The sequence below is a fragment of the Schistocerca piceifrons genome, chromosome 7 (genome assembly GCF_021461385.2).
Source record: "Schistocerca piceifrons isolate TAMUIC-IGC-003096 chromosome 7, iqSchPice1.1, whole genome shotgun sequence".
Taxonomy (NCBI): domain Eukaryota; kingdom Metazoa; phylum Arthropoda; class Insecta; order Orthoptera; family Acrididae; genus Schistocerca; species Schistocerca piceifrons.
This window is the reverse complement of record NC_060144.1, coordinates 36,797,739-36,941,917: the sequence shown is the minus strand read 5'-3', so window position 1 is coordinate 36,941,917 and position 144,179 is coordinate 36,797,739. Positions and strand designations below refer to the sequence as shown.

At 42.2% G+C, this 144,179-nt stretch overlaps 1 non-coding gene across 1 annotated transcript; it reads right to left on the bottom strand.

The window, feature by feature from the left end:
* Window positions 1-115,004: 115,004 nt before the first annotated feature.
* On the bottom strand, window positions 115,005-115,078 carry Trnat-ugu. Its single transcript has one exon. It is a non-coding gene; the product is annotated as a tRNA-Thr (tRNA).
* Between the last annotated feature and the right edge of the window lie 29,101 nt (window positions 115,079-144,179).

Genomic DNA, 144,179 nt, shown 5'->3' with positions numbered 1-144,179 from the left:
CTTTTCGTCTATTACTTCGAACTGTGACCTCTCTGATAGGATATCATGAATCCAGTACCATAACTGAGGTGATATTCCATAGGCACGCAGTTTCGTTAGAGGACGCTTGTGAGGAAGCGTGTCGAAAGCCTTCTGGAAATATAAAAATAAGGATTCAATTTGACATCCCCTGTCGATAGCACTCATTACTTCATGAGTATAAAGAGCTAGTTGTGTTTCGCAAGAACGATGTGTCTTGAATCCGTGCTGACTATGTGTCAATAAATCGTTTCTTTCGAGATAATTCATAATGGTCGAATACAGCATATGCTCAAAACCCTACTCCAAATCGACGTTTGTGATATGGGCCTGTAGTTCAGAGAATAAATCCTACTTCCCTTTTTGGGTACTGGTGTGAGTTGAGCAATTTTCCAGTCTTTAGCTACGGAACTTTCTGTGAGCGAGCGGTTGTATATAATTGCTAAATATGGAGATATCGCATCAGCCTCTGAAAGGAACCAGACTGGTACACAGTCTGGACCGGAAGCCTTGACTTTATTGAGTGATGTAACCTGCTTTGCTACACTCAGAATATCTGCTTCTATGTTTCTTATCTTCGCAGTTGTTCTTGATTGGAATTCAGGAATATTTACTTGGTTTTCTTTGGTGAAGGAGTTTCGGAAAACCGTATTTAATAACTCTGCTTTAGTGGCACTGCCATCAGAGACTTCACCGTTGTTATCGCGCAGTGAAGGCATTGCTTGCATCTTGCCACTGGTGTGCTTCATGTATGACCAGAATCTCTTTAGATTTTCTGCCAGATTCCGAGACAGAGTTTCGTTGTGGAAATTATTAAAAGCATGTCGCATTGAAGTACGCGCTATATTTCGAACTTCTGCAAAACTTTGCCAATCTTGGGGGATTTTGCGTTCTTTTAAATTTGGCATAATTCTTTTCGTTGCTTCTGCAACAATGACCTGATCCGTTTTGTGTACCACGGGGGTCAGTACCATCACTTATTAATTTGTGTGGTATATATATATCTCAATTGCCGTCAATACTATCTCTTTGACATCATTCCACATCTTTTCTACGCTTACGTGATCAGATCGGAAGGAGTGGAAACTGTCTCTTAGAAAGGCGTAAAGAGCATTTTTATCAGCCTTTTTAAATAGATGTACTTTGCGGTTCTTTTTGATGGTTGTGTTACGGTATTCAGCCTAGCAGCAACTGCCTTGTGTTCGCTAATCCCTGTATTCGTCATGATACTCACTATCCCCCCCCCCCCCCCCCATGAACCGAAGACCTTGCTGTTGGTGGAGAGGCTTGCGTGCCTCAGCGATACAGATAGCCGTACCGTAGGTGCAACCACAACAGAGGGGTATCTGTTGAGAGGCCAGACAAACGTATGGTTCCTGAAGAGGGACAGCAGCCTTTTCAGTAGTTGCAAGGGCAACAGTCTGGATGACTGACTGATCTGGCCTTGTAACACTAACCAAAACGGCCTTGCTGTGCTGGTACTGCGAACGGCTGAATGCAAGGGGAAACTACGGCCGTAATTTTTCCCGAGGGCATGCAGCTTTACTGTATGGATAAATGATGATGGCGTCCTCTTGGGTAAAATATTCCGAAGGTAAAATAGTCCCCCATTCGGATCTCCGGGCGGGGACTACTCAAGAGGACGTCGTTATCAGGAGAAAGAAAACTGGCGTTCTACGGATCGGAGCGTGGAATGTCAGATCCCTTAATCGGGCAGGTAGATTAGAAAATTTAAAAAGGGAAATGGATAGGTTAAATTTAGATATAGTGGTAATTAGTGAAGTTCGGTAGCAGGAGGAACAAGACTTTTGGTCAGGTGAGTACAGGGTTATAAATACAAAATCAAATAGGGGTAATGCAGGAGTAGGTTTAATAATGAATAGGAAAATAGGAATGCGGGTAAGCTACTACAAACAGCATAGTGAACGCATTATTGTGGCCAAGATAGACACGAAGCCCACGCCTACTACAGTAGTACAAGTTTATATGCCAACTAGCTCTGCAGATGATGAAGAAATTGAGGAAATGTATGATGAGATAAAAGAAATTATTCAAGAAGTGAAGGGAGACGAAAATTTAATAGTCATGGGTGACTGGAATTCGACAGTAGGAAAAGAAAGAGAAGGAAACGTAGTAGGTGAATATGGATTGGGGCTAAGAAATCAAAGAGGAAGCCGCCTGGTAGAATTTTGCACACAGCATAACTTAATCATAGCTAACACTTGGTTCAAGAATCATGAAAGAAGGTTGTATACATGGAAGAACCCTGGAGATTCTAAAAGGTTTCAGATAGATTATATAATGGTAAGACAGAGATTTAGGAACCAGATTTTAAATTGTAAGACATTTCCAGGGGCAGATGTGGACTCTGACCACAATCTATTGGTTATGAACTGTAGATTAAAACTGAAGAAACTGCAAAAAGGTGGGGTTTTAAGGAGATGGGACCTGGATAAACTGACTAAACCAGAGGATGTACAAAGTTTCAGGGAGAGCATAAGGGAACAATTGACAGGAATGGGGGAAAGAAATTCAGTAGAAGAAGAATGGGTAGCTCTGAGGGATGAAGTAGTGAAGGCAGAAGAGGATCAAGTAGGTAAAAAGACGAGGGCTAGTAGAAACCCTTGGATAACAGAAGAAATATTGAATTTAATTGATGAAAGGAGACAATACAAAAATGCAGTAAATGAAGTAGGCAAAAAGGAATACAAACGTTTCAAAAATGAGATCGACAGGAAGTGCAAAATGGCTAAGCAGGCATGGCTAGAGAACAAATGTAAGGATGTAGAGGCTTATCTCGCTAGGGGTAAGATAGATACTACCTACAGGAAAATTAAAGAGACCTTTGGAGAAAAGAGAACTTGTATGAATATCAAGAGCTCAGATGGAAACCCAGTTCTAAGCAAGAAGGGAAGCAGAAAGGTGGAAGGAGTGTATAAAGGGACTATACAAGGGCGATGTACTTGAGGGCAATGTAATAGAAAGGGAAGAGAGTGTGGATGAAGATGAAATGGGAGATACGATACTGCGTGGAGAGTTTGACAGAGCACTGAAAGACCTGAGTCGAAACAAGTCCCCAGGAGTAGACAACATTCCATTAGGACTACTGACGGCCTTGCGAGAGCCAGTCCTAACAAAACTCTACCATCTGGTGAGCAAAATGTATGAGACAGGCGAAATACCCTCAGACTTCAAGAAGAATATAATAATTCCAATACCACAGAAAGCAGGCGTTGACAGATGTGAAAATTACCGAACTATCAGTTTAATAAGTCACAGCTGCAAAATACTAACGCGAATTCTTTACAGACGAATGGAAAAACTGATAGAAGCCGACCTCGGGGAAGATCAGTTTGGATTCCGTAGAAATATGGGAACACGTGAGGCAATACTGACCCTACGACTTATCTTAGAAGCTAGACTAAGAAAAGGCAATCCTACGTTTCTAGCATTTTTAGACTTGAAGAAAGCTTTTGACAATGTTAACTGGAATACTCTCTTTGAAATTCTGAAGGTGGCAGGGGTAAAATACAGGGAGCGAATTGCTATCTACAATTTGTACAGAAACCAGATGGCAGTTATAAGAGTCGAGGGACATGAAAGGGAAGCAGTGGTTGGGAAGGGGGTGAGACAGGGTTGTAGCCTCTCCCCGATGTTATTCAAACTGTATACTGAGCAAGCAATAAAGGAAACAAAAGAAATGTTCGGAGTAGGTATTAAAATCCATGGAGAAGAAATAAAAATTTTGAAGTTCGCCGATGACATTGTAATTCTGTCAGAGACAGCAAAGGACTTGGAAGAGCAGTTGAACGGAATGGACAGTGTCTTGAAAGCAGGATATAAGATGAACATCAACAAATGCAAAACGAGGATAATGGAATGTAGTCATAATAAGTCGAGTGATGCTCAGGGAATTAGATTAGGAAATGAGACACTTAAAGTAGTAAAGGAGTTTTGCTATTTGGGGAGCAAAATAACTGATGATGGTCGAAGTAGAGAGGATATAAAATGTAGACTGGCAATGGCGAGGAAAACGTTTCTGAAGAAGAGAAATTTGTTAACATCGAGTATAGATTTAAGTGTCAGGAAGTCGTTTCTGAAAGTATTCGTATGGGGTGTAGCCATGTATGGAAGTGAAACATGGACAATAAACAGTTTGGACAAGAAGAGAATAGAAGCTTTCGAAATGTGGTGCTACAGAAGAATGCTGAAGATTAGATGGGTAGAGCACATAACTAATGAGGAGGTATTGAATAGGATTGGGGAGGAGTTTCTGGCACAACTTGAAGAAGGGATCGGTTGGTAGGACACGTTCTGAGGCATCAAGGGATCACCAATTTAATATTGGAGGGCAGCGTGGAGGGTAAAAATCGTAGAGGGAGACCAAGAGATGAATACACTAAGCAGATTCAGAAGGATGTAGGCTGCGGTACGTACTGGGCTATGAAGAAGCTGGCACAGGATAGAGTAGCATGGAGAGCTGCATCAAACCAGTCTCGGGACTGAAGACCACAACAACAACAACTCCCTATTTGTCCAGGATTATTTGTTGCTAAGAGCCGGCCGCTGTGACCGAGCGGTTCTAGGCGCTTCAGTCCGGAACCGCCCTGCTGCTACGGTCGCAGGTTCGAATCCTGCCTCGGGCATGGATGTGTGTGATGTCCTTAGGTTAATTAGGTTTAAGTAGTTCTAAGGCAAGGGGACTGATGACCACAGATGTTAAGTCCCATAGCGCTTAGAGCCATTTGAACCATTTTTTGTTGCTAAGAGGTCAAGTATGCTTTCGCAACCATTTATGCTTCGAGTGGGCTCATGAGCTAATGGTTCAAAATAATTTTCTGATAAAGCATTCAGTACAATTTCGGATGACGTTTTATGCCTGCCCCTGGCTTTAAACGTATAATTTTTCCAGCACATCGAGGGTACATTGAAGTCACCACCGACCTTAATTGTATGAGTGGGGTACCTATTTGAAATGAGACTTAAGTTTTCTTTAAACTGTTCAGTAACTATATCTTCTGAGTCGTACGGTCGCTAAAACTATCCAATTAATGGTTTAGTCCGATTGTCAAGTATAACCTCTACGCAAACTATTTCGCAGGAACTATCTAATTCAATTTCACTACAAGGTAAACTACTTCTGACAGCAATAAATACTCCACCAGCAACTGGATTTAATCTATCCTTTCTGAACATTGTTTGAGCTTCAGTGCTTTCTATCTGGGCTTGGAGCTCTGGTTCTTTCCCAACACAGCTACGACAATTTAGAGCTACAATACCGATCTTTTCTACAACTACCTTACTGTGTTTAACATGCCCCCTTTTAGACGGACGCCCATTCTGTGGTTTCCTGAGACCCTCTAACCTAAAAAACCGCCCAGTCCCTTCCACACAGCCCCCGCTACCCGTGTAGCCGCTTCCGGTGTGTAATGGACTCCTGACTTATTAAGGTGTGAAGGGAACGTGGTTGGAGGAGTTATTGGTGGAATTTGAGAATTTGTTTTTCCCTTGGAGTTCTTTGCCTGGAATGCGCATCACGCAATATAGAATTGCGGTAGTGAATGAAGCACAGATGCACCGTAAAGCATATGGAATATCTCGGTGCTTGCAATCGGTTGTGGAGGAGTTTCTTAATAGAGAGATAACAGAAAAATGTAATAGCCCACGGGGAGTAGACACTGTGATAATTATGTAAAAGCACCAGACGGATCGAATAAACAAACATTTTGCCGTGGTTACAGCTATCTTAGTATTCTTCATTTGTGTGGCCATATGGTGCGTAGTTGCTCTACAAATTTTGAGGGTACTGTCGTTGCGTTGTTACAACTACAAGAAAATGTGTGATTTCTCGCCAGACGCTTTTCGCTTTAATGTTCTCTAATTAAGGATATTTACAATCTGATTTGTTTTTAAGATCGAAAAATGTTTCATTAACAATATGTTGGTTTCCACGTACGGTAATTTCTGACTGATTTCTCGGCTATATCAGAAAATGTCGTCTGCCAACACGTCTTTGGTTTCTTTCTTCATTGAGCACTGATACCTGTAGTCTAATTTTTCGCTCCTTTGTTGAACTGTGCAACTTTTGCATCTCACACAGCACAGAGGACACAATACCAAAGAAAAGCTACGTCATCATCTGCTGGTACCGGTACAAGAATGACTTAGTTATTTATTATTTATTTTGCTTTCGATATGGCAGATGCCTTACAGTACTTACAGTACTATACACATTCAGCATGGAAAACTTAATTAACATGCATACGTAACAAAACATTATTATTCCTTTAATTTACGTCTATGGTCACAAACGTTTTGTTAACAGATTACCGGTTTCGGTCTTTAATGACCATCATCAGATCTGTTTCATTAAAACAAAGTCCTAATGTACTGCAGCACTAGTGGCATCGTCAAATGTTAAACGTGGAATCAGCACCAGCATCGTCAAATACATATATATAACATCACATGCACGAGTCATGTTGTCAGTAGTACTACTGACAACATGACATCACATGCACGAGTCAATATAAGAGCCAATATAGGAGCATGCCTTGTAACTTGAAAAATGGGCAGGCGACATTCCAACGCTTGCTGGACGGAGTACTGAGAGGATTGAATCCACACCAGTGTATACTCTACCTTGATGACATAATCGTACATTCAAGGGATATGCAGGAACATAGACAATGTCTACAACAGGTTTTCAGCAGGTTACAGGCAGCACATCTCACACTCAAGGCTCGAAAATATCACTTTGCGCTGGAGGAAGTTAACTATTTGGGCCATTTCGTAAGTGAGGATGGTGCAACGACTGGTCTGAGGTTGGTGCAAGCAGTGTAAAATTCTCCAGTAACACAAACTAATAGGGAGTTACAATCTTTCCCCTCTCTCACGAGTTATTGTATTGGATTCTTGAAGGGATTAGCAGATATTTCTAGACCGATTAAGCGATTTTTGAAGAAAGGGGTTAATTTTGTATGGTCAGAGGAATATCAGGAGGCATTTACTGTGTTAAAGAACGTGTTTCCAGACTTTCACAAAGACTTTTGCCGTCATGTGATGCATCAAACTACGCGCTTCGCTGCGTTTTGAAGCAGGAGGTCGATTGTCAAGAAAGTCCTGTTGCCTTTGCACCAAGACAACGGAACACTGCAGAGCGAAATTACTCTTAGAGGAAGTCTGGTATATGGAATAATCTACTTTCGATGTTACTTGTACGGGAGGAAGTTTAAGATGGTACTGGACCATGCAGCTTTAAACTAATCTAATAGCTTAATAAGATGAGCATTGAAACTCAGTGAATCTGAGTATAAAGTAATCCACAAGCCAGGAAGGAAATATGGCAATGCGGACGGGCTAAGCAGAAAGACAGCTGTAACACGAGCACCGGGTCACGCTCTTGAGGAATGGTGAGCAGCACAGAACACAAGCAAGGAATGTAGGCAGCATAAGAAACAGCAGCAATTTGGTATGCATGACGGATTATTGTGCAAAGAGACAAAATTCGAACAATTGGTGCTGTTACGTGAGATACATGCCCGCATCTCGTGGTCGTGCGGTAGCGTTCTCGCTTCCCACACCCGGGTTCCCGGGTTCGATTCCCAGCGGGGTCAGAGATTTTCTCTGCCTCGTGATGGCTGGGTGTTGTGTGATGTCCTTAGGTTAGTTAGGTTTAAGTAGTTCTAAGTTCTAGGGGACTGATGACCATAGATGTTAAGTCCCATAGTGCTCAGAGCCATTTGAACGTGAGATACATGATCAAATTTTCTCAGGCCACGGTGGATGCTGGGCAATGAATAGAAGGGTGGTGGAGAAGTATTCGTTGAAAGGAAAGAAGGATGATGTGGATCGATACATCAAGAATTGTGTGGACTGTGCACAGAGAGGCAATTTAAGTCAGAAGCAGGCATTGTTAAAAAGATTGCCAGAGGCAACAGAACCGTTTAATACATTTTTGGGTTGGTTGTGTTACGACCATTCCACCGAACACCAGCAGGTATCGTTTTGTGCTGACCATAACAGATCATTTCTCTCGTTACATTTCGATGGTACCAATGCCAGACCAATAGGCGTTAGTTAACAGTTGGATATTGAAGTTCAGAGTGCCGCAAATGATGATAACAGACCAGGGGACAAACTTCATGTCAGACCTTATGAAGGAATTGTGTCGGTTGCTGAGAGTGAAGAAGCTGAGGACCAGCCCACTACATCCTCAAGCTAATGGAAGTACAGAGAGAGTTTATAGAACAATTTGGAAAATGCTTAGTTACTATGTGGATTCAAATCATTCAGACTGGAATACATACCAAGCTTTTGTAGTAAACAAAAATTGTTCAGTTGGCTCTGAGCACTATGGGACTTAACATCTATGGTCATCAGTCCGCTAGAACTTAGAACTACTTAAACCTAACTAACCTAAGGACATCCCACGACACCCAGTCATCACGAGGCAGGGAAAATCCCTGACCCCGCCGGGAATCGAACCCGGGACCCCGTGCTCGGGAAGCGAGAACGCTACCGCGAGACCACGAGCTGCGGACTGTTGTAAACACACGTAACCTTAATGTTCATACTAGCACTGGGTTATCACCATTCGAGGTAGTGAATGGCAAAAAGATGACGTCACCTTTTGACATTATTGATCAGAAAAGTGGCAGACAGTGTACCTGTAATAACTGTACCAGACGTATCTCAAATACTATCCTCTCCTGTAGATCCTGTCTCTTCTGCAGAAAGTAAAGGATCTGTCATTATTCGTCCACTTGAATGTGAGTGGCGTGTAAGTGGTAAATCTACGCGTCCTGTACAGAGTGGACGGGGACCAGGCAGGACTCAGGATGTTGTACTGGTCCTCCTAACCAACAAGTTTGAGGTGCTTTCTTTCGCTGAGCCATTGGAATTCGCTTCACCTGTTTTGGGGAAACCTGTTTTGTCTGGTGTCAGGACGGGGCAAATGCAAAAGGAAAGGGATCTATTAATCGTCAGCAGTTCAAGCATATGATGGAACCTTTTAGGGAAATGGCAGCAAGGAACAGAAGAGGACATAAGGTGCACACAACGTGTATACCTGAGGACCTCATTCAACATGTTGAAGAGGCTATTACAACAGCCACTTAGGGAGCAGGGTGCAATCAGCTGCAGATTGTGGCTCATGTTGGAACAAATGATGCCTGTATCTGGGCTTTGAGATCATTCTTGGGTCATTCCACCAACTAGCAGAGAAGGTTGAGAAGACTACCTTTGTACATGGAGTTTCAACAAAGATCACAATTTCCAGAATTTTCCCCTAAACTGATCGTGGCCTTTGGTTCTGAGTCGTGTGGAAGGACTGAACCAGAAGCTTTGAAGGTTCTGTGACGAGCTAGGCTGCGACTTCCTGGACTTGCGCCAGTGTTGAGAGGTGTAGCGCCACCTAGAGGGGTCAGGTATGCGCTACACATCAGAGGCTACTACTCAAATAGCTGACTGTTTGTTGGGTGCACGCAGGACTACACTGGATTTGCGGTATGTTTTGAAAGGCTACAAGCGACTATGAGTTTATGGCCTGACAGCAGTCACTTTAACTACTAAGCCTTCAACTTCATTACTTGATCCATGCATCTGCTAAACTGATATTTTCGTCTGACCGTGTTTGTTGTTGCTAGCTTGCAGTTGAGATTATCAGTTTCATCAAAATGTATATAAGCTTGAATGATGAAATAATATTAATGAAATGGTGGCCCTGTCATTATTTTAGTCATTTGTTCATGGGTAATAAATATATCAACATGAGAGGTTGTTGGTAACACAAACAGGCACAACAAATAGTTAACACCCCACTGGCTGGCGACTTGTTGGCAAAGACTACGGTTTGTCTGACTGGACTATTTACTCTGGCTCAAAACACAGATAGACTTTGATGGATTTATTCTACACAGAAGCGATACTACGATGGTATAGCTGAGAACAAGTGGAAAGACTGTGATTCTGTTTTCCTCAACAACCCTGTAGCAGCAATATTATACTCCTTTTTCGACGTGTAATGCTGTCTCAGGTGATGTCCATGGTTCAAGTGCCTGCAGAACACCTGTGTGTGGCGCCTGTGATTCGCTACCATGGGCACGAAATATGCAAAGTCGCGGCTGGCGATCTGTTAGACGTATCGCAATTACTCTCTAATGGAGCCCTGAAATCTCGACAGATTCCAGCGTGTGACACTCCAGTTCTCTGGTCATAACACGGGCCAATTTGACTTATTTACACGGCAGTGAGCACAAGGAGATCAAACGTCAAGATGGGAGACCTGTCACGAATAAGATTGCCCTCAGCACAGCGAGTTGGAGTTGTCTGAGATGACTAACATCTAAACTGTCGGAACAGCTAAGTCCTCACCACATGGTCCCCACTCAAGACCAGTGCTAGAGCAGTCACACTCAGGACAAGTATCCCAAGTGCAACCCAATCATAAAAAAAGTGAAGGCCAGAATCCTCACCAAACCAGAGTCTGAATCAGAAGACCAAGTTTCTCCTCTCCTCACCTTCTGTCAAATCTCGGTAAACACAAAAACACTCCCGGAAGTGCCCCATAAGGCAATCACAAAACTTCACGAGCTCCAGTCTCCACTCTAACTCATCTGCTCTATCCTTCGGCCAATCCTAATCGAAGTAAATATATTCATCTCTTTTCAGCAGAAGCAGCCAATCCCTGACTCGCAAAAATTCCTGCACAGAGAGGGAAAGACGTTGTGCTCCCAGCTTGTTTTCTTCCAGTGGCCACTTTAGGCAGTGTGTTTTGAGCTTATACCTCCAAAATGAACAACACATTTATCATGGAGGTCATTATCTGGACGGACTGAACATTATAACGTGTCCAACTAGGGACCTTGGCTAAACTAAGAGAAGTGTTTTTGTATCCCAATATGATCATTTAGAGCCGCCACAAATTTTGTGTTCTTTCTAGAATTGTTTTAAAGGTATGAGGCTTCCCAAGAACAGCCTGCAGCCAGAGGAACAACACCACGTGATGGCTTTCTCGATAGCATCTGGTGACGATGGACATGGATAATTGAAAATATGTATGGCCGCCATCCCCGTTCACAAAGCAAGATTACGATACTGTCAAAACACGTTGGCCGGGCGACCTAGATTTCTCTCATGCCCCTGCTCCTACTGTGGCTAGAGGCGCGTAACCGGCACATCCAGGTAGGCAGTTTTCTCGTCTTTTAGACAGAACCATTGTCTACGCACTAGTGCGAGAAATTCTTGGAACCAGCATTCTGTTCCCCGTAAGTGCTTTGAGATGTTCCTTCCCCTACTAGCTGCACGTGGCTTCCAAGCCCATAGGTCCACAGCAAGATTTACTGTTAAGTGACGAAACTGCCTGCTCGTTCGCAACACCAGAAAATACTATTCGAAGAAGAGCCACCATAAAGATCCCGTATGCATTAACAACATACTTTCTTCAATCAGTGTCTGCTCATGCTAACACCTTCCTGTCGCCTCACAAAACCGATGTCTTGAGTCTAAAATCAACATTAAAGAGTATAGCTGAATATGGAGAATAGTGAGGGACTGACTCATCTTCTCTGATGCACACAAGGGCTTTTTAGATGAGGCGAATCTCCATCCGATCCACATTACGATAATCGTCGAAAACCAAGAAGTATCAGTGTAACATCGAAAGAAACGCTTCCCACGGTTGAGAGTACTAATATAGTAATGGAAAACTGCCGAAGCATCCACAACAAAGTCCCAGAGTTTGAAGTGCTCATGAACATCAGTGAAGTTCACATAATACTAGCTGCAGAAAGCTGGTTGAAATCTGAAATAGACGGCAGTGAGACACTGGAGGAAAATGTAAGTGTAAGTATCGAAAAGATAGGCAAATATGATATGAAGGTGGTGTATTTGTCTCAGTAGACAAAAACCTCAGATCCACATACACAGAAATTGAAGCTGCGTGTGAGATTTTTTGAGCAAGGTTCAGTACCAGGTAAAATGATAATTGTATCCTTCTATCGCCCAGCAGACTCGTCTCCTGATATAACTGGAAACTTCAGAGAAAACCTTAGTTCACCTGTAGATACGTTCCCTACAATACCGTAATCATCGGTGGAGACTTTAATCATCCAAAAACTAACTGGGTAAATTACAGTTTTGTTTGTGGTGAGTGTGATAACACATCCTGTGATACTTTACTAAAGCCTTCTCTAAACTACCTAGAACAGATAGTTAGGACCCCAGTTCAAGATAAAAATATATTGGTTCCAATGGCAGCAAATAGACCTGGCCTCTTTGGGGATGTCCAAGTCGAAACTTGTATCAGTGACTACGATGCGATTGTGGCAACAATGATTACCAAAGTACAAAGGCCAACTAAACCGAACATAATGATAAATATGTTCAGTAAATTAGATAAAAAATCAGTAGTGTCATATCTCAACGAGGAACCTGAAAGATTCAGCACAGGATAGGAGCATGGAGAGGAACTCTGGCTCAAGTTTGAAAGAATAGTTGACCATGCAACGGATATATATGGACGCAGCAGAACAGTTCATAATGGGCAGGAGCCTCCATAATATTCACTGTAAGGAAACTTCTAAAGAAGCTGAGATTACAGCATAATAGGTGCAAAACGAAGTGTAGGGCTGTAGATAACGGGTTGCTGAATGAAACGCTTTTAGCTACCAATTGAGCAATGGGGTATGCGTTCAGTGACTACCGTAGCAGAATATTGTCGAACGATCTTTCACAGAACCCACAGAAATTCTGGTCGTACGTAAAGACTGTTAGCGCACCAAAGTTAGTGTCCAATCCCTAGTTAATGAGACATAAACTGAGGGTAGCCAAGCAAAAGCTGAAATGCGTAACTCAGTTTTCAGATGTTCCTTTGTAAAGAAAAACCCAGGACAATTGACCCAATTTGGTATAACTACGCCGGCTACACGGCTTTTCCTCCTTTCGCGTCTGCGACGTTCGCCATGACTCTCTCTATGCAGGATCGCGCTCTGCTTATAAAGCTGAATTACAACAATGATCACTGTGCACATGTCGCTCCGCAGAAGTTCTGGGCACTGAAGGGTTTTAAAAAAAGACGTTGGTCCGATGACTCTCCTGGGTCTGGAAAAATGATTCGGAAGTTCAAAACGACGGGTTCTTTTGGTGTGCAACCTGTTAGAGGGAGGAAACAAATTGATTCTACGTCAGTGGAAGCAGTGGCCACAGCAATGCAGCAGGAGACGAGTGGTGGTGCGTAAACATGTAGCGCATGGGGTTTTGCCCGAACATTGGACATACCCTTGAGTATGGTGCGTAAAATCTTACGAAACAGCCTTCTCCGTTGTCGATTTCAAATTACCCATGTACATGAGTTGTTTCCGTTGACCTGCCAGCAACAGACACCTCTGCATTATAATTTCTTGCTCTCGTGGAAGTGGACAATGATCGGCCAGGGAAGATTTTGTGGACAGAGAAAGCCTAGTTCCATCTGACAGGATATCTCAATACACAGAACTGTCGAATGTAGGCAACGGAAAATCCACCCGCAAATCAACAAGTATCACTTCATCCTGAATAGGTCACTGTTTGGTGCGGGTTTACGGCATCATTTGCCACAGGGCCACATTTTTCCGAAGAGGTCACTGGTAAGAGCTGTGTGTGTCGTTTGCGCAACCACGTCATTCCAGTTCTCCAACAGCGTGGATGTTTGGATGGGATCATTTTTATGCAAGATGGCGTACCCCCTCACATTGAAAATCCAGTTAAGCAGCTGCTGAAGCGCCATTTCGGAAATGCTACGATTATCAGCTGCCATTTCCCTACAGCCTGGCCGTCCCAGTCACCTGATCTTAATCCGTGTGACTTCTGGCTGTGGGGCTATCTGAAAGATACTGCGTTCACTGTTCCGATTGCAAACTTATCTAAATTGAAGGTACGCACTGCGCAACACATTCTGAACGTGACCGCGGAAACACTTCGCTCAGTTGTGGAACATACTGTTTCTCGATTTCATCTTGTTGCAGAAAACAGTGGACAGCATATTGAACATGTTTTGCGCCAGTCACACAGAGATTAATAATCCGATTTAATATTTTATCCTGTTTTTGGCCTCGGGACAATTAAAAACGATGTGAGTGATGCTTTTTATGCAGTTTTTGGCCTCAAGACAGCTGAAAACCGATTTTTCCCGTCCGATGTGATATGACCTTGCCGTGGTGGATGGGCTTACTTAACTAGCAGTATCACACCCGTACAACCAAGCACACTGACTAGTATAGTTTGTTTAACGTCAAAAGTACACCTTAAGCATTGTTGTATGATTCATTTGTCAATTTTAGTTGACCACTATTAAATTATGGTGCTTACAGTGCCATATATTGCTACATTTTGTAACTATTTATTTTCTTCTGCCATATGTTTTCTCCCTTCTCAGGTAATATTCCGTTGTAATTTGACGTCATTCTGACCAGTGGTGTTATTTCTACAGCGGTTTGAAAGTGTAACTTTAATTATAATCACCCTGTACATCAAGGTCAAGAGAGTAGTTACTTGTATCGATTTTGTGCAGTTTGTGTGTATGTGACATGTAGGACTTAATGTCGATAGTTGATATATATATTTACGAACATTTGTGGTAGTGTTATCAGTAGAACAATAAGGTCACTGTTCAAAGACAACCGGCCGGTGTGGCCGAGCGGTTCTAGGCGCTTCAGTCTGGACCCTCGCGACCGCTACAGTCGCAGGTTCGAAACCTGCCTCAGGCATGGATGTGTGTGCTGTCCTTAGGTTGCTTAGGTTTAAGTAGTTCTAAGTTGTAGGGGACTGATGACCTCAGATGTTAAGTCCCATAGTGCTCAGAACGTTCTTGGGAGGTGATGTGGACCTCTGTCCTCAGGTTTCCAGGCGAAGGAGAAGAATACCAGCTTTGGGTCTTCACTGGGGCAGAGTGACAGGATTGCAAGTGGATCATCTGGACCGTGGAGTGTTGTTTTCCAGACAACCAGATGCGGTATTTTCTAGCTATAAAATGTCTGTAAACTTAGTATTTCATGTGTAGGATTTACGAAATGAAATCAGGAGGGTGAAAGGAGTATTTTCAGAGGTGCAAGAACTGTTCATTCTTAGTGGTAAGCAGAGAGAGGTCTCAAAGGAACAGCAAAACTTGCTCGAGGAAGATGCACGTATGAAGAAGCAGATGCAAGAGGTGATTGGAGTAGTTCTGCACCAGCTGAGAGAGTAGAAAGGGGATACATGCTGGGTGTAGAATATTGGAGACAGACTTCGGGACAGCAGATGCAAGAGGTGATTGGAGTAGTTCTGCACCAGCTGAGAGAGTAGAAAGGGGATACATGCTGGGTGTAGAATATTGGAGACAGACTTCGGGACAGCAGATGCAAGAGGTGATTGGAGTAGTTCTGCACCAGCTGAGAGAGTAGAAAGGGGATACATGCTGGGTGTAGAATATTGGAGACAGACTTCGGGACAGCAGATGCAAGAGGTGATTGGAGTAGTTCTGCACCAGCTGAGAGAGTAGAAAGGGGATACATGCTGGGTGTAGAATATTGGAGACAGACTTCGGGACAGCAGATGCAAGAGGTGATTGGAGTAGTTCTGCACCAGCTGAGAGAGTAGAAAGGGGATACATGCTGGGTGTAGAATATTGGAGACAGACTTCGGGACAGCAGATGCAAGAGGTGATTGGAGTAGTTCTGCACCAGCTGAGAGAGTAGAAAGGGGATACATGCTGGGTGTAGAATATTGGAGACAGACTTCGGGACAGCAGATGCAAGAGGTGATTGGAGTAGTTCTGCACCAGCTGAGAGAGTAGAAAGGGGATACACGCTGGGTGTAGAATATTGGAGACAGACTTCGGGACAGCAGATGCAAGAGGTGATTGGAGTAGTTCTGCACCAGCTGAGAGAGTAGAAAGGGGATACATGCTGGGTGTAGAATATTGGAGACAGACTTCGGGACAGCAGATGCAAGAGGTGATTGGAGTAGTTCTGCACCAGCTGAGAGAGTAGAAAGGGGATACCTGCTGGGTGTAGAATATTGGAGACAGACTTCGGGACAGCAGATGCAAGAGGTGATTGGAGTAGTTCTGCACCAGCTGAGAGAGTAGAAAGGGGATACATGCTGGGTGTAGAATATTGGAGACAGACTTCGGGACAGCAGATGCAAGAGGTGATTGGAGTAGTTCTGCACCAGCTGAGAGAGTAGAAAGGGGATACATGCTGGGTGTAGAATATTGGAGACAGACTTCGGGACAGCAGATGCAAGCAATGTGAGCATATTGAATGAAACGGCAGAAGCATGCGTTGTGAGCTGTTCTGTGGATTTTTCTCATTGGAATGACAATGGCTCTTAAGCGAAGTTCCCATTTTTTTTCCCATCGGCAGTCCACAAGTATGAAAATCAACTGCCTGCTCGTATTAGGCTGTGACGCCCTGAAAATATTCTAAGTTCAGAATTGATGGACACCGCTGAGGCCCCTCGGCAAGCCGCGGCTCGTTATCAACCTTGTGATGCCACACAAAGGCGAGACCACGTGGTCCACCGGCCGCGTGGCTGGGAACTCCACGGTGACGCTGTGTCGGTGAAGGAGACATGCCACGAGTGCCAAAGATGGCGGACTTTGTGAAACCTTAATGGTAGCCATTTCACAGTTCGTATAGAAATTAATAGTAGCCAGATGAATCATGAGACCTCAAAAAGAAAAATGCACATTACCATTATTTGCACAACGATTCTGATGGTGTTATCATATTTTCAATACCTTTATTAAAGTTTAGTATCTGACTGTAAATTATGCAAGTAACAACCAGCAACGAATTTCCAGAATCTAAACGGTTCATCCGATTTTGTCGGTAGACATGTCTTTAGAACGCTATTAGTGTAAACCTAAATTGGTATTGAATTACAGACATGTGACTTGAACAGTACATGAGTTACTGGAGGTCGAAGTGGCCAATTACTATTAATTACTTTTGTCCGTAAGTACTCAATAGTTACACAAAAATCGGTAGCACCATGCTTATAAATATATTTATTCATCTATGTCTTTGCTTATATCCGATATATACTATTAATGAAGAAATTGGTCAATTATTTACTGTGTTTTAGAAAGCACAGTGACATTAGACTACTGGCTTACTTCTGTTCTATTCTTTGACATACGTTTATTTAATTGTTCATGTATTTAATAATGTGTGTTAGAGCGTGTTTATGGTCCGGCCATAGGAGTATTTATGTAATTTCAAGTTATTTAAATGTAAATCCAGTATTTCGAATGTGTTTCAAAATGTTTGTGAGTTTGCGTTGGCTTGGAGACATGACGAGAGCGCTAGCACCAATCACAGCACTCGTTACTGAGAGAAGCGACTACCGAAGTGAATGGAGGGGGAATTCTGGACAGTACGGGAGAGGACACAAGGAGAGTCCTGAACAGTACCGCGCGATGGACACATGGTCGCAGGAGAGACTTGGAGAGTGTGGAGCAGTTTGCACATGTTTGCGGGACATAGAAATATTTCATAGTGCCTTAGAATATTTTCAGGGCGCCACAACCCGCCTTTTACCTCACACACCACCAGTTATTAACATTCTCACTTGCCAGAAAGTTCAGAAGTAGCACCCTTTAGTTCAAACAAGTACATATAAAACAAATTTCAAAGAACAGAATTAAATGATTAAAACGTCAGGCCAATAGTGTTTACAAGATTTTTGTTGTGGTGTGGGAACAGCATGAATTTCGAAATGAACTTGTGTTGCGCAATGCGTGCCTTCAATGCAGCTAAGTTTGCAATCGGAACAGTGAATGCAACATCTTTCAGACAGCCCCACAGCCAGAATTCACAAAGATTAAGATCAGGTGATCAGGACGGCCAGGGTATAGGGAAATGACAGCTGATAATCCTAGCATTTCCGAAATGGCGCTTCAGCAGCTGCTTAACTAGATTTTCAATGTGCAAAGGTACGCCATCTTGCATAAAATGATCCCATCCAAACATACACGCTGTTGGAGAGCTGGAATCACGTGGTAGCGCAAAAGACACTCATAGTGCTTAGCAGCGACGGTACAGGTAACAGGACCAGAAGGATCTGTCTCTTCGAAAAAATGTGGCCCTATGGTAAATGATGCCATAAACCCACACCACACAGTGACTCTTTCCGGATGAAGTGGCACTTGTTGATTTGAGTGTGGATTCTCCGTTGCCCATATTCGACAATTCTATGTATTGAGATATCCTGTCAGATGGAACTGGGCTTTGTCTGTCCACAAAATCTTCCCTGGAAAATCATGCAAGCAAGAAAATATAATGAAAAGGTCTCTATTGCTGACAGGTCAACGAGAAGCAACTCGTGCACACGGGTAATTTGGAATCGATAACAGAGAAGGATGTTTCATAGAATTTTATGCACCATACTCAAGGATATGTATAATGTCCGGGCAAAACCCCATGCGCTACATGTTTACACACCATCACTCGTCTCCTCCTGCATCGCTCTGCCCACTGCTTCCACTGACATGGAATCAATTGGTTTCCTCCCTCTAACAGGTTGCACACCAAAAGAACCAGTCGTTTATAATATCCGAATCATTTTCTCCAGACCCACAGCAGTCATCGGACCAACGCCTTTTTTCAAACCCTTCAGTGCCCAGAACTTCTGCAGAGCGACATGTGCACCGTGATCATTGTTCTAATACAGCTCTACAAGCAGAGTGCGATCCTGCATAGAGACAGTCATGGCGAACGTCGCAGACGCGAAAGGAGGAAAAGCCTTTCTTTTTCTTCATTGTGATTTCATTCCCCTGCCACGACAACTAAAACAAGAATAAAATAATACATACATAAGGAGATAAAAAAGGGCAACATAAAACAGAGTAAGGGGAGAAAATGGAGGGAAAAATACACTGACATGGAGACGTTCATGGGGGACAGTTAAAAAAGTCACCAGAAAGCTAAAAAACACAGTTGTCGATTCTTAAAACACAGAGAAGACACTGAATGCGCATGCACAGGTTAAAAGTCGGCCACAGTATTAAAAACACTCTGGAACAACACACATAAAACCCACTTGGAGCACACATGACGAAGAATAAAACTGCCAGGTGGGACCTGCCGAGGGAAAGATCAGAAAGGATGGAAAAGGAGGGGAGAGCAAGGGACAGCAGGGGAAGCGGCGGGATGAAGAGAGGAGGGGCGTCAGTGGGTACACGAAGAGGCAGGAAACACGTGGGGCGGGACAGGAGGAGGGAAGACAGGGCAGGAGGGAGCGCAGAGACACTCAAAGGGGGCACAAGAGAGGGAGGGGGAGTAGGAGGGGGAAGCCGCTCAGGAGGAGGGTGGGGGAGGAGAGGGAGCCCTGAGGAGGAGGCAGGAAGATGGGGTTCGCCGATTACACTCAGTCGGTTGTGAGCTCTGCACGATCCATGTACTAATTTATATTTACGTGACAAACGCTAATTCTAGGGCTATATTTCATTTTTGACAAATGGATCTACGCCGACATTTGTAAAAACGGCGATGGTACATTAGTCCTTACTAATGTAAAATTGCCACCTTCTGAAGAATACAAATTTATATTTGTCGAAACCTAGGTAACGAATTCTTTATCCATTGCAATTGGTCTGCTGTTTATAATTTTATTACGTGGAACCGCTGCTGTTGTGCAGCTATGTTTAAAATATTCAACTTCAATGTGTCGTGCACATGACAGGTTTTCATTTACGTATTCTGACACATACAGCGCCATCTATTGATCAATGTTACCGCTATTTTGTTTTTTGTTTGCCACACTTCCTTGCCCTACTCCGATAATATTTCGTTGCAATTTGACGTCATTCTGACCAGTGGTGTTATTCCTACAGCCTTCTGGATGTTTAACTATAATGACGTTGTATAATGAGTTTGATGAACCCGGACTGCCTTCTCCCGTTGCTCATCGTTCCGTTTTATTCTCTTAATATCCTTACTAGCACTTCTCGTGGAATCGTCTATGGAGCACCCTTGAATGGTCGCAGACGTCTCACATGCACAGTCGTCACACTTGTTAGCAATTGCAGCTTCACAGTAAGAAGAGGGGATAACTGAGACGCAGATTCAGTATAGAACCCATCAGAGGTTCCTTCGGGCCCTGGTGCTTTGTTCCGTTTTAACGATTTCAGCTGTTTATCAACACCACTGACACTAACACTTACTTCATTCATCTTCCCAGTGGTACGAGGGTTAAATTGGGATAATCTGAAAATGGAGTTACGCATTTCAGCTTTTGCTTGGCTACCCTCAGTTCATGTCTCATTCGCTAGGGACTCGACACTAACTTTAGTGCGCTAACAGTCTTTACATACGATCAGAATTTCTTTGGGTTCTGTGAAAGATCGTTCGACAATATTCTGGTACGGTAGTCGCTGAACGCATCACCCATTGCTCAATTGGTAGCTAAACGCGTTTCTTTCAGCACCCCATTATCTACAGCCTTACACTTCGTTTTCCACCTATTATGCTGCAATCTCAGCTTCTTTAGAAGTTTCCTTACAGTGAATACTATGGAGGCTCCTGCCCATTATGAACTGTTCTGCTGCGTCCATATATATCCGTTGCATGGTCAACTATTCTTTCAAACTTATGCCAGAGTTCCTCTCCATGCTCCTATCCTGTGCTGAATCTTTCAGGTTCCTCGTTGAGATATGACACTACTGATTTTTTATCTAATTTACTGAACATATATATCATTATGTTAGGTTTAGTTGGCCTTTGTACTTTGGTAATCATTGTTGCCACAATCGCATCGTAGTCACTGATACAAGTTTCGACTTGGACATACTCAAAGCGGCCAGGTCTATTTGCTGCCATTGGAACCAATATATTTTTATTTTGAACTGGGGTCCTAACTATCTGTTCTAGGTAGTTTAGAGAAGGCTTTAGTAAAGTATCACAGGATGTGTGATTACTCTGACCACAAACAAAACTGTAATTTACCCAGTTAGTTTTTGGATGATTAAAGTCTCCACCGATGACTACGGTATTGTAGGGGAACGTATCTACAAGTGAACGAAGGTTTTCTCTGAAGTTTCCAGTTATATCAGGAGACGAGTCTGCTGGGCGATAGAAGGATACAATTATTTTACGCTCGCACCAGGAACTGAGCCTTGCCCAAACAGTCTCACACGCAGCTTCAGTTTCTGTGTATGTGGATCTGAGATTCATACCATATCTTCATATCATATCTCCATATCGTATTTGCCTATCTTTTCGATATACACTTACATGTTTGTGTTTAGAAGTGAGTATCTCGCCAGCTATTTTGTTGTCCATAACTAATTACGTGAAGTAGTAATCTATTGTTTCACTGTTATTCAACTTATATTTTATTTAAATTCCTGGACCATCGATACCAGTAAGTGTTTTACAGCAATAAAGGGCATTCTTAAGGTACTTCTGCTATCGAACTCATCATTTAAAGTTGTTAAAACAGTACCTGCAGATATTATTTAATTGTAATCTTTCATTTATAAATTTCTATATAAAATTCAGAATTCGCAGTTGCCAAGTGATAGGAACCTTCGATCATTCGATTCGTGTGTATATTCATATTGTATACTGTATACAGTATATGACTTGTAATGCGACAACTACGTATCCCCGCACCTAGACAACGAAATCAGCCAAAACTTTTAATATTTGAACTCTGAGTTTGAGATTACATAGTTGAGGGCCACCACAACACATTTTTTTTTTAAAAAAAAGCCTGCAATGTGTCACTCTCCTGCAAGTCGCCCGTGGGGACATCGTTGCGATAAATTCCATCACCTTCTCATGAAAGTTTTTCAAGATCAGCGAGCTATTATCATGAATGATTGTCCCCAATATATGATTCGAATCTGTTGTGAATGGAGCCGAATGAATATACAAACTGATACACTGCCACGTAAGGTACATGCACTTATGTGAAGATACTATGACAGAAACTGGTGTCGCCTACACAATGCGCCACAGGTGCTAGAAGGTATTCGAAATGTGACTACACGGTGAAGGGGTATCACTCCTGGTTTTGGCCGTTCTTAAACTTAAAAAAAAATTGATCCTAGCTTGGCTTTGATCCTAGCTAGGCATTCCACACATACCGGTTCCTGACTCGAACAGTCAGTGAGCTGCGTTTCAAGGTACTCTCTCTTGAAATACCTACTACAAAAGTGGTGTGTACCACAATGTTTAGAGATTTGGGAGGAAAGTAGCTTTGATAAGCGACAGTAGTCAAGAAACAGCCACAGATCGGCCTCCAGTGGTCAAAAGAAACAACTGTAGCGATTTCTCGCAAGGACTGTACACAGTAATAGAACTTGCTTATAAATCATTGACAAAAGCTGGGTTCAAGATCTCTACGTACTATTTAGCATTACTCGAAATGTTTTCTGTAATACAACAGTATAATGATCTTATAAATAAATTTTGTGTGAGATAACATGAAAGTAAGGTCCTCGAGACGTTTACAAACGAAAGCAAAATGTAAAATCGTCACGAAGTTTACTGGCAACAGAAAATCGTGTACTAAAGGATGTCCATTCAGTATACGTAGAATACTGGTTTGTTGTATCAGTAAAACAATGAATGCCTGTTATAGAGAACTGTTTGTCAACCATTTAATATTTATATTAAAACATCAAATATCCTACAGTATTTGAATAAATGAGAAAGAAATTAAGTGGCCGTCTATGAATATAATTATGGTATGATATGTACAACAATAATATTATTACAGAGTATTGTGGGTCCAACGGTAAGTGATACTGTAGGAGGTCTTGATCTCTTAATTATAATCTAATATTATTAAAGAAAATTTAATGTGGTATAAACTGATGAATACATATGAAATAGATGAGGTTCTAGATCTACTGCAAAATGCGCCCACTTTCAATTATTTTTCGTTTAATGATAAAATATATCATCGAATAAACGCCTCGCAATGGTCAGTTCCTTAGCCAGTATTATGGATGGCATTTCTCAAAATTTTATTGAACATCGACTTTTAAATGTAATCTGCAGATTGCAATTTTTGATACATACATACCATTACCACTCAGTTTCAGTGAGCAGCAGTATATCCACGTGTTTGGGGCACTACCAACTAATTTTAAAAAGTAGAGAAATCAAACTACTTAATGCTCGACTTCCTTGTTCTGTGCAGTGTGCTCATGGTCATCATCTCCCGGCTTGGTAACTGCAACATACAGGGTGTATATATGAAATGAATAAATCGGGTTCTGCCTCTCGAATTTTGGCAGGTCCTGGAATTTTACGGGATTGAGATGCTTTGAAAACTGTCTCGCTCGGTGACATCAGATGTACAAGCCGTCGGATCAGATGATGATGATTTTGGATTGTGGAGTGCTCAACGGCGTGGTTATCGGCGCATGTACAAAGTCCCAATCTTTTCACTGTCCAGTCTCGCCATTTTCCTGAATGGTGATAAAATGATGAGGGCAACACAGACACCCAGACCCCGGGTGGATAAAATACCCATCCCGCTGGAAATCGAAGCCGTGGCCCCGTGATCCAGAGGCAGCAACTCCATCACTAGACCACGAGCTGCAGACAGTTCTCGGATGAGATGAATGTTCTACGTGATTTCTGTCGTTAGGCACAAGCAAGTGGCAAAGAAGCAACTACTCACGTTGGCGTGTAGAGTGTATGGGACTGGCAATATACCATGTCATTTTCGGAAAAACATCATCCACACAATTCTGAAGATAGCAAGAACCGGTAGTGCGAGAATTATAGCACTATCAGCTTAACAGCTCATGCATCCACGTTGCTGTCAAAAATAATATACAGAAAAACAGAAAATAAAATTGAGGTTGCATTAGATGACGATCAGTTTGGCTTTTGGGTTGGTAAAGCCACCGGATTGGCAGTCCTGATCTTGCGGTTCATAATGAAAGCAAGACTGAAAGTCTGAAGAAAAATCAAGACACGTTCATAGGTTTTGTCGACCTTTAAAAAGCATTCGACAAGGGGTAAAATGGTGCAAGATATTCTAAATCATGAGAAAAAGAAGGGTAAACTGTAGGGAAAGACGGGCAGTTTAGAATATGAACAGGGACCAAGAGAGAACAATGACAGTGGAAGACCAAGTGCTTGGATTAAGGGTGCGAGACAAGGATGTAGTCTTTCGCTCCTACTGTCAATCCGTATATTGAAGAAGCAACGAGGGAAACAAACGAAAGGTTCAAGAGTTCGATTAAATTTCAGGATGAGAGAATATCAATGACATTGTACATCTAGCATATTCCCCTAAATCAGGGACGCCGAACGCCTATGCCATGTGCTTATACTCCCCATCCATTGTGGCAGTGCCCGTTAGTTTACTGGAGAATGTGCCTATGTCTGGCATGGTTATTTCGTGCGGTCTCTCCAACATTGCTGTCCTCAGTGAAACTGGAGAAGAGTTATAGAGTTTGTTGATTGGAATAAACAATCTAATCAGTACAGAATATGGATTGACAGTAAATCGAAGGAAGACGAAAGTTGTGAGAAGCAGCAGAAATGAGAAACTTAACATCGGAATTAGGATCATGAAGCAGACAGAGTTAAAGAATTTTGCGTGCTACCAAGGCTGTAAAACAACCCGTGACAGACGGAGCAATGAGGACATAAAAAGTAGACTAGCACTGACGAAATAGGCTTCCCGGCGAAGATAAGTCTGCTGCTATCAAAGATAGGTCTTAATTTGTGGAAAAAAATCTGAGAATGTACGTTTGGAGCGCAGAATTGTGTGGTAGTGAGGCATGGGCTGTAGGAAAAGCGGAACAGAAGAGAGTCGAAGCCATCAACATGTGATGCTACATAGAATGTTGAGAATAAGGTGGAATGATAGGGCAAGAAATGAAGAGGTTCTCCGCAGAATCGACGAGGAAAGACACGTAAGAAAAACACAGACGAAAAGAAGGGACAGTATGACAGGCCATCTGTTTAAAGACATCAGGGAATACCTTTCGTGCTACCAGGGGGCACTGTAGAGGCTAAAAACTGTAGAGGACGACGAAGATTGGAATACCTCCAGCAAATAATTGAGACCTTAGCCCCCCCTCCCCAGTTAAGTGGATCAGAGACATGCGAGTGTATATTGAGGTAGAGTACATGGGTGAGCGCCTAACAGGACCCTGTTTCTTGAATTTCGGAAAAATGACGCTCTTGATAAATGTTCCAATGCTCTGTGCATTATAGATCGGAAAAATGCATTTTTGGGCGTAAGTGACTGACAATTAAACGCGTTTTTGATCACATCAGATGCAGTTTCTCTGTAAATTGTGAACCAATATTTACCGTTGGAATTCGAAATCGTCTAATCGAAAAAAAAAATATACTTTCATTATTCTCATCTTCAATCGTAAGTACTAACTAAGGATGAACACTGGTAAAAACATTACTGATAGTATCTAATTGTTCTTTTGGAACATTATATGACATTATCAAGTCATACACATAGCTAATACTACAGAATTTTAATTGCAATCTGCAGATTACATTTAAAAGTCGATGTCCAATAAAATTTTGAAAAAAATCATCCATAATACCGGCTAAGGAACTGACCATGCGAGGCCTTCATTCGATGATCTATTTTATCATCAAACGAAAAATAATTGAAAGTGGGAGCGTTTTGCAGTAGATCTAGAAACTCATCTACTTCATATGTATTCATCAATTTATACCGCATTAAATTCTCTGTAATAATATTAGATTATAATTAAGAGATCAAGACCTACTACAGTATCACTTACCATTTGACCCACAATACTTTGTAATAATATTATTGTTGTACATATTATCATACCATAATCATATTCATAGACGACCACTTAATTTCTCTCTCATTTATCCAAATACTGTAGGATATTTGATGTTTTAATATAGTTATTAAATGGTTGACAAACAGTTCTTTATAACACGCATTCATTGTTTTACTGATATAACAAACCCGTATTCTACATATACACGATTTTCTGTCGCCAGTAAACTTCGTGACGATTTTACGTTTTGCTTTTGTTTGTAAACGTCTGGAGGACCTTATTTTCATGTTATCTCACACAAAATTTATTTATAAGATCATTATACTGTTGTATTACAGAAAACATTTCGAGTAATGCTAAACAGTACGTAGAGATTTTGAAGCCATCTTTTGTCAAAGATTTATAAGCAAGTTCTATTACTGCGTACAGTCCTTGCGAGAAATCGCTTCAGTTGTTTCTTCTGGCCACTGGAGGCCGATCTGTGGCTGTTTCTTCACTACTGTCGCTTATCGAAGCTCAAACACGACGATCGACTTCCAGGCCATCGGTTAGCAGCCGCCTCCTCGGCGTTCTGTCCTTTACTACGGCGTCCCTGATGGACCTCACTGACGCGTAACTATCAGTATCGGCAAGCCAGTGCTGCGGTAACCAATAGATATATCTGCTACGACTACTTTCAACGAGTTCATAGAGGGCAGTCTGCAATCAAAGCCAGTCTAATCATGTTCGTTGCACATTTATTTATTTTAAAAGATCATGAAAGGTGTTGTGACTTGGCAAGACAGGCATGCCACTATGAGGTGAAGCCGAAAGGCACGCATTTAATCTCACGCAGGCTGGCGTGAGGTCTGGAACAGTTAAAGGAGTTGAGACTAGTAAAATAAGTACGTTGCTTCTGGAATACTTAACTTTAATCCATAATTGGTGAACATCTGTCTGACGGTACATGCATCACAAGATAAATAGCAAATGATAAAGGCGCCTTGCTAGGTCGTAGCAAATGACGTAGCTGAAGACTATGCTAACTATCGTCTCGGCAAATGAGAGCGTAATTTGTCAGTGAACCATCGCTAGCAAAGTCGGCTGTACAACTCGGGCAAGTGCTAGGAAGATTCTCTAGACCTGCCGTGTGGCGGCGCTCGGTCTGCAATCACTGATAGTGGCGACACGCGGGTCCGACGTATACTAACGGACCGCGGCCGATTTAAAGGCTACCACCTAGCAAGTGTGGTGTCTGGCGGTGACACCACAAAAGAATTTATAGTGAACCATTTTGCATATAATTTTGGATATATTTTTGAGTTTACTGTTATTGCGAATTTGAACTATACCATTTAATGTAACATATTTCACGTAACGAGTACATGACTGGTTGTCAATGATGTAATGCCGTATACGATGGGTTGGGCTTCAGTATAAATTCTGGAGAAGAGTCGGCTTATCCAGCAGTTCACGTCCGTGTTACGGATCATGCTCCGCTCACCGTGACTAGCCGCCGTCATGAGCATAACATTTTATTTTTTTACTATTGTAGCTTTTATTCTAGATCCCTTTAGCCAGGTTGTACTATATTGTACTGCAGTGCTTACAGCTTGAGCGTGGTCTAAATTATAGACCGAAACCGATTCCCAACAAAAATAAACATCTGTTGCGATCGATACTGTTTAGCGTAATTTAGTACTGACACCATTCACTGTTCACTCTCTATTGAAATAGCGCTTTCTAAAATTTCGCTGGGTAGTGCTTTTTTCAAATATACGTACCTATCAAACACACTTCGAAAATAGTTACATGTTCTATAGTGGACTTTCTTTTCCAGGAATCGACCGCTCTACGTTCAAGCTCTTGGCTTTATCGGAAATGCAAGCGAAATGTGGCAAACATCCCTAGCTACCGGGTTTGCCGAGGCTGTCTTAAGAAAACTTCTTAAACCGTGCAAAGGTACTGAGCACCTCGACGAATTCATAAAAGCTTTTTCATTGGAGGAAGGACAAGCAATAGTGTTTCACTGCATTTCCCTCTATAAATGTCTTTTCGGTCCTACTCTCAGATCATTACGATATGTAATTTTTGAACTTGCCGAAAAACTAGGGGTTCCTCTTCCGTCTTTCTACTGATCTGTAGTCCACTTTATTTTTTTCAGTTGAAACTTTTGTTACTCCTTTAATAATAACTCGATGATAATGAAACTTTTACACAATCTTACTAAGATATGAGACTAGGTGTTGCGTGTGTAATTGATATAATTTTGCTCTTTTTAAGTATTTAGTAAAACAAAAATGTGTAGCTTAACCCCGCCTACCCTATGAGTTCTATAGACATATGCTGACTATTACGGCATATCGGACAACTACTGGGAAGATGTTGAATCTTACTGGTAGAAAAAATTGATAGCGTTACATGACAAACAGAAGAAATCGGTTGACAGGAGACATACAGAGGCGTCAGTGAATCGTCAGTGCGGGAATATTACGTAAAACCTGGAGACGGAGATAAGGCTTTCTCTAGAAAGGAGCTGGCCGGAGTGGCCGTGCGGTTCTAGGCGCTACAGTCTGGAGCCAGGCGACCGCTGCGGTCGCAGGTTCGAATCCTGCCTCGGGCATGGATGTGTGTGATGTCCTTAGGTTAGTTAGGTTTAATTAGTTCTAAGTTCTAGGCGACTGATGACCTCAGACGTTAAGTCGCATAGTGCTCAGATCCATTTGAACCATCTCTGGAAAGGAGGCTCAAATGAACGTATGTTGCAGTAGCTATGCAGAGATAAAGAAGTTAGCAGAGGAAATGCTGATGTGGAGAGCTGCAAAAGACCATTGTTCGGACTGAAGCCCACAACAACAATAGGTGATTGATGGAGAATTCACTCTGTCCACACTATGGAACATACATTTCCGGTGTCATCACTAACACCTGAAGTGCCATTTCCAATGACATGCTTGACTGACCTCGTATTCCAGTGAAACATTGTTATTTCTTTGTTTTCTTCGGCAGTGAAATTTTCCCATTTGCCAGTGTCATTGAGCACCTTTCTTCAAGGTTTTTTCCCGTACTTGTTGCTCTGGCCGCTTTGCACTCAGCCAGTCTCGTTGTCAAGCCTATGCTTTATTGCCTTTCTTTGTGTATGCCTGCGACCGGTATCTTCAGCGAACAGCAGCTGGTGTATTTGTCGTTGGGCGCGTCACTGGACTCACCGGGGGTGTGGTGGTGATCAGTCACAGCTCTTTGCCGTCTGTCAAATTATTCGTAAATACGACCTCCGACTTTAGCGCCTCTGAGACAGTGAAAAAGGAACAAAAACAGCGCCGGCTAAAGAGCTGTTAACAGGCTGGCAGCACCGGGATTAATGGTCGCTCGTGACGGATGATCTGCGGCAGCCGCTCCTGGCCGCAGACCTCGGCATTATACGAGATAAACCTCGCCCGTCCCCCAGCCAGCGTATCGCGTCGCTCCTTCGTCGGGCAGCTTCACACGGAGTACGCCTCTGACAGCTGGGCTCATTTCGTTAATAATGCGTGAACCGGTTTCGGTCACTGTCTTTGATCTACGACGTCAAGTGACTACCGTGAGGTAGCCTCACACTTTACACACTGCGGTTAAAACTGTTGCCACATTTGGAGGTCATAAACATTCTCCTCATTAGCTACCAAACAATTTCAGGTCCCTATCTCATCGCCAGATACTTTCGCCCTTTTAAGAAAACTAGTTATTCAAATACTGCTGGAATGTAAATATGAGTCTTAGGTGCTTAAACACGCTCTTCCTACCTTTTTGCATCAGTCATTCAATGGGATAACAGCAAGTAGCTACGCCAGCATACCAGCCAGAGTACCAGCAGCTGCGCCCAAAGCAAATGTTCGTGGGCACTTGTGTAGCGCAAGTCTCTCGGTTTGATGACACTTCACGACCTGCGTCTCTTTATATGTACACTACTGGCCATTAAAATAGCTACACCACGAAGATGACGTGCTACAGACGCGAAATTTAACCGACAGCGAGAAGATGCTGTGGTATGCAAATGATTAGCTTTTCAGAGCATTCAAACAAGGTTGCCGCCGGTGGCGACACCTACAACGTGCTGACATGAGGAAAGTTTCCAACGGATTTCTCATACACAAACAGCAGCTGACCGGCGTTGCCTGGTGATACGTTGTTGTGATGCCTCGTGTAAGGAGGAGGAATGGGTACCATCACGTTTCCGACTTTGATAACGGTCCGATTGTAGCCTATCGTGATTGCGGTTTATCGTATCGCGACATTGCTGCTCGCCTTGGTCGACATCCAATGACTGTTAGCACAATATGGAATCGGTGGGTTCAGGAGGGTAATACGGAACGCCGTGCTGGATCCCAACGATCTCGTATCACTAACAGTCGAGATGACAGGCATCTTATCCGCATGGCTGTAACGGACCGTGCAGCCACGTCTCGATCCCTGAGTCAACAGATGGGGACGTTTGCAAGACAACAACCATCTGCACGAACAGTTCGACGACGTTTGCAGCAGCATGGACTATCAGCTCGGAGACCATGGCTGCGGTTACCCTTGACGCTGCATCACAAACAGGAGCGCCTGCGATGGTGTACTCAACGACGAACCTGGGTGTACGAATGGCAAAACGTCATTTTTTCGGATGTGTCCAGGTTCCGTTTACAGCATCATGATGGTCACATCCGTGTTTGGCGACATCGCGGTGAACGCACATTTGAAACGTGTGTTCGTCATCGCCATACTGGCGTATCACCCGGCGTGATGGTATGGGCTGCCATTGGTTACACGTCTCGGTCACCTCTTGTTCGCATTGACGGCACTTTGAACAGTGGACGTTATATTTCAGATGTGTTACGACCCGTAGCTCTAGCTTTCATTCGATATCTGCGAAACCCTACATTTCAGCAGGATAATGCACGACCGCATGTTGCAGGTCCTGTACGGGCCTTTCTGGATACAGAAAATGTTCGACTGCTGCCCTGCCCAGCACATTCTCCAGATCTCTCACCAACTGAAAACGTCTGGTCAATGGTGGCCGAGCAACTGGCTCGTCACAATACGCCAGTTACTACTCTTGATGAACTGTGGTATCGTGTTGAAGCTGCATGGGCAGCTGTACCTGTACACGCTATCCACGCTCTGTTTGACTCAATGCCCAGGCCTATCAAGGCCGTTATTTCGGCCAGAGGTTGTTGTTCTGGGTACTGCTTTCCCAGGATCTATGCACCCAAATTGCGTGAAAATGTAATCACATGTCAGTTCTAGTATAATATAATTGTCCAACAAATACCCGTTTATCATCTGCATTTCTTCTTGGTGTAGCAATTTTAATGGCCAGTAGTGTACGTATACAGTGAGTTCATTTTAACTGAAATTGAAATATATCGAAAACTACAGATCGGATCAAAAAAAGTTATAAATCCAATTTGTTTGTCTCTGAGGGTGACATCCAATGATACCGTACTTGACCACCCCCCTCCACACACCGTGCGTGGATGTCGGGAGGAAGCATAGAAATCTTCAATAGGAACACCGTTTTTTATTGCAGATTACGATTCTTCAGCCCCCCCCCCCCCCCCCCATGAATCATGGACCCTACCGTTGGTGGGGAGGCTTGCGTGCCTCAGCGATACAGATGGCCGTACCGTAGGTGCAACCACAACGGAGGGGTATCTGTTGAGAGGCCAGACAAACATGTGGTTCCTGAAGAGGGGCAGCAGCCTTTTCAGTAGTTGCAGGGGCAACAGTCTGGATGATTGACTGATCTGGCCTTGTAACATTAACCAAAACGGCCTTGCTGTGCTGGTACTGCGAACGGCTGAAAGCAAGGGGAAACTACAGCCGTAATTTTTCCCGAGAACATGCAGCTTTACTTTATGATTAAATGATGATGGCGTCCTCTTGGGTAAAATATTCCGGAGGTAAAAAAGTCCCCCATTCGGATCTCCGGGCGGGGACTACTCAAGAGAACGTCATTATCAGGAGAAAGAAAACTGGCATTCTACGGATCGGAGCGTGGAATGTCAGATCCCTTAATCGGGCAGGTAGGTTAGAAAATTTAAAAAGGGAAATGGATAGGTTAAAGTTAGATATAGTGGGAATTAGTGAAGTTCGGTGGCAGGAGGAACAAGACTTTTGGTCAGGTGATTACAGGGTTATAAATACAAAATCAAATAGGGGTAATGCAGGAGTAGGTTTAATAATGAATAAAAAAAATAGGAGTGCGAGTTAGCTACTAAAAACAGCATAGTGAACGCATTATTGTGGCCAATATAGACACAAAGCCCATGCCTACTACAATAGTACAAGTTTATATGCCAACTAGCTCTGCAGATGATGAAGAAATAGATGAAATGTATGACGAGATAAAAGAAATTATTCAGGTAGTGAAGGGAGACGAAAATTTAATAGTCATGGGTGACTGGAATTCGTCAGTAGGAAAAGGGAGAGAAGGAAACATAGTAGGTCATTATGGATTGGGCGGAAGGAATGAGAGAGGAAGCCGCCTGGTAGAATTTTGCACAGAGCATAACTTAATCATAGCTAACACTTGGTTCAAGAATCATAAAAGAAGGTTGTATACCTGGAAGAATCCTGGAGATACTAAAAGGTATCAGATAGATTATATAATGGTAAGACAGAGATTTAGGAACCATGTTTTAAATTGTAAGACATTTCCTGGGGCAGATGTGGATTCTGACCACAATCTATTGGCTATGAACTGCAGATTGAAACTGAAGAAACTGCAAAAAGGTGGGAATTTAAGGAGATGGGACCTGGATAAACTGAAAGAACCAGAGGTTGTACAGAGTTTCAAGGAGAGCATAAGGGAACAATTGACAGGAATAGGGGAAAGAAATACAGTAGAAGAAGAACGGGTAACTCTGAGGGATGAAGTAGTGAAGGGAGCAGACGATCAAGTAGGTAATAAGACGAGGGCTAATATAAATCCTTGGGTAACAGAAGACATATTAATTTTAATTGATGAAAGGAGAAAATATAAAAATGCAGTAAATGAAGCAGGCAAAAAGGAATACATACGTCTCAAAAATGATATCGACAGGAAGTGCAAAATGGCTAAGCAGGGATGGCTAGAGGACAAATGTAAGGATGCAGAGGCTTGTTTCACTAGGGGTAAGATAGATACTGCCTACAGGACAATTAAAGAGACCTTTGGAGAGAAGGAACCACTTGTATGAATATCAAGAGCTCAGATGGCAACCCAGTTCTAAGCAAAGAAGGGAAGGCAGAAAGGTGGAAGGAGTATATAGAGGGTTTATACAAGGGCGATGTACTTGAGGACAATATTATGGAAATGGAAGAGGATGTAGATGAAGATGAAATGGGAGATAAGACACTGCGTGAAGAGTTTGACAGAGCACTAAAAGACCTGAGTCGAAACAAGGCCCCGGGAGTAGACAACATTCCATTAGAACTACTGATGGCCTCGGGAGAGCCAGTCATGACAAAACTCTACCATCTGGTGAGCACGATGTATGAGACAGGCGAAATACCCTCAGAGTTCAAGAAGAATATAACAATTCCAATCCCAAAGAAAGCAGGTGTTGACATATGTGAAAATTACCGAACTATCAGTTTAATAAGTCACAGCTGCAAAATACTAACGCGAATTCTTTACAGACGAATGGAAAAACTGGTAGAAGCCGACCTCGGGGAAGAAAGATTAAGGAAAGGCAAACCTATATTTCTAGCATTTGTAGACTTGGAGAAAGCTTTTGACAATGTTAACTGGAATACTCTGTTTCAAATGCTGCAGGTGGCAGGGGTAAAATACAGGGAGCGAAAGGCTATTTACAATTTGTACAGAAACCAGATGGCAGTTATAAAAGTCGAGGGACATGAAAGGGAAGCAGTGGTTGGGAAAGGAGTGAGACAGGGTTGTAGCCTTTCCCCGATGTTATTCAATCTGTATATTGAGCAAGCAGTAAAAGAAACAAAAGAAAAATTCGGAGTAGGTATTAAAATTCAAGGAGAAGAAGTAAAAACTTTGAGGTTCGCCGATGACATTGTAATTCTGTCAGAGACAGCAAAGGACTTGGAAGAGCAGTTGAACGGAATGGACAGTGTCTTGAAAGGAGGATATAAGATGAACATCAACAAAAGCAAAACGAGGATAATGGAATGTAGTCAAATTAAGTCGGGTGATGCTGAGGGAATTAGATTAGGAAATGAGACACTTAAAGTAGTAAAGGAGTTTTGCTATTTAGGGAGTAAAATAACCGATGATGGTCGAAGTAGAGAGGATATAAAATGTAGACTGGCAATGGCAAGGAAAGCGTTTCTCAAGAAGGGAAATTTTTTTAACATCGAGTATAGATTTAAGTGTCAGGAAGTCGTTTCTGAAAGTATTTTTGGAGTGTAGCCATGTATGGAAGTGAAACATGGACGATAACAGGTTTGGACAAGAAGAGAATAGAAGCATTCGAAATGTGGTGCTACAGAAGAATGCTGAAGATAAGGTGGGTAGATCACGTAACTAATGAGGAGGTATTGAATAGGATGGGAGAGAAGAGAAGTTTGTGGCACAACTTGACTAGAAGAAGGGATCGGTTGGTAGGACATGTTTTGAGGCATCGAGGGATCACAAATTTATCATTGGAGGGCACCGTGGAGGGTAAAAATCGTAGAGGGAGACCAAGAGATGAATACACTAAGCAGATTCAGAAGGATGTAGGTTGCAGTAGGTACTGGGAGATGAAGAAGCTTGCACAGGATAGAGTAGCATGGAGAGCTGCATCAAACCAGTCTCAGGACTGAAGACCACAACAACAACAACACGATTCTTCAGCAAAATCTACATACGTTTCGTCTGAAGCATTTTCTTAGTTTCGTCACAGAAGGCGCTGTAATCGGAACAACAGAAATGAGTACACAATCGTAATTTACGACATGCTACTCAGTGGCTTTTGAATGTCCAGTGGCACATGGGACATCACCTCGATGCTTCGTAAACTTGGAAATCCTATTCCCAACGCTGTATTTCGCCGAACAGAGTACTCGGCGCGGCTCTGTGGCAGTGGCTCGAGATGAACGCTACTCTACTCTTCCCAATTAGAGTAAGTGCTCAAACGTAGTACCGCGAACCTAAATACACGTAGTGACCCGCTTTTCATATGGCCGTACGCAGGACATAAGTACATCTGCTGGAACGTCAGCACAGCTTTTCTGATGCGATTGACCATATCTTCACAGCCTGTTATCACTTACTGGTACCACCTTACCTTTTGAATATCCCTCAGGAAAAAATCCGGTGACATCAAATCCCAAGACCTAGTGGGATAATATTAATACGACCACCACTGCCAACTCACCGACCAGTGTAATCACTGTCTAATACCTCCCGTGTTTCAGTTACGTAATGCGCTGGGCAACCGGGATGCTGAAACCACATAGTTGTCGAAGGTCCAGGACAACATCTTGCAGTAGAACCGGTAGTTCCTGTTCCAAAAACGTTCGATATTTGCGTCCATTCATTGTGCAGTCAATAAAATATGGACCGATCAGTTTGTTTCCTATGACGCCACACTGTAAGTTAACCTACCAAAGACGTTGATGTCAACTTTCCGTAGCCAGTGCCGATTGTCTACACTTCAGTAATTCATGTTATGCTGGTTAACGCTACCATAGTTTGTGAATCTAGCGTCATTGGAAAATAGTAGCACAGCAAAGAACGCGTTTGTTGACGTGCCCGTTCACAAAGGTTACGGAGTCATGGAAATCGACTCCATGAAGTACTTGATGCAGTGACAAGTAGTGTGGACGATACATATGACGATGCGGTATTGTGACAGTACTATCTACGGACATACCGGAATTGCGGTTGTATTGCCGAGCGCTTATCCGTGGGTTGGGGCGCACTGCAGCTAGTACACTTATTTCATTAGCTTCTCCTGTAACACGTTACCTTTTGCCGGTCTGTGTGCTGCCATCAGACACATTGCCGTTCTCAACCTTGGAAAAGAACGAAAAGAGCGAGCTTTCTCCGGAAAACGCTACGCATACAAGGCAACAGCAGTCTCAGCATTTCTGCTACATTGTCCGTAAACCAGGATCATTTCAATTTTCTCTTCTGTGGTTGCAACATTCATCGTCCACTTGCACGTCTGTTCTCCATATCATAGATATGTGTGCAGGAAATAGACACTGCGCAAGTATTGCAATGTTTAGAGCCGTTATCTGTCCTGCGTCTGCACGATATAAGAGCCCGCAGTGTACTGACTGATACGATACGTCGTAGTTCGCTACACGGCCACGGTGGCGCGTCGAGTAGTCCCCTGTTCGATAAATCGGAGAAATAGATCGCTGCGAATGGGGTTTTCCTAGTAGAAGTTATGAAATACTGGCCTGTCCTATCGTCGCAGCATGGATGTGGTTCCCCACATGCCAATAGGATATTCAAGGGCCATTGAGTAGCAGGTCGTAAACCAACATTGTGTACCCACTTCTATTCCTCCTATTACTGCGCCATCTGTAGCGAAACGAAGAAAATGCTTTAGACAAAACGTACACAGATTTTTGCAATAGAGCCGCAATCTGGAAAAAAACCGTAAGTTCCGATTGAAGATTTCAAAGTTGTCCTCCGTCACCCACGCACGAATTGGGATAGGGGGTCGAGTGTGGTATCATCGAGTGTCCCCCTCCGACGCAAACAAATTGGAATTATAACTTTTTTGATCCGACGTGTAGTTTTCCAGATATTTCAATGTCTTCAGTTAAAATGAACACCTGCCGGCGGCTGTGGCTGAGCGGTTCTAGGCGCTTCAGTCCGGAACCGCGCTGCTGCTACTGTCGCAGGCTCGAATTCTGCCTCGGGCACGGATGTGTGTGATGTCCTTAGGTTAGTTAGGTTTAAGTAGCTGTAACTGTAAGGGACTGATGACCTCAGATGTTAAGCCCCACAGCGCTCAGAGCCATTTGAACCATTTTTTTTTTAATGAACACCATGTATAACTAATTCTTGTCTAGGTAGATGAGGTTGAGCAGAGTTCATTACGCTCCGCTGTGCAACAGGGTGTCACCCGTGGTTAGTAGCGAATTGTGGTCCGAGCGAGCGCGTCTTTGTTTACGGAGCGCGCCGACGCAGCGTCGCAGATGTTTGAGGGTTGATCGCTTCAGTGGGGTTTGCGGCTTTGTGTGTGTGACATCGTCGTCGTCTCGTCTCGTCCTTCGCTGGGTGTGAGCCTGACAGCGCCCTAGTCCGTTCCTGGTTCCTTCTGATGGCGTCGAAAAGTGTTGCACGTAAACCTTACTGTGGGTTTTTAATTTTGAAAGCTGACACGTAACGTGCAGCACCGATCTTTAGAACCACGACTGGTTACCTGAAACTTTTCATGTTTATAGAACTGATCAAATATTTTGTACTATGGTTCAAATGGCTCTGAGCACTATGGGACTTAACATCTGAGGTCATCAGTCCCCTAGAACTTAGAACTACTGAAACCTAACTAACCTAAGGACATCACACACATCCACGCGCGAGGCAGGATTCGAACCTGCGACCGTAGCGGTCGCGCGGCTCCAGCTGAAGCGCCTAGAACCGCTCGGCGACCCCGGCCGGCTATTTTGTACATCTCATGTTATATCAGACCAAGTGCATGCGGCCGATTTTGACAGTGAGATTTCTGTGTTCTTTGTGAAATTCGTAGATCGCCCCCAAGTAGGCAAGTTCTTATTAAAGCACGGTAATAAGGGTCCCTTCTGGCGTAGAGATGGTTCGGGCATTGTGGTGCTGCATGCGAATGCTGACGCTAACTCCGGAGGCAGATGACATTTATCTTAAAAAATTTTCGGCTCAATATGGTGACGTGAGAGGCATTCGCCGTGAACGATATTCAAGGCAACCCAAGGTACAATGTCGCAGCGGTATACGTTCGGTGGAAACGCAAATCAAAACGAACATTCCGTCTCATTTCCAAGTTTGTACCTATCGTATTGATGTTACGCACAGCCGACAGGTGTTTTCTGTGCAACGAAAGTGGCCTTCTTTGAACCAACTGCCCGCGAAGAGTTTTTGTTTCACGGTCTCTCTTGGAACAGCGCCGTAAGCTAACGGTTGCTGACATTGCCCATGCTGGTAACGAATTTGGGGCTACATCTTCCCCCGTTTCTGGCGATCATTCGACAGTTCCTACTAATTTTCCTCGCTGCAAACAGAACCTGACCCCGTTCCTGCGGCCGGCCAGTGTGGCCGTGCGGTTCTAATCGCTTCAGTCCGGAACCGCGTGACCGCTACGGTCGTAGGTTCGAATCCTGCCTCGGGCATGGATGTGTGTGATGTTCTTAGGTTAGTTGGGTTTAAGTAGTTCTAAGTTCTAGGGGACTGATGACCTCAGAAGTTAAGTCCCATAGTGCTCAGAGCCATTTGAACCATTTTTTTGAACCCGTTCCTGCTACTGCTTGGACGGCGGCGAGCACGATTCATAATAAGTGACGCCGCACACAGGGCTGTGGTGAATTACTGTGCCTTCTCCTGTCCAAACTTCCCATTGGCCGTGTTTGTCTGTCACTCCCAGCGCTATTGTGATACCACATAGCCCTCGCGATGTGCATATCGAGAAGGCAGCCTCCGGTATTCCCGCTGCTACAGGCGTGGCCCCTACACAGCCGCCCCGGAGCGTTGGAGTCGTGACCTTCGCAACCCCCGCCACAAGTGCAACAGGTGATACATCAATGCCAACCTGTTCCTCTGTCTACTCTCCGCGACGGGGATAATCATTTGCCATTTATTGCGACTCCCGTTGCGGAAGTTGTTACTCCAGAGCTGTCTCCCGCTGTCTCTGAAATTCACTCTGATTGGCCTCCATTAGGGAGCCGGCACACCTTGCAGATTGGCCCTTCTGTGGGGCAGGCGTCTGACGTTGAGAAGTCGAAGACTGATGTGGAAGTGGTTCAAGGTCTGCCTCCACCGCCTGCTCCTCATGGTATTATAACTCGCAGCCCGCGTAAACAACGAGTACAGACTGACAGTGCAGCGGTGGATTGCAAAGGTAAGGATGCAGTAGGGTCCGGTACTGGCACCCCGTGCTCGGATTTACTACTGCGCTCCACGATGGACTGTGACGGACGACTGGATGAATAGTCATGTTGCTCTGTTGTCCTTTTGTTGTGTACATAGTTCCGCGTAGTCAGCGCGTACGCAACTTTCCCACTAGAGCGCGGCCCGCTAAGCACAACAGCGCAGGCGCAGCGCTCGTCCGTCTCCGCATTACGAGATGGCGCTGTCTTAGAAACGGACCAAATTCTGCTTCCGCCGATCCGCGTATTAATATGTAACGCAGCCAAGGAGATCGCTGCTAACGTAGAACCTTTTCTCCTCGCGGATCACACTCGCACAGTGATACCTGAACGCGCGAGGTATTATAACGAGTGTACAGACCTCCGATTAGTCAGTCTGCATTTTTCTGCACCTGTCTGTACCAGTCTGCATTAGTCTGTACCAGTCTATAGTCAAGTTTCAGTCTGCGCCTAATAAGATTACCATATTCCTGTACATAGCCATGAAGATAAATGAATAGACACTTTGTCAAGTATCAGAGATATGTGAGAATAAGATTAACGTACCAAGACCAAAGGAACTTCACATTGTCAATTGTAAACCGCATGCAGAATCAAGTTACGTAATATCTATGATTTTTATTACTTTAATAAATGTGTGTGAAAATTAATCAAGTTCTATTTAAAGTTGGTCACCGTCAATCTGCTACTCTAAGCGTGCAAATGGCATTTCTATCGTCTGACCTAACGGCAGAAGATAAACACGCCACGATAAGACCACGAGACATATTGCTGACACTCGCCTACTTCGTTAGAGCGACAAGTCAAATAATCTGATGGTGTGTGTACCGAAGGTCTTACAGTACGCACGTCACACTTTTCTGTGCACTTTTTCCTTCTTTGATGGCTCAAGAATATACATTTGTCACACCAAATACTAAGCGAGACCTGCACCTAGCTTCGCTGCGTCAATTTACAATGATGAGCCAAAACTTTATGACCACACGCTTTATAGTTTGTTTGTCCGTCTTTGGAACGAAATACATCACTGATTCTGCGAATCAGGGATCCAACCGTTTGCTGATCTGTTTTTGGAGGTATGCGGAATTCGATGTCTACACACAGGTCACGTAACTCGCGTAAATAATAGGCCACAGATTTGCGTGCGCAGCGATGGCCCTCTGTAGCGCCCGAGGTGGGTTCCGTAAGATTTACGCAAGGTGAATTTGGTCGCCGAGCCATCAAAGAGAGTTCACTATAATGCTCTTCAAACCTCTGTAGCAAGGTTCTGGGTCCGTGACGTGGAAACATACTGCTGAAAGATGACCTGAGCCGCGGGGGTAGCCGTGTGGTCTTGGGCGCCTTGCCACGGTTCGCGCGGCCCCTCCTCCCCGTCGGAGGCTCGAGTCCTCCGTTGGACATGGGTGTGTGTGTGTTCTCCTTCGTGTAAGTGAATTTAAGTAGTGTGTAAGCCTAGGGACCGATGACCTCAGCAGTTTGGTCCCATAGTAATTAACACAAATTTCCAAAAGATGACATGGAAGTCAGGGAAGACATCAAACATGAAGGAATGCAGCTCTCAGCGTCTCTTCGATAACTACCACAAATCTCACACAAGCGCAGGAGAATGTCTCCATAGCATAATACTGCTCCCATCATCCTGCGTCCGTGGCGCGCTCCACGTTTCGAGCCGCCGTTCACCTCGATGACGGCGTTTGAAGAGACGACCATCCATACCCTGTGCAGCATAAATGTGATTCATCCTGAGAGCCGCCACGTCTCCATTGTTCGACGGTCGAATCCCTATGGTACCGTGCCCACTGCAATCGCAACTGACGATGTTGTTTGGTTAACATGTGAACACGTAGGGGCGGTCTGCTGCGGAGCTCCGATGAACAGTGTGCCCCGAAACACTTGTGCGTACACCAGCACTGTGATCTTTCGGCAGAGATCCTACAGATCACTATCCATCGTACTTTACAGAGCAGAGCACATGTCCAACTATTTAGCGCCTAGTGGTAGATTCACTGTCTTCCACCTCTTTCTGTAGATGCTGACGACAGTAGCACGTTAAAATGCGACCAGCTTCGCCGTTTTCGAGATAATCGTTCACAGACTCTGTGCAATAATAATGTGCCCTTTGTCAAAGTTACTTATCTCAATGGATTCCCCTATCTGCCGCAGATGTCTTCGCTAGGATGATCCTCCGTCCGTGTCTGCTCCGCTTACATACTTCTGTTACTGCGTCACGGCATCCAACGTAGCGGTGGGCAGTGGTCACAATGTTTTGGCTTGTTGTTGTCATTGTTGCTGCTGTGGTCTTCAGTCCTGAGACTGGTTTGATGCAGCTCTCCATGCAACTCTATCGTGTGCAAGCTTCTTCATCTCCCAGTACCTACAGCAGCCTACTTCTGAATCTGCTTAGTGTATTCATCTCTTGGTCTCCCTCTACGATTTTTACCCTCCACGCTGCCCTCCAATACTAAATTGGTGATCGCTTGATGCCTCAGAACACGTCCCACCAACCGATCCCTTCGTCTAGTCAAGTTGAGCCACAAATTCCTCTTCTCCCCAATTCTATTCAATACCTCCTCATTAGTTATGTTTTGGCTTATCAGTGTATATTTATATGACTCCTGTGCGGAAACAGTGTTCCTGCAAAAGGTTTTATCTACCCGCTTCCCACTCCCTGGATTTTGATTGGTTGGTTGGTTTTGGGGAAGGAGACCAGACAGCGTGGTCATCGGTCTCATCGGATTAGGGAAGGATGGGGAAGGAAGTCGGCCGTGCCCTTTCAGAGGAACCATCCCAGCATTTGCCTGGAGTGATTTAGGGAAATCACGGAAAACCTAAATCAGGGTGGCCGGACGCGGGATTGAACCGTCGTCCTCCCGAATGCGAGTCCAGTGTCTAACCACCCCTGGATTTTGAACTGTGTTTAATGTGGCCCCCGAAGATTCAATGGAAACTGCCTTATTCTTTCAGAATGCATTCCCAATACTGAGGTAAACGATCTAGAGTCTGTCAGAGGGACTGACAGCAGACTTTTTGACCTCACTTTGATTGTCTTACATGCTCCGTCTGGTTCTGGTCACACAGAGGAACGTTTTTGCTTTTATAAAAAGACGGTTATTTATCTTTTATGTAGGAGTCCTCGAGGTGTATTGTAGGGCTGCGATTTTAGCTTGTTTTGCGTTGTATTGATTATCCTCCACATTTTAATTATTGTTGAGATTCAAAGGCGTTGATACGCTCGATGCACTTGAAAGATGTTTGAGAATGTAAATATCCAACGTTGGTTAAATTTACACATTTTACTGCAGGGCTGAACGGTTCTGCTAACCGGTTGGATGTACGATCGCATCCTTGCAATCGACGCTTTCCCTGCTAGCTTCATTGTGGTTTGACCGTCACTCTCCAACTTGATCGGCAACCGGTGGAACTATTCCATTCCCCGTTGATGTTAAATGTCGCTCAGTTGGCAGATCCTTCTCTACATGATGCGATACACAATGTGTGGGAACGTAGTCTTCGATCTGCCGGGAAGTCCTCTACCACTCTCGAATGGTGGACTGCCCTGGCTACACTGAAGCTCTGTCAAACTTTGATCACTTATTCTGCTGCTAGGGAGGGGGATTTTCGGAGAACTCATGCATTTCATTATTTTTTCTTGCGCGACTTGTATGGTGGTGTAGATCGCCCACCCCTGAGGATTGCAGATTTACGATGTATTACAACAAATTTGTTAAAGTTGGAGCAGCGGCAGATGGAAGCGTTGCGATCGAAACCACAGTCACTACAGCGGCCGTCACGAACATAGGCATCTCAAGGTCATCTCTCAGTGCTAGAGCATTGGCAGTTAGTAATACTAGAATTGTCCAGAAAGTAAGTTCCGATCGGTCGCGAAATGGAAACCTCAGTCAAAACCAGAAACATTTTATTTGCAAGAGTTAGCTACACCTACTTCTCTACATAGTCGCCGCTCCAACTTAGACATTTGTCGGAGCGTTATACCAAATTTCCAACACCATCGTCATAGAAAGCAGCCGCCTGTGCTTTCCGATAATTCTCTATGCTGGTCTATAGCGCGTAGCCTGCGCCAAAGTATTGTCTTCGTATCTAGCGTTTCATGTGAACTGAGATGATATTCAGGACAAACCATTTACGGCTGTGTTGTGGGTGATCGAACACCTTCCTATCGAAAAGGCTACTGGAGCGTCTTCACTGCCCCTGCAGAGTGCGGCAGAGAATTACCATGAAGAACGAAGTGCGTGGCAGTTGTGTTAGGCGGGCTGCATTCGTTAAGGCGAAGCCTCTCAGTGGTCCCTCCTACTTGGCGGGAGACATCGTTGTTCTAGGCACACAGTTCGTTCAAAACTGAAAATAGTGTCTTGATGCGATAGACGGTCATACTAGAGACACTATGCAACACATCTGTGCAAAGCTTCATCGTGTTTTCACTGTGGTGTCCATTTCGCGACCGATCGGAACTTACTTTCTGGACAACATACTAAAGACACTACGCAACACATCTGTGCAAAGCTTCATCGTGTTTTCACTGTGGTGTCATTTCGCGACCGATCGGAACTTACTTTCTGGACAACCGTCGTAATTTGAAATGTTATTATTAAAAATTCCGAAAAACTATTAGACATCTCTATTTTTAGTCTAGAATATGACAGAGTACTTTCCAAATGAAAATTCTTGCCAGCTGCTACGAAAAAAATAAAAACTAAAGCTACAAGAACTATTGAAAAAATTTTTTAATTCAACCTGCAGAGAAAACTGAACGACTGACATTTGGACCAAAGGTAATATATGAACGTTCTCAAAGTGTATAGATGTATGTGATACATATTGCATTGTGAAAACATGAAGGTATCACGAGATAAAATATAAAATACCATAATAGATGTGAAACTATTCTGCACGTGTAACGAGAAATGTCATTGCTGATGAATCTGCATTCAGTTGAGCCTTGTAGAAACTTTCAGCAAGGCAGCTGTTAAGAAGTTTGACATGTATATACTGCTTGTTGTTTCCTATAGCTTACCCCAACTTTTCTCAGAATTTCGAACATCTTGCACAATTTTATGTTGTTGAACGCTTTTTTCAGTTCGACAAATTCTATGAGTGTGTCTAGATTTTTCCTCAGTCTTGCTTCCATTTCAACCGCATTGTCAGAGCTGCCTCTCTGGTGCCCTTACGTTTCCTAAAACCAATCTTATCGTCGTCTAACAAATCCTCAATTTTCTGTTTCATTTTTCTGTATACTATTTTCGCCACCAACTTATATGCATGAGCTTTCAAGATGATTATGCTATCTTCGGAATTGTGTGGGTGATGTTATTCCGAAAGTCAGCTGGTATATCGATAGTCTCATACATTCTACACACCAACGTGAATAGTACTGGGTCCCGTATTTCTTCCCTGCAGGCTTCTTTGTCATCAGACAAGTTCTCACCCTCGTAGAGGCATTCGATGTATTCTTTTCGCCTGCCCGCTCTCTCCTCGCAGCTGACAGCGGTACCCTCATTGCGCTCTGAAAGTTACCACCCTTGCTTGTAATTTCACCGAAGGTTGTCTTGACTTCTCTACATGCTGAGTCAGCCCTTTCGACTATGAGTTCTTTTTCGATATCTTCACGCTGTTCATGTGGCCATTTCGCCTTGGCTTCCCTCATTTTCCTATTTATTTCTACATCTACATCTACATGATTACTCTGCAATTCACATTTAAGTGCTTGGCAGAGGGTTCATCGAACCACAATCATACTATATCTCTATCATTCCACTCCCGAACAGCGCTCGGGAAAAACGAACACCTAAACCTTTCTGTTCGAGCTCTGATTTCTCTTATTTTATTTTGATGATCATTCCTACCTATGTAGGTTAGGCTCAACAAGATATTTTCACATTCGGAAGAGAAAGTTGGTGACTGAAATTTCGTAAATAGATCTCGCCGCGACGAAAAACGTCTTTGCTTTAATGACTTCCATCCCAACTCGTGTATCATATCCGCCACACTCTCTCCCCTATTACGTGATAATACAAAACGAGCTGCCCTTTTTTGCACCCTTTCGATGTCCTCCGTCAATCCCACCTGGTAAGGATCCCACACCGCGCAGCAATATTCTAACAGAGGACGAACGAGTGTAGTGTAAGCTATCTCTTTAGTGGACTTGTTGCATCTTCTAAATGTCCTGCCAATGAAACGCAACCTTTAGCTCGCCTTCCCCACAATATTATCTATGTGGTCTTTCCAACTGAAGTTGTTCGTATTTTTAACACCCAGGTACTTAGTTGAATTGACAGCCTTGAGAATTGTACTATTTATCGAGTAATCGAATTCCAACGGATTTCTTTTGGAACTCATGTGGATCACCTCACACTTTTCGTTATTTAGCGTCAACTACCACCTGCCACACCATACAGCAATCTTTTCTAAATCGCTTTGCAACTGATACTGGTCTTCGGATGACCTTACTGGACGGTAAATTACAGCATCATCTGCGAACAACCTAAGAGAACTGCTCAGATTGTCACCCAGGTCATTTATATAGATCAGGAACTGCAGAGGTCCCAGGACGCTTCCCTGGGAAACACCTGATATCACTTCAGTTTTACTCGATGATTTTCTGCCTATTACTACGAATTGCGACCTTCCAGACAGGCAATCACGAATCCAGTCGCACAACTGAGACGATACCCCATAGGCCCGCAGCTTGATTTGAAGTCGCTTGTGAGGAACGGTGTCAAAAGCTTTCCGGAAATCTAGAAATACGGAATCCACTTGAGATCCCCTGTCGATAGCGGCCATTACTTCGTGCGAATTTCACTCCTAATGTAATATTATTGGATTTCAGATACTTTGCGTATGAGACATTTGTCATAAAAGAAAAGGACAGCCAACGAGCTGTAGTTCCTAAAGATTCTAAGCATCACAGCACGAGAGTAAAGAGATGAAATACTTTTTTTTTTAATGTGCGCCTATACCAAAACGCGCGTCCAGCGTTTAAATACTCTAAATATACACTATGACCCGCTGGGCGCAGATATTTAAGATCATTGCCGCAGTGCTTGATAGTACGAAGCTGCGAAACAGAAGAAAGAACAATCTATATTTTGTTAAGAGATATTCTAGAGACTTCATTATCCCTTGTACTTTTCGTCGCCGACAAGTTAAGACGCACTACATAGAACTGCTACAAGTTGTATTTTTATTTTGTGTAAAAACTATGTGAAACGACGAACAAACATTTAGGTAGCTCGGGTGTGGATACAATGTACTTACGCGCACGCATGGGCATTTAGTTTTAAGAAGGAACGGACTGACAAAGCAGCGATTATTGGACTGCACCATTTACAAAAGAACTATCAGATGTAAGTCATACATTTATTGTGTATTTGTCAATGCGTAGAAGTTTAAAGCCAATTTTCTTTCAATAACCAAAAATGATGTTCCAATTGTATATGAGCTTTGTTACAGGTTCGCTCTTTATCGGGGTGTCTCGATTGTATTTGGGAGACCATTAATGTGTTCAACTTCCGATCTGTTAATCTTTCTCTTACGAAATTCCACTGATTTGTTTTCATTTCCATTTTTATATTCAAATAGGTCGCTTAGGTATTTTCGTCGAAGATTCTGATTTCGTGAAGGCAATCCGGGTCAAAAAGTCAATTACTCGCGTAATCAATCCGTACATCTCCTGAACACAATCGAGAACCGACGCATCGGTGATCAAAAACGGCCACACAGGGTAGCCGTAAGTACGCATTCTAGCGTTAAGTTGCATTTTGTCAGTAAATATTACCAACCAACAGTTACAGCATTACTATTATTAATAAGCAAGTTCCTAACGCCAGATGTGACGCCCGAACAGGGACATGACTAAAAACTAATCTGTTCTTTTTATCTTTCACACAACCAACTGGGGGAGATTTGGAACCGAGTCGCAGAAAAATCAGTAAAAGAAAAAAAAATTGCAGTACGAAACCACAACAGCCGTAAATTGCAGCGCTCAAGACAGCGAAATGTGAGGACGACTTTTCATTACGTTTGAAGCTTTGCGTACCAAATATTCAATCGGCTAATGAGAATTCGTTCTCTACGCTTTATTCCTTTTCCTTTCGCTCTCTAAATTCCAAATATCCGTTTCTTTTTTTCCAGTTAGAACAGTTTCTTTCACATCATTTCGCTGAAAATAGTTAGAAATAGTTAGTCAAAATTTCAATTATTGTATATTTTAGTTTATCAAAATGGCCGATATCTATACCAGTTTCAGTGGTGTATAAGCGTTTTTCATTTATTTTATCTCACCAGTTGCCATATTGGCATCTTCGTGTGCTAGAGTTTCAATTGTTCATAACGCGCAAGCAACATCTGATAAATCAGGACGCGAAATCATTGGCGTGCCTGACAAGTGAAAATCATAATTATAAATTATCTTTTCTGGCTCGTGTGGTGTAACTACGCTAAATTTAAGGTGGCAGATGAGCAACCCAGACAACTTAGACCGCGCGCAGGTGTAAACAAACTTGAATGCTCGTTGTCAGATGTACTAAAATTGTTTGCTGATATGAAAACCAGTTTTGAAGCACACATGGGACACTTAACAAACAAAAGTGACAATACTGAAATGCAGATCAATCAGTTAACAAACAAATGTGACAACACTGAAATGCAGACATTCAAGTGCGAATAACCAATACAAATTCTGTTATTACCGACGTCCAAACACAAATCAAAAGTTCGAATGACACCATGGAGAAAAAAATTAAAGCCATTACCACTGCTTACGCAAGCGAGATAAACGCAAGCGTACATGCAAAAATAGACAGTGTTCTTTCCATGGTGGATTCTGCCGATACCAACCTTGGCAGAAAGTTTACAGATTTGCAGACCCAAGTCAATGTGTGTAAATCAACAGCGAGTGACTCTTTGAAACATTACTATGATGATTCAAAAAGAGCAGGCCAATTGACGGAATGTGTCAGCCACATTGGCGAGCGAGTAGAAAACCTTGTTCAGCGAATATCCGATGTCATTATTGACAAAAGGATCGAAGTTGTCACCGCAGGAATACACACCACACTTAATAGGGAATTTTAAAAGTGGATACAATCCAAGGAACAGTAAATTGAAAGTAAGGTTCACGCTGATCTAACAGATGCATTTAAATCCGCCACAGTAGAAATCCTAACCGCTCCCGGTACTTCTGGTGACACTTTAACCAGTGAATTAGGCGAAATCAGACGAGCCTTCAGCCACGATCTTCCGGAATGGAAGCAACGGCTGACCAGTGACATAGATCCGCTGAAAAGGGAAGATATAGAATTGCAAGCTGACAATCAAAGCGATTATTCATTACCGCCAGAACAAGATACTCGTCAATATCCCGAGTATCAAGTACAGTTATCACCAACTGTAAATAATACGCTTGATAAAGCTTCAACGTCAGGTAGTCATACCGATCAACTGACACTCTTTGAACTAATGCGAAATGAGAGTGTGCTGAAACACAGAGTTTTCCAGCCTTTTATACCTGAAAAACGAAATATACATCCCATGGTATTTCTAAAATCATTCACAGGTGCTTTTCCAGAATCATGGAACAACAGACAGCGAATACAGTTTATATTAGGATATGTGCACGGAGGAAGATCAATTTGGTGTACCGAAATAATAGACAAATGTCACACCTACGCAGATTTCGAATGGCATTTTTAAATAAATTCTGGAGTTCTGGTACAGAACAAAGACTCCGAAAGGAGGTCCACTACGCCGAACCTTTCAACACCATGGGAGGAGGTTTGAGGTGTTATTTCGAAAAATATCTACGTAAAATTCAGTATTGGGACACGCCCATTTCAATCAAACATGTCATCAAAGTCAAAACTTCCTGTGTCAATATGGGAACAATTAGTTAATGTGAGTGAGGAGGACCCGGAAGCCTTTCTTTCCGTTCTTGACAACTTGGATATGATCTATGAGGATGTGCGTGCGAGTGCGTGGAATAATTGCAATAATGGGCCGCCCGCTTCGCAACAGCACGTAGCAAACTGTGTCAACGGAACAAGGGACAATCAGACGCTCAGCCTTACAGCAATCATAATAATTTCAACCGCCGCAATGGAAAACCCTATAGTAGATATCCAAACCAGAATAGATACAACCCGTTTTATCGAAACACACAGCGACAGTATGGGTAACTCACCAATAAATCACAACGGTAATTACCAGTATCCGGACAACAGGAAATATAATGGAAATCGTCACAAGGGAAAGAAATGGAACAATTATAAAAGGCCACAACAGTACAGTCAGCCAAGTCATTTCACTCCCTCACATCAAATAAATTTTTTACAGCCTCAAAATGCGACATTTTTTCACCAACTCAACCAACAGTTCAGGAACAATAATCAGGACAATCCGCAGCATGCTTTTCTTAATACCGCCAGTCATAATAGCCAAGGAAACGTGACCATTTTTTATACACAGGCGAACCAAGCATCAAACGCGATGTCAAATGACACGCAATTAAGTGATGCACAGTTCGTACGGGATACGAACGCAAGTTTTCAGCCTAGCATGACAAAAAATCCTAATCAAGTATAAATAACTGAAATTTTAACTCCACCCAAGTCGGAAAACCATTAGCAGCTTCTTTATGCCTTCACGGGGAAGCTGCGGAACGAAATTACATCACCCTGAAGTAACCTTAGACGACAAGTTAAGACAAGCTCTCATATCTTTAACCACTCAAGCCAACCTAAGGAAAACGGCGTATGACAAACACATTAGCAAAGCCTTATCGTATCGTATAAATGAACAAGTGCTGTTAAAGACCCACTTCAAACCATCTTTGATTCATCATGAGAATCGCAAGTGGCAGCACTTGTATGAAGGACCATTTATTATACTAAAAAAACCGTACACTGGTTGATATAAGTTGTCAAACGATGTGTGAAGTATAAAGGTACATAAGAATAATGCACAGGACTAACACCCTGTCGACCTGCCTTCGCATGAGAAGTAATTTATGTGAGCACCTGAAATAAAACACATTTATTGTAGGAGAGTAAGTTAGTTTTAAGTTAATTGAGCCATGAGTGGCCACAGCCAAAGAGCTGACAAATAAATTATATAGTAGGGACGTGCTGTGCTACCTGCTACCACTAGTTTTAAGTATAGCAGAGTTGCCTCCTCTTGAATGAAACAAATTAAAATGATCATTCGGACCAGAATGATTGCTCGTAAATAAAAGTTGATTAAGGTCGCTTATTCTTATGAGGTAAATGTTATGTTATGTATAAGGAGTGTTTGACAACAATTTTTATGAGACCACCTGTGAAAAGCAGCAAAGGCAGCAGCTTAGCATATAAGAATCAAGTAAATCAATAACGATCCAGGTAGCCAGAAAGAAGTGCGCAACTCAATTATTTTTATTACAGTACGGAGAAAACCGTATGTGTTCATAAGAATTTTACGGCACAGTGCAACTGAAATACTTGCAAAGATCACTAATTTAGAACCAGAAGCATCTATTTCAGGTTCTCGAGATACGACGACTGTTTCTTTTTTTTTCAGAACAGAAGATAGCTATCAGACTCTGTTCACTGCTAATGCATGGTGTATGCAATTTTAGATATGTATAGAGAAATGTTATTGAGCTGGATCAGACGATACTGATACTACTATATCGATTTAATTACGCTAACTACTTGTCATGAAAAACTAGGGTGATAATGCACAATTTATGTTAGGCTCATTATTTCATATGTCATTAACATTGTATCTTCAAATCTCTTCACTCCATAAAAGTCTATTGTGTTTTCCTCTAATCAGTATCCTTACCTCCCTACCCTAACCAGTAGAGAACTGAATTTTACGGACTGATTGCATGCTTGATACGTACAGACTGTACGTATGGATGGTCGTGACACATTGGTTATCGACAGGCTTTGCTTATTTTCCGCGAACTGCGAATTCAATTAAGATTTTTTGTGTGCAATTACACGAGAGGGAACACCAAGATTCCCAATTTCCCTAATGGAAAATTGAACATGAACTGTTCATCGCGTAAACGAAGCCACATTCACTATGTCTTCAAATTAACGACGTAATTAACAGACAGAAAATAAAAGAGCTCAACTTGAGAAAAGAGTAGTTACTGTAAAAAGAAAAGAATAACAAGATTTAGAACAAGGTGTAAACCTAAAGTGCCTTGGAAGCACAAACTATGAATGAGAGATGCGTTTCTTCATCAGGCCTTGTAGTCACAGAGACTAATATTTCTTTGTAAGCAATGTTTAGACATAATATGTATACCGAATGTTAACTGTACTTCGTAGTAATAATGCAGTCATCAATTTATGGACACGTATATGCTGCTGCGTGTGAACCGACCACAGACAAGCAATAAACGGCCACGTATGAAAATGGTGCGTGTGAACTTCAACATGACGACCAAATACAGTACATGTGCACACGAAATAATAATGTGTGAACTGAAAAGGTGATAACTCTAAGGACACTTGTGTAATTCCACGTGTGAAGTAATGCTATAAGTACTTGTACCACGAAACCAAGATGTAGAAAGCCGAATTGTGCAAGTGAATAAGCGTTGTACTTACCGCAACCGGTACTGTACGCCTTTCCACGGACACATTCTTCGACACAGCTGCGGGAGTCGCCCGTCTGGCTGCTTCCGTAATTCCGAGTCGATGAAAAACTGTAAAAACTCACTACACGCCTAGAAGACACCAAACGTTCTGCCTCTCGCAGAACAATGAAGCCGTCAAGTTACTATCACGTGACTATGACAAACGGACGTAAACACCGAGTACGCTGCGCGCTCAACATTCCAAATCCCTTTCCACAACGAGCGCGGTCGCTAAATATGTTTGAAATACTTTCAATATCAAATCTGATAAAACCATGAGTTAAGCACTTACGTACCTTATAAAATCACCATGACACTAATATGAAAAGTCTTAAACTCGACTTTGACAATTGCTACGTAATTATAGACCACGCCAAGTAATGACGAAAACGTGTCGATTCAAATAAAACCAGAAAAATAAATAAATACGAGAACTAAGCACTCCTAAGAGAATGAGACCTTATGTAGATAACCAATTGTTATCCTTACCTAAGCCACTTTCCTTTTAAACTATGTTATTAGTAAGTAAGCACATTCTACTACAGATTTTCTCTGTATTTTTCATGTACGAGAACATGAATGGAAGCTCGAACATGTGTCAAGTGAAATAGAGACCGCCACCAAACGGCTGAACACGTTGCAGAATCAGTCTTTCCAGTTCCTGATCCACGACGCATTTCCAACGCACCATCACATCCATACAACCACTCCAACCTCCACAGTGAAAGTCATGCCCTACTTTTCCTCCACTGTGAAAGTGCAGTCACTTTCCCTTACTCAAGTGCATTGCTACCATTTATACCCGAAGTTATACCACTCCCAGTGCAAGTCATACCTATCAAAGTGTAGTGAAACTTTTTTTTTTGCAGGTTATGAAAGCCACAAATCGGTGAAGTGCTACGTGTTTACTACAAGAAATCTTAGTCGAAACGACGGTCAAAAAATTTTCCTGTAACATGTCCTTGTAAAACAAGAATGTCAGTTCTATGTAATATATTTTTCCCAGAGTGCACACTGCACCCAGACTTCCTGGGAAGTCAAATAATTCATTTCTTTGTTATTTTTTTAATATTTATTATGTCATGTATAATGTATCTATTTATGTGTATCTTTATCCTAATTTTATTGTCTCTTACCGAGAAATGAACATTTGTTATCTTTGTATAATGCATTAGTAAAAGTACGGCTCAATTGTCATGTAATTACCCTATGAACAAGTTACCATCAATTTCAGTCGTACGAATATATTTACCTGTTATTCTTTATGTCAACCACTTTGTCTACTGTCTATAACGATATGTTTACGAAATGTGTACACATAAACATACAGTTATAAATGTCCCCGTTAGTAGTCGCTAATTATAGCAATATGTTTACTTTTGTGCTGTAACATATAGTTATAATCAGCGGTGGAAATATATTTGCGAACGCCGACCGTGTCACTATCCCTGAATTGCTTTCACCTGCCTCCCTTGTAACCGGTATATGGCTACGAGTACTAGTGGCAGAAACTATGCTGGCATTGTCTAGTTCAGTACCGGTAACATTATGGTGTGAGGCATCAAAGTCCATAAGATTTCCCACTTCACTTTCTACAATTGTTACGATTGGTGTCGCAGCCCTATTAATTATCCTGCGGGACCGTAAGCGACGCGACACTTCACTCGTTTCATTCTGTTCATTAGAATCTAGTGATGACATTTTCTCGTCTGCCATAGCTCACTTATTTACAAACAGTAAGGGAATGAAGTTCGTTTGAGCTACGGCCGTCAGCTGTCGACAGAGATGTAATTTATCGGTTGCGAGTCGGTTGTCATTGCTACGTCACAAGATCGGAATGCCGGGAGTTGCACGTCACGAGAACAAGAGACTATTCTGGACCGAAAAGAAAGTATGGCTGCACACTGGTCAAAATAAATGAAAACTAAGGCTGGGCAGTTCCGTGAACAGGCAGCAGGCATTTAAAAACAATGGAATTTAAAAACAATGGAATTTAAATAATACTTAAAGAAATTACCAATCTACTAAATGCAAACTACTGAATTCAAAGCAAATTTTTACTGCCACTACTAAAGATCGTCACAAATTGATTAATGTCGGATGAAATTAAGGAAGCTTGGCTACGGCTAACGAAATTTTAACTTACGTTGCTGATGACTGCCTTGGGCGTTGCAACTAGATTTTCACGCAAATTCTGTACCGAAAAAAAAATCTCTCTTCCGTAATTTTCTCTGAATATCTCGTTTCTTTCGCTCAATGGAAATTTTATTGGATGGTGTTTGATGCCAAGTAACATATAACAAATAAAAAGCACAAGATTAGCTACAATTCTTTATGAATATTTCCACAATGCGTATCTTATATAAATTTTTATTCCTTTGAGGTTTTTTTTTTCTTTTAATTCGTCCCTGTTCCGGCGCCAATTATAACGATATGTAATGTGTACACATAAACATACTCTTATAAATGTCCCCGTTTGTAGTCGCTAATTATAACAATATGTTTACTTTTGTGCTGTAACATATAGTTATAATCAGCGGTGGAAATATATTTGCGAACGCCAACCGTGTGCGGCTGTTTCTTGTTGGATCGTCTGATCAGTGGAAGCTGCATTGCAGAGGAGAGTAAATGCCTATTCAAAATATAATTACTTTTGGATAGCTCAACATGAGTTTCCTAAGGGACCGTAGTTTATCATGCATTTACCAGTAGAATATGGCGCGGAGAAAATATTTCGCCGCATGCAACTTGCGTCCGATTTCGACGAAAGAATTCGTGACTGTGAACTCTCTATTTGGCAGAAACACAAAGAAAATTAAATAACTTCGTGAAGGAGTGAGACATAGATTCTATATTAAATAAATGGTCCATACACCAGTTCCATTTAACTCTGAATTTATGGAAATTAATAGATGAACTTACACTGCAATGAAGGATTTAACATGGATGCCGTTTTGACTGGCACTTCTCGTAATGAAAATAATTCCTTTGACGTTTTCACATACACGTCGCACAATAAATCTACTGCTATGCAGTATTGCACTTTTAGTATTGCACTTTTACTTTACACTAAAATAATATTATTTTTAACGATAATAATACGTCGGCAAGACATGCGCGTCCGACACAAGTTACAAGAGACGAGAGAAAATGAGTAACTGAGTAACTGTTAATCGAGAATATCTCGTACGTCAAAAGAATGTGTAAAAGTGTTCTTCTTCTGTCCGTTTTTCGCGCCGCGGTTTTCAAAGTCAATAACTCACTGCATCTCTGACGGCGCTCCGACAATAAACAAGTTACGTCACAGGTCGTTCACCTTTTACATTATTTGCTAACTGTAGCTGTTGCCGAGCGACTGCTTGATTAGTGAATGATTTAAAATGATAAGGCAATCACATAATGTTACATTGCCTTCCATGGGAATCTTGGAAATAAAGGAGATTACCAAGATTCACATGTCACCGTTAACATTATGGGATTGAGTACTTTGCAGATTTACATTGATCAAACACAGTATTCCTGTCATTTGATTATTAGGATTACACAAATATCGTGATCTCTCATTCATAGACTAAGACAATTCATAAGGTAAAGATACACAAAAAATTTAAAAACTAAGACAGTAAATCTACAAAGTTTACAATGGAGATTATACATTATGCTCATTAGTCTTTTTTTTTCTTTTTACAGAGTTCATAACGACCATCTTTGTGGCCTCAAGTTATTGTCCAGAGCTCATAGGCTCTTTGCTCCTGAAAGAAAACACATAGGTTTCATCTTTTTATATACACCTCTCACACATGGAATGTCCATTTTTATACACATATAATTCTCACACATGGAATGTCTCACACGTGTCCATTTTCCGTTGCTCACTAGTTGTCATGATTTTTACGCTTTCATTGTTTGTGTATTTGACAGGTAAGTTAAAATTTGATTCTTTTCCAGATGAAGCTTATCCTTTGAGAAGTTGGATCGCTACTTTTGCGTTCTCCGAGTAGAAAACTTTTCATCAGCTCTGGTCGGCGAGTCTCGCTCGCACGTTAGGTACACACGTTACATGTAACAAAAAATATAAATACCCATTAGTCTAAGAACTAAGCTTAAATCTAATTTTAGGACTTGGGATTCATAGGAACTTGACTTTGTCACTATTCGCTTGTGGTTTGGCTGTTTGCATTTCATTCTCGGGATATAACATTAGCATAGTATGTGATATGTTGTGAACTCATATAAGAGTCTTTTATTTTGGGAGAGGCTTTCGTGGAAAGTCCGTTTCGTGGAACTCCCAAATTTAACGCGTTTGTTGCGTCGATGGACGTTGGCACAGGCTGATTGTTAGAGCTGAATCGCAACTCGAGGCGCTCACTAGCCTCCACGCGGTATTTCAGCTTTTCCGCGCACGGTTCAGTGAACACGTTGCGTCGATGGTGTTGTGGTATTTGTGGTTTGCTGAGCTGGTGCGGAGGGACGAGGATTACCATCCCTGCCTCCACATTTTCCAGCCGATTTTGAAGATTTTAAGGTAGGCTAGCGCTCGCACTTTGCAAAGCAGCTAACACACTTGGTTTCCGATGCACTGCACACAATCACATCACCGCCTTCGGTTACACAACCGGACTATCACTGTCCGTCGGCGTATCTGCGCGTTTAACACTTTTTATCTTCATTGTGAATGAAATTATCTCTTACTTATAACAACGAAGCATTGCTTCGTTCTGTGGCAGACTTCCACAGCATTTTAAGTCTTCACTTATACACTACTATGTTCACAAATTTTTTACAGTTTATAATCAAAACTTTCTCTCACTTTGAAGCTTGCTAATTGTGAGCTTCGATTATCATGTCCATTTCAATTTCTGTTGCTTTGTTGGTAACTACCTTAACATTTCGCTTTACATTGTTCATCATCTTTCTCTAAGACTAATTAATGCTTTTAGTTCACAGTCACAATACATTAGTTTCTCCGATCTGTTAGCAATTATTATTATTATTATTTTAATTCATTTGGACCGTTCTTTCTATTCATTAGATTCATTAAAATTATCACTGTCATTTCAACAAAAATTTCCTTTTTACTAGATGTGAGGATCAGTCAGTCACATTTGATCGCCCCCCAGAACACCATTCAAGAAAATTTTCAAATTCCTTATCGCGATCTCGGTTTGCGTCTCGGATTGACTTTAAAAGGAAAAATAAAGACATTTCAAAATTAGCTTTTCCCGATTTCGTACACGCGTTTCCTATTGAAAATCATATGCCAAACCAGCCTTCCACGTCAACGGCATTTCTCAATCTGTGACGTCAAGTATACGGGACGGGTTTAGGCGGGTTAGGATATTTACACAAATTCAGAAGAAAGACATAGATATAATAGTACATAGAAGAAGAAATCTAGCAAGCAACTCCTTGTTCCTTATGACTTAGAAATTAATTTCCCTTTGCGCCGTACGTCTGCGTACGCGCTGCAATTAAGAACTAGCTGCTTTGTTTTGCTGGCGGTTTCATTGTCATTTTATTCTCGCTTTGACGCCTGCTTGCGCTACACTGCATTGACCTCTATTTATGAACTTAAGTCATCATTGCTTTGTCCTTGTCACTTACGCTCTTATACTTGGTATTTATTTCACTTATGACTTTGAATGTATCTGATCTGCGTATTGCAATTACAATTAATGCTACTTTGTTTATCTAGCTGAAGGATAGCGCTTTCGTGGTCATGTTTGTACTTACAAGTAACTCACATGCTTCGTAATCATTACATTATTTTAATGCAGAGATGAACCTGTTCCAGATTTCTATGTACATTAGAACTTAATCTAGACATAGCTGACTTAGAAACTAGTTACTTGTTTTCCTTTTTAGTGGGATCAGGAACCAATAATTGTCAAGCGACCCTTGTCCTTGACGAAAATAAATTTCGTTTCTCGATCATTGCTCCTTGAACTTAAAAAAAAATTTCTTACATATTATGTTTTATTTTCACTTCTTTACCATTACATATCGCAGAAGCCGGCTTGTTAGGCACATCCTTCGCTTTATATTTCATTTCTGTCTTAAATATTATCTCCTTAAAACTAAATCTTAAAACTAGAGTTCTTGGAGTTGATCACTTTCTTTGTTAAATAAGAATTTTTTTTCATTTATCAGCTTGTCTGTACTTAAATTATGGCTAAAGATAACATATTTTAAATTCTCTGCTGTATAGCAAGATAGACTCACTATCGTGTAATTTGTTCTAAGCATTTTTTTTTTTTTAACGAAGTCAGATCAGTTGTCACTTAGTCACTGGCGGCTAACCTTGTCTTGCCATTACAAAGCCTCCCTTTTGACTTATTCTGTAGCACGATACTTTTTAAGATCAGAGTGATGGTATAACCCTTTTATTTTTCCATTTGCGCGCTCAGAAATTAGATAAAAACCTGTGTGCGGTATACGAAGGATCTCGAAAGGTCCCTCAAAAAGACTTTGCCATTTTCGATTTTTGCGTAAGGGCAATGATGTTTTAAGTGTGTTTTTAGCAAGACCTTTTCGCCTACTTTATAAATTAACGCCTTATTAAATGTTTGTCATACGCCTTCTTGCGTAAATTGGCCTCGGTGGTCAACGTTGTTAGAGCTTGTCTTATTCTGGCGTGTAAACTAGCGCTTGGGTTGTTACACTTAGGAACTGAAATGACCCATTCATTTTTCTCTTGGTCAGAAGACGTCAACTCACTCGGAGTGAAACCAGTACAGAGGTGTGGTAGATTATTCACAATTTCCTCGAAAGGTGACACAAAGTTAACCCAGCGAGTCTGCTGATTTGGTATGTTGTTGTGGTCTTCAGTCCTGGGACTGGTTTGATGCAGCTCTCCATGCTACTCTATGCTGTGCAAGCTTCGTCATCTCCCAGTACGTACTGCAGCCTACATCCTCCTGAATCTGCTTAGTGTATTCATCTCTTGGTCTCCCTCTACGATTTTTACCCTCCATATGCCCTCCAATACTAAACTGGTGATCCCTCGGTGTCTCAGAACATGTCCTACCAACCCATCCCCTCTTCTAGTCAAGTTGTGCCACAAGCTCCTCTTCTCCCCAATTCTATTCAATACCTCCTCGTTAGTTATGTGATCTACCCATCAAATCTTCAGCGTTCTTCTGTGGCACCACATTTCGAAAGCTTCTATTCTCTTCTTGTCTAAACTACACTCCTGGAAATTGAAATAAGAACACCGTGAATTCATTGTTCCAGGAAGGGGAAACTTTATTGACACATTCCTGGGGTCAGATACATCACATGATCACACTGACAGAACCACAGGCACATAGACACAGGCAACAGAGCATGCACAATGTCGGCACTAGTACAGTGTATATCCACCTTTCGCAGCAATGCACGCTGCTATTCTCCCATGGAGACGATCGTAGAGATGCTGGATGTAGTCCTGTGGAACGGCTTGCCATGCCATTTCCACCTGGCGCCTCAGTTGGACCAGCGTTCGTGCTGGACGTGCAGACCGCGTGAGACGACGCTTCATCCAGTCCCAAACATGCTCAATGGGGGACAGATCCGGAGATCTTGCTGGCCAGGGTAGTTGACTTACACCTTCTAGAGCACGTTGGGTGGCACGGGATACATGCGGACGTGCATTGTCCTGTTGGAACAGCAAGTTCCCTTGCCGGTCTAGGAATGGTAGAACGATGGGTTCGATGACGGTTTGGATGTACCGTGCACTATTCAGTGTCCCCTCGACGATCACCAGTGGTGTACGGCCAGTGTAGGAGATCGCTCCCCACACCATGATGCCGGGTGTTGGCCCTGTGTGCCTCGGTCGTATGCAGTCCTGATTGTGGCGCTCACCTGCACGGCGCCAAACACGCATACGACCATCATTGGCACCACGGCAAAAGCGACTCTCATCGCTGAAGACGACACGTCTCCATTCGTCCCTCCATTCACGCCTGTCGCGACACCACTGGAGGCGGGCTGCACGATGTTGGGGCGTGAGCGGAAGACGGCCTAACGGTGTGCGGGACCGTAGCCCAGCTTCATGGAGACGGTTGCGAATGGTCCTCGCCGATACCCCAGGAGCAACAGTGTCCCTAATTTGCTGGGAAGTGGCGGTGCGGTCCCCTACGGCACTGCGTAGGATCCTACGGTCTTGGCGTGCATCCGTGCGTCGCTGCGGTCCGGTCCCAGGTCGACGGGCACGTGCACCTTCCGCCGACCACTGGCGACAACATCGATGTACTGTGGAGACCTCACGCCCCACATGTTGAGCAATTCGGCGGTACGTCCACCCGGCCTCCCGCATGCCCACTATACGCCCTCGCTCAAAGTCCGTCAACTGCACGTACGGTTCACGTCCACGCTGTCGCGGCATGCTACCAGTGTTAAAGACTGCGATGGAGCTCCGTATGCCACGGCAAACTGGCTGACACTGACGGCGGCGGTACACAAATGCTGCGCAGCTAGCGCCATTCGACGGCCAACACCGCGGTTCCTGGTGTGTCCGCTGTGCCGTGCGTGTGATCATTGCTTGTACAGCCCTCTCGCAGTGTCCGGAGCAAGTATGGTGGGTCTGACACACCGGTGTCAATGTGTTCTTTTTTCCATTTCCAGGAGTGTATTTATCGTCCACGTTTCACTTCCATACAGGCTACACTCCATACAAATACTTTCAGAAACGACTTCCTGACACTTAAATCTATACTCGATGTTAACAAATTTCTCTTCTCCAGAAACGCTTTCCTTGCCATTGCCAGCCTACATTTTATATCCTCTCCACTTCGACCATCATCAGTTATTTTGCTCCCCAAATAGCAAAACTCCTTTACTACTTTAAGTGTCTCATTTCCTAATCTAATTCCCTCCGCATCACCCGACTTAATTCGACTACATTCCATTATCCTCGTTTTGCTGTTATAGATGTTCATCTTATACCCTCCTTTCAAGACACTGTCCATTCCATTTAGGTGCTCTTCCAAGTCCTTTGCTGTCTCTGACAGAACTACAATGTCATCGGCGAACCTCAAAGTTTTTATTTCTTCTCCATGGATATTAATACTTACTCCGAACTTTTCTTTAGTTTCCTTTATTGCTTGCTCAGTATACAGTTTCAATAACATCGGGGAGAGGCTACAACCCTGTCTCACTCCCTTCCCAACCACTGCTTCCCTTTCATACCCCTCGACTCTTATAACTGCCAACTGCCTTCTGTACAAATTGCAAATAGCCTTTCGCTCCCTGTATTTTACCCCTACCACCTTCAGAATTTGAAAGAGTGTATTCCAATCAACATTGTCAAAAGCTTTCTCGAAGTCTACAAATGCTAGAAACGTAGGTTTGCCTTTTCTTAGTCGAGCTTCTGAGATAAGTCGTAGGGTCAGTATTGCCTCACGTGTTCCAACATTTCTACGGAATCCAAATTGGTCTTCCCCGAGGTCGGCCTCTATCAGTTTTTCCATTCGTCTGTAAAGAATTCGCGTTAGTATTTTGCAGCTGTGACTTATTACACTGATAGTTCGGTAATTTTCACATCTGTCAACACCTGCTTTCTTTGGGATTGGAATTATTATATTCTTCTTAAAGTCTGAGGCTATTTCGCCTGTCTCATACATCTTGCTCACCAGATGGTAGAGTTTTGTCAGGGTTGGCTCTCCTAAGGCTGTCAGTAGTTCTACAGGAATTTTGTCTACTCCCGGGGCCTTGTTTCGACTCAGGTCTTTCAGTGCTCTGTCAAACTCTTCACGCAGTATCGTATCTCCCATTTCATCTTCATCTACATCCTCTTCCATTTCCATAATATTGTCCGCAAGTACATCGCCCTTGTATAGACCCTCTATATAGTCCTTCCACCTTTCTGCTTTCACTTCTTTGCTTAGAAGTGGGTTTCCATCAAAGCTCTTGATATTCATGCAAGTGGTTCTCCTTTCTCCAAAGGTCCCTTTAATTTTCCTGTAGGCAGTATTTATCTTACCCCTCTTGAGATAAGCCTCTACATCCTTACATTTGTCCTGTAGCCATCCCTGCTTAGCCATTTTGCACTTCCTGTCGATATCATTTTTGAGACGTATGTATTCCTTTTTGCCTGCTTCATTTACTGCACTTTTATATTTTCTCCTTTCATCAATTAAATTCAATATTTCTTCTGTTACACAAGGATTTCTACTAGCCCTCGTCTTTTTACCTATTTGATCCTCTGCTGCCTTCACTATTTCATCCCTCAAAGCTACCCATTCTTCTTCTACTGTATTTCTTTCCCCCATTCCTGTCAATTGTTCCCTTATGCTCTCACTGAAACTCTGTACAACCTCTGGTTCTTTCAGTTTATCCAGGTCCCATCTCCTTAAATTCCCAACTTTTTGCTGGTATATACGTACGAATAAAACGATTAAACTCCTTGAACTCCCGCTCGGTCCGGTTTGACTGCGGTCTAAACTTGGAGATAAGGATTTGCCTAATTTGATGACTAGCAAGGAAAAGTCTCCATCTTTTGCAGACAAAGTTAGACCCATTGTCTGAGAGAATTGATTCAGGTTTTCCGAATCTAGGGAAGTAGCCACGTTCTAAACGATTGATGATTAGTTGAGTGTTTGCAGATCTCATAGCGTACAATCTCAAATGTTTGGTAAATAGATCAATGACAGCTACAAGGTACCTCAGTCCTCCACGACCTCGTGGGAGGGGTCCTTCCAAATCTATGCCTAGGATTTGTCTAGGTTTCTCTGTGATAAAAGGATTCAAAGGCAGTACATTCGAAAGAATAATAGGTTTTGCCTTTTGACAAATGATACAGTGTTTCAAGAGTTTGTGAATTCTGCTATCAAGGTTAGGGATGTAGCAGTACTTTGCTATTTTACGCTTACACTTTTCTGGACCAAAGTGTCCCCACGAAATATGTGTATACAACAATAAGTGTTTTACATATTCCTGCGGAATGCATACTAGCCAATTTTCTGATGACAATGATGTTCGGTGGAAAAGAACTTGATTATGCAATTTGTTATATTTCCACATGTGATGGGAAGGATGAGTTTCGAGGATGTGTTTCACACCTCTCCTTTTTGGATCAGTTTCCTGCAATTGGACAATCTGGTTACAAAGATCAAGAAAACATTTGCGATGTATTGGATCCTTCATCAAAAGAATTTTGTAATTTGACATTTGTTCCAAAAGTTCAGTACTGTGCGAAGAGCCTTCAGGCATGCGAGACAAAGCATCCGCAATAATGTTATCTTTGCCTTTTATATATTATAACGAGTGTACAGACCTCCGATTAGTCAGTCTGCATTTGTCTGCACCATTCTGTACCAGTCTGCATCAGTCTCCATTAGTCTGCATTAGTCTGTACCAGTCTATAGTCAAGTTTCAGTCTGTGCCTAATAAGATTATCATATTCCTGTACACAGCCATGAAGATAAATGAACAGACACTTTTGTCAAGTAGCAGAGATATGTGAGAATAAGAGTAACGTACCAAGACCAAAGGAACTTCAGATTGTCAATTGTAAACAGCATCCAGAATCAAGTTACGTAATATCTATGTGTTTATTATTTTAATAAATGTGGGTGAAAATTAATCAAGTTCTGTTTAAAGTTGGTCACCGTCAATCTGCTACTCTAAGCGTGCAAGTGACATTTCTATCGTCTGACCTGGCGGCAGAAGATAAACACACCACGATAAGACCACGAAACATATTGCCGACACTCGCCTACTTCGTTAGAGCGACAAGTCAAATAATCTGATGGTGTGTGTACCGAAGGTCTTACAGTACACACACCACAGTTTGTTAATTTGGTGCATGAAAGTAAAATCTGCAGTTACCACGTACATGCTGAAAGGCACTGGTTTAGGTATATGTGTATATGTTGCTGTGCACTGGTAACCAGCTGCTAGTGATGTAGAGAGTTGTCCCTTTGTGCTGCAGATGGGTGGTAACTAGCAGCTGCTGATGTAGAGCATTGCCCATGTGTCCTGCAGATGGGTGGTAACAGTCTGCTGATAATGTAAAGTCTATGCCTGTGTACTGTAGATGTGTGGTAACAGGCTGCTGCTGGTGTAGTGTGTTGTGCCTGTGTACTCAAGATATTTGAAAACTGGCTGTTGGTGATGAAGACAGTTGTGCCTGTGTGTGCTGCAGCTGGATGATAACCAGCTGCTAGTGATGGAGTGTTTTCTGTGCCCGTGTGCTGTAGATCGGTTGTAATTGGCTGCTGGTGATGTAGAGTGTTGTACCTGTGTGCTGTAGATGGCTGGCAACTGGCTGCTGGTGACGTTGGGTGTTGTGCCTATGTGCCGCAGATGGGTGGTGAGCGACTTCTGGTGCAGTGGGAGCGGTACGAGTCGGCCGTGCTGGCGCACCTGCGGCTCCTGCTGGCGGCTGAGGCGTTCGTCGACGTCACCCTCTGCTGCCAGGGCCACCGCCTGCGTGCTCACCGCGTGCTACTCTCCGCCTGCAGCCCCTACCTGCAGGTCAGTTCTCTCCCACTCTCTCTCTCTCTCTCTCTCTCTCTCTCTCTCTCTCTCTCTCTCTGCCTTTTATATTCACTAGTCCTTTATAGGAAAGCTTCACTATGTCATTTTATTTAGCTCACTAGAAAATAAAAACGAAATGGTGCCACTTTCACAACAAATCTTATCGTTGGGCATACCACTATCATCACTCCTGTCTCTGCTGCCACATCAGGGTCTGCTTGAACAATTATCGGCATTCTGACGGCCTGCGGGGCTCCACATGTAGTCACATTCAACATTTGGATACCTTCCAGCCACATTTACTGCAGTGACGTAACTGTATGGTCCTGTACAAATGAGTGAACCATATATCTAACTGCTCGAGCGCTAGTCGCTTGGAACCGTCAAGTTCCTGCGAGGCCTTCAGTTCAGTCATTCTGAAACGATCGAATCTATGTTCACATGACCAACGTAAGCAGCAATATCACAGAGTAACAAACTGCATTCTCAATAGGCCATGGTACTGCTGATGAGAAAATGCGACACAGCCGCCAACACCAAATACGATTTCCGAACTAGAAACCCACTTTGTTAGTTATACTTCTCATATGAGTCCTCAGATCTAGCAAACATTTAAGAACTTGCCGCCGAGGCACTCAAAACTGTTAACAATGATTTAGGGAACATTTTTTGAATATTATTTTAACACTAGAAGTGTTCGAGAAAAAATTTAAAGGACAGTTCGCCAAAGATTCAAAATCATTGCCGTCTACTTACAGCTTTGGAAGGCAATTTAATCAGGTATTAGAAATACTGACATTGAAATTTTTAAAAAAATCTTTCACATACCAAAAATAATTAATTTAACCTATATTTTAAACTCTTAAAGACAACAAATGTTATTACGGTACTAAAAATTTTAAAATAATCACCACAAACCAAAAGAGAAACACTTGGACTAACAGATTGACAGCATAGTTAAAAAGGAAGAGAAATGTAATGAATTGCAATGACTCAGTCTATTTCAGGCCATTACTCATCGGGATGTGTGAGAGAAGTAGTAAGGAAGGGCAGATTTACGCTAGGGTGTACAGTTACATATGAAACTGAAACCTTCCCGTCTCCTCTCTCTCTTTGGTTACACAACCTTCCCTTTTACAATAACCTATGTAACCTTCCCTTAGGATTTCTCTCTTGCTTAATAATAACAAATGAAATCTTCCCTTTGAAATTTATTCTCTTTCTCAATCTTAGCAAACAAATTTAATTGCTGCTTATTAAAAGTGATTTTCTGATTATTTCGACGAAACATAGAATGTGTCGTCGTCGTGGCCCTCAGTCATTATCTGCAATAACCCAAAACTGTTTCTTACCTTTTTTACTGTTGCTGGATCGCCATCTGACTGCTACATCGAACTGCGACATGAATATACTTACTGTTTTACTATATTAGCTGCTGGTGGGCTTTCATAATAAGCGGCTGTATTTATTACCAAAGCTGACGTTATTCTTTAATAGTAAAGCTGACGTTATTCTTTAATTAATTTGACTGAAGTTACGTAATTCATAGTTAAAATTTTTCTTGAGAACAATAAAATTTTGCAAAGTTTTACGTTGATGGTTTTTGGGATGGATTATAATTAGAAATGCAATATTGCTGGCAAAACTTAATTATATTCTGAATGAAATCATTTTACAAACGTTCAAGTGGGGCTTACTTTTTACAATAATCTTACAACTAGTAATGCGCAAACATACCTTCAGCAGTCTTGAGTTTCTCAAAAAAAATTAATTCAATAACATTAGTTCCTCTTATTATAATAGGCATTCGGGAGGACGACGGTTCAATCCCGTCTCCGGCCATCCTGATTTAGGTTTTCCGTGATTTCCCTAAATCGCTTCAGGCAAATGCCGGGATGGTTCCTTTGAAAGGGCACGGCCGATTTCCTTCCCCATCCTTCCCTCACCCGAGCTTGCGCTCCGTCTCTAATGACCTCGTTGTCGACGGGACGTTAAACACTAATCTCCTCCTCCTTATTATAATAGTTAGCTGATGTCTCTGTACATCCGTTTATAATCTCTTGAAAATCATAGCTGGTGTCTGGCAGGCACGCTACTCCTCTCAACCTCTCGCTTCAGACCTGCTGCCAACTCGCTTCACATCTCGCTTACTACTGACTCCTACGAACGCTAAAGTGTGGCCTCTCCTGCCAACAATGCTTTCTGGTGCAGACAATCCCTGCTACCACAATTATTTCCAACATGACAAATATTAATTATTCCTACTTATTCCTACTTAATCCTATTCATAAAATATAAACATCTTTCATAAATTGTGATTTGACAACAGACAATAGAAATATACACGTCTTACAAAACTGCTAATTTAATTTTTTTAAACACTGAACAGAAATTTCCCTGACAAAGACAACTTAATTTCGACCTATTCATTTACTACCCCCAATATACAACCCCAAGGCAATATGACTGCTATACATTAACAACATGACTTCCAATAATTAGCACAAAAGAATAGCCCTGAATTGCAAGAATTCCTAACAATAATACAAATCCAAAAATACGAAATTAAAGAAATTTGTAACTACCTCCAACTCTTTTAATTGCCTAAACTCATTTCAATCAGGAATCCCAATATTGGAAACCCCATTCTTTTTCATAAGTCACTTACCTCCCATAAAATTTTCATAACACGAACTACAGCAATTACAGCAAGTAGCAACAACAGCCAGCTATATAAAAAGATTGTAACTACTATACTCTAACTACTAGGAGGCATATGGTTATCAAAAGAAAGATTTTGTTGAAGAGCGAATAATGTATTTAGAAAATATTATCTTATTCGTGTGACATCCTGTTCCAAAAATTATATAGTTGTCAATAATTTCCACTACCCAAACATTATCAACCATACATCCATTATCATACCTTTCCTTGCATATTTTCTTATACGAAATTTCATTCACTTTACACTGCGTATCCCACCAACATAATCTCCACTAAGAAAAACATGTCCATGCACTTCTTCATCCACTCGCTAGCAACTAGTTATCCAACCAAAGAATCTCTTGCCAATGGTGTAGAGCGATATTGACATAGTCTATAGCGCTGCCAACATACAAACAGGCTACTTACATAGACCCCCTGCTCCCCTCAAAAAATTTTACAAAGTGTTTTCGGCAGTGACCAAGACTAAGTTTTAAAAAAAATTTATATTAACTATATCAAATAGAGCAGATGCACAAAAAGGTTAAGTAATATGTTATTGGTCAATAAAACAAAAATTCTCCTTACAGTCCCTAAACACAGTCCTAATAATTCATCAGAAGAGACCTCTACGCCAGTTTTACGCACAAAGGCTGAGCAGTATGTGAAAGTGCACAAGTAAGTGTAGTGGCGTGGCAAGACAGCCAAGCCACTCGGAGGTAGCCGAAAGGCACGCGTTAAGCTCACGCAGATTGGCGTGAGGTCTGGAACAAGGTAAAGTAATTATCCTATAAAGAAAAGAACGTAGTTCTCGGAATACTTAACTTTAATCCACAATTGTAGAACATCGCTCTTGTTTAGACATTATGACACTGAATATAAACTGGTAATGGCGCCTTGCTAGGTCGTAGCAAATGACGTAGCTGAAGACTAAGCCAACTATCGTCTCGGTAAATGAGAGCGTATTGGTCAGTGTAGCTTCGCTAGCAAAGTCGGCTGTACAACTGGGGCGAGTGCTAGGAAGTCTCTAGACCTGCCGTGTGGTGGCGCTCGGTCTTCAATCACTGACAGTGGCGACACGCGGGTCCGACGTATACTAACGGACCGCGGCCGATTTAAAGGCTACCACCTAGCAAGTGTGGTGTCTGGCGGTGACACCACAGTAAGTAGTGGACAACCATGCAGTCTTGAAGTAGTGTTGTCCTCCCCACAGAGATACAGTGCTGACTCTTTACATGAAGTTTTCAGTTGGTATAGTAAGATTGATAATGGGCCACAACAGAGCAAACCAACACCAGTATCAGCTTAAGTATTGATGAACATTGGTAGAGTTGGTGGGTCACCACAGAGCAGACCCTCTAGTCTTATGACAGTAGTGGGCCACCAAAGGTGCAGACCCATTGTAGTTATGTAGATGTGGCCAGCAGCCATCCATTGTGACTGTGTGGGTGCACATTCACAGTTGAAGAGTCTTGAAGATAATATAGCAAATCTATGAACTACCATTGTGTAGTCAGCATTATGCATCTTACAAGTCCCTGAGCCACCACGTGTGCACTCACAGATTATATATATATATATTGCAATGTCCTTACAATCAGCAATGCTTTTGACCAGTCCCTTGCTGAGAACTATTAACACATGTGCAAGCACTAACACAGTCATATAATCTCTGAGATGTGATACATATAGTATGACTAACAGACAAATGTGTGCAGTAAAAAGAATCCCAACTATTTACCTAACTTGAAGAACTGGATGGTACAAATAACATTTGTAGTAATACAGGCTTTACAAAAAGAATAGAATTAAGCATATACACGAGTATTACAAGAATTATGACATAAGTAAATAAATGAAAAATGAGAATATCAGTAAGAACAATAACTTGACACATGAATATTAAAAGAAAACATAACAGAATAAATGTCTGAACATCTTCCTGAAGTAAAAAATATGGTACAAAAACAGAGATTGTGTTTGAGGATAACAGTATACCTCATCATAGTTAATGCAGCCTAGTATTAGAAGGAAAAAAATCTGCCAAATTTATCTTATCAGGTAAAAACAGAGAGATAGGAAGAACACAAAGGTACACATAAACATAGTGGAATAACACAAAAGGAAAGGGCAGGATCAGTTTTCAAGTGTAAATCTCTCAAAGTGTAAGCGTAACATTTGATACTGCAGCATTTGTTTTGTGCATTTTGTATGTAATACTTCATGCTCATACCTCTTTTACTTTCAACCAAAATTACTTCATCTCCAACCAAAACTTTTATTTATCCTCGCAGACCTCTCCTACTTCAACATTTGTTTCCACAAAAAATCCTATCTATGCATGTAACCTGTTATTATACTTTCAACCATTGCGCTCATACTTCCATATTTTTCTTACCTCATCATTCGTTTCTAAGAAGATCCTACCTAAACCTGTTGTCACTATAACCTACTTATATCTGTTCAATTCCTCTTTCAAAACAATTGCTAATTATACAATACTCTTTGGCCATACATTTCCTTATCACTTCTCAATGCATTTCTTCCCAGTTCATCACAACTCTTTTTCTTATATGGCATACCACCTCTCAAGCTAACTTCAATCTACTGAACTCACATACATAAACTAGAGAACGAGGCACTGCAGCAGCACAAAAAATTAACACAAACAACAACGACAAAAAAGTAAAATGCAAAGCAAGGAGCATTATATCTAAATTAGCAAAACAAATGCATCATTACAACTAATATAAGGCAATATGCAGCAAACAAGAAAAATAAATCAGTTGTAAAAGTGGCTTCGCACATTAATACAAAATAAAGTTCAGTAGGACAGTGCCTGACAAATAGCAGCAGTAAACGCAACAACTTATACCTAAACATGACAAATCACAAGCAGAAAAAAATATTACAGTAAAGACAGCAACACAGATAAGAGAAATATATGTGTAAGCTTATAATAAGCATGTGTGGATTTGCGATCATCAAAACTATACAAAGCGCTAGCACAAGGAACACGATGTATACTTCTCCCATTTGAAATGCAGTGTTTCTGTGTCACATCTTAACATTAAAGTGGTGCACCACAACAACCTATTCTACCAATAAAATTACCAAGTTCTTTAAAAGAAAATTATGTATGCAGTTCCTGTTACTAGTCCCTTCTCCTTCTTATTGTTCTTTCCTTTCCAAATGCTCTTTTTTTAAGAATGTGGATCAAAAAATTATTAATACATCTGTTGACAGAAAGTGTTCACATTAGCATACGTATTAAATTTTATTTTATAAAACCAATGCTGCAGCGCAGCTAGAAACCAGATATCAAATAAAATAAGCAAATACGTAGAAACCAAAGCATAAAAACGTCATTCAGTAGCCATGTGGCATTTCATCACTCAGTAGAAATGCTCTCAAGTCCCGTAGAGAGACACTTGTCATAATCAGGTGTGTAAACATAAGAATATTTCTCAGCAGTTCATAAGCACTTCAGTAAGTTTCACAAAGTTCAAACTCCAAAGTATAATCATATGTTTACAAGTAGTAGTGTATGTCGTGTTTCCGGTGTGTTCTGCAAAGAAATGTCAATAGCGAGGTCAACGGCATCTCTTTTCTACAGCTATGCAAGTGCCTACAGGAGTGCGGCGAGCTTCAAAGCAGCTGAAGCGGCACCAGTAAAGTTGAAAAGCAACACAACACTGGGTATATTTGAAGGAGGCTAGCGCGCAGGCCAGCAGAGCAGTGCATTACGTCAAGGTCACATAGACTCTTTATTAAAATATTTACGACTACAAATTCAGCTACCATGAGTTTCATACAAATAAAAAAATTTCACAGCTTGTAAAATTAGAAGTCTGTAGAAACGAAATGTCATCAATAACACTGTCCAAAAATTTGTCGGCTTTCTGGTTCTCACATTCACTTATATACTCACTTTTCATATTGATCAGCACCGTATCTCGACGTCATAATAGACATCGTCGTCATAATAATACCATCCTAACACATCAATAGAAACTCAAAATCGTCGTAGACTCCTTCAATAATCTCAGAATCACTAAAAAAAACAAAAAAAAATGCTCTCTGCTCGTTTCAACAGTGTCATCTACCTCAAACGTACTTCATAAATCATGATCCCACACAATATACATCACTCCAAGCTCTTGCAGTATCGCAATGGTTACAAAATTATATGTTAAAAGTTAACAAAATGCAGACAAAGTACAATTTCATAAATGCAAAATAATCCAACTGTGTAATTACCTAGCCTAGTTAAGAAGTTTAATATAAAATTTGCAATTCCACGTACTATTCGATTTCACGGAGCGGGTACTTTGATACAGTGCAGGCTGCAGCACAATAAATGAGACAAACGAAAGTTGGTTTCTTCTTCTTTTTTCACCAAAAAAATAACTAAATAAATAAATGAAATTTTTAATCTGTTGTCAAGTGTATTTCACACGTTATTAGATATTATGCTTATGTTCTTTTCGTCTAAACATGTGTTTAAAAATGCAAAACAGCCCAAGTATCAATAGGTTTTGTTGAGTGGGTGTCATTAAATCAAAGCTCAGATATTGAAGACCCCAGGGCATTCACATTAATTACAGTAATGGAGGGGTGACTTGATACTTCCCTGTAACTTCTACAAGAAATTTAAGCAGAGTCGGGTTTTACACACTGAGGCCCACACATGTTACAGTACAAAAGAAATTGCTGTTTACAGAGTGAGATTTTCACTCTGCAGCGGAGTGTGCGCTGATATGCAACTTCCTGGCAAATTAAAACTGTGTTTCGGACCGAGAGTCGAACTCGGGACCTTTGCCTTTCGCGGGCAAGTGTTCTATCAACTGAGCTACCCAAGCACGACTCACGCCCCGTCCTCACAGCTTTACTTCTGCCAGTACCTCGTCTCCTACATTCCAAAATTAACAGAAGCTCTCCTGCTTTGGAAGGTAGGAGACGAGGTACTGGCAGAAGTAAAGCTGTGAGGACGGGGCGTGAGTCGTGCTTGGGTAGCTCAGTTGGTAGAGCACTTGCCCGCGAAAGGCAAAGGTCTCGGTTCGGCACACAGTTTTAATCTGCCAGGAAGTTTCAATTGCTGATTAGTTTATCTCAGCTTTTCAGGGGTTCTGGTATTTTCATGAGGAAAATATGGTAGGGTTAAGTAGAAGCTGGCAACATTCTGTGAATAATAACGTTTCAAACATTTTATTGTAGATTGCCGTCCTGACAGCTTACTTCAAAATATTTTGAACAATCATGAAGATGATAACCAGACCGAAACGCAATGTTAAATTTCCATTCAGTCAACAAGTAAACTATGTATATTTCCAAGCTTGTATTGTCGAATTCCGTTCTTAAGGCTTATTTAAACTAGCAAGTTGTTTTCAATATTAAAAATTTTCGTCGTTTGTAAGCGCAGTTATTTTAAAACGTAAAAGGTTAAATGAGTACAGAGCCGCCCCCCTCCCCTTTAAGGTGCCACCCTAGGCCAGTGCCTAGTGGACCTGTATGTATATCCGCCACTCTGTGTCCTTTCATGCCTTTTACTTTTAATACCTTTCCAAACCGGATCCTTGTCTTGCTCATGAGCAAGTCCTTTAAAGACACAGTGACGAAGTTTTCAAAAGCTATTTTCTGAATGTAAAGAAAACTGAAACTTTTCTCAAGGTTAGCTTCTGTGTTGCTTTTCTCAAGGCCAGCCGGTGCATGTGAAAGTGCGTCCGCCACAATGTTTTCCGTGCCAGGAATGTAGACTATTGTGAAGCGAAATTCTTGCAGAAATAATGCCCAAAGTTTCAACCTGTCATGATTTAATTTTGAAGACATAAGAAATTGAAATGCTCGATGATCACTATAAACTTTTAGATGTTTGCCAGAAAGATAGAAACGAAATTTGTCAAAGTTTTGGAGTTACTAGAATTTGCATATTCAGGAAACGACGGTAGAAATTCACGAGACCTAGAAAACTGCGAACTTGTTTGTTTGTGGGTGGAACATGAATAGCTGTGATTGCTTCCATCTTTTCAGGATCCGGCTGAATGCCCTCAGAAGAAATAATGTGATCCAAAACTTCACCTTTTTCCTACCGAATTCATAATTTCCCAAGTTAAACTGTAATTCAAGATTCAGCAAAAATATGTAACATACTGTTGAGGATGCGGTTATGTTGTTCCCAAAAGACTTCTGCTATTGAAACCATCGTCCACGTACGAGGTGATGTGTCGTTTTAAAAACTCAGGTAATATGGAAATTACACCATGAATGAATGCTGCGTTTAGCCCATGAATAAATGCTGCGGAAGAAATGTTCGAACCAAAAGGACGTTTTCAAAATTGATAACAAACGCCGAAACAAAGAAAAGCCGTATACTTATACTTTCTACATTCTGGATGAAGTTAAATTCGCCAAAAGCTGAATCTGAAGTCAATAGAAAACAACACTTTTACGCCATTGAAATTTTGAAGAAGTTCTCCCAACGTTTGCGGCCTGTCTATTTCAGGAAATATTACGGTGTTTATTTGTCTGGAATCTAAGACAGGCCTGATCGATCTGTTTTTCTTCTCAACAACATGTGATGGATTATTGTATGAGCTTACCGCTGGTTCAATAATGCCATCGTTAAACACAGTTTGTATCTCCGTTCTAGCAGTTTCTATAATGTGTCGGAATTTCGTATGTTCTAACGCAAAATTTTGTATGCTCACGAACAAGCCATTTGTACTGAAATCCTTTAATCGCTCCTGTTTTGTGAGCAAAAACTGTGGAATGTGATAGTAAGATGTCAAAGGTCCTCCCTATCAGTGTCATTACAGCTCTCAATTGCTTGTATCATTTTCTGAATTAAAACGTTAGTATCTAATACGTCATCGATACCACGCTTATCAGTACTTGCGAAGTGATTATTAGTGCCAAATTCCGTCGAAAGTTCTAAAATGTGATCTAAGAAAAGGTAAAGCCGATTAATTTCCTTGTCATGGTTTCACAGCCAGTCTTCAATTTTCGAAGCTATCGACTTAACCTTTTTTCTCTAAATTTATGTCAGCGCCGTGAAAGCTTAAAATTGCTTTATACTCTTTCAAAAAACCTACACCTAACATAATCTCCGTCAACAATAATGGAACAATAAGAAAATTCTTAATAAATCTCTGGTTTTGACAAGAGAACTCTAAGTTAGTTTGTTGGCGTACCTTTTAATGTAATCTTATGTAAAGGAAGTGTGGGGCAATCGTTTGTTGCATTTACTAAAAGCTGTTTCACTATTTACCGAAATAGGACTGCCGGAGTCAAATACTGCCGTAAATTTTGTCATTTGTTGTGATGTGAAGTACAAGATACGCAGTATTGTTCTATTTAATGTCATGTTCCTGGAGTAAAATGTCCCTAGTCATGGCAGCTACGTCGTCACCTTGATAAGTACGTTTTTGGCTGCCTGCGGTGCAAGTCTATTATCTCTTTGTTGTCGCGCATCGTTACTGGGATTCGGAGGACAAATTTCTACAATTTCAACTTGTCGAGAGGGCCCTGTGCTATTTGAATCACCCCAGTTCTGATTAAATTCACGTCTGTTGCCACGACTATAGCGTCTTTCGTCTTGTCGGTGATTTTTGTAGTTTCTTTCTTGTCGATTAAGTGGTGGAGAATTTCTCCCGCAATCGTAATTGCGAGGTGGACTGTTGTGTCTGAAGTCATTTTGTCTCCCTTGATAATAATTATTCTGGTTCTCATATTGTCTATTTCTACGATTGTCTCTGTCATAGTCATTACCATGGAAATGTGATCTGTCTCTATAATTATTGTTATTCTGCCAATGGCTGTCATACGGGCGGTATCTGTTTTGGTCGCGATTTGCGTTATAACGGTAGACATGTCGTGTACGGTTATTGTTTCTGTCATCACGAAATTGTGATGGATGTGACCTGTAATTGTTATTGTTTTCCTGTTTTCGTATCATACATATCGATTTACAGTTCTTGCAAAAGTCCCTGAAAAGCTTCGATGTCATCTTTACAACTTCCAGCCAAAATAATATGTCTTAAGCGTTCAGGCAATTTAATTAAGCAAATGCAAATAAGTTTTGAAGGGCTGAATGGGTTTGGCAAACACTGATTCTTGTGTAACATATCTTCAAAGTATTTTACAGGGCTGAAAAATTCACTGTTCGAAATGCTTTATCATTACAATATTGTGTTTTACTCGATCTTGTGTAGTCTGAGACCAGTATGCAGAAAGGAAGGCATGACAAAAATCTCTTTCATTGTGACAGTCGCGAATAACGGATCGCATTCTTACAGCTGGTTCATTTTCTAAATAGCCACCCATAAATTCTTATCTATGCTCTGGCCGGCCGCGGTGGTCTAGCGGTTCTAGGCGCTCAGTCCGGAACCGCGCGACTGCTACGGTCGCAGGTTCGAATCCTGCCTTGGGCATGGATGTGTGTGATGTCCTTAGGTTAGTTAGGTTTAAGTAGTTCTAAGTTCTAGGGGACTGATGACCACAGATGTTAAGTCCCATAGTGCTCAGAGCCATTATCTATGCTCTGACAAATTAGCAGGAAAATAATGCGAAAATTGATGAAGCCAAGCTTGTGGATGTATGTCATTACTAGAATTCTTGAATGATTTAAATTTACACGTTGTGATGATGAAGAGCTTATAGTAAGTCATCGTGTCGGCGAGTCGTAAACCGGTCATTGTTACGTCGTGTCGGTGGTTCCATCGCAAGGCTCGGTGTACCCTGCCGACACCTTTCAAGATATCCGAAATACCATGTATTATTACCATGTGCCTTGCCCAATTTCTAAGTCCTCCTTCCCGTATCGGAGCGCGAGTATCCTCTGAAATATGTAATTCTTGTACCATCTGCGCCAAATGATGTTGTACTTCCCATGTTTCGCTTTTGTGTTACGTATTAATTTGTTTCTGACTCTGTTTAAATTTCCTAAGTTCCTCGTACTCCTCTGTCAGTAAAGGCTACCGGTCTTGTATCATTCAAATCATCATCTACCGACATAGATAAATTTGTTAACTGATCCGAAAGTTCGGCTACTTTTTCCGATAATGTGCTGATTTCCTCCGTATGTTTTTCTGAGCCAGGTTTTAGAGTGTCCATTTGTGTGGTAATCGTATCTATAAGTTTTCCTGATTTTTTAAAAGTTGCGCGACCGTGTCGGTAGATGCAACAGAGTCAAGTTTTAGCCTGCAAGGTGTCGCGATTTTCGTGCACATGGTATGCAGTTCTTTTACTGCTGTTTCATGGATCTGTACTATGTCTTAAATTCGTCGAAAAAACAGGCTGAAAATGCTCACAAATTTGTGTTTGTACGTCTTCAGAAATGTTTTGATATTTCTATTCGATTTTGTGCATCTCAGCGGTTAAATCTTTACATGTTTGTTGAAGTTTTTCTTTAATTTCGTTATTTGTGTCTTAACTTTTGAAGTTGTTGCCGTGTTTGTTCCATTTGTTCCATTGTGTCTAACTGTTGAAGCCTTTGGTCAGTTTGGCCAAATTTTTGAATTAATTGCAATAACAATGCATTAGTGACTGAAACATGTTCCTTTTCCTTTTTCGTCAGTGCCACCGGCAATGTTCGTATTTTGAAAAGCAGAGAGTGTATCTTGACTTAACTGAGAAAAGTGTATTTATGCAAAACCTGAATCTACGGTTTTTACAAGATTTTGTTCTGTTATTTCGCATTCCTGAGATGAACTGTTACCGACCGATCGATCGTCAATAGTACCCCATTCACTGATTGTTTCAATTTCTACCCCGTTTTTTACTGTCTGGTCCATGTCCCTATGCACTATTACCAAATTATTGTCTTGAACATTTGTCAGTTCGTGACCAGATGGTGCTAACAAGCTACGCTCATCGTCAGTGTCATTTTTCAATTTGCTTTGCAGCCTAGTGTTACGCTTTTCACACGCCATGATTATCGCATTATTTTACACACTAAACAAATAAATATCTAATTAGTTGCAAAAGCGACTGCGAGATACTTAGCGCAAGCCCACACGAATGCCACAACCAACTCATGACCGTACAGTACAAAGATAAGAAATTACAACAACAAAGGAAATTCCATACATACAATTGCGTGCTAGCAGTAAACAATAACTAATTTCTAATCATACATTACTTATTCAAACTACAAGGAAATCAGAAGATTCCAGAGAAGTATCCTCTGCTAAGGGTCGCCAAGTGAAACTACGAAGTGCATTCAAGTTCTAAGGCCTCCAATTTTTTTTCTCTGGACTGGAAAGAGATAAACGTGCGCATTGTTTTAAAATGAGGCCACGTTCATTGTCAATATGTCCCACAGATGGCAGAACCGTACAGCAGATGGAATTTTACCGCCAGCGGCGAGAATGAGAACTGTTTTAAACACTTAAAATGGCGACGTTTTCCTTACTTGAACAGCGTGCAATCATTCGTTTTCTGCATTTGCGTGGTGTAAAAAACAAACTGAAATTCATCGACAGTTGAAGGAGACGTGGTGATGGAGTTATGGATGTGTCGAAAATGCGTTCGTGGATGCGACAGTTTAATGAAGACAAAACATCGTGTAACAACGAGTGGAGAGAATTGTTTTGGGGGATCGCCGAATGACTGTTGAGCAGATCGCCTCCAGAGTTGGCATTTCTGTGGGTTCTGTGCACACAATTCTGCATGACGACCTGAAAATGCGAAAAGTGTCATCCAGGTGGGTGCCACGAATGCTGACGGACGACCACATGGCTGCCCGTGTGGCATGTTGCCAAGCAATGTTGACGTGCAACGACAGCATGAATGGGACCTTCTTTTCGTCGGTTGTGACAATGGATGAGACGTGGATGCCATTTTTCAATCCAGAAACAAAGCGCCAGTCAGCTCTATGGAAGCACACACATTCACCGCCACCAAAAAAATTTCGGGTAACCGCCAGTGCTGAAAAAATGATGGTGTCCATGTTCTGGGACAGCGAGGGTGTAATCCTTACCCATTGCGTTCCAAAGGGCACTACGGTAACAGGTGCATCCTACGAAATTGTTTTGAAGAACAATTTCCTTCCTGCACTGCAACAAAAACGTCCAGGAAGGGCTGTGCGTGTGCTGTTTCACCAAGACAACGCACCCGCACATCGAGCTAACGTTACGCAACAGTTTCTTCGTGATACCAACTTTGAACTGATTCCTCATGCTCCCTACTCACCTCACTTGGCTCCTAGTGACTTTTGGCTTTTTCCAACAATGAAAGACACTCTCCGTGGCCGCACATTCACCAGCTGTGCTGCTATTGCCTCAGCGATTTTCCAGTGGTCAAAACAGACTCCTAAAGAAGCCTTCGCCGCTGCCATGGAATCATGGCGTCAGCGTTGTGAAAATGTGTACGTCTGCAGGGCGATTACTTCGAGAAGTAACGCCAGTTTAATCGATTTCGGGTGAGTAGTTAATTAGAAAAAAAATCGGAGGCCTTAGAACTTGAATACACCTCGTACATCTTTATTATTATTATTATTTTTAATCACTGACCAACAGAATTTTCCCTGGCAAATACAACTCAGACGTAACCTAGTAATTTATTACCCACAATATTCAAGCCCCACCCAATCTGAGTGCTATACATTGACAAAATGACTTCCAATACTTAACACAAAAGAATAGCCCTGAATTGCAAGAAGTCCTGACAATAATACAAATCCAAAAAATATGAAATTAAATAAATATGAAACTATCTCCAATTCTGTTAATAGCATAAACTCATTTCAGTCACGAATCCCATCAGTGGAAATCCCATTCTTTTTCATAAGTCACTTACCTCACATATAATCATCATAACACGAACTACAGCAATTACAGTAAGTAGCAACAACAGCCAGCTAAATGAAAGATACTACTATAGACTCTAACTAGTAAGAGGCATATGGTCAGCAAAAGAAAGATTTTGTTGAGGAGCAAACAACGCATCTAGAATTTTTACTTCATTCATGTGACATCCAGTTCCAAACATCATGCAATTGTCAATTATTCCACTACTCAAACATTATCAACCAAACATCCATTATTATACCTTTCCTTGTATATTTTCTTTTAAGAAATTTCAACTCACTTTACATTGCATGTCCTATCAACACAGTCTCCAGTAAGAAAAACATGTCCATACACTTCTCTATCCACTCGCTAACTGCTATTCCGTTCAACTACAGAATATCTTGTCGGGGGAGCGGAGCGCTGTCAGCGATATTAACACAGTCTATAGCGCTGCCAACATACAAACAGGCTACTTACAAATAGTGGTCGTATTGACAGGTGTGTATTGAGTACTGCTCCAATCCGCCGGTGACGTTCGTTGTCCTAGGTCGTGGGCAGCAGTTACCACAATGCAAAACAGTCTAACAGCAGGAGACGCCGTGCGTGCTGCCAGCAGTGAAGAATGAGTGCGGCTCACTTAGGTCCTGCAGAGTCTTCCCGGCTACACACATCTGCACCTACTCATGGCCCCCACATTGTACGTTTGAGTGCAGTAACCAACACCAGCTGTGCGTTGCCTAGCAGCAGTACCCCCATGCCCACCCGCTCACGCCCGCACAGCTTACTTATACCCCTATAGGTGAAGCGACTATTACACAGTGACAACGCAGTCTGTGCGTACAATAATCACTAGTGTCGAAGTTCGCTCGCGACTGCGAAATGAAGACAGAAGAATACTGTCCTTACGCCGAGCGTTTTCGCCGCTAGGGGCGCGGTGACTCGCCTGCAGCGACACGTCACATTTGCTCTTGGAATAGCAGAGCAACTACCGGTTTTTACTCTTTGTTTTTTTATAGAGATTCTGTGACTCTCGTTGCTTGTACACAACTAAGAGTGTGGAGAGTTAATATATCTGTTTGAAGTTCCATCTCGTCTCTGATTGTATGGAAGTTCAAGTGCGGGATTTTCTCACGTAGTTGTACCTCTCGTCAGTCATGACCCCGACGTGATGTTTTGCCGTACGGAATTAGGAAACATCGATGGAACCGTCTACGTTATCACGCCCGGCAGTGCGTCTTCCGCCCTTTTGCCCCCACAATCCCGTGTTGCAGTTTTCTCAGGTGGAGGCAAGCTTTTCCTACGCCGGAATAACCGCCGATAACACAAAATTTTCTTTGGTCGTAAGCCAGCTCGACCAGCGATACGCTACGGAGTTCCAAGACCTAATACCAGCTCCTCCGACGAAAACACCTATAACAGATTAAAAGCAGAGCTCATTTGTCGTACTGCAACTTCACAAGAAAATCGCATTCGCCAGGTATTGGATCAAGAAGAAATGGGGGACAGGAAACCCTCACAATACCTTCACCATCTTCGCAACGAAGTTGATGATGATGTTTGGTTCGTGAGGCGCTCAACTGCGCGGTTATCAGCACCCATACAAATTCCCAACCTTTGCTCAGTCCAAACACGCCACTTTCAGGAATGATGATGAAATAATGAGGACAACACAAACACCCAGTCATCTCGAGGCAGGTGAAAAATCCCTGACCCCGTCGAGAATCGAACCCGGGACCCTGTGCTCGGGAAGCGAGAACGCGACCGCTTCTTTAATACACCCCCCATCTATACAGATTAAAATTTTAATAAGATTAACAACTTTCATTCAGAGTTCTCTGCTGATCATCATATGTTAAACTTTTTGGAAAGTGTACCATTCGGGATTTTTTCACTGAATATGCCCCAAAGCTTCATTGTTGCTTTCCAAGTAGTTAACACATTCATTCTCATAGACATATTTATGAAACTGTTAGAATTATTTTCAATAAACTTCAAGAGATTTATATTAACAACACTATTCAATTGTCTGAGTATCTTAGTCTATAAAAGCATCATAGGCTTTCAGATAGTTACGTGGTGGATCTAGATTCTACATGCTTTATATAGATATTATACAATTTTATGTGATCAAACAAGGAAGAGTCAATCAACTAATTATTCTTCCTTTTTGTCTGGAAAACAGTGAAGATGAAATAAAGCATATCAAATTCTACAGAAGTTTCTTTCCACTCAATCATGCAATATCTATGGTTTGTGGTTCAAACAAAGATATTGGAATCTTCGAATTTTTTTAGCACTCGTTGCTCTGGCTCAAGTGAATATTCTTGCTCATATCGAAACACAGGAACATGAATTGCCATTCTCTCCACAATTATTTTACCTTACTTGACAAGTGTGGTCACATCTTCAACACCAGCTTGATTATGGTAAGCCCATCGGAAAATGGCGTCGCCAGCACTTGAAGACCATGTAAAAATTACAATTAAATCTCCTTCCCAAATAATTTGTTTGTAATCTTTGAAAAATCCATTAAAAATTTCTAATAGTTAATGCCCTTCATTTTTCTTACTTGTTGTCTTCCCCATTACTGAGGTTATGACACTCTATGGTTAGCACATTGGCAAGAGACAAAGCCAAATATGCAAGGACAGATGAAGAAATTAAAGGAAGTTCCATTCTAGACACAATATTGATTTCTTTCTTTTGGCGAAAACCTCAAACAGTGGCAGTTATAAGAGCTGAGGAGCATGAAAGGGAAGCAGTGGTTGGGAAGGGTGTGTAGCCTGTTCCTGATGTTACTCAATCTGTATACTGACGAAGCAGTAAAGGAAATAAAAGAATAATTTGGAGTAGGAATTAAAATCCATGGAGAAAAAATAAAAACTTTGAGAGGTTTGCCAGTGACATTGTAATTCTATCAGAGACAGCAAAGGATCTGGAAGGGTCGTTGAAAGGAATGGACATTGTCTTGAAAGGAGGATGAACATCAACAAAAGCAAATCGAGTATGATGGAATGTAGTCGAATTAAATCCGGTGCTGCTGAGGGAATTAGATTAGGAAATCAGGCACTTAAAGTAGTAGATGAGTTTTGCTATTTGGGGAGCAAAATAACTGATGATGGTCGAGGTAGAGAAGATATAAAACGTAGACTCAGAATGCCAAGGAAAGCATTTGTGAAGAAGAGAAATTTGTTAACATTGGGTATAGATTTAAGTGTTATGTATGAAGTCTTGTCTGAAAGTATTTGTATGGAGTGTAGTCATATATGAAACTGCAACATGGACTATAAATAGTTTTGGCAGGAAGAGAATAGAAACTTTCTAAATGTGGTGCTACAGAAAAATGCTGAAGATTAGTTGGGTAGATCACGTAACTAGTGAGGAGGTACTGAATAGAATTGGGGATGAAAGTAATAGGTGGCGCAACTTGACTAGCAGAAGGTATCGGTTGGTAGGACATGTTCTGCAGTATCAAAGGATCACCAATTTGGGACTGGAGGGAAGTGTGGAGGGTAAAAATCGTAGAGGGAGACCAAGACATGAATACACTAAGCAGATTCAGAACGATGTAGATTGCAGTAGTCACTCAGAGATGAAGAAGCTTGCACAGGATAGAGTAGCATGGAAGGTTGCGTCAAACCAGTCTCTGGACTAAAGCCCACAACAATGACAAACATTTAGAAGTAAGACATGAAGCAGATAAAGAAACTCAGTTAGGTGGAAAGGAAAGAATGTACGCTTCTGATACATCATTTGGAGAAAAATTAGCCCCTACAGCAGTTAGAGGAATAATGTACAGACAGAGAAAAGTAGGAATGGTGTTGATGATAATAGTTGGGGTTTATAAAATCATTACAAAATTTTTATCTATGTCAATGAATAACTTCATCATTGATTATACTCTTCTAACTAGTGGAAAAATTAAGAAAAAATCGATTAAAATAAAACTTGATATTAATCAGTTGCATAGTATTGATAATTTTTTTAACTGATGCTCACCAAAGTAAGAGAGATAAAGAAACTGGTGGCAATTTACTGATAACACTGGGTATTCCTGTTGTAAAAAAAATAAATATCTAGCAAAAAAGAATCATGATTCAGGACTAACAAAATATGAAGATGGTTTTCTTCCATTACTTTTGGCAGCGTTAGCATATCTAGCAACTATAGCCAAATAACGGAAAAAATCCAAAAATTCAAATACCATTTCATGCTTAAAAGAATTGTTGTTGTTGGTAAGAATGTAAACTAAGATTTGAAATTTGATGAGTCTGATACTACAGTAAGTGTATCTGATAAGCTATACGAACTACATAACAGTAATCAATCAATAATGGTGAATAAATCAAATTTTCTGTTAGATTAAAAGGTACAGCTATAACTGTACCAGTAGGTATAAAGTTAATGACAGTCAGTGAAACACTTTAAAATTTATAAATTTTTAATCTACATGAATGCATAACCATAGCTGCTGCATGAATTGCAGAAAACAGCCACTAGTTAATCATAGACGTACTACTCTCATACCTCGAAACGAGTCACCCTTTTCGAATCTCTCTACTGCAGGAAAACTCCAATGTGGTTTTAGATAGTCCCTACGCATCTTGTTACTGCTCCTCAGTCTCTCCCCGCTACCCCTGCAGCTTTGTGCATGTGATCGTTCCAATTTAAGTAGGAACTGAGCAGAAAAGTTTGAGAGCATTGTATCTACCGCCTTCTGCTACCCGTGTACAAACAGGGTAAGCTGAGTTAGCGTAACAGGACCCCGTGTTTTGACCACTCATTGGAAATTGGAACGTGTTGTCATGGCTCTGCCAACAGTATATGATGTGTAAGGTCAGTGCCAAAATGAAGCTTTCTCTTGCAACACGAGGTAGTATAAAAGACAGCATGGTGATGTTTCTTATCAGGAAAATTAGAAAGGCTCCGCAGCATAGAGAATTTTTCTATTGCATTGCAATGCATTTCCAAACTACATACAGGTACTACAGTCAGAAGCAGATACGCATCCCTCAGGATGCATTCACGCCTGTCACCCAAACATTCTGTCATCGTTATTTTGTTCCTTCTAACAGACAAAATCCATGGACCATAAGAGCTCCACTAACTTCATCCGACAGAGAACACAATTAAGATTTTTACCGTATCTCTGTTTTCCGATACATTGAAAGCAAATACCGACTGGTTGCTGGCATCGACCATATGCGGCGATTCTATTAAATATACAGGTATTGACCCACTCAGTGATCGAAGTCGTCTGCACGAACTGCCGTAAAGATTCATCACCTGTACTGCACGAGGACTGTATCCTACAGACTATCAGTCGCGAGAGAGAGTCCCTGGGTTGTTGTTTGATACACTGTTTTTTCTGCTGTGACATCCTTTGTACACTGCCATATGTTTTGTTCTTTCCACCATGACTTTCAGGTCTGCATCAGGCTCTAGACTGACATTAACACGTTTCGATCCATTGGTTCTCATTGAAAACTAGACCTCGCACAGAGAAAATCATGTTGCTACTGCTCCCACAACACTCACACTGGATTATTTAAATAAACGACAGTCACAACATAAACCGTTGTACTGTGTTTCCAAACTGTTGGCCAAAGGTAACTGACGATCTCTACATTTAAACTCATCTTCCACAGTGACGGGATAGCTGATGGCTCGGTGTTCCATTTCCATTGATTTCTCATATTGATCATGCACATGATCACTGTTTTGGTGCTACCCATCCCATCTGAAACAAGCGATGTAAGTCAATCATTATCTGGTAATCAACAGCGTACCATACGACGGATGGATGGGAGAGACACCACCAATGTACTGTAATAAGCATCACAGTTGACAGTGCAATCTATTTTAGCGATTTTACAACCTCGAGCAGTGACATCGAAGCATGCTTCCCAGTTTCTTCATCATCGCTAAACTGCTCTTTCTCTGCTTTGTGAGTTCAATTGCGAACGTAGATAGATGACTGTGCAGTACGTCCATACATTGCAAATTCTTGAACATATACACCAAAGTATACCAGAGTGCTAGCTACATATTTCTAGCACATGAATCATAGTGCGTAATTTACGATTACGACTGCCAATTTTTCCCTACATGGATGGGAGTCACAGAGCATTCTTGCATTCTTAGAAGAAAGTTAGACTGAAAGATCTCCTGACATTGTCTTTGATTAACACTCTCTGTAACATTGTCACCAATTTAATCTGCAGCTGACCAGAGTAGACCGGTAAATTCCACGTTTCGTGGAGGAACAGAGCAAACCGAGTCTGTAACTGCTGTCCTGGACCCATCCAGGAGCACAACATTTCTCCAGATGCGCGAATGTCGAGGAGGTTAGCTCCCCTTGTCGGTGTATAGTAGGTATAAAAGTGTTGTGATGATAATAGACGGTTAAGAACAAGAAGCGGATGGTTTTTACGCATGATGGAGCTCCAGACAGACGGAGTTTGAAGAATTTTACGTAAATCAGCTGCACTTTCTATTCTAAGGCATTGTATTAGTATCTGGGGTCAGTACCAAGAAGGTGTTTTTATGACAGAACATAAACACATGCACTCCTAGCATACGGGAGGACGACGGTTCAGTTCCGCGTCCGGCCATCCTAATTTAGGTTTTCCATGATTTCCCTAAATCGCTCCAGGTAAATGCCGGGATGGTTCCTTTGAAAGGGCACTGTCGACCTCCTTCCCCGTCCATCCCTAAACCGATGACACCAATGACCTCGCAGTTTGGTGTCTTCCCCCAAAACAACCCAACCAACATGCATTCCTAAGTCTACATTGTTCTGAATTATAACACGCTAGAATGTTAGATTGTTGCGGTTTCCGACGTATCAGTCGCGTAGAATGCAAAGCTGTTACTATCCCAATGTAAGAAATATATTTCCAGGGAATGACATACATTCTCCTTGCAGGTTTCTCTATGATAAACTATGGTGAAAAACTGTAAAATGAAAGAAACTACTTCCTTAAAACATCAATTTTTTGTTGTACATGCACAATATAGCTTTGCAGAAGTGTATAGCGCCCACTGCTCACAACCCAATCAAGGTTCAGAAATTATACTACACTTGCATCATTCCTGTAAGATGATAGTTAGTAACGGAGAATGCCTCTTACATGGAAACAAACGCATATCAGTGGTGTTTGACACCTGAAATTACGCGTCATGCCGCCACTGATCTGTCAAGCAGATGTCTACATGGGGATTGCAGTACTTCACAAACACCTGTCGCTAGCTTAGAATCTGAGTAGTTATAAAACTGAAGACTGATTTTATGCCCAAGATACGGCAGAGGAATGGAGTACCTCGCATAAATCTTAGTTCGTCTAGAGGAATGTGTCGAAACAGGATGGACATGTTTCATCACACATGAGACGGAAGTTCTCTGATCACTGAGAAATGTGCTGTTAACGATCGCGAGTAGACAGTGCTCTGAGTCACACACAGAACATGCAGTTGCATACGAGTCGAATGCAGGTTATGTCACACAACTGATGCATCCTGACAGAACGACGGAAAAAATTGTCAAATTATCTGCAACAACATGTGCCTCTCTCTCCAGAATGCATCATCAGTGTACCGTTAAATCATACCTCGTTACAACTCCATCTCAACCGATCACTCCACCCAGTCTCGGTTATCCTTTAACGCAGATGCAAATAAGTTTAGAGGCAGATGGTTCTCTTTTTTCCAGGAAAGCATCAAAGACAGCAGTCAGTTCACGTGTATCACTATTACCTCAATGTTGCCTCGACGAAAAAAAAATGACTCTCTCCCTGGTTTCTGGTACCTCCATGTCAACATTTTCTGGTATTCCTCTTGCTGTCGCATACCCATTCCAATGTACGAGAATTCTTCTGCAACAAGCAAAAGACATGCCAGTTCTCCCTCAATTTCTCCACATTTCGACGTACGAGGGTTGTTTTTTAAGTAAGGGCCGTTCGCGCGTGTAGTCCCGTAGTTCGCGCGAACGCCGCAACAAGCCACCACACCACTTGCCGGCATCCTTCCCGTTCACACTGATGCAAGTTGCAGCTCTGTAGCTGACGTGTACGCATCGCTGTGCTACTTTATAATGTTTACGATTATCGAATCGCCCGCCGCGTGTGAGATACGGTCAGTGATACGTTTTTTGACCGCGAGAAGCCTATCAGCTGCAGAAATTCGTCGTCAGTTAACAGAAGTTTATGGCTTGAATGCAATGAGTGAAGGCAAAGTGCGTCAATGGGTTAGAGAGTTTAGAAATGGCCGTCAAAACGTCCATGACGAAGAACGCTCAGGCCTGCCCTCTGTGATCACTGATGATTGTGTGGCTGCAGTCAAAACAAAGATTCGTGAGGACAGACGATTCACAATTTCCACTCTTTCTTTGGAATTTCCACAAGTTTCAAGATCGGTTTTGTACAAAATTGTGTCTGAAAACCTAAACTTTAAGAAACTGTGTTCTCGGTGGGTACCCAGACTCCTCACAGAGTGACCACAAAGGAAAGAGATTTGCCACTTCATTGGACTTTTTGATTCGTTACAAGGAAGAAGGGGATGACATGTTGAGTCAAATTGTCACTGGAGATGAAACATGGGTATCCCATATCACTCCCGAAAGCAAGCGACAATCGATGGAATGGCGACACACAACCTCACCCGTCAAGGTCAAAACCAAACAGACGCTGTCAAAGTGCAAGATTATGGCAACTGTGTTCTGGGACCGGTGCGGTGTTTTGCTAGTGGATTTTATGCCACGAGGAACGACAATAAATTCAGATGCCTACTGTGCAACTCTAAAGAAGCTCCGCAGAGCAATTCAAAACAAAAGGCGCGGCATGCTGACAAAAGGAGTTTTGCTCCTGCACGATAACGCTAGGCCTCACACCTCTCAAAAGACTCGGGATTTGATTGATTCTTTTGGCTGGGAAGTTTTGGACCATGCACCATACAGCCCCGACCTTGCTCCTAGCGATCATCACCTTTTCCGGTACCTGAAACACCATCTTGGCGGGAAGCGCTTCAATCACGACGATGAAGTGAAAGCGGCCGTGAACTCTTGGCTGTCGGAGCAGGCGACCGAATTCTTTGAAGAGGGAATTAAAAACTTAGTTGTACGGTATGACAAGTGCTTAAATAAACAAGGCAACTATGTAGAAAAATAAGTAAAAGTGTGTAGAATCAGAAAATAAAAGTTTTTTTACAAAAGTATTTGTATCTTTTTTTTAAATAAATACGGCCCTTACTTAAAAAACAACCCTCGTATTTTCCATCAATTGATACGTATTTTCCATCATTTTTCGTAATTTTATCGATTTTATGTCACTTCTGCCCAGGCGATCATGAAATTTCTTGTCAATGTAGTACAGCTGACAACACTTAGCGCAAATGTATTGTTTTTCTGGTGGGGCGGCATACTACAGCATTGTACTCGAATGCATGCAGTCAACTCCAGCCAACATTCTTCAGTTGCAGTGTGTTTGTTCTGATCTCTATACGTCTATGTCTGTGCATGTGTCACAGATGGCTGCCCTGACCCAGAGTAGTCCCGAGTTAGCGTTCAATCGAAATGGAACATCGAGTCATCAGCTATCCCGACACTGTAAAAGATGAGTTTTAATGCAGAGGTCGTCAGTCACCTTTGGCCAGCAGTTGAAACACTCCACAACACCGCAAAAATCTTTCAGTTTCCTTATGTTGTGACTGTCTTTTATTTCAATAATCCAGTGTGGGTGCAGCAGCAACATGATTTACACCGTGCGCTGTGCAGTTTTCTGTGAGAGCCATTGGATCGAAATGTATTAATATCAGTTTAGAACCTGACACAGACCTCGAAGTCGTTGCGGGAAAAACACAATGAATGGCGGTGTACAGCAGAAAAAAATGTATCAAACAACACAGGAAGTATCTCTTGCGACTGATAGTCTGTGTGATACGGTTCTCCTACAGTACAGGCGATGAAACTTTACACAGGCGACTTTGATCACTGAGTGGATCAATACCCGTATATTTAATATGCTCGACTGCAGCATGCAGACCATGTTTGTTTCGGATATATCAGAAGAGAGGGATGTCGGATGAAGTTATAGTTCCCAGTTTTTCTCTGTTGGATGGTACAAAATAAGAGTGACAGAACGTTTGGGTGACAGACGTGAATGCATTCTTACGGACACCTATCTCCTTCGGACTGTGGTGCCTGTATATGGCTTGGAAACGCATCGCAGTGCAATACCAAAATTCTCGTCCTTCTTTCAGTTCTGGTATGATGTGGTGTCTTCCTAATTTTCTCAATAAGAAACACCACCGTGACTGTTCATACTGTCTTTTATACTACCTTGTGTTGCAGGAGAAAGCTTCATTTTGACCCTGACCTTACACATCGCAGACCTTTGATGGAGATACAACAACATGCTCCCATTTCCACCTAGTGGTCAAAACACTGTCCTGTCGCATTAACTCAGCTTACACTCAGTAATTAAAACTTCCGCGCTAAGAGGCCGTGGCCCAGTAGTAGAAATACTTCTCCCTGACGTTTCGTTGCCAGCTGCGGGCAACATCATCTGAGGTGAGTCTACGACTGGCTGCTAGGCCGTGGAGGTCCTGTTTATATAGAGCGCGTAGAGGGCGCCACCACTCGTCACGTGTTGTCAACAGTAAAACTATCTCTGGCTGGCGTCATTACTCTCGATCGAAGGTAATCGGTTGTCACATCTTTGGTACAAAGTCGATCGCCATATCTTATCTAACTTCAAGCCTTCTTCTTTCCTGTTAAAATTATTGTGGTGTTTAAAAATCTCTACAGCCTCTCTATACATACGTGCATAATAATGCGATGTCTTAGCTAGCACGCTCGTCTCACTAAATTTTATTTCATGGTCACCCGTTTCAAAAACATGTTCCGCTACAGCCGATTTGTCCGTGAGTCCCAGTCGACAGTTCCTTTTGTGTTCGGTTAGGCGAGTATTGATACTTCTTTTTGTGGTTCCAATGTAAACCTTCCCACAACTACACGGAATTTTATACACACCAAGAGTAGCTAAAGGGTGTCGTGCATCTTTCACCGATCTTAAGTATACACTAATCTTCTTGGTGGGTCTGAAGATTGTTTCAACTCTGAACTTGGCCAGCACTTTCCCGATACGGTCCGTAATATTGTGGATGAATGGAAGAAAAACTTTCCCCACCGATGGTTGTTGTTGTTGCACGTTTTCGGACATTTTTCTTCTGGGATAGAGTGCTCGATCTATCTCCTTGCCAGCGTACCCATTTTTCTGGAAAGCGGTTCGCAAGTGGTTTAATTCCTCTTGCAAATAAGCTGGCTCACAGATTTTATTAGCCCTGTCCACCAATGTCCTGATAATGCCTCTCTTCTGCCTGGGATGATGGCTCGAATCTTTATGAAGATAACGATCGGTATGCGTATCTTTTCTGTAGACTTTGTGACCCAGAGTCCCATCTGCGCGTTTAATCACTGAGACGTCCAAAAAATTAATCTGTCCCTTACTCTCTGTCTCCATAGTGAATTGTATTTTTGAATTGATGCTATTCAAATGCTTCAAAAAACGGTTCAGTTCTTCTTCACCGTGATTCCATATGGCCGGCCGCGGTGGCCGTGCGGTTCTGGCGCTGCAGTCCGGAACCGCGGGACTGCTACGGTCGCAGGTTCGAATCCTGCCTCGGCCATGGATGTGTGTGATGTCCTTAGGTTAGTTAGGTTTAAGTAGTTCTAAGTTCTAGGGGACTAATGACCTAAGATGTTAAGTCCCATAGTGCTCAGAGCCATTTGATTCCATATGACAAAAGTGTCGTCCACATACCGATACCACTTCAAAGGCCCTTTTCTGGCTGACTGCAGTGCTTGCTGTTCAAAAAATTCCATAAAAATATTAGCAACGGCTGGACTTAGAGGGCTACCCATTGCCACTCCATTAATATATAAACAGGACCTCCACGGCCTAGCAGCCAGTCGTAGACTCACCTCAGATGATGTTGCCCGCAGCTGGCAACGAAACGTCAGGGAGAAGTATTTCTACTATTGGACCACGGCCTCTTAGCCAGGAAGTTTTAATTAGTGAAGACGCCGGCCGTGAAAGCCTACACGCTTTGATCAGCTTACACTGTTTCTACATGGGTTGCAGAAGACGGGAGATATAGCGCTCTCCAAAATCTGCCCAGTTCCTACTTAAATTGGAACGATCACATGTGCTAAGCTGCAGGGGTGGCGGGGAGAAACTGAGGAGCAGGACTATCTAAAACCACGTTGGAGTTTTACTGTAGTAGATGGGTTCGAAAAGGTTGGTCCGCAGCTCGTGGTCGTGCGGTAGCGTTCTCGCTTCCCACGCCCGGGTTCCCGGGTTCGATTCCCGGCGGGGTCAGCGATTTTCTCTGCCTCGTGATGACTGGGTGTTGTGTGATGTCCTTAGGTTAGTTATGTTTAACTAGTTCTAAGTTCTAGGAGACTGATGACCATAGATGTTAAGTCCCATAATGCTCAGAGCCATTTGAACCATTTTGAGCCGAAAAAGTTGACTCGTTTCGAGATATGAGAGTGCCACGAGAATGATTAAGTAGTAGCTGTAATCACTAAAAGACATTTCCATAAGACCCAACGCAGGTTGTGGTTGAAAGGAAAGACTTGATTCCAAAACACATACAGTATTTCTACCAGAAAACGTAACACTATCAGCGACTCTCGTTTGTACCTGTAGGATCAAGACTACTTTTTGTGCAGAGTGCCGGTAACATAGTCATTGTGATTGTGTTTTTAACAGCTCCAGCAATAGAAGCCTCTGTGGTCAGCCTCTTTGCCAAAACTATGACAGACAACATGTTCCCATTTGCACTGAGTGGTCAAAAGACAGTCCTGTTGCATTAACTCAGCACAACCGATTTCTACACAGGTTACAGAAGGTGGTGGATATAGCGCTGTCCAACTTCCGTTCAATTGAGACTCAAATTGGGACGATCACATGCTCAAAGCTGCAGGGAGCACGGGGCAGAGACTGAGGAACTGTTGCAAGATGCAGAGTGAAGTCAAGCGCTGGCAATCCAGTCGGGAAAGATAGAGCAGAGAGGGCTGTCGCAAGCCGTCAGCCAGTCGCACGTTGGCCGACCACTCTCTAGCACGACAACACGTCAGCAGCGGCCTCTATGCGAAGACATAAGTTGCTGCGCCCGCCTGGTCTCGGCCCAGTCGAAGAGAAGCTTCAAGACAAGCAACCTGAATAGCAGCGACAACTCTAATACTTCACTTGTATTAGGATTATTTACACTGAAGAGCATTGCTTGTTTGGCATGTCGCCCTTTGCTTGCGACACAAAGTTGTAATTGTTCATTTTGAATTAAAACTCATTAATACTATTTGCTTGAAGTGTTGTCTAGCGACCCGAGAAAGCAGCTTTCCTAGAAACCACATATTCGACGACTAGGCAGGATTTAATACAGAGGAATTGTCTAAAACCACGTTGGAGCTTTTCTGCAGCAGATAGGTTCGAAAAAGTGTGACTCGTTTCGAGGTATGATAGTGGCACGGCCAGGGTCTGTAATCATTAAAAGATGTCTCAATAGGATCCAAATCACTGACAGCATTTCTACCAGAAACCATTGTACTATCAGCTACTCTTGTGCGTGCCTGTAGAACCAAGACATCTTTTTATGCAGGGTGACGATAACATAGTCGTTGTGATCGTATTTTTAATAGTGTGTTCCTTACGTGTAATGTATGTTGCCAGCGGTAGAATCCTTCTGTGATCAGCTTCAAATGACGGTTCTCAGTAGTGTTTCTCGAAAACAAGTATTGCCATTTGAACTAACTGGTGAGTGTAATACGACTACTGGAATAGGAAAATTACGCGCGATGCAAAATGCCTCTCATGATCAATTTAATTAATTAGCCTGTCAATTGCTCGGAGGAACACTGACAGCAACGCCACAGGACACCGTGTTACAACTTAAACTGTGCGCAATAGGCTGTATGATGGGCAACTTCACTCCCGACGTCCATTGCGAGGTCCATCTTTGCAAACACGACACCATGTAGCGCGTTACAGATGGGCCGAACAACATGCCAAATGGACCGTTCAGAATGGCATCACAGTCTGTTCATCGATGAGTGTCGCATATGCCTTCAACCAGACAATCGACGGAGACGTGCTTGGAGGCAACCGGGTCGGGCTGAACGTCTTAGACACACTGTACAGCGAGTGCAGCAAGGTGGAGGTTCCCTGCTGTTTTGGGGTGGTATTATGTGGGGCCGACGTAGCCGCTGGTAGTCATGGAAGGCGCCGTAACGGCTGTTCGATACGTGAATACCATCCTCCGACCGATAGTGCAACCATATCGGCAGCACACTGACGTCTTCATGGATTACAATTCCCGCCCCCATCGTGCACATCTTGTGAATGAGGATAACGACACCGCTCGACTAGAGTGGGCAGCATGGTCGCCAGACATGAACCCTATCGAACATGCCTTGGATAGATGGAAAATGGCTGTTTATGGACGACGTGATCCATCAACCAATCTACGAGGGATCTACGCCGAATCGTCGTTGAGGACTGGGCCAATCTGGACGAACAGAGCCTTGATGAACTTGTGGATAGTATGCCACGACGAATTCAGGCATCCATCAATGCAAGAGGACGTGATACTGGGTATTAGAGGTACCGGTGTGTACAGCAATCTGGACCACTACCTCTGAAGGTCTCACTGTATGGTGGTACAACATGCAATGTGTGGTTTTCATGAGCTTCATGAGCAATAAAAAGGGTGGAAATGATGTTTATGTTGATCTCTATTCCTATTTTCTGTACTGGTTCCGGTGCTCTCAGAACCGAGGTGATGCAAATTTTTTTTGGTGTGTGTAGGTGTAACAGGGAACATTGAACGTATATACAGATATGCAGCACGAATTGTCGCAGGTTTGTTTGATCCGTGGGAAAGAGTCACAGAGATATTGAAGGAATCGAACTGGAAGACTGTTGAAGATAGGTGAAAAGTTTTCCAAGAACGTCTATGAACAAATTTTCAAGAACCTGCTTTAAATGGTGACTCTGGGAATGCACTGCAATCCCCTACATGTCGCTCACAGAGGAATGGTGAGAATAAGATTAGAATAATTACGCACGCACCGGCAATCAAACAATTGTTCTTCCCACCCTCCATACGTGTATGGAACACTAATAACTGCAGTATTGGGACGCACCCGCTGCCATGAACCTCACGGTGTTTTGCAGAGCAGAGGTGTAGCTGTAGATATAGATGTAGATGACGTTAGTTATGTGACAGGGACACCGACAATGAACCCCTAACTGGCGCACTCTTGGTGTGCAGTGTGCTGCTTCTGCACCGAATACTGGTTGCCCACGGAGACGTGTTGAGTGAGCGAAGCTGGCGATAGTGACAGATTCCAGTTTGGCGCGCCCTTTCGATCTGCCATAATGATTCCTAACAGCGTTCAGCTGCTGCCTTTAAAACATTTCACCAAATAATACCTATAATCGGTGAATTCAAGCAGCTGCATACTACACAGTGTAGCGTAACGCAGAGGTGGAAACGTTTCATGAGGACAACCTCCTTACTACAGTAGGCAGATTCATGCCAGGGAAAAGAAGAATTCAGTCCTGCAACCAGCCATCTGATTTTCTCTGTCTAGAAACTGTATCTATATTGCCAATCTCTGTTGTTGAATAAAAGATTCGGCTTTGGAGAAGATTTGAAGAAGGTTTAATATTAGCTACTTCTCTGCGGTAACTACCTCATTTCTGTTCAGAAAATTATTATACATCACAAGACACTTGTCTCTTTAAATCTTAATCCGTCTAACTGGACCAAAACCGTAGATGTTCTCTGTAGATCTATCAAGTAAAGGGAGCGTATACATGTAGCAATGTCTTCCAATTAGCCCGTCTGTATAATATTTTTCTAGCAACTTAGTTCAGCCACTTTTGCACTAAGAATGATAGCAAATCGTGGGGACAGACAAATCAGTAAGTTGACATATTTGATGTTCATTCAGTAACGTTATATGAAGTAATGTTGAGGGGTACCTCATATTTAGGAAAGTAAGTCTTCATTGCTCAATAACGTGGGGTAAGAATAACAAGTGGTACCTCGATCATCTTGTAGACATCGTTTTAAGTAGTTGGTCACTCTGACTACTGGTTCACAGTATATTTATTCTCGCATTAATTCCTGTTAAGTCCACAGCAGTTCAAGAAAATGAAAGATGTACATAATTATAATACGAGAATGAAAAATGACATATATTACAATTAAGGTTGTCTTTATCACAAAAATGGTTGCACAGTGCTGCAACTTAAAACTTATGACAACTTACCCAGTGGTATAAACTGTCCGACAGACAATAAAGTAAAATTTGAAAACTAGCTGAAAAATTTTCTCCTTGAAAACTCCTCCTGTTCCATAGAAAAATTCCTATTATTGTGACGTGTAAAGGTAGGTGGGTAGGAATTACTAACTCACATCTGGATATTTAATAAAAAACAGAAAAACATGTTTACAAATGTTCAGCACATGGCCATTCTTCTGCCATCTAGCGCCAAAATTCTTGCGAACGGAGCCTTAATGAGGTCATCGTATGCCACTGGCAGAATTTCTGAAACTGCCTTCCGCCCCCAAAGGCCTTCTAGAGCTCTACGAATTGCAAATGCCCTGCGCAGCTGTCCCAGTGAAGAAGTTTCACTTCAGGGGAGTAACTGGTACCTGATTCCACCGCCTAGACGCTATGGTAAGATGCCACAGTTGAAGATGGTCACAAAAAGGCACGTCTAAGCGGAGGCAACAACCTTGATACTTGGCCCTCAGAATCGCAACAGCACTGAGGTTATACAGGTTAAGAGTGTTGCGACAGCGGTCCCCACTCACGAGAGGCCTCAGGACGGTACCATGTGACGTAAAACACTGTTGTTGCTAGCCGTAATAGGAAAGACAGTGACGTTTACCTTACAGCTGAATGCTGCTGCCACGAAATTTGGTGTTTGTTAATGTAAAAGCCAGAGACATCCCTCCCTACCGAGTTGTAGAAGGGTTGGAATCTGAGTGTGGTTGGCCAGAGGCACCATAGAGATGTAAACCCACTCGTAAGATAGGCCGAAGCCTGTAAAGTGCCAGTGGATTGATGGGACGACTGTAGGAAGGGAGAAATTTCCTCTTGCTTTATAAATCCATGTTTTTGTATTCAGACGCATAGAACAAAAAGTCGAAGCTACACTCTCTGAAGACCAGTTTGGATTCCGGAAAGATAGAGGAACCAGAGAAGCAATATCTGCTCTAAAACTAATAATAGAGAAACGACTAGATAAGAACCTGAAAACATATAGCTTTCGTAGATGTAGAGAAAGCCTTTGATAATGTTAAACGGGATAAGATGTTTGAGGTACTCAAAAAAGTAGGAATAAACCATAAATATAGAAAAATGATATGGAACCTGTACAAAAACGAGACAGCAGTTATCCGTGGACGGACAAAACAAGAAGAGGTGCAGATACGGAAAGGTGCCCGGCAAGGTTGCGCACTATCCCCTGTTATCTTTAACGTATACATTGAAGAGGCGCTGAATAAAGTAAGGGAAAATTCAGACAGGTGTAGTAATTCATGGCCAACGAATAGATATAAGATATGCCGATGATATAGCTGTCCTGGCTGAAAGTGAAGAAGATCTTGTAGTCCTACTGAATAGAATGGATAAAGTTATGGGTGAAGAATATAATATGAGAATTAATAAAGCAAAAACAAAAGTAATGGCATGCGACAAAGAAGATCAAGTGAAAAGTCCAAGTTCATGTAGGCAATGAATTGCTTGAACAAGTTGATAAATTTACTTATCTGGGCAGTACTATTACCAGGGATGGAAGGAGCAAGGCAGAAGTGAGAAGTAGAAAAGCTCAAGCAAAGGCTGCTTTTAACAAGAAGAAAAACATATTAACATCTAAGAGCATCAGTCTTGAAACCAGGAAAAGATTTTTGAAATCATATGTGTGGAGTGTGGCATGCTATGGGTGTGAAACATGGACTCTCGGGACAGAGGAACAGCAGAAGCTAAATTCTTTTGAAATGTGGCGCTATAGACGCATGCTCAAAATAAAATTGGTCGACAAGGTCACAAACGAAGTTGTTCTGGAAAGAGCAGGTGAGAAGAGAAGCTTCTGGAGTTTCATTGTTAAAAGAAGAGTGCAATTTACAGGCCATCTATTAAGACATAAAGGACTCCTGAACACAATCATAGAGGGATATGTCGAGGGAAAAAGACCAAGAGGAAGACCACGACTGAGGTACATGGATCAAATCGTGAAAGATGTGGGATGTAACACCTATAAAGAAATGAAGAGAAAAGCTGAAAGACGCACAGAATGGAGACAAGCTGCCATTGTAGCTGTTGCAAACCAATCCTTGGATTGAACACTACAGAAGAAGAAAAGTATTCAGACAGAGTTCTCAATCAGATGATTGCGCTGCAACCCCTACCGCTTTTTGCCAGCCTCGGTAAGCTCCGACAAGACTGTTTCTCTGGCTTGCAGTGCTGCTCTCAAAAGTTCGTACTTTACAGTGCTGCTAGTGATCGCTGTTTCTGATACCTCTCCCTGTGCGAACTCAGATGCTGACTTCAGTTGTACCGCTACCTGCATCCTTTGCTTTTTTTAATGTGTGCAATCAGCCTTCAGTGTAGTAGTTGGCCTGACTGCAAATAAAAGGCGTTAATCTGACCGCTGAGTATCCTTCGGTCCCCTGCTGAGAGTACCCTATCAAGTCCCAAAGTCCGCCCCCTTTCGCAGGCGCCCTGTGACAGTGTTTAGCGCTGTTTTCACTGGAAGTTCGTCTTTCTGCATTTGCTCCAAACCGTTCAGAAAATGCAGAATAACCTATAGAAATATATCTTCCCTCTATCCTGTGTTGGGACACGACAGTGGACATCACAAAGTTACAGCACGTCGAAGCAAGAGAGCCGATCGAAACAAAGGGTAAATACAGATAAGTTTCGCCTAAACACCCAGCTGTCATAAAATGGACTGCCATGAGAAGAAAAGTAATACCACATAGATCTTATATGTATACCTGGGCCGGCCGGGGTGGCCGAGCGGTTCTAAGGTCTACAGTCTGGAACCACGCGACCGCTACGGTCGCAGATTCGAGTCCTGCCTCGGGCATGGATGTGTGTGATGTCCTTAGGTTAGTTAGGTTTAAGTACCTCTAGGTTCTAGGGGACTGATGACCACAGCAGTTAAGTCCCATAGTGCTCAGAGCCATTTTTTGTATACCTGGTTATCGTAAACTACAAACTATTGCTGGCAGAGATAAAAGGCAAAGATCTAAGCAGAACGTCAGTTCGTTATTTCGTTGCATTGATAAAGAATCTTATGCCATGACTGGCTCTAAAAATTTAAAGACATTAAAGCTGGTAGAATTAGTAAAAAATGGAGAAGGAATGTGATTTTGGAAATGCGGAAAGATAGGCAATAAAAAAACGTATTTTTGAATGGGACAGGGCCACAGGAAACAGTGAAAAAGGTAATGGCAACCAAGTGATACAAGAATAGACAAATGAGGAAGTTTTATATGTACTTGTGTGTAACATCCGTCATTTCTGAACAGTGCATTAGCATGTGAGACATATGTATGTTTATTTTACAACAATAATTGCTTATAGATATACTTTCATATCCAGTAATTCATTGTCAGACCAGTATCGAGGCCATAATCCCTTCAAGCGCGCACGCACAGAGTGGGAGCGCAAAACCATACAAAAACAAAAGAACAATCCAGAATATGTACTCTACCATGTTGCTATCTCCAGCCTGCGACGAGAAACTTCGCTCGGCCGGCGACTGTAAACGCACGTTTCCGCAGTATCATTTAGTATAAATAACATCGTAAGGATATGACTACTACTATCTCCTGTCTATTGAGCAGCGTCACATGTGTTGTTTGTCAACAGTGCGGTTAGTGAATACACCTGCACCCCACAGTCTACACAGTTATCTCATGTTCCACAATGCAGATTTTGGTGCCAAATATAGCAGGAATATCGATACAGCCGAGCTGCTCAACGGAACTGTGGCCTTAGAATTTCTCCAGGAAGTTCTGATGAAGTGCGTTGAAGAGCTTCCCATTTCGATATTATATAGTTATTTTTCTCTGTTTTGTTTTTTTCTCTCAAAGTGTGAGTTACAGTATAGTTATCGAAACATCGAAGTAGCTTTGTGGACATTTGTGAAAATTCTTGTGACTACAGTAACCTGTCAGTGCGGTTTCAGCAAATTATAAATGATAAGGAACTACTCACGATCGATCATAGTCAATGAGTTTGCTTCGCTCCAGAGAAGGGAATGCGAAGCAATTTATGATAAAAACATAATTCTTGAATCAGAGAGTCCGCAGCTCGTGGTCGTGCGGTAGCGTTCTCGCTTCCCGCGCGCGGGTTCCCGGGTTCGATTCCCGGCGGGGTCAGGGATTTTTCTCTGCCTCGTGATGACTGGGTGTTGTGTGCTGTCCTTAGGTTAGTTAGGTTTAAGTAGTTCTAAGTTCTAGGGGACTGATGACCATAGTTGTTTTAAGCCCCATAGTGCTCAGAGCCATTTGAACCATTTGAATAAGTGTGTTCTCAACACACAGTTACACTTCCTTTTCTTTTATTATCAACTAATAATTTATCGACGTTAATAATGTATGAGTAGCAAATAAAAATCTGTTCTTTACTATTCACCATAATGAAGCTGCGGTAAGCAGCAAGACAAAAATTTTATTTTGCTTCCAATTTTTTTGGAAAGTTTATAACACAATTTGTACTTCATGTACTAAAATGATAAATCTCGTTTATTATTTATGTAAATAAAATTTTTCAATAACCCATCATTCTTATTAAATCTGTCATACGAGCGTTAACAGAAACTAATGCGCCGTATTTTTTTTCCTCAGTCTAAAACAATGTTACGAATGCGAAACGTTACGAATGTTTTATTTGAAGTCTCCTCAGTGAGCGCGCCAAGTTTCCGTTACGTCCGACAGACTGCGTAGCTACAGGACAATTTCAAAATGGCGTCTGTTGGTGATGTACGTTACAAGCAATGTGCTGTCATTGAATATCTCACAGCAGAGAAAGAGACTGTGAGGAATACTCACAAACGCTTGCACAAAGTCTATGGAGCATCTGCTGTCGATAGAAGTAAAGTTAGTGGCTGGGAACGGAGGGTGAGGTCATCAGAAGGGTGTTCGGCGGAGCTCCACGATTTGCAGCCGTCGGGGAGACCATCCACGGCTGTCACACCTGCCATGTTGCAGCGAGCTGATGTCATTCGCGAGGACAGACGCATTACGACTCGGCAGTTGGCGCTGCACCTGTCAATCCCCTTCGAAAACACAGGTCAAGCATGACAACAGGAAGGCATTGAACTGAACTGTAAAAAAAAAAAAAAAATAGAAACAGTGATCGGTTCACACGCAACATCGAGCGAAATACAAGAACAACGGTGTCGTGTTTGTGTGGTCACGGTTTTGGGCTGTAAAGGGAGAGATGAGTGTGCAAATCTCCCTTGTGCCCCCTTTTTTCACAAAATTATGAACTTTCCGTCTGCTCATTGACAAGTCTGCCCTCCTTCTGTAGTCTTGGCAGTTGTGATACTGTACTTTGGTTAAAGAAAGTGAGCCATGTGGTAAGAATATATTACTGCGACAAGTAAATGCGATGAATAGTGAGAGCCGGCGAGGTGCAGCGTAGACCTCTCACAGAAATGAAAACAGCAAATAAACTGGCGTGAACTGTGTTACAACAAAGGAATTCTAGAGTCAAAACTTCAATAACGGAACGCAAGAGCTATACATGTGGTGTTTGTGTAGAACATATGGGAGGTGCGTGCATCTGGAGGTTCCTTACACATCGCTGTTGCAAACGGACGTTACACACCGATAAAGACACAAATTTGAATACAGCGAATGGACACGTCAGTAACCAAACGTAATGTTCATAATTTTGTGGGAAAAAAATGGGGGCACGAGGGACACGTCAACACAAATCTCCCACTTCACCGTCCAACACCGTGGCCACATAAACACGAGGCCGTAGCTGTTCAGATTTGCTCGATGTTGCACGTCTTGTGCTTGGACCGTTCACTATTTCTATTTTGATTCTTTTTTCACAGTTCATTGCACCTTCTTCCTGTTGTCATGCTTGATCTGTGATTAGTTTTTGAAGGGCCATTTTATCACTAAATCTGGAGAGTTTTCCTTGAAAGAGATCTAAAGTGCAGGGGAGAGCTTCAGAGGCTTTCAGCAGGCGGTCTGGCGTTTCAGCAACCGCCCGGCGACGACCTCGACCACTGTTCAGCTGTGCAAAGCAGGCAGTGGGCGAATCACGGGCTGCCGGCTCAGTCGGTGCCCAATGAGCAGTAGGAGGTCGTATCGGCGCGGTGTACTGGTTGTTAACTGGCGGCCCCTGTATGCAGAGTGAACGTTAATAAAACCGACAAAATACAGGCACAGTTCCCTAATTGGAAATGGAAGGGAAAAGGTCCTATGAACATGTTTCTCTTTTTAAAATTCAGTCTTGATCACACCACATATGCTACAAGAACACAGGCGACCGGTTTCGGTTATATCACATGACCATCATCAGACCCATGGCATCCTTCGGTCCGCAGCTCGTGGTCGTGCGGTAGCGTTCTCGCTTCCCGCGCCCAGGTTCCCGGGTTCGATTCCCGGCGGGGTCAGGGATTTTCTCTGCCTCGTGATGACTAGGTGTCGTGTGATGTCCTTAGGTTAGTTAGGTTTAAGTAGTTCTAAGTTCTAAGGGTCTGATGACCATAGATGTTAAATCCCATAGTGCTCAGAGCCATTTGAACCATTTTTGGCCATCCTTCAAAGAAGGTAGGTGGAGCACTCTTCTTAGCTGTTGTCATCTTCGAAGGATGCCATGGGTCTGATGATGGTCATGTGATATAATCGAAACCGGTCACCTATGTTCTTGTAGCATACGTGGTGTGATCAAGACGAATTTTAAAAAGAAATTTTTTTTTTAATTTTTGATCACTGTCCCAAAAATATTTATTAAAACTGTTCTATAAACATGTGTCTGGAAATGCATCATTACCGCGGAAGATGGCGCTGACGAATGATAGTTCTGCACACGTGCCGTGTGTTTCTTGTGTGCTGCAGGTGACAGGAATAGTAGATGCTGTCATGTAGGATATGCATAATCGTAGTTTGGCTTACACCATGTTTGCGGGTCACTTGCCTGGTGCTTGTAATATCCTGTAGAACTCGGACCTCCAGATAGGATGTACGCACAGTCCGTCGCCTCCATACATTTTCGTCTGTCTGAGAGGACCCATGATCACAAAGCGCTCTAAAAGGGCGTGAAGTGTTGTCTGATCTGGTTGGTGTCTGTGAGCGTACTTGTTTTGGTATGGTCGTGCTTCCTCTCCATCGTTTCCATCTGCTTTCCGTACACAACCACCATCTCGGCTTGTTCCCGACATGAATATCGGACCATTCTGGTGCTTACAGTACGCTACGCCAATCACACAGCCTGCAACACACAAGGAGCACACGGCACTTGGTCTGAGGAACTGTCATTCGTCAGTGTCATCTGCCGTGGCAACGATGCATTTCCTGACACAGGTTCATCGGACATTTTTCCCTCCATTCCCATTCAGGAATCCTCCCTGCAGTTTGTCGGTTGTATAAATGTTCGTGCTGTACAACAAACGACAAACAAATTGCATTGACTTATAAGCATTTCTCACTGAAGGCCGAATTTATACATCATTTTGTTTCTTACACATTTTTTTGTTTCCAAAATGTTATTCTAAGTACGGAGTTTCTCTTGCATAAACAAACTAATCTCTCAGCTATTCCCACAAACAAATTTATCCGAAAATGCTACTGAATTCAAGGAATTTTCATAACTTTACGTTAGACGCAGTTTTTGCAAGTATTTAGCACGATGATAACTGTTATGCGTCTTCCTACACACATAAAGCAGTCGTTACCATAAATGAATAGAAATAGATGTAGTCAACTTCCAATGCGTTATTGAAAAGTTAAACTTTAAAAGTATAATGTATTGGGCTGTATTAATGTCTGCGTATTGTAGTGATACAGATACATACAGCAAATGGTAAAGTTGTGAGTTCAGTGTGTTTTTCTTACAATTTATGTCCCATATGATAAGTTGTAATAAATGTTGTAAAATCTCTGTTTGCAGGGATGGTTGAATGTTGTTGTGAATTTATTTCCTCTTCCAACATCAAAATTTTCTGTACTATGGTGGACATAAGAGGATGCCATTCACATTTTGTATTTTATCTGACCTTTTGATTTCTTTTGGGATTTTTGGGTTGAGAGACTCTTGTTTAAGGTTTTGGGTTTTTCAGTGGATGCCAGAGGGCTCTTTTTTGTTATTCTCCAACATTCTCTTTTTTCGCATTCTGGAAGATATATAGTGGAGGAACGCTGTAAGGGCAGATTCGAATTTGGTTTCTATGTATCAAATGTTGCTCTTAGTCATCTCGCGCAGACCTAAAACTATGAAAGATTACTACCATGTAATAAAATAAATAAGAAGTGTTGCCATATCTCTGTATTATCTTTATATCACCTTCATTACGCTTCATACCGACGTAGCTAACTACAAAAAACTGGTTCAAATGGCTCTGAGCACTATGGGACTTAACATCTCAGGTCATCAGTCCCCTAGAACTTAGAACTACTTAAACCTAACTAACCTAAGGACATCACACACATCCATGCCCGAGGCAGGATTCGAACCTGCGACCGTAGCGGTCGCGCGGTTCCAGACTGAAGCTCCTAGAACCGCTCGGCCACATCGGCCGGCTAGCTAACTACAGTATCCAATCTCCAACACATAGTACTTTAATTAATTTACACTGTGTTTTTGTCCCTTTAGAACTCATTTGAAAGCCAGTAAATCATCGTTAACACTTTGCTCATGTCCATTTAATCGATGATAGCATACGTTGGTAAGAGACTTATTTCATACTGTAGTGCCTCACCCTTTCCACGTTGATAATACAAGTAAACACACACTCAAACCAGAAAACAGATCATTAACGTAGAATAATAATATACTCTTATTATTGTCTCTCTAGTGTACCGATCCTCAACACAGAATAATAATACTAATGATATCAGTAATAATAATATACTCGTATTTTCGTCTGTAGTGTACCAATCATTAATATACATTAATAATAATATTAATAATAGTAGATTATCATATGTATTGTACCTGAGTATACGTTACTTTCTAAGTCTGACTTTAATGTATTCATGTCCGCATAAAAACTTCTGTTACGCATAAATCTTGTTATTATTTCATACACCGTGCAGACAGTTCAAGTGAACACAACGCCAGAGTTTAATCACAGAAGTTGGGTGTTACCACTTGTTCTCTAGAAAATCTACAAGCTACCTTTACATACCTCTATATGAATTCAGTTGGCTTTACATATATGGAAGTAGTATGGTACTATGTTGTGGGAGAACCTACAGTGTCTGTGTTTCTACTGAACTTAGACTGGCTTCTGCTTACTTGAGTCTAATCTCTAAAGTGCAGGGCCATAATTTTAATTTATTTTCGTTATTTTCTTTCGTACTGAATTGAATGTTTAGAGATTTACTTAACTGACTCGCCCAAACGGATTTAATGATGTTAGCGGCGTTTAGAATCATGCTAAATACGCTGTTTTTAGTGTTTCCCATCGGCTGTCAGTGTTTCTGAGATGCACCAAACACTGTCTGATGACAGCTGGTGGTAGCAGAATGCGGAGTGAAACTCGATGGACCGCGCTGCTATTCCAGATCTGAGACTGCTGTGAGAATAGCGGCGTCTCCAGTCCAAAACACCAAAATTAAACAATTTAACTCAAAACGCATGCAAGATTTCGCTTTAAACAATAATTCGGTGTACAGGGAACACCTTGAATAGCCAGAGGTAAGTCCGGGGTTGATTTAAATCAGATGTTTTGTGAATAACGCTACTGTTATCTTCTAACAATGAGCATTGAATTGTTCATGCAGATTGCACATTTACTTAAAACTTCCATTTCTCTGATACAAATTGCCTACCATGCTCTCACAAGTAATAAAACAGCTCTAAATTACCCTTCGCATAGATAATCAATGCAGTAGTCACTGATTTAGATAGTTAGTTCCTTCATTTGTCACTGTTTGTCTACGTGACACAGTCTATACATAACTTACACTTTTTCGAAATAAGAATTCTTGGCTGCTTTGACTGTTACAATTTTAGATTTTACCCTCCGCCCACACGCCTTCAATAAGTATTCAAACAGTTAATAGTCTTCAACTTGACGCAGTTACAATCCGCCATTAAAAATTCCACATCTCTTCTGTTACTCTCTTTTCTCTTGAGGTCTACATAAATCTGACTCAGTATCTTGTTCCATATGTCGATCCATCTGTCTTCTTTCTTGAACCACCTCAACTATCTCTGAATACTTCATGCACGTAATTTCAGACTAAAAACTAAACAATGTTTTATATCAAAACGCCTATGCCCTGTCCCCAGTGATACTTTTCATTAAACAGAAAATTCTCAAAAGATAACTCAATCGTTTCCTCCCCTTTTCAAGATTTCTTTCCGCATTCTTCTCGACTGTGGTGTGCGTACTGTAAGACCTTCAGTACACAGACCATCAGATTATTTGACCTGTCGCTCTAACGAAGTAGGCGAGTGTCAGCAATATGTCTCGTGGTCTTATCGTGGCGTGTTTATCTTCTGCCGTTAGGTCAGACGATAGAAATGCCACTTGCACACTTAGAGTAGCAGATTGACGGTGACCAACTTTAAACAGAACTTGATTAATTTTCACGCACATTTATTAAAATAATAACAAGCATAAAAATCACTTAACTTGGTTCTGGATGCTATTTACAATTGACAATCTGAAGTTCCTTTGGTATTGGTACGTTAATCTTATTCTCACATATATCTCTGATACTTGACAAAAGTGTCTATACATTTATCTTCATGGCTATGTACAGGAATATGGTAATCTTATTAGGCGCAGACTGAAACTTGACTATAGACTGGTGCCGACAAATGTAGGCTGGTGCAGACAAATGCTGACTGGTGCAGACAAATGCAGATTGACTGATCGGAGGTCTGTACACTCGTTATAATATCTCGTGCGTTCATGTATCATTGCGCGAGTGTGATCCGCGAGGAGAAAAGGTTCTATGTTAGCAGCAATCTCATTGGCTGCGTTACATATTAATACGCAGGTCGGCGGAAGCAGAATTTGGTCCGTCTCTATGGCAGCACCATCTCGTAGTGCGGAGACGGACGAGCGCTGCGCCTGCGTTGTTGTGCTTAGCGGGGCGCGCTCTAGTGGGAAAGTTGTGTACGCGCTGACTACGTGGAACTATGTACACAACATCGACACACCACAGTCTAATCATTGCCACAAAATATTTTTTTTTGTTACGTTCCATAACCGTCCCTTCACCGATACATTTGCATCAACCACTGTACACGAGGAACTATCTCACCACTCCTACTCGGTTACAAAACACAGATATTAATTTTGAGCTATCAGTCATAGTTTTTGATTACATACATTCAATACATTAACACTCAAAATAGTACAATGAAAGGAATAGATTTGCAAATGAGGTTTCTTACATACAGATACATTCTTCTTATTTTACGTTTGTATTAACAAAATTCGGTAAATACATATGTAATATCAGTACATCGGAAGCAAATACAATTAACAAAACAAGAACTACTGTCGTATAAGCAAACAGTAACTATGTAACACAAAGTTCTTCGTCACATCTGTCTTCGAAATTTTCATAAAATTTAAGTACCTTCACCCAAATTTCTGACAGTTAATTTAATCTGAATTCATGCCCATTCATACTCTACTGACACCACATTCATCCAAGTTGTGGCGGTAGAGCAGTGCCGCGCCACCTCTGTTAGTCAATCGACCCTTCTCAAGCCTGTAAACACCCAATGACGACGTTACACTTCAGCAGTTAGCGTTCGCGTGCCACTAGCAAGCGGTCGGATTGTCCCGCATCTTCACTGAGCGACATTTCTCTGCTGTATCTGACATCCCATTGCACTTCTGTGTGGCACGCTCAAAAAATGATGGCAATGCACTCTGAGTCTATAGTCGTTTCTGCAGACTCGGCTCCAGTCTCACTAGCAACATCTCTTGGTTCAAATGGCTCTGAGCACTATGGGACTTAACTTCTGAGGTCATCAGTCCCCTAGAACTTAGAACTACTTAAACCTAACTAACCTAAGGACATCACACACATCCATGCCCGAGGCAGGATTCGAACCTGCTACCGTAGCGGTTGCACGGTTCCAGACTAGAACCGCTCGGCCACACTGGCCGGCAGTAACATCTCTCTCGTACGCAAACAGTGCCATAGCTTGTCATCACATGAACATACAGAATAGAAATCAATAAAATATTGCTTTAATTTCCATTCTTCTTATCATCTTCTTTGAGCAGCTAATGGGCCTTACTTAATTGATTTCCTCCACCTACTCGTTTCACCTGTTTACCCACTGGGTTGTTAATTCGTCTTTTCATTGCATATGCTGACACTTTGGCTTGCTAGTAGGTACATACAGCAATGCTTCCACCTTCTCCGTCTGCCAGCTTGACTAACAAACAAAACAATTTTTCTGCTTGCTAGTAATGCTTCTTTCGTCATAATAAACAATTTCAGTTCGGAAACACCAACAAACGCAGAGCAGTGAACTTTTGTGATGTCCTGTATCTTCAGATGTACGTATCTGAAATAAAGTTTTCTGCTCTTGGAAGTCCCTTCACTTATCCCTCTCTGGCTCCCCTCTGCCACTAATGCTTCCCCTTCTCTTCGTCTTCTTTCTTCTCTTCTTCCTTTTCGTCTTCTTTCTTCTCTGCTTCTCCTTTACTGACATATTCTTACACCTGAAAACATCTCCTCCTCTTCCGTCGATGCCAGTTTATCCTGCCGCTCGGGGTAGCCGCTATGTCTAGGCGTCTTGTCACGGTTCGTGTGGCTTCCCCCGTCGGAGGTTCGCGTCCTCCCTGGGGCATGGGTGTGTGTGTGTTGTCCTTAGCGTAAATTAGCTTACTTTAGATTAAGTAGTGTGTAAGCCTGGGGACCGATGACCTCAGCAGTTTGGTCGCATAGGAACTTACCACCACCACCAGTTTATTCTGTGGAAGCCTCTTCATTTCTGCATAACTGTCGCCATCTATCCATTTGAACCTGCTTCCTGTATTCATGCATTGGACTTCCTCTGCAATTTTTACCCCTTCCCCACTACCTTTCCTCCATTACGAAATTGACGTTTTTTTGATGGCTCATTATGGGTCCTATCAAGAGAGTATTGCTTTTGGTAAAGTTGTGTCATAAATCACGTTTTTTCCCAAATTAGATTCAGCACCCCATCACTTGGTGTTAAAAAAATGGCTGCAAGTACTATGGGACTTAACATCGGAGGTCATCAGTCCCCTAGACTTAGAACTACTTAAACCTAATCCCGAATCCCGGTTTCGCAATTAAATAATTCAAGTGCAACTCATGGTATTCAGAAGATGTCGCTTAATAAAAAAGCCTCTGAAATGTGGTGATACAGAAGAGCGTTCAGGATTAAAATGGTAGATTGAACACCAAGTGCCGGCCGCTGTGGCCGAGCGGTTCTAGGCGCTTCAGTCCAGAACCTCGCTGCTGCTACGCTCGCAGGTTCGAATCCTCCCTCGGGCATGGATGTGTGTGATGTCCTTGAACCAAGGACCTCTCGTTCCGCAGCTGCTCACGCTAACCACGGGACCACGGCGCTCCTAAGGTCACGTTAGCCTTGATGTTGCCTATCTTACGCATGGACTACTCAGTTTGAATATTTTGCTTATTTTTTTCATAGTTCCACACAACTTCTTCCTGTTTTCTCGATTGATCTGTGTTCAGTTTTTCAAGGCCTATCCAGTGTGCCAACTTATATCTAAATCTGAGGCGGGTGCGATGGGGAGGTTCCCTTGTAAGTTCTAGGGGACTGATGACCATAGATGTTAAGTCGCATAGTGCTCAGAGCCACTTGAACAATTTTTTTGAGGATTTCAGACATCTTGCACCAAAATCCGTTTACTCTGCTTTTGCTAGATGTACATATTCTATGAAAGCATCTTGATTTTTTGTTAAGTCTTGATTACCTTATGAAGCCTAACGTTGCACTGCCTTTCAAGCACCTTTAGCTTCCCAAAAACCAAAATGATCGCCAAGTAACAGCTAGTAAATTTTGGTTTCATTACTCTTTATCTCCTTGATACCATAGCAATACAAGATGTGGAGAAACGAGCTACTAAACTTTCACTGTGGAAAATATACTTATTCCCATTCTTTTTTGTGTCTAAATGGCTGAAGTTATTGGTTTCCATCTGACGCAAGGTCTGAAGAGTTCATGGTCGTAGCGAGGAAATGAGTGAGATGTAGCTATGCCCTTTGATGGATAGCTCCTAACCAATTATCACATGTTAGAGTTGTTGATGTGTAATACATCGATTCCCGCTTTAAGTGTCTGAATATGATGCCTTGCGGCTTTGAGATGAACTACAGTCAGTGACAAGTGGCACATACAAATATTACGATATAAAAGTAATGAAAAATTACTTTTCATTGTGAAAAATTCATCTGCTTATTTTTCTGGGTGCTAGGATGTTGACTAACTTGTCTCTTTGATGCTGATGCAGCCAGTGTGGACTGTGTTGCAGCGCGTGCTGCTAGAGCACCCGTGCGGCACGGGCGAATCAGTGACGGTGATCCTGCACGACGTCAGCCACGAGGATATGCGCCGCCTGCTGGACCTCATCTACACTGGAAGCACAGAAGTGCCGGGACACGACTTGTCGCGCTTCCTGAGCACCGCCGAGGCGCTCGATCTCAGCCTGCTGCGGTCGGCCGCGCTGCGGATTTGTGAAGCGGCCGCCTCACCCAGCGCAGGAACCGAGAGAGGACCCACTCCCACCACCACCCTCTCCGTCCCCTTATCGCTGCCAGAAACAACGTCAGACTGTGCAGTGCCGCCTCCAAAGGAGCCTTCCCTGCCACACAGCCAGTCTCTGCTGATGGCCCCACAACTTCGTGACCCTGACTCTGCAGACCACTTGCTGCAGGCGCCATCTGCTGGTCCGCCTATGCCACCCCCTGCGTGTCAGAGCCCTCTAGCGCCATCCTGCCCGCTGCCCACAACTGCCCACAACTCCACCCAGGCTGCCGCCCAACGCACGATGCAGGTGCAGCTGTCGCGGAATTGCCACTTCTTCACTCCGCCACCCGCTGTGACCGTCGTGGGGAAGTCGCCCTGGACCACGAGCGTGAGCCAACACATCCAACCCTGGATGCCACCAGATGATAGACCAGAACAGGTGTGGCCTTTCACCTGAACTCTCACACTTTGATTACTAGTGCTAATCTCATGGTTACAAAAAGGTGTTGGGATTATTGTAACTAGTGAAAACAGCCCTTTAATGCATGATATACGTTTATCCTTTTATCTTTATCCATAATTTAACAACGGTTTCCAGGGTGCTGTCTCCAAGCAACCTCCATATGTTCCTATAAAAATGAGCACTATTATTCATGACATAATACTATGATCCTGCTGTCATTGCAGTGTCTATCTTTATCTACATCTATATCCACTATGTGCTAACCACTGCGAAAATCATGGGAGAGAGTACTTCCCACTAGACCAGTTGCTGCAGCCTCTTCCCAATCTATTCAGGCACAGGACATGGGACGATTGATTGTCTAAACAGCTTTGTGCACGTAGTAACTAGCCTGCTATTGTCCTCATGATACCTACAGTACCGATACACGTGCACTTAGCATATTTCTACATCTTGAGATTCTGAAAGTAGGCTTCCTTGGGATAGTTTGCATCAATTCGGAAGTGCCTGCCACCTCACTTTCTTCAGCATTTCATTCGATATCCCCTGTTTATTCCATTTAGTATAGGTGCTATAAGACATGTTTGGAGGCATCTGCGAGTCGCCCTGACTACTATCTAGCAATGTGAAGGAATTGTACTACCTTGGGCGAAATAAAACCTTTGACAGACGAAGCAAAGAGGACATACAAAGCAGACTATCACAGGCAAAGACGTATCCCTCGCTAAGTCTTAATCTTAATGTGAGGAAGATATTTCTCAGGATATTCATGTGTACCACAGCATTCTGCAGAAATGAGTTATGGAGTGAGCTGAAACAAAAAAGAAGAGAATCTAAGCTTTTATATGTGGTGATATAGATAAATGTTGAAAACAAGACTGACAAAAAAGAAATTAAAAAGTTCTCTACAGAGTCGCCACTGAAAGAAATCTGTGGAAGACAATGAAAAGAAGAAGAAGAAGTGACAGAATTATGGGACGTGTTTTAAGAAATCCAGGAATGTCTATGGAAGTGAATTATGGAATGTGGAAAAACCAAAAAGATGAGAATCAAAGCTTTAGATATATGATGCTACAGATAAATATTGAAAATTAGATTGAAAAAAAAAAGAAATTTAAACGTTCCCTGCAGAATCGGCAATGAAAGATACATGCGAAAACACTGACTAGAAGAAGAAGTCATTGGATCATGGGACGTGTGTATCAGAGAATAATTTCCACGGTCCAAGACTGAGCTGGGGAAGATAAAGATTTTAGCAGAACACAGAGAGTGTAATAATGTGTATAAAAGTAATATTCTGAGATGAAGTGTCTCGTACAACAGTGGCAATTATTGCTCACCACATCAATGTAGTCAGAGGACTGATGACCCAAAAAAAAAAAAATTGTCAAGTGATTCGAAGCTGCTGCAAATGGGTGTTTTGGGAGGGCTCCCAAGAGTTGTGTACCAGAGATTCCAAACGTAGCTCAAGTACCATCGTCTCTGATGGATAGGGCCTCCTCTACAGGAGGTATGGGATCTGTTACTAATCTCCCACTTAGTTGTTTGTGTCGTATCAATAGATAGGGGTAGGTACCCTGTGCAGAGCAGACAGAACTGTGAATGTTACTCCCATTCCCCTAACCAACAAGATCAAGGTGAAGCCTATCACTTAAACCAGAGTTGAGCCACTGAGATTTACTTCATCTGTAGGGAAACCTGCTATGTCCTGTGTCAAAGGAAGGAAAATGCAGAAAATTCAGCACCTATTATTGTCACCAGTACAAATGTACAGCAAATAATGACAACCCTTGGGGAAATTACAACAATTGATGGAAAGGAACACCAGATGCACTCAGTACGGATGCCCATGGGTCTCATCCAACATGTTGAAAATTTTATTCCAGCAACCATTGAGGAAAAAATGTGCAGGCAATTGCGGATTTTAGTGAATTATGGAACAAACAATGCCTGTCCACTGTCACACCCAGATTACTCCAGTGACTGGCAGAGGAGGTTAAGATGCGTTATGGTGCTGACCCATTACTGCTACAGGGACAAATTAGGCATGAACGATGGCATCATTGATGACAACATGCAACACTGCCAAATTTCTCAATCCACTCCTCAAAACACCCCTGTGAGATAATAGGCCAGTTGCCCCATGTAGAAAATGGAGAGATATTCGAAAATATAAGATGGCACATTTAATCAAGTCTCTTGAGTATAAAATCGACAATGGCGGACATAGACCACTAATCTTGCTAGTTTTTCCCTGGCTATATGACGTCAGAATTCAAGATGGCGATCCAAAATTTCAGACCCTGATAAAGTGGCAGCTTGTGTGGTTTCCAGGTCATTTGTGCTAAGAATGGAAGCCAAGGTGGCGATCCTAGATGGTCACTTATCCTAGAGAGTTTTCCCAAGCTCTATAGCATCAGAAACTAAGATGTTGAGATGTTGAACTGGGGATCGGTGCAGCATGCATGGTTGCCAGCTCACTATTGAATCATTGATGGCTAAGCAAGATGACTGCATGTTCTTTTGTGTTTTCCGCAGCCCTATGATGTCAGAATCAAAGATGGTCCGTCTGGGGATACTGGAGAAGTAGGCATGGCTGCCAGATCAATTGGGCGTAGGTATACAATCCAAGATGATGTGCAAGGGGAAACTGGTATAGCCTATATGGTTGTTGGGTTTCATGTGTTCTCAGTATAAAATGAAGGGCTTCTTCTAATTTTAAAATTTGCGATGACAAGAAGCTTACATGTTAAAACAATTTCCCAAAACCAAGATGACATTCCACTTGTGCTGTTTAAGCAATTTTGGCCTAAAGTTTAGAATCCCAGGAGCTGCCTTGCCCTAAGTTTATAACTGTGTTCTGTTAAAATATTTACAGTAGGATAGGAAGAGAACAGTTGTGTCTTCACTTTAAAAATGCAGTAGAGCTTCGTTGGTGGTTGTAGTGTTATAAAAAATATAGTGTTGAAGATGCAATGAAATTTTGTGTGTAACTTGGCAACAGAATCAGAGATTGATCGTATTGTCTTATCGTTACAAGTCACTGTAATGATTATTCCACCTGATAAATATTTTTAAATACCTGACATTTTTTGGACATAGAGCAGCAGATTAATTTATTTGAGATTGGTAGGAAGCAACATTATCATTTCCGCGCGTTTTCATGCCCACTCCACGCTCTTGATCCGCGCCTGTAGGCAGCGTTATAAACCGTTAAAAGCCTTACGCAAATGCAGATGTATACTCTGTGAAACAATGAATCTATTATTTTTTATCTTTGCCGCTCCTGCGCGGCGGCTATAAATCTCTATGTACACGTATCGATTAATTATGTAAAAAGAATTCTGTTGTTTCAAGACAAATGAGGCCTTGAACGCTTCACCTTTTACTGTTTCTATTCCATGAAAGGCGGACGCGGACTTGGTGTGTTGCGCAATCTGTGTTTTATAATTTGTGATAAATATTCTGTAAATCTGCTAATTATCTTGTCAATCAGAGAAAATATATGTTTATGTAATTAATTACGAGCAGGCACCGTCAAGAAGACATTAATCTCAAGTATTGCCTGTTATGTGCTAAGCTTTTGTTAACATGCATCAATTTTAACTGTAATATAAAAAGGTACGTAGCATTAAAAAGCGTGTGTCATTTATGAAGTGTGCTTATTTAGACAAATTATCCTTACTTATCTCCATCTCCTCATTACTTGAATGTTAATCATTTTGCATCAGTTTATCTCCAGAAATTACAATCACGCTGATGGACCGAACGCAACATTGAGGCAGGAAGAACATTACCGTTTTCCTATCATTTCTGAATCAATCCTTTTTAATTGTGTAGTGTTGTTTTTCTTTTAAAGTCAGTAAATCTTTTGGTCCCGTGGTGTCGATCCGGGTATGACTGCATCGTGGTCACGAAAACGCGCGGAAATGATAATGTTGCTTCCTACTAATCTCAAATAAATTAATCTGCTGCTCAATATCCAAAGAACGTCAGATATTAAAAAAATATTTATCAGGTGAAATAATCATTACAGTGACTTTTTACGATAAGACAATACAATCAATCTCTGATTCTGTTGCCAACTTACACACAAAATTTCATTATATCTTCAACAGCATATTTTTTATGACACTACATGGTCACAGAATCTGCAACATACCAGCGCCATGTCAGAGAGGGTCATCAGCCAACTGACAGCTGCCATGGAATGGGCAGGCCAACATACCCAGTTTTCTGCTGCTGAGCACAAGCCTGGCAGTGGGTACCACTAGCCGTGAGTCAGCCACCAAGAGAGCTGCATGTCAGCAGCTCATTGCCCCCACAGACCATCCCATGCCATCACAGACCATCAGAACATAGTCGCAAGTTTAAAACCAAAGAATTCACTAGCCCTAAATTACAAATTGCAGGAAATTCAATATCCGGTACAGTATTTACGATCTCCACCGCTAGCATGATGTTTGTGATGGTACTGCAGTCACACTCAACACATCCCTGATGCCAGAACACATGTGAGCATAGTTAATATGGCGGTGAAATCTGAAAATGTAAGAAGCACACATATGCTTTTGCCCAAAGTGATAAAAGTCAGAAAATTTCAAATTGTCCTAAGTTTAAAATGACATTTGTTGTGCAACAGCCAATTCTTACATCACTCCACCACAACATCATGTTATTTCTAGTGGCCTCGGATGAAATTCAAAAACCGCACAAGTACATTCATTCTCTAGTGAGAATTTGTGCAGTAGCATAGGAGGCAATAGGTTCATGAATACTGTTTTACAACGAAATTAATCTGTGGAGGTTTGCTTGCTATTAAACAAGCAGGTCTCACCAATATCTTTCACCCATCTCTGTCAAAAAAATGATTGAAGTTATACACACAAGGCATGTGTCAACCACCTTTGAGAGCTAAACATGTATATATGAAGTGAAAAGTCGACCTGCATCCATGACAATGATACAAATAGATGCGATGAAAAGTTCAAACATATTAGGAGAGTATATACGAAGACAGTAACTTGTTCTCGAAAGAACAGTTACTGTTGATGACCGTGCAGCTTTTTCCTGGAATAAATGATGACTAACTGAAAACCTCAGCTGCCGACAGGTGTTGTTGATATACCTCGATGTGGACAGTTGAAAATGTGTGCCCCGACCGGGACTCGAACCCGGGATCTCCTGCTTACATGGCAGACGCTCTATCCATCTGAGCCATCGAGGACACAGATGAATAGCGAGACTGCAGGGATTTATCCCTTGCATGCTTCCCGTGAGACTCACATTCCCAACTGTCCACAATTCTACATATGTATTGTACCTTATAGACAATTGCCCACCCACTCATTACTCGCGCACGCTTTGTCTTCGTATATATATAGTTAAAGGCACAGACTGTGCATTGATGGTGGACTTAAAATCTGTGCTAATGTGAAGCTGCCCATTGGGTTTTCTGACTGTGATGACAGGTGACGCCAGATGACTGGTGGAGATGAGAGCGATATCCCCCACGTCCTACATAAATCTCAACTCTGCCATAGATCCCTCCTGAATTATGTGGAGGGCGTCTTGTGCTTTGAAAAATCGAGGATGGGTGGCGTCTTTCGAGGTGATGTGGGCACAAAAGCCTCTCGTCATACCCAGAGAATCTTCAGAAAGCTGGTGGTATTTGTTACAGAGCTTCATTGCTGTCATGGAGTATGTGGGTGTTGACTGTTACACTTTATCAGAGATCTGGAGGCCAAAGATGTCAAAGGCGATGAGGCTGATAATATTAGGACTGTTGTAAGAATGAAGCACTGTGACTGGAACTGTCATAAATGTAACTCATTACTGCGTCTGTAGGAGGAAAGGACCTAGGATGCCGATGTGATCTCCATTGTACCTGGTGACAGTCCGTGTCGGAGCTTCGGGCTGTGCGGAATTGAGCTTTTTTTAACGTGCACTTACTGGTCATTGTCAGAGAAGCCACAGCACCCAGTTGGAATTGGACATCCTGAAAAGTTTCTTTGGCTTACGTAGAAAAACAGAGGGACACTGGTTGATGACCGACAACATGGAACGATTCCTGCCTAGTGGAAAAAATGTAGAAGTTCTGAACCAGGAACGAATCGTCAGTAATCGAATGGTTCAGGGTGCGACATCGTTGACATCGGCCTGATGGTCTTGTATTGTCTGAGAGCCATGGCTGACTGTGGGACAAGGTGGGTTCCACAATTTCTGCCGTGAGCATGCCGTATGTTGACGAAAGAGTTCACGGGTAAACAGCCGGGTGTTAGTGTCCAACGGGCACAATATTTCGGCAAGCGACCATGTTGTCATCATCAAGTGCACTGTCAAACTGACCGCTGAGGCGTGGCGCCGAGTTTTTATCTCCTCCGCCCCTCCCCCTTTCCAGGTGAGTACTGGGGCAACCTGTGTGTGAATGCACTCTCCATTGTTGCCAAATTTATTCAAGATGGCGGCGATGACGTCATCCAAGATGGCGGCATGTAGACTTGGCAGCAGCACATGACGTCATCCAAGATGGCGGATTTTGGAGGGAAAATAAGGCAATTGTGCTATGTCCACTAACCTAACCCTCCAGTAAAATGTCAGGAAATTTGAATTCAAACAGGATAATGCATGCAAAACGGTACTTGTCTTTATTATTATTCATTATTATTCATTATCATTTATTATCATTCATTTTTATTTATATCATGCATGTGTGTATGCAGTCCATCTGGCTTAGTTCACATCTCAACCACCACATAGCGTCACCATGACATCATTCAAGATGGCGGATTTTGGCGGGGAGAAAGCCGATTGGGACACATCCACTCAACTACCGTTATGACCTTACATGCTCCTGCACATTCAGTCTTTGCTGAGCTGTCGTTGTCAAACCATGTTCATGTGTTCGATCATCGAGATGTATGTGGGTGATATTGCTGCATTCAATAGCTGCATTTAATGTAGACACTCGAGGGAGGACTGTAGCCACAGTTCACTACATGAGGTGTGGAAGCGTTTGATAATGGAGGAGTGTTGGAGGAATAAGTACAAGAATTTTGTTCAGCAGATTTCGGCAATGCAGAGGGATGGAGCCAGGATGCATCCTGTAACCAGCATATGCTCATGCGCATGCACAAACTGCAGAGATATTAACCATCAAGCATTCACTCTTCCAAAACGCAAGGTGTCAATTCGCTTTGGTCTAAACATATTCGTATACTCCGTATACACCATTGAAGACCATCCTGCAGAATGTGTTCTATCAATGAGTTATTGGTGTTTGACCATGATGAGTTTAACAGCTGTGTAGTTTGCAAGCATACAGCCGAGGACTGCCTCCATAGCCTCCTACATGTGTAATTGAAGTGCTCATTAATGCTCAAACATACGAACAAAAATACTGTCCTCCAAATAAATTCTTTGCAGTGAGATGCTATAAAAATGCATTACCCATCTCATGGAAACATTTGCTAGTGTTGGAACTGCTTGCCTTTTCTAAAGTGTACATATAAGCTCCCAGCCCAGAAGAGACGACTGCCTCTCATCCAGCAGAGCGAAGAACTGATCTAGCTCACTAGTTCACCGCTAGAGTACACTTCGATAGGTCATGTGGTCACATCATTCAGCCAATAGGAGCACAGCATCATGATGACATAAGTGGCTTGTATATATCTTTACAAATTCATTGTACGACATGTCGGTCCCTTCGTGAGCATGGTAAATTTGCTTTAAATTGAGACTGTCTTGTCTGAATACTATAACGAGGTTGGCGTTATCCCTCACCAACTGTTATTCCAGTCAGTCAGTCAAGATGAAGCGTCACTCGCTGCAGCAGTATAGGAGGAAGAAGCAGCAGAAAAGTAAGTCCCAACATTATTATTATTATTATTATTTCTGTGCCAACGGCATATTATAGTTACGAATATTCGTCTTTGTCCTGTAGCTGCACCTGTGACATCAGCATCAGTAGGTTCCAACCTGTCCCAGTCCTGTCCTTTAGCTCCACCCGTGGCGTCAGCATCGGCAGGTTCCAACCTGCCCCGGTCCACTCATGTGAAGACCGCGGACTCGTCCACGCAGGATCCTGTAGCGCAGCTTCTCAGCATGCTGGAGCAGGATAGCCAGGTGTTAATGTCGGTGCTGGAGGCTATGCTTGATGGAGCTCCACAGTACTGGGCTCCTTCATATGCACCATCCATTGATCATCGCCCAAGTGACCTGCCGCCATCAGTGCAAGAACAGCAGGCTTACCGTGCTGGTGTGGATGTCGTCAATGAGAAGATACCGATCGCCAGTGCACCTCAACCTTTATTATTCGCCTCAAGCTATGTATTAACAGTTAGTGCTTCAAAACGTCTTCATGTAGGACTTCAAGTTTCACAATATGCTAGCTTGTCAACTGTTTTAGTGCTGGAAAATGTGCTCAAAAATATTAAAACGAAATTTTCTGACTACAAGTGGCATGAACTGTGTCGTGTAAAAACAGAGATCAAGAAACATATGACTACCGAATATTATCCATCACGCTCCTACCAGGACATGTACTGTGGCACTCTAACTGTGAGTATTCTATCAATGTATGATGATGCTACACTAAGAATTAAAAGTGCGGACGGTTATAGTGTATTCATGCAGCATTCGACTGTTGATAACTTGTACAATGTAGACAGGGCTGTAACTAGTACGATAGAGAGACTAAATAGGTCGTGTCCATATGTTCAAGCAGTATACAGTGATACCATTAACTGGCTTCACACATGTAGCATCCACATAGAAGATATAGAACATTGTTTTAGTACTTGTATAACACCAGTGCCCAAGTCTTGTGCTATTCCTCGAATAGATGTTGAAAATGTTTTAGTCAGATTTACTGATGGAACACCGGACTATTGCAATGCACCAATAACATTACGAGATATACGTGCTGAATTTGAAGTGTACAAAAAGCAGCTATTTTCCAAATACTGTACTTCTGCTGCACCGTTTAAAAAACAATCAAGTTATTTTTTCTCATGCTGATCATAGTTGTAAATACTTTAATAAATAAATACATTTATAATATTAAATTTGTGGTTGTGCTTTTATTTGTCAAGACAAAATGTTACCTACGTTAATCTATACGACACCCTTCCCTTTAAATACACCATTTGGAGTTCATTCTATAGTGTAGCCGTTGTAGCTCAGTTGGTAAGCTGACTGCGCTATAGTGGCTATACACAAACATATTGTCTATCGTATAAAAGCCTATTGCACGCCAGGACCTAGCACAGTAGGTATCATGGCAGGCTGGGTGAAACAACCTCACCACGTCCTGCGATGATGACCAAGACCAATAAAAATGGACCACTCCTTCCTGACAGTATACGAGCGATAATTGTAGGCCCTTCCAACTGTGGTAAGACAAATGTCCTCATGGCTCTGTTAACGCACATAGAGTCCGCTTGGAGCACCTTTTCGTCTTCTCCAAAACACACTTTCAGCCCAAGTGCCAGTTAGTGAAGAATATATTTGATGGTGTAGATGGTGTAACGTACAGAGCATTCAGTGAAAGCGACGACATCCCCTAACTGAGGAGGTAAAGCCTAAAACTGTCTTCATATTTGACGATGTCGCTGTTGAAAAGCAAGATAAAATCCGTAAATATTTGTGCTTTGGCCGTCGTATGGCTGTTGATGTATTTTATCTGAGTCAGACGTATTCCAGGATGCCAAAACAGTTGGTGAGGGATAACGCCAACCTCGTTATAGTATTCAAACAAGACAGTCTCAATTTAAAGCAAATTTACCATGCTCACGAAGGGACCGACATGTCGTACAATGAATTTGTAAAGATATGCGTTGATTGTTGGAACCACTCACAATACTGGGTTTATCGTTATTGATAAAACTCGCAAACTGAATGACGCTGGGTATAGCCGGAACTTCCAAGACTTTCTCCATATACAAACGTGCAAAATATCTTAGTTCGTCAGTTGACACAACAGCATGGACAAATTCGCACGCATGGCGCACGCGCAGTCTGAGAGGTTAGGTGTGCAGAGACAGAATGCTCGCACATACACCGATATCAAATTTAACAGTCTTGAGGCGAGACTCGTTAAGATTGTAAGGGAATTAAAGCACACTCAGAAACTTCTTGCGATTAACCAAAACCGGATAGAGAACAGAATTAGCGCAAAATGAGCGGCAGATAGAAGCCGAGGCTGTTGTTATTGAAGAAGGTAGTGTAGGAAAGCATATATTAAACCACGTGATATTCAGAGCTCTGATTAGTATTCTTCGAGACGTAGACAAAGCATAAAGTCATTCAGGGGCGCAAAGCAGTTCAACATAAATTACGTTTGCTGAAATTGGGACTTATCAATCGCGAGCAAACACTAAAATAAAGCACAACACTAAAACATAGCAGAATTCACCAACCCGTATCCACCCGTTAAGATAGATAGAACATTTAGTGTCAGCAGGGAGAGACCGTAGATGCTAGGCTCTCAAATTATAAGTTTATCCCATAGCACAATATGCATCGGGGGTACAGAGTTTAAAAGCTCGCCTGGCTTGTTGTTGTTGTTGTGGTCTTTAGTTCTGAGACTGGTTTGATGCAGCTCTCCATGCTACTCTATCCTGTGCAAGTTTCTTCATCTCCCAATACCTACTGCAGCCTACATCCTTCTGAATCTGCTTAGTGAATTCATCTCTTGGTCGCCCTGTACGATTTTTACCCTCCACGCTGCCCTCCAGTACCAAATTGGTGATCCCTTGATGCCTCAGAACATGTCCTACCAACCAATCCCTTCTTCTAGTCAAGTTGTGCCACAAACTTCTCATCTCCCCAATTCTATTCAATACCTCCTCATTAGTTATGTGATCTACCCATCTAATCTTCAGCATTCTTCTGTAGCACCACATTTCGAAAGCTTCTCTTCTCGTCTAAACTATTTATCGTCCATGCTTCACTTCCATACATGGCTACACTCCATACAAATACTTTCAGAAACGACTTCCTGACACTTAAATCTATACTCGATGTTAACAAATTTCTCTTCTTCAGAAACGCTTTCCTTGCCATTGCCAGTCTACATTTTATATCCTCTCTACTTCGCCCATCATCAGTTGCTTTGTTCCCCAAATAGCAAAACTCCTTTACTACTTTAAGTGTCTCATTTCCTAATCTAATTCCCTCAGCATCACCCGATTTAATTCGACTACTTTCCATTATCCTCGTTTTGCTTTTGTTGATGTTCATGTCATACCCTCCTTTCAAAGTACTGTCTATTCCGTTCAACTGCTCTTCCAAGTCCTTTGCTGTCTCTGACAGAATTACAATGTCATCGGCGAACCTCAAAGTTTTTATTTCTTCTCCATGGATTTTAATACCCACTCCGAACTTTTCTTTTGTTTCCTTTACTGCTTGCTCAATGTACAGATTGAATAGCATCGGGGAGAGGCTACAACCCTGTCTTACTCCCTTCCCAACCACTGCTTCCCTTTCATGCCCCTCGACTCTTATAACTGCCATCTTGTTTCTGTACAAATTGTAAATAGCCTTTCGCTCCCTGTATTTTACCCCTGCCACTTTCAGAATTTGAAAGAGAGTATTCCAGTCAACATTGTCAAAAGCTTTCTCTAAGTCTACAAATGCTAGAAACGTAGGTTTGCCTTTCCTTAGTCTTTCTTCTAAGATACGTCGTTGGGTCAGTATTGCCTCAAGTGTTCCAACATTTCTACGGAATCCAAACTGATCTTCCCCGAGGTCGTCTTCTACCAGCTTTTCCATTCGTCTGTAAAGAATTCGCGTTAGTATTCTGCAGCTGTGACTTATTAAACTGATAGTTCGGTAATTTTCACATCTGTCAACACTTGCTTTCTTTGGGATTGGAATTACTACATTCTTCTTGAAGTCTGAGAGAATTTCGCCTGTCTCATACATCTTACTCACCAGATGGTAGAGTTTTGTTAGGCCTGGCTCTCCCAAGACTGTCAGTAGTTCTAATGGAATGTTGTCTACTCCTGGGGCCTTGTTTCGACTTAGGTCTTTCAGTGCTCTGTCAATCTCTTCACGCAGTATCATATCTCCCATTTCATCTTCATCTACATCCTCTTCCATTTCCATAATATTGTCCTCAAGAACGTCGCCCCTGTATAGACCCTCTATATACTCCTTCCACCTTTCTGCTTTCCCTTCTTTGTTTAGAACTTGGTTTCCATCTGAGCCCTTGATATTTATACAAGTGGCTCTCTTTTCTCCAAAGGTCTCTTTAATTTTCCTGTAGGCAGTATCTATCTTACCCCTCTTGAGATAAGCCTCTACATCCTTACATTTGTCCTCTAGCCATCCCTGCTTAGCCATTTTGCACTTCCTGTCGATCTCAGTTTTGAGAGGTTTGTATTCCTTTTGCCTGCTTCACTTACTGCATTTTTGTATTTTCTCCTTTCATCAAGTAAATTCAGTATCTCTTCCGTTACCCAAGGATTTCTACTAGCCCTCGTCTTTTTAGCTATTTGATCCTCTGCTGCCTTCACTATTTCATTCCTCAAAGCTACCCATTCTTCTTCTACTGTATTTCTTTCCCCCATTCCTGTCAATTGTTCCCTTATGCTCTCCCTGGAACTCTGTACAACCTCTGGTTCTTTCAGTTTATCCAGGTCACATCTCCTTATATTCCCACCTATTTGCAGTTTCTTCAGTTTTAATCTACAATTCATAACCAATAGATTGTGGTCAGAGTCCACATCTGCCCCTGGAAATGTCTTACAATTTAAAATCTGGTTCCTAAATCTCTGTCTTACCATTATATAATCTATCTGAAACCTTTTAGAATCTCCAGGGTTCTTCCATGTATACAACCTTCTTTCATGATTCTTGAATCAAGTGTTAGCTATGATTAAGTTATGCTGTGTGCAAAATTCTACCAGGCGGCTTCCTCTTTGATTTCTTAGCCCCAATCCATATTCACCTACTACGTTTCCTTCTCTTCCGTTTCCTACTGTCGAATTCCAGTCACCCATGACTATTAAATTTTCGTCTCCCTTCACTTCTTGAATAATTTCTTTTATCTCATCATACATTTCCTCAATTTCTTCATCATCTGCAGAGCTAGTTGGCATATAAACTTGTACTACTGTAGTAGGCGTGGGCTTCGTGTCTATCTTGGCCACAATAATGCGTTCACTATGCTGTTTGTAGTAGCTTACCCGCACTTCTATTTTTTTATTCATTATTAAACCTACTCCTGCATTACCCCTATTTGATTTTGTATTTATAACCCTGTATTTGCCTGACCAGAAGTCTTGTTCCTCCAGCCACCGAACTTCACTAATTCTCACTATATCTAACTTAAACCTATCCATTTCCCTTTTTAAATTTTCTAACCTACCTGCCCGATTAAGGGATCTGACATTCCACGCTCCGATCCGTAGAACGTCAGTTTTCTTTCTCTTGATAACGAAGTCCTCTTGAGTAGTCACCGCCCGGAGATCCGAATGGGGGACTATTTTACCTCAGGAATATTTTAACAAAGAGAACGCCATCATCATTTAATCATACAGTACAGCTGCATGCCCTCGGGAAAAATTACGGCTGTAGTTTCCCCTTGCTTTCAGCCGTTCGCAGTACCAGCACAGCAAGGCCATTTTGGTTAGTGTAACAGGGCCAGATCAGTCAATTATCCAGACTGTTGCCCCTGCAACTACTGAAAAGGCTGCTGCCCCTCTTCAGGAACCACACGTTTGTCTGGCCTCTTAACAGATACCCCTCTGTTGTGGTTGCACCTACGGTACAGCTCTCTGTATCGCTGAGGCACGCAAGCCTCCCCACCAACGGCAAGGTCCATGGTTCAGGGACGCCTGGCTTAATGAACCTAATCTTCTTAAGGCTGTCAAAAAACTTAAACTACTCTGCCGATGATCGCAAAGACTATCATGAAATACTTTACTTGACTGATCTGTATAAAAATCCTGACGGAACACTGAGAAAGCCGGAAAACTCTAAATACACGACCATTATACAACCTTTACTGAATGAACAACCTAAAAGCATCGGTGAGGGTGTAGACTTCCAGCATAAAGGAGTGAGCAATCAAGTCCCGCAGTATATATATTACGATGACCCAGATGAACTAATTGACAGACTTCGACTGTTGATGGCTTCGGCTGCTTCGGGCAATACAGCTCATTTGAATGAGGTTGTTTCGATAATCTCTGAGCTTCGAGAGAGGCGTATCATCGAATAAGTAGGAGACAATAGTTCGAGAATTGCACAAGCCAGCACGCAAAACATACCCTCGCAGGCATGTTATTATTCAAGGGCTGGATGACTTGTGGCAAGCTGATCTTGTACATATGAGTCAATATTCACATGATAATAAAGGATTCAAATACATTTTAATGGTTATTAATATATACTCTAAATTCGCATGGGCATTACCTGCGGAAACTAAAGCTGGTAGAGATGTTGCTTCGGTGTTTGAGCGTTTGCTGCAGACAGGAACGAATCGATGCCCGACCAATCTTCAGACCGATCACGGTGGCGAGTTTCACAATGAACATTTCAAGACTGCTATGGAGCGGTACGGGATACATCACTAATCTACGTTTACCCACCTGAAAGCTAGCACCGTGGAGCGTTTGAACAGAACAGTCAAAGTTCAAATGTGGATGCGGTATAATCTTCAGGGTTCGTACAAGTCGCTAGATATCCTCCCACACATAATTGCACGGTATAATCGAACCAAACATAGTACAATAAAAGTGAGACCGATCGATGTTCGCGATAATTCACTCATGGACCCTCGCAAACAGAGGTTCAATGTAGGCGACTTAGTACGTATTTCAAAACAGAAGACAGCGTTTGAGAAAACGTACTTACCAAACTGGTCCGCAGAGATATTCGCAGTATCCAAAGTGCAGAGAATGAACCCTATGACATATATCTTAAAGGACGGCAAGGGTGAACAAATTGCAGGAAGATTTACACGGAGGAATTGCAGAAGAGTTCTGAACCAGATGTATTTCTCATCGAATGCGTGATAAGACGTCGCGGGAATAGAGCGCTAGTTAAATGGTTAGGATTTCCATCATCAGAAAACAGTTAGATTGACGCCGACAAGTTTTTATATAACAGGGAGCCTAGTCCTCTATCTCCTCAGTAGCGTACCATGCACGATAGGAGGCACATCATAATAAGAGGTGGAGGTGGGATTCTCGACAAATTGCTTGTTGAATTAGGCATCCCTGGATATAACTTCTGTGGGCCTGGAACAAAGCTTCGGAAACGCCTGGCACGTGGTGATAAAGGTATTAACACACTAGACGAAGCCTGCCTTGAGCACGACCTCGCATACGCAGAAAATAAGGATCTCTCAGCACGCCACGTCGCCGACCAAATATTATCAGATAAAGCCAAGCAAATAAGGCGAAGAAAAGATCTCCGGATAGGCCAGTGCGTTGCTGCATTCGTAGTTGATAAAACAATGCGTGGAAAAATTAAGTTGGGCTTGGGGGTGATGAATTTCAAACGAATTATGAAAGCAGCGCGAACAGCTTTGAGGGTGTATAACAATAAGTACAAGCCCGGTTGCTTGAAAAACTGTATTCTCACTTCTATATGTGAAGCTAAACGTGTGTTGCACGGTGGGACCAAGAAGAAGAACAAGACTTCAATTAAACCGCCTAGGGTCCTACCACTACCAAAGACTTCAGGTGGAATTATCCTGTTCCTCGTTCCAGCCCTTGCAGCCTTGTCCGCTGTAGCTTCGCTTACAGGTGGGGCAGCAGCTGTCGCCAAAACGGTGAAAAACGTGCAGAATGCACAGGCCCAACTAGATCGAGCCAAAAGACATAATCGCGCTATGGAGGCAGCGGCCATCGGAAAAGGTCTCTGCTTGAAACCATACAGGAAAGGACTAGGTCTTTTCATAAATAAAAAAAAGGCCGTTACTTATCTTACCCGATGGAGCGCTCACGAATAAAGATCTAGTTAAAATTGTTAAAGAACGCATTCCGAGGGGTCTTTATGCGCGATACATTACCGAAGACCATGTGGCGGACTAATGAGTGAGGAATTGTAAATTTAGATGTTGCTGGTGGTCCAGGGACCGATTCGGTGGCGTATGTTAAGAAAAGTGCAAATACAGTGCAGTATTTCGATTCATTCGGGGATTTACAGCCACCTGAAGAATTACAACGCTACTTCACCAGCAAAAGACGCGTCTTCTACAATTTCCGGCAATATCACCTGTGTGGGCATGTCTGCGTTATGTGACTCATTACAGCGACGGCGAACCCCCAGAATGCGCGCTATATTTAGACCGAGAAGTCTCGAATGTGCACTTTCTCCTATCCTCGTCAGAGCAGGTGTGCGACATGTAAAAGAGCTGTCATTAAACGGATGACCATAATTTGACATTTAGATGCAATGTCGTACACTCTGACTTTAAAAGAGCGAGGATCAGTATTACGTGCAAATTACTTTCCACCAATTGATTTAAGTGCAGGGGTGTGGAGTATCGCGCTAATTGGTCTAGAGACGTATAACAGCATTCCATATCACAAAGAGCAACAATAAACTTCATCTAGAAATTGACGGCCGGAAGGAGGTTCTACAAATACAACCTGGTGCCTACGATATTGATGATTTAGACGAAGTCTTAATACTGTCAGGAAAAGGTATTGAACTACAGGCAAACATTAATACCCTTAAATCTGAAATACGGACAGATAGTGCTATGATAGACTTTACACAGAAAGACTCAATAGGTCCACTGCTAGGTTTTGCAAAGGATCGTGTTTTGGTGAAGGACGCCAGTAAATGTTACACATCGGATCAAGCTGTAGATATACTCCCAATGAGCACAATCCACGTTGAGTGTAATATTGTCACAAACTCATACCTAAACGATAAGTTGATTCACTCAATTTACGGATTATTTCCTACAATCGGTACGGGGTATAAAATAGTTCAAGCCCCCACAAATGCTATATATCTCCCGGTGACAGTTTAGACAATGGACTACCTAGAACTGCGTATTGTGGACCAGAATAATCAGCTTGTTAACTTTAGAGGAGAAGAGATCATTGTACGCTTGCATCTAAGGCGAGATGGGAATAAGGTATAAAGCTAGCACACCGAGTTCACAAGCCATCAGTGCATCGCGGAAGGGCAAGGTGATAACACGCCTTAATTACGAATTCCTCATTTCAGCAGGTTTAAAACCGCAGAATGACGTCGCTCAACATAACTCAGTCAGTAGAGTATGATGACCGAATTATACGTCACTCACACAAACCCTACGCTTCAAGCACATTTAACAAAAATGATGAAATCAGAATTGTTGTCCAGCGTCAGGACACAGTAACACTGTCTTGCAAGAGCTTCCTCTATCTCGACTACACATTTAAGAAAGCTGACGGGGCTGCGGTAGCGCTCCCGAAGCTCATTCGAAATGCTGTAGCATTCCTGTTTCACGAGATATGTTATGAACTCAACGGAATCGAAATTGACCGCACATGGAATGTCGGTATTACGTCAGCCCTTAAGACATACGTTTCAGCCTCACCCTCTGATTCAGACAGCTTGGAAAATGCTGGGTGGTTCACAGATGCGCCGCATTGTGAGGGGGGACACAGGCGATTTACCACGTGCGAACCACTAAAAGTGCTTATGGGTTATTTTGAGGATATGCAGCGAATAATTATCAATGCTGAACAGGAACTTGTTTTGGTACAGAGTGCAAGTGACGTGAATTGATTCTCTCAAACAGCTGCAGAGAATGTTCAAATCAAACGTAACAGCATGGCATGGAAAATGCCTCACATCACTGTTGCCGACGAGGAGTGCTTGAAGCTCTTAAAAGTTCTGAATGCTGGCACCTACCTAGCACTAACCTTCCGATCATGGGAGCTTTTTGAATACCCAGTACTACCTACAGCATCGACACATACTTGGGCTATTAATACATCAGTGCATTTGGAAGCACCTCGATTCATCATACTCACATTTCAAACTCAAAGGCGTGCTAATGTATCATAGGACTCAACTGAATTTGATCACTGCAAGATAACTAACACCAGAGTCTACTTGGATTCAGAATACTACCCATATGAGAATCTACATCTACAGTGGGACAGCAATGTATACAGTCAGGCATTTGACATGTATGTAAGATTCCAAGCATCTTACTACGAAGGCGTTGAAAATAAAGGATGCCTACTCAGTTCACAGAGTTTTAAGAAGCTAGCAACAATAATCGTGATTGGCTGTTCAAAACAGAATGAGATAATTAAATCAGGGCCTGTAGATGTACGGATTGAATATGAATCTTCAGTAAACTTCCCTGATCAGACTTTGGCGAAGACTCTCGTTCTGCATGATCGTCTTGTTAACTACTGCCCAATCACGGGTGTAGTGCAACGAGTTGTATAAATTAATAGACACTCTGCTAGCTGTAAGGCAGATCATGATGTTACCTCAAGGTGTGAGGATCGTAGCTGACGTTCAAGGATTTTATTACGATGAGTGCAGGCAATTCATAATTAAAGACTGTGGAGTAATAGGAACATTTGCATCAAGAGGTGAATCTCCGAAACCATTCAAAGACGTCAAGTGCAATAACACGCTTAGAAGCGTGATGTGGTTAACAAGATTGTATCATGGAATTCACTGGGATGACCCTGGCATGTCTTATAGAGATTAGGTGCAAGTGCTGCGAGTATTTGATCACAAGGAGACAATCATCTACGTTAAAGTCGATGAGAAGATTACCTGGCTGCGTCCAATCTTCAAGTATGCGGCTATTCGGAACCTGGAATACTATGATTGTCCACCTCTCCTTCAACTTAGACGTGAACGTGTGAAGAAGAAAATAGTGTTGTGTCTGCGTGTGAAAATGTAAAATTACTTTTAAAATGGCTCACAAATAAATAAATAAATTTTTTTTCTCCATAATAATTCTAGTTGTTTTCTTTCTGTGATACCTACATCCATAGAAATAAGTTTATTGGTGATACTGTGCGCAAAGCGGATTCCACTGGAGCTGTCTGAGCCAGTTTACCTGCGTCCACCTTGCCTGCTCGGCGATGAAAGTGACAGGACCTGAAAGAGGGAAAGTGGTAGGGTCCTCTTCATCAGATGTCTGCCGTTTAAAGTGACAGGACCTGAAAGACAGTGCTGTTGTCTGTTTGTGGCCAGCGGACGAAGTCCAGGACTCATCATTCAGAATTCATTTCTGTCTAAAGCAGTAAAAACATTATAGGTCTCTCTGCAGTGCACTGTGGCTCTATCACTGTTTAGTACATAATTATCATTTTTTTAATAAAAAAGAATGATCATGATTGAGGGTGAAATAATAAGAACATTCGAGATTTTTTTACATTAAAATAAGTAAGTTTATTATTGAATTCACAATTTTTTTACAGTGTTTGCGAAATATCAGTACAATCATTCGGGTATTTTTCACACTATATGAGTTTACAGATACATTATTTCTTTTCAATAAAATATGAAATTTCTGCTCTTTTTCAGATACGTGTTTTACATTATTCATAAGCATTGTTCTGAGATAAGCTAATTACGCTATCTTACAAGGTAAATAATAGTATCGCTAGTGAAGTTCCACCGGAAAGACTTTTTTCTTTTTCTAACTAAAGGCAAACGTATTTTTACTTCGAGTTAGTGGCTCTAAAACATTATCCACCACAAAGACCAACTGAAAATACATTTCATTCAAATAAGTTGATCTAAACATTTTTTCCCACTACAACAACCAGGTGAACATATATTTGTTGTTATAAATATTTGTTCCAATAGAATGAACATAATGAATTTAATTGGTGGAACTCACATACTTAAAACTAGTTCTGACTGGATGGATAGCGGCAGGCGAAACTTACAAACTAAAATCTGTAACAACTACTCATATCGAAGGAGATATGAACTGCACAAAATTGTATTTCCTTCTTTATCATTACAAAAGGTGGAAGTAAAGGTGTACAATTTTATCTTTTTGCTCATATTTACATAAACTAGTAATACTCGTCAAGAAAATATATATATATATATATATATATATATATATATATATATATATATATATATATACAGGGTGAGTCACCTAACATTACCGCTGAATATATTTCGTAAACCACTGACGAATCGATTCCACAGACCGAACGTGAGGAGAGGGGCTAGTGTAATTGGTTAATACAAACCATAAAAAAATGCACGGAAGTATGTTTTTTAACACAAACCTACGTTTTTTTAAATGGAACCCCGTTAGTTTTGTTAGCACATCTGAACATACAGACAAATACGTAATCAGTGCCGTTTGTTTCATTGTAAAATGTTAATTACATCCGGAGATATTGTAACCTAAAGTTGATGCTTGAGTACCACTCCTCCGCTGTTCAATCTTGTGCATCGGAGAGCACCGAATTACTTAAGGATCCAAAGGGAACGGTGTTGGACCTTAGGTACAGAAGAGACTGGAACAGTACATTACGGCCACATGCTAACACCTTTTTATTGGTCTTTTTCACTGACGCACATGTACATTACCATGAGGGGTGAGGTACACGTACACTCGTGGTTTCCGTTTTCAATTACAGAGTGGAATAGAGTGTGTCCCGACATGTCAGGCCAATAGATGTTCAATATGGTGGCCATCATTTGCTGCACACAATTGCAATCTCTGACGTAATGAATGTCGTACACGCCGCAGTACATCTGGTGTAATGTCGCCGCAGGCTGCCACAATACGTTGTTTCATATCCTCTGGGGTTGTAGGCACATCACGGTACACATTCTCCTTTAACGTACGCCACAGAAAGAAGTCCAGAGGTGTAAGATCAGGAGAACGAGCTGGCCAATTTATGCGTCCCCCACGTCCTATGAAACGCCCGTCGAACATCCTGTCAAGGGTCAGCCTAGTGTTAATTGCGGAATGTGCAGGTGCACCATCATGCTGATACCACATACGTCGACGCGTTTCCAGTGGGACATTTTCGAGCAACGTTGGCAGATCATTCTGTAGAAACGCGATGTACGTTGCAGCTGTTTGGGCCCCTGCAATGAAGTGAGGACCAATGAGGTGGTTGCCAATGATTCTGCACCATACATTTACAGTCCACGGTCGCTGTCGCTTTACCTGTCTGAGCCAGCGAGGATTGTCCACGGACCAGTAATGCATGTTCCGTAGGTTCCCTGCCCCGTGGTTTGTGACACCCGCTTCATCGGTAAACAGGTAGATCTGCAACGCATTCTCTGTTAATGTCAATTGACAGAATTGCACTCGATGATTGAAGTCATCACCATGTAATTGCTGATGTAGTGACACACGAAACGGGTGAAAGCGGTGACGATGCAGTATGCGCATGACACTACTTTGACTCAGTCCACCGGCTCTCGCAATATCCCGTGTACTCATGTGTGGGTTCATGGCAACAGCAGCTAACACACCAACTGCACCCGCTTCTCCTGTGATGGGCCTGTTACACACCCGTTTGCATGCTACGACCATACCTGTGGCATACAGTTGGCGTTAGATGTTTTGCGATGTGCGGCACGTTGGATGCTCTCTGTCCGGGTACCGTTCTGCATACACCCTGCAGGCCTCAGCTGCAGTTCGTCGACACTCGCCATAGATGAGTATCATCTCCGCCTTTTCAGAGTTCGAATACACCATGGTCACAGTTCCTACAACACTACACTATCACAGACGTCTGGTAACACGGTGTACTACAGTTGGTCTGCGTGCGGAGACGAATGCAGAATAACAATAGCAGCAAGCACTACATGCGGACACTGCGACAGCTACACCAAACCACAACAGTGCACTACAGCCACACTTGTAAACACGGTCGTCATCGTAAACATGTCCCTGCAGATGCTGCTCGCCGACCGTGGCCCGTGTTTGTTACAACACGCAACTGAACATCGGAGGTTTCAACCGTCAACTTTAGGTTACAATATCTCCGGATGTAATTAACATTTTACAATTCAACAAACGGCACTGATTACGTACTTGTTTATATGTTCAGATGTGCTAACAAAACTAACGTGATTCCATTTAAAAAAACGTAGGTTTGTGTTAAAAAACATACTTCCGTGCATTTTTGTATGGTTTGTACGAGGGCTATCCACAAAGTACATTACGTTTTGGAATTAAAAATAAATAAAGTATTGGAATTTTTTTTATTATATGCAGATGAAAGCCACACTTAAATACTACTTTTCTACATAGTTACCATTTACATTAAGGCACTTATCGTAGCGATGGACGAGCTTGGAAATTCCTTCGTCGTAAAATTCGGCCGCCTGCGCCTTCAACCACGTGGTTACCTCTTCTTGAAGCTGTACGTCGCCATCAAAACGCTGCATAGCCAACCACTTCTTCATTGCTGGGAATAAATGGAAGTCACTCGGTGCCAGGTCGGGACTGTACGGCGGATGAGGAAACAACTCCCACTTAAAAAATTCGAGAACTTCACGAGTGGCATTTTCGGTGTGGGCCCGGGCGTTGTCGCGAATCAGCAAGATCTTTGAGCCCAACCTTCCCCTGCGCTTGTTTTGTATTGCTCTTCTGAGATTGTGCAGAGTTTGTCAATAGCTTTGAGAGTTTATTGTAGTGCCTCTTTCCAGGAAATCCACAAAAATCGCATCTTTTCTGTCCTAAAAGACAGTCATTACGTGGTTGAAGGCGCAGGCGGCCGAATTTTACGACGAAGGAATTTCCAAGCTCGTCCATCGCTACGATAAGTGCCTTAACTTAAATGGCAACTATGTAGAAAAGTAGTATTGAAGTGTGGCTTTCATCTGTATATAATAAAAAAAATTTCCAATACTTTATTTATTTTTAATTCCAAAACGTAATGTACTTTGTGGATAGCCCTCGTATTAAACAATTACACTAGCCCCTCTCCTCACGTTCGGTCTGTGGAATCGATTCGTCAGTATTTGATGTGGTTTACGAAATATATCCAGCGGTAACGTTAGGTGACTCACCCTGTGTATATATATATATATATATATATATATATATATATATATATATATATATATATATATATATAGACTTTTTTAATAATTTTATTTTGGTTTTCTGTTCTTTAAATTTTTCTGGTGTTTTTAAAGTTTTTTTGTGGTAGAATAATTAATATTTATATTTACACACAGACACACTTAACACAGGCTCGCACACATTCAAACACTCAGACATACACGGAAGCACACAAGCTGATACGTCCGCAGCTCGTGGTCGTGCGGTAGCGTTCTCGTTTCCCACGCCCGGGTTCCCGGGTTCGATTCCCGGCGGGGTGAGGAATTTTCTCTGCCTCGTGATGACTGGGTGTTGTGTGATGTCCTTAGGTTAGTTATGTTTAAATAGTTCTAAGTTCTAGCGGACTGATGACCATCGATGTTAAGTCCCATAGTGCTCAGAGCCAGAGCCAATCTGATACACACTACAAAACACTCACATCCAGTATTTACACTATGATAAAAGGGTCATACTACTACTCTGCAGTCACTCTCGCTATCTCTCTCTCCCTCTCTCTCTCATTATCTCTCTCTCCCTCTCAATCAGAGTCCCCCACCCCTTCTCTCATCACAAGTGAGTAGTGTGAGTACGGGCGAGTTTCAATGCCTTTTATTGACAAGAGGCGAGAGACCGATTTTAAACTGCTTCACAGTGTAGACCTCGTGCGCTATCAATCGAATACTTGTTTGCCGTACCATATGCGGTGGCTGCGCCTCAACACCGTGACCATCACCACGTAGGCATTGAAAATAGTCTTCGATAAACAGGGCTCTCAAGGCCATCCGCTGTACCCCCTTAGCCCGTCTCTGAGTGGGACCTTCCAGTGTGCGATATGCATACATTTTGAACCAAAGACCTACAAACTCCATAATCGGCAATCCATTCGACTCGTCTTTCATGAGACTGATAACCTTCTTGTATTGTGGAACAGTACCATAAGGATTATCGGCTGCATAAGAAGACGTGCCGAATTCATTGCCGTGGTACCTAATTACTTCATATGGATCGCAGTTCTTCACCCAATAGATGAAACTATCTGTATCCATATGAAGTAATTTAGGATCTGCGAAATGAGTTTTCACAAACTCATAATGAAAACGGAACATGTGGAGTTTGGATAGGTCTAGTATGCACATCCCCACATAGATAGGTTTAGTAAACTCTACTGCACTTTTAGCCATCTCCATAGCAACAATGTTCTTATTGAAAATGGTGAACCATTTAAAATTTGGTCTGGCAATGCATTTTCGTACGCCATAACTCCCATCCCTTTGCGTTCTTATAAAAATTTCACATTGTTCCCTAAAATTCTCCATAGTTTTACCAAAAATTGAATTATTCATTAATTTATAAAAATCTTTCCCAAAGTGAGATGACATGGAAGTTCTCTGTCTCGTATTCAAATCAATATACTCCTTCAACCAGGGGGACTGCTTGAAGGAGATGGCCTGGGTGATTTTAACCAGCTCCATACCCAAGCTGAGGCATTGCTGGAGGTTATGATAATGAATAATGTACCTCTGCTTGTCCCCCAGCGTTGTCATCAGTTTCGGTGTGGAGCCTCCTCGTGGAACTAGTTGCTCTGGACACAGCGGTAAATCGGTATGAGTGTCACGCAAACTAATAAGGTATGTGAGTTCTGCCTCCACAACATACCCTATATCAGAATTGGTGGCTATACCCCCCTGATTTTTCCACCTAATCCCTTGTACTCATCTTCGGACAACCACCTAAACTCGCCAATTAGCAACGATTGCTCCATGGTGTGCCCGTATAAATTATTGACATCTAGATACATTATGTAACTTGAATCAAGGGATGCTTTGAACTTGTCACCCATCCATGGGTTATTTGCTTTTGCGTGCCTATGAATACAATGGCAAAGCCCCCCATGGATCCCCCGCTCGTAGAAAAGAAGCATGTCAGGATCAGTCAATAATTCCATACTGCACTTCGTTTTGTTGATTATCGCATCCAAAGACAACCCAGGTGCTGTGTAATAAAAGGTGGGGTCCAGATAACTTCTCGAAAACGTCCACACGCAAGCGCACATCTGTGTCCATGTAAAGCCATACATACCCTCCTAAATTAAAAATATTGAATTCACGCCAGACCTTCACAGCATGCTCATACTCTGCATTCGTTATGGCGTCGTCTGTGAGGTTGCTGGAGATTGCAGTTATGTCGGATAGCCTGGTTTCGTTGAGTTTGGCCATACTATCCACATACTCATATGGGAAAACTCCTTTCCTAGTTGTTGTTGTTGTGGTCTTCAGTCCTGAGACTGGTTTGATGCAGCTCTCCATGCTACTCCATCCTGTGCAAGCTTCTACATCTCCCAGTACCTACTGCAACCTACATCCTTCTGAATCTGTTTAGTTTATTCATCTCTTGGTCTCCCTCTACGATTTTTACCCTCCACGCTGCCCTCCAATACTAAATTGGTGATCCCTTGATGCCTCAGAACATGTCCTACCAACCGATCCCTTCTTCTAGTCAAGTTGTGCCACAAACTCCACTTCTCCAAAATTCTATTCAATACCTCTTCATTAGTTATGTGATCTACCCATCTAATCTTCAGCATTCTTCTGTAGCACCAAATTTCGAAAGCTTCTATTTTCTTCCTGTCCGACCTATTTATCGTCCATGTTTCACTTCCATACAAGGCCACACTCCATACAAATACTTTCAGAAACGACTTCCTGACATTTAAATCTATACTCGCTGTTAACAAATTTCTCTTCTTCAGAAACGCTTTCCTTGCCATTGTCAGTCTATATTTTATATCCTCTCTACTTCGACCATCATCAGTTATTTTGCTCCCTAAATAGCAAAACTCCTTTACTACTTTAAGTGTCTCATTTCCTAATCTAATTCCCTCAGCATCACCCGACTTAATTCGACTACATTCCATTATCCTTGTTTTGCTTTTGTTGATGTTCATCTTATATCCTCCTTTCAAGACGTTATCCATTCCATTCAACTGCTCTTCCAAGTCCTTTGCTGTCTCTGACAGAATTACAATGTCATCGGCGAACCTCAAAGTTTTTATTTCTTCTCCATGGATTTTAATACCTACTCCGAATTTTTCTTTTGTTTCCTTTACTGCTTGCTCAATATACAGATTGAATAACATCGGGGCGAGGCTACAACCCTGTCTTACTCCCTTCCCAACAACTGCTTCCCTTTCATGTCCCTCGACTCTTATAACTGCCATCTGGTTTCTGTACAAATTATAAATAACCTTTCGCTCCCTGTATTTTACCCCTACCACCTTTAGAGTTTGAAAGAGAGTATTCCAGTCAAAATTGTCAAAAGCTTTCTCTAAGTCTACAAATGCTAGAAACGTAGGTTTGCCTTTCCTTAATCTTTCTTCTAAGATAAGTTGTAAGGTCAGTATTGCCTCACGTGTTCCAGTATTTCTACGGAATCCAAACTGATCTTCCCAGAGGTCGGCTTCTACTAGTTTTTCCATTCGTCTGTAAAGAATTCGTGTTAGTATTTTGCAGCTGTGGCTTATTAAAGTGATTGTTCGGTAATTTTCACATCTGTCAACACCTGCTTTCTTTGGAATTGGAATTATTATATTTTTCTTGAAGTCTGAGGGTATTTCGCCTGTTTCATACATCTTGCTCACCAGATGGTAGAGTTTTGTCAGGACTGGCTCTCCCAAGGCCGTCAGTAGTTCCAATAGAATGTTGTCTACTCCTGGGGCCTTGTTTCGACTCAGGTCTTTCAGTGCTCTCTCAAACTCTTCACGCAGTATCGTATCTCCCATTTCATCTTCATCTACATCCTCTTCCATTTCCATAATATTGTCCTCAAGTACATCGCCCTTGTATAGACCTTCTATATACTCCTTCCACCTTTCTGCTTTCCCTTCTTTGCTTAGAACTGGGTTTCCATCTGAACTCTTGATGTTCATACAAGTGGCTCTCTTATCTCCAAAGGTCTCTTTAATTTTCCTGTAGGCAGTATCTATCTTACCCCTCTTGAGATAAGCCTCTACATCCTTACATTTGTCCTCTAGCCATCCCTGCTTAGCCATTTTGCACTTCCTGTCGATCTCATTTTTTAGACGTTTGTATTCCCTTTTGCCTGCTTCATTTACTGCATTTTTATATTTTCTCCTTTCATCAATTAAATTCAATATTTCTTCTGTTACCCAAGGATTTCTTCTAGCCCTCGTCTTTCTACCTACTTGATCCTCTGCTGCCTTCACTACTTCATCCCTCAAAGCTACCCATTCTTCTTCTACTGTATTTCTTTCCCCCATTCCTGTCAATTGTTCCCTTATGCTCTCCCTGAAACTCTGTACAACCTCTGGTTCTTTCAGTTTATCCAGGTCACATCTCCTTAAATTCCCACCTTTTTGCAGTTTCTTCAGTTTTAATCTACTGGTCATAACCATTAGATTGTGGTCAGAGTCCACATCTGCCACTGGAAATGTCTTACAATTTAAAACCTGGTTCCTAAATCTCTGTCTTACCATTAATTATCTGATACCTTTTAGTATCTCCAGGGTTCTTCCATGTATACAACCTTCTTTCATGATTCTTAAACCAAGTGTTAGCTATGATTAAGTTGTGCTCTGTGCAAAATTCTACCAGGCGGCTTCCTCTTTCATTTCTTAGCCCCAATCCATATTCACCTACTACGTTTCCTTCTCTCCCTTTTCCTACACTCGAATTGCAGTCACCCATGACTATTAAATTTTCGCCACCCTTCACTATCTGAATAATTTCTTTTATCTCATCATACATTTCTTCAACGTCTTCGTCATCTGCAGAGCTAGTTGGCATATAAACTTGTACTACTGTAGTAGGTGTGTGCTTCGTATCTATCTTGGCCACAATAATGCGTTCACTGTGCTGTTTGTAGTAGCTTACCCGCATTCCTATTTTCCTATTCATTATTAAACCTACTCCTGCATTACCCCTATTTGATTCTGTGTTTATAACCCTGTATTTGCCTGACCAGAAGTCTTGTTCCTCCTGCCACCGAACTTCACTAATTCCTACTATATCTAACTTTAACCTCTCCATTTCCCTTTTTAAATTTTCTAACCTACCTGCCCGATTAAGTGATCTGACATTCCACGCTCCGATCCGTAGAACGCCAGTTTTCTTTCTCCTGATAATGACATCCTCTTGAGTAGTCCCCGCCCAGAGATCCGAATTGGGGACTATTTTACCTCCGGAATATTTTACGCAAGAGGACGCCAACATCTTTTAATCATACAGTAAAGCTGCATGCCCTCGGGAAAAATTACGGCCGTAGTTTCCCCTTGCTTTCAGCCGTTCGCAGTACCAGCACAGCAAGGCCATTTTGGTTAGTGTTTCAGGGCCAGATCAGTCAATCATCCAGACTGTTGCCCCTGCAACTACTGAAAAGGCTGCTGCCCCTCTTCAGGAACCACACGTTTGTCTGGCCTCTCAACAGATACCCCTCTGTATCGCTGAGGCACACAAGCCTCCCCACCAACGGCAAGGTCCATGGTTCATGGGGGGAGTGACGAGTTGAAACTTTTCCCCGTCGGGAAATGCAGCTCGAGTGATATGCATATCCGCTGGAGGTAGAGTTTCAACAAGTTTCTGTAGTGGTGCCTACATAAAACGTAGCGTATTAAGGAAGCGCAGCGTAATTCTTGACGTCATTCGTTTGGAGAGAAATATATTTATCGACGCTCTCAGATAGGACACTGGCCTGATCATTCTCCAAACCGAAATCAGCCAAGTGCTCAACTAGAAAGTGAGCGTCATACCCACTTAAATTGTGGAAGTAGACGGGTATGTGCCTAGGTAATTGGTACTTCAAATTGCATGCGTTGTGAGCTGTGCTGCAGAATTTCCCCGTAAGAAGGCAGTGATCCCTACGAGTAGTTTCCGCTTTTCTGTCTAACGGCAGCCCACAAATATGACAATCAGTGGCGTTATGATATAAATCTTCATACTCCTTCGAATTGGTCATAGGAGCGTTGCCACTGTACAGCATTTCAACTTCCCGTGAAAATTTTTCAAGCTCAGAGGGCAACCAAACAGCAGGATTATCCTCGACACAAGATTTGTATCGGTTAAGGTTGGAGTCATATGATGATACAACTTGGTACGCTGCCGCATATGGTACGTGTTTCTCTGTAAAGATAGTGTCTGAGGTCGTAGGATCGCCTTCACAGTGGGCCACAGGAGCGAGGAGGCATTCAAAGTCGGCGTACACTACAAACAGAGAATGCTCCTGGTGGTGTGCATTCCTAATCTTTACGAATTTGTTTTCTTCGGTAGGTATGATAACACGCATCGCATCCTCGGATGTACAGTCTACTAGATGCATAGCTAATAACTGTTCAGAGGAGAAATAATTGAGGCGCCTTAAACAAGTATTCTTTTTATGGGTATCTCTTGATAGTTGGGTGGAAAGGAGTCAGGACATGTCCTTGATCCAAACATGGTGATAATTGTCACCTTCAGAAAAGAGAAGCATATTTACATGCTGCTCTCGCTCACCGGCAAATTTTGAGAAATGGAGGGGGGCGACTACAATATGCTTGTCTTGCTAATCTGACTTGCTTTTGTTCTTCTTCTCCAGGCCATAAACTTGTACCGATATTCTGGTATTCTGTGCCTCAAATTTAGGTATGTCCTAGATCTTGACAGGGAACTCAATACCATCAAATTTATAATATGTGTTAATATCACTGACTTTGTAACTTGTTGGACGATAAGGGCAATCTCTGTAATTGTAGTTTTTTTGGCAAGCCAGGATTGACCATGCAAAACATGCCTAATCTTTTCTACTTTGTACATTAATGCACGCCCTCTTGTTAGCTATATCTTGAGGGAGCTTAATATAGCTAGACCCTTCATTTAATGGATCGTGGACATGTATATGGATGTCCAGGTGTAGAATTCAGCTGAGTGCCTTAGCTGAGCTATTGACTTCCATCTCGGAAAACAGGCCCAACATGACACTCAAGGTGGATTTACGTGACCACTCGGTGATTGATGTGCTCTGCGTTATCACGCCATTATCCCCCCAAAGATAATTGATGCTGGTCTCTCCATTACCAGACTCGACTTTGGGGGGACGCGATAACTCAATGCATAGAACTGAACTGCATTTAATAGCGGGATAACATGGATTATCGACTGCCTTGAGGAGCTCCATTTCCAGGGCAGGGAGGCACGCATTTAAAAATCCAACAGGATCCCGGTACCCCCCTGCCAGGTTTTCGATCCTAGTGATCGAGATTCGCTCCTCAAAGGTGTCCGCAATCGCCGAGTACTGCAACTGAGGTATGATGTCACCGACCTGATCTACCTGACTAAAAGGGCGGGTGAGAGAACTGCCACTAGCCACAGGATCACTAATACTAGACGAGGCATGCTGTACCTCGCACACTGGAGATGACGCACGCGGTATCTGCTGTGAGGGATCAGCTTGTGTGCCCCAGTGTGAGTAGCTGGGGGCGGGGCCCGTGGCCTTGGTAGCTGTGTTGGCTGCCAAGTCCCACGCCGTGGGTGGAGGTGAAGGTGACGCATGTGGCTGCCGGGGCGTCCCCCAGCACGAGCAGCCAGCGGCTGGCTCTATGGCCTTGGCGACAGCTTCGCCCACAGTGAGCAGTGGCGCCTCGAGCGGGGAAGCACATCTCTGCAGGTGCCGCTCCCCAGATGGTTTAGCCTTACCCGGTATACGCGTCACACTGTGCTGAGAGTCGACCGCTGTAGAGATAAAGTAAATAAGTACATTGTCTACCATGGTGAATTCTAACGATCACACACATGGTTACCTTCTTGGCTCTGACTCCACGGCATGAACAATTCATTGGGGAAGTTTACTGCCACCTCAAAAACTCCCCCATCCCATCATGAAATAAGTGGTTATAATCATCTAGAAGAAACAAGACACATATAAATGGAATTGTTAGAGAAAAACAAATAAGTATATTAATATTATTAGAGATAGGCAATTTTTTTAAAAAAAACTTACAAGTAGGCTTTTGTTGTTCTACTTGTCGCTGAATGGCCTCGATCTCCCTATCAACGGCATTAAGGTCGTCAATGGCGTTTCCTGTAACAGAAGGAGACATAATTTTAGTTACTTTGAAAGGATAGCTAGAGCGAAAGACGATAGAACCGATTTTTTTTCAGTATACTTACGTGAGTGGCGGTGTTCTGGGGCATATGCAGCTGGGAGCCAAATTCAATTATGTAGGGGGCTATGTGCAACAGCCCCCAGCTCTGCTTCCAACTCGAGCTGGATCTGCCATAAGTGATCTAGAAACAAAAATAATAACAAGTACGTAATGAGAAAAGAAATGTTTAAATCGTTAATATAATCGACGAACAGATTAGAATTAAAATTATACTCACAAGGCAATTCCAGCTGTCACTCGAGCACAGGAGGCTGGGGCAGCGGAGCCTGTTGGGCTCCAGTCCGCTCCTCGCATTCAAGAATGAAGTCCGCGACGTGCACTGTACCAATGAGATACATATAATTAATAAGTGGAAAATATAACATATACAGGAAAATGAAAAATAGATATTATTTACTTACTTTGTAACGGCGTATCGTGGACTCGAGGACTCTTGGCTGTTGAGGGCATGCTGTTGCTGCTAATTCTCTTCATATTCGTAAATAATAACGACAAAGCAAGGAAAAACAAATGCATGATGTGATGGACAGCAGACGAGTGAGAAAGATGACCAGGCGGTGACTCCTTATGTAAGTGTGATGATGTAGTATCACGTGATCTTAGGATGAACGAATGGCTGTTGAGAATTTTGTGGGGGCGGTACATGCGTTCAATAGCACCCCTAGTAGCTGAAAGCTGAACTAGTCAGGTGTTACCAGGACATTGTGGAGAGCAGACCATTTCATAATTTATAAAATTATAGACAAATAATTGATCATATTTAGAACAGAGAACGGATGATAGTGAATTCAGGATTTGAGATCATAATGCGTGTGTATATTAGGAGATACTGTGTTAGGATGAATCATTTATTATTAAAAAGTATATTACATAAGTGTAATTGGAGGTTGATGGTATTAAGAATGGCGTTAGTAAGCGCTGAAGGAACTGATTTAGAAAGTCAGGAAATGAATATTGTTAGCAATTTTTTTTCTCGGTAAAGAGAGAATTTTGTGTGACTAAAGAGAAGGGTGAGTTCTTATTTTCTGTAGATAGGGATTTGAGTTGAGGATTTTGAGTTAGATTCACTTGCAGGTAGGAGGGCACTATATTGAGTGAGTTCTTACTTTTGTTTAAACTGGGATTTGAGTTGAGAACTTTGGGTTAGATTAAACTGGCGAGAGCAATGGCTCACGTATACAGGTGTGTGTTTTACGTGACGATTTTGGATTAGACAGTGGGATCATTTGGATTGAATAATGAGAGTCGGGTGATCAATTAACTTAGCGAGGGGCCTCGTGGTGAACAAACGTACTGTTGTACAGTCGTGGAAGTTTCCAGTCTGAAGGAAACAACTTTGACGCCAAAAGTGTGGCAAGGCGTTCTTTGTTGAACCATGTGCTGGACCGAACGGCCAACTGCTGTGTGATGTGGGCGAAGATTCCACTCCCAGGCAAACAATTTTGGGCGATGAATACACGTGGTGAACAGTTAACAGACAGTTATGAAGTCAGCATCGGCAAGTTCAAGCGTGTCCACAAAAAACATTTTTACGATGTGGGAGCGATCGCTGGTCCAGCAGCAAGCGCAGGCTGGCCCCAGCCGACCGGCCGCTTCAGCGCGCACGGCCAGTTCAGGGCGCAAGCAGCCACCTCACATGACAGCCGCCGGCAGTGGTACGCACACTGGCCGGCGGAGCCAGGGGGTGGCGACGACTTGAACTGATTCAGTTGGAGCGCTGACATCGTGGCGACTGCACTGGGTGTTGCTGTGACCTTGAAGATGCATACTGATTGTGTTGGAGAACAAGTGATGACGGTACTGCTTGAAATAAAGACTTTGGTCCCTTTCTCCCTGCAAAATCAAAGGATGTGACTTAGGTTACTATAAGTGCACTTTATTATTTGACACGAGTTTGATAGCTTAGCAGTGAAAAAAGATAAGTGACCATGAAAGTTCGTAGGATATGGACTGTTTCGTACGTGTGATCGATTATGGTGTTGGGATTTGAACTTGTGACATATTTTTGTTATGGATGTAACACAAATGGCTTTCTCGCCACGAAAATCGGACATCTTGAATAAATAATAAGAAATGATAATAAATAATAAAAAATAGAAGTACAGTTTTCGAGACATTATCGTGTTGGAATTTGAACTTGGCGCAATTTTCTAGTGGAGGTAGACCAATAATAACAATAAATAATAATAAATGATGAATGATAATGAATAATAATAAAGACAAGTACGGTTTTGCAGCCATTATCATGTTGGAATTCAAATTTACCACCATTTTTTCTGGAGGGTTAGGTTAGTCGACGTAGCACAATTGCCCTATTTTTCCACCAAAATTCAAATTTCCCGCCATTTTTCTGGAGGGTTAGGTTAGCGGATGTAGCACAATTGCCCTATTTTCTCGCCAAAATCCGCCATCTTGGATGACGTCATGGGCTGTTGCCTAGTCTACATGCCGCCATCTTGGATGACGTCATCTTGAATAAATTTGGCAACAATGCATAGTGCACTCACACACAGATTGCCCCACTACTCAGGTGTTCCGAAAGCAGTCCGTTCCCTGGCACGGAGCATTCAGCAACTGTTCAGTTCGCGGTCCACACCCAGGGGCGTGTGTTACTGGCATCGTCTTAGTATCTCTGCCTGTTCTCTACGTCAGTCGTGGTGGAATGTCTTATTTCTGCTTTTAATCAGATACAAAGCGGGTTCCCTGCTATCTCCATTGTTCGGCAGTTCCCGTCCTCGAGTCTCGACGGATTCTTTAATGCACAGTCCCAGTATTTGGACGCTTGTGTCAGAACTTTGGTCTGGGCGTAAATCACTGTTTATAATTCCGAAAGGCAATGTTCAGCAACTGCGGACTCGTTAGGCTGCTGCAGTCTGATGTGCCGTTAATGTTCTTGGCAACAATCTTTGATAGCACGCACCGTTTGACCTATGTAAGTCATGCCAGATTCGCAGGCGATCTGCTAGATTCCGGATTTCTGTAGTCCTAGATCATCCTTGACGTCATCAATCTGTGCCTATGTCTTAATTTATGGGTAGAAGACAGTCTTCGCTTGATGTTTTTGAAGAATTCGGCATATCATTCACAATAAATCGTACAGAACGGAATAAATGCTATGCCTCGGTCCTGCTGAAGTTCCTGTTTTGTTTC